The 125397-nt window shown below is 45.9% G+C and overlaps 8 protein-coding genes and 10 non-coding genes across 24 annotated transcripts; 10 read left to right on the plus strand and 8 right to left on the minus strand.

The window, feature by feature from the left end:
• The first annotated feature begins 9097 nt into the window (after window positions 1–9097).
• Window positions 9098–11187, plus strand: LOC115552825 (zinc finger BED domain-containing protein 1-like). The gene is made up of 2 exons (XM_030369168.1): window positions 9098–10127; window positions 10374–11187. Exons 1-2 carry the CDS (start codon window positions 9442–9444, stop codon window positions 11029–11031), a joined length of 1344 nt encoding a protein of 447 aa, XP_030225028.1. The 5' UTR covers window positions 9098–9441; the 3' UTR covers window positions 11032–11187.
• A 40253-nt stretch (window positions 11188–51440) lies between these two features.
• trnaa-agc (transfer RNA alanine (anticodon AGC)) lies at window positions 51441–51513 on the minus strand. Its single transcript has one exon. It is a non-coding gene; the product is annotated as a tRNA-Ala (tRNA).
• Window positions 51514–52092: 579 nt separating this feature from the next.
• trnaa-agc (transfer RNA alanine (anticodon AGC)) lies at window positions 52093–52165 on the minus strand. The gene has a single exon. It is a non-coding gene; the product is annotated as a tRNA-Ala (tRNA).
• Window positions 52166–53932: 1767 nt separating this feature from the next.
• trnaa-agc (transfer RNA alanine (anticodon AGC)) lies at window positions 53933–54005 on the plus strand. The gene has a single exon. It is a non-coding gene; the product is annotated as a tRNA-Ala (tRNA).
• A 546-nt stretch (window positions 54006–54551) lies between these two features.
• Window positions 54552–54624, plus strand: trnaa-agc (transfer RNA alanine (anticodon AGC)). Its single transcript has one exon. It is a non-coding gene; the product is annotated as a tRNA-Ala (tRNA).
• A 671-nt stretch (window positions 54625–55295) lies between these two features.
• Window positions 55296–55368, plus strand: trnaa-agc (transfer RNA alanine (anticodon AGC)). The gene has a single exon. It is a non-coding gene; the product is annotated as a tRNA-Ala (tRNA).
• Window positions 55369–55593: 225 nt separating this feature from the next.
• On the plus strand, window positions 55594–55666 carry trnaa-agc (transfer RNA alanine (anticodon AGC)). The gene has a single exon. It is a non-coding gene; the product is annotated as a tRNA-Ala (tRNA).
• A 4497-nt stretch (window positions 55667–60163) lies between these two features.
• Window positions 60164–60236, minus strand: trnaa-agc (transfer RNA alanine (anticodon AGC)). Its single transcript has one exon. It is a non-coding gene; the product is annotated as a tRNA-Ala (tRNA).
• A 153-nt stretch (window positions 60237–60389) lies between these two features.
• trnaa-agc (transfer RNA alanine (anticodon AGC)) lies at window positions 60390–60462 on the minus strand. Its single transcript has one exon. It is a non-coding gene; the product is annotated as a tRNA-Ala (tRNA).
• A 670-nt stretch (window positions 60463–61132) lies between these two features.
• trnaa-agc (transfer RNA alanine (anticodon AGC)) lies at window positions 61133–61205 on the minus strand. Its single transcript has one exon. It is a non-coding gene; the product is annotated as a tRNA-Ala (tRNA).
• Window positions 61206–61875: 670 nt separating this feature from the next.
• On the minus strand, window positions 61876–61948 carry trnaa-agc (transfer RNA alanine (anticodon AGC)). Its single transcript has one exon. It is a non-coding gene; the product is annotated as a tRNA-Ala (tRNA).
• brd8b (bromodomain containing 8b) lies at window positions 61911–77029 on the plus strand. Of its 4 annotated transcripts, none has more exons than XM_030368314.1 (19): window positions 61911–62086; window positions 63293–63389; window positions 63509–63578; window positions 63950–63999; window positions 64223–64345; window positions 64511–64591; window positions 64986–65050; window positions 65364–65560; window positions 66042–66233; window positions 66450–66546; window positions 67538–67680; window positions 68919–69375; window positions 69690–69727; window positions 69847–70043; window positions 71085–71177; window positions 71883–71951; window positions 72100–72385; window positions 72907–72954; window positions 76035–77029. In XM_030368314.1, exons 1-19 carry the CDS (start codon window positions 62068–62070, stop codon window positions 76092–76094), a joined length of 2382 nt encoding a protein of 793 aa, XP_030224174.1. In that variant the 5' UTR covers window positions 61911–62067; the 3' UTR covers window positions 76095–77029. The 4 variants fall into 4 exon arrangements, with proteins under 4 accessions (XP_030224174.1, XP_030224173.1, XP_030224175.1 ...); XM_030368315.1 differs by lacking the exon at window positions 72907–72954 and adding an exon at window positions 75001–75045 and having other exon boundaries at window positions 61912–62086; XM_030368313.1 differs by lacking the exons at window positions 72907–72954; window positions 76035–77029 and adding an exon at window positions 75001–75245.
• A 92-nt stretch (window positions 77030–77121) lies between these two features.
• Window positions 77122–78724, minus strand: LOC115552332 (DNA damage-inducible transcript 4-like protein). Its single transcript, XM_030368318.1, has 2 exons — window positions 78413–78724; window positions 77122–78030 (listed from the first exon to the last, which is right to left on the minus strand). The coding sequence occupies exons 1-2, from the start codon at window positions 78588–78590 to the stop codon at window positions 77567–77569; spliced, it is 642 nt and encodes a 213-aa protein (XP_030224178.1). The 5' UTR covers window positions 78591–78724; the 3' UTR covers window positions 77122–77566.
• A 9247-nt stretch (window positions 78725–87971) lies between these two features.
• Window positions 87972–91442, plus strand: zgc:153018 (Transmembrane protein 179-like). Its single transcript, XM_030367862.1, has 4 exons — window positions 87972–88478; window positions 88751–88888; window positions 89490–89568; window positions 89998–91442. Exons 1-4 carry the CDS (start codon window positions 88156–88158, stop codon window positions 90184–90186), a joined length of 729 nt encoding a protein of 242 aa, XP_030223722.1. The 5' UTR covers window positions 87972–88155; the 3' UTR covers window positions 90187–91442.
• A 337-nt stretch (window positions 91443–91779) lies between these two features.
• On the plus strand, window positions 91780–97042 carry si:ch211-107m4.1 (heterogeneous nuclear ribonucleoprotein U-like protein 2). Of its 2 annotated transcripts, none has more exons than XR_003978275.1 (11): window positions 91780–92544; window positions 92725–92804; window positions 93028–93294; window positions 93511–93623; window positions 93848–94114; window positions 94452–94574; window positions 94768–94869; window positions 95247–95418; window positions 95854–96107; window positions 96181–96233; window positions 96568–96634. XR_003978275.1 is itself a non-coding variant. In XM_030367857.1 (11 exons), exons 1-11 carry the CDS (start codon window positions 91847–91849, stop codon window positions 96643–96645), a joined length of 2175 nt encoding a protein of 724 aa, XP_030223717.1. In that variant the 5' UTR covers window positions 91780–91846; the 3' UTR covers window positions 96646–97042. The 2 variants fall into 2 exon arrangements, 1 of the variants encoding a protein (XP_030223717.1); XM_030367857.1 differs by having other exon boundaries at window positions 95854–96075; window positions 96568–97042.
• Window positions 96902–104083, minus strand: nudt22 (nudix (nucleoside diphosphate linked moiety X)-type motif 22). 2 transcript variants are annotated; one of them, XM_030367858.1, is made up of 8 exons: window positions 104016–104083; window positions 103755–103799; window positions 103475–103562; window positions 102694–103357; window positions 98224–98349; window positions 97821–97972; window positions 97347–97440; window positions 96902–97195 (listed from the first exon to the last, which is right to left on the minus strand). In XM_030367858.1, the coding sequence occupies exons 3-8, from the start codon at window positions 103558–103560 to the stop codon at window positions 97040–97042; spliced, it is 1278 nt and encodes a 425-aa protein (XP_030223718.1). In that variant the 5' UTR covers window positions 103561–103562; window positions 103755–103799; window positions 104016–104083; the 3' UTR covers window positions 96902–97039. The 2 variants fall into 2 exon arrangements, with proteins under 2 accessions (XP_030223718.1, XP_030223719.1); XM_030367859.1 differs by having other exon boundaries at window positions 97821–97918; window positions 103755–104048.
• Window positions 104084–104105: 22 nt separating this feature from the next.
• dnajc4 (DnaJ (Hsp40) homolog, subfamily C, member 4) lies at window positions 104106–109371 on the plus strand. 2 transcript variants are annotated; one of them, XM_030367860.1, is made up of 8 exons: window positions 104106–104184; window positions 104565–104675; window positions 104823–104935; window positions 105033–105123; window positions 105455–105648; window positions 105808–105975; window positions 107795–107881; window positions 108127–109371. In XM_030367860.1, exons 3-8 carry the CDS (start codon window positions 104844–104846, stop codon window positions 108227–108229), a joined length of 735 nt encoding a protein of 244 aa, XP_030223720.1. In that variant the 5' UTR covers window positions 104106–104184; window positions 104565–104675; window positions 104823–104843; the 3' UTR covers window positions 108230–109371. The 2 variants fall into 2 exon arrangements, with proteins under 2 accessions (XP_030223720.1, XP_030223721.1); XM_030367861.1 differs by lacking the exon at window positions 104106–104184 and adding an exon at window positions 104211–104360.
• Window positions 109372–110250: 879 nt separating this feature from the next.
• On the plus strand, window positions 110251–121628 carry vegfba (vascular endothelial growth factor Ba). The gene is made up of 8 exons (XM_030368671.1): window positions 110251–111406; window positions 113939–113990; window positions 114358–114554; window positions 115473–115546; window positions 115664–115702; window positions 117914–117997; window positions 119319–119577; window positions 120780–121628. The coding sequence occupies exons 1-8, from the start codon at window positions 111329–111331 to the stop codon at window positions 120807–120809; spliced, it is 813 nt and encodes a 270-aa protein (XP_030224531.1). The 5' UTR covers window positions 110251–111328; the 3' UTR covers window positions 120810–121628.
• The last annotated feature ends 3769 nt before the right edge of the window (window positions 121629–125397 follow it).

Below are 125397 nucleotides of genomic sequence, written 5' to 3' on the forward strand. Positions count from 1 at the left end.
CCATGTTTGGGTGTGTGTCTGTGCCGTAAAGCATTTTCGAAACTACAATCTGACTACATTTTCGAGGATACTTCCGTTGCGTCACATCCGGATTGTGTCGGTCCGAACAGAGCAAGTTGCATATGCGCTTTTTCACTGGAGAGGCGACATGGGTAAATGACACACCCACCAATCGACCCAGAAATGGATGCAGAACCATCAGCATAACTCTCAACCTGCATACTTAATGTAATTTTGGCTAAAAAAGTTTCATAGTGGGCCTTTAATGAAAGAGCACAATGTGCATGTGATGTGCTACCCACCACACACAACCCACTGCATACAGCCTGCAGATAAGTCCCTGTTCAAAAGTTTAAAGAACAGCTGGAATGACGAGGGAAGACGATTCACTCGGGAAACAGGGGGTCGAAAGTTGAGGAAGTCAGAATTCTTTACCCTGTTTTCCCGAGCATGGAAAAAGGCTGCAACAGTAGAGATTGCTCAAAATGGGTTCAGAGGAACTGGAATGTACCCAGTCAATCTGGATGCTATTCATGCAGATGTTTATGAGCCCAGCAAAACAACTGAGAGAGCTCAACCACCTGCAAATTCAGAGGGCACTTACAGCACAGGCAACAACAACACACACACCAGCACAGTGGGTCCTGGCTAAGCAGGCTCCATCAGTAGAGGCACCAGCACAGTGGGTCCTGGCTAAGCAGGCTCCATCAGCAGAGGCACCAGCAGCATTGGCCCTTGCAGAGCAGGCCTCAACATCAATGGCAGAGTGGAGTCCAGGACAGGTTCAAGGGGATTCATGGATTGCTGCGGAGCTGGAACTGAACACGTTGCAAGATGACGTTACTGAAAACAGAGAGCTGGGCACAGAGAATGACAGAGAGGATGTAACCTTTTCCTCTCTTATAGCTACACCAACACGTTAGAGAGGGGCAACAAGAAAGCGTGCCAAACCCCCGTCATACCATCTGACGAGTGACGAGCATTTCAAATACATAGGCCCAAAGTCATCAGTAAGTAAGGAAAGCTGTGGGAAGAAAAAATACAAGAAAAGCCTCAAAGTGGAAGAGTGTAAGCTCAGAGGGTAACGAAATTTGCAGATCCTGCAAAAACAATTATGGTGACAAAGATGACCCCAAAAAAACTGAAGAATGGATAATGTGTGTTGGATGCAAGCAATGGTTACATGAGTCCTGTGTGGAGGACTTTGGCGTGATTGAAGATGGAGAGATATTTACTTGTTCTTAGTGTCTGCCATGATTTGGGAGTCCTCTTATGGGACTACCATCACCTCCATTTAAACTCTTTATGGATAGGCTATTATTTATTGGTGATACTATTTTTTGTTATTGTCTTAAATAAAATAGGTAGAAAGTTTTATGCTAAATTTATTGTTGCCAATTTCGGTGTCATGTTTTTATACATTGTTTTTAAGACTTGTTAGATAAATGTTTTAGATTAAAGGTTGGGTATGGGATTTGCGAAACGCCAGCAGATTTTGAAAATACACAACTCAAATGGTCCTACCCCCTCTCCTTCAACGCTGACTCTGACTCCACCCATTCCAAGTACCTGGACGAGCAATCATGCACGAGCGCGAACACAGATGCGCGAGAGAGAGCCAGGCTAGCGTAGGTTTTCGTTAAACAACATGGCACTACATTCAGCTGTAAGTTGCACCAGATATTATAAACATTAAACGGTCACATTAATCATTACTATTTTTAGAAAATGTATGTTTGTTTCATATAATTGTATTTGGAAGTCCTGGTTTTCACTAGGGTTGCCGCGGTGTGGACATTTTCACACCGAGTAATACACTCGTCTCAACACCGGTATTACCGAGTATAAACGGTATAAACTTTGAAACTAGGTCAAGATACATTCATATAAATAAAACAAAGTTTATGATCAACTATGTATCGTTTCCCTGGGGATATTTCCCCCCATGTGTGAACGAATATTCGAAGTTCTAATATAAAGTGACAGCCCTACTACGGGTAATTCCACAAATGCCCGAAGGCGCTTGATTTTAAATACATTACATAGGGAAATACAGATTTATGAAGTATAAAAGATTACAAGCCTATCGCCAGGACCACAACACTGCAATTGTTTGTGTTAGCGAAGCCAGATCCATATGCTAACGGCTAGATCCCATAAAGACACGTTAGCCATGTGGTTTTACTGTCGTGTAAATGACAAAAATACTCCATAACATGTAATAATTCAGCAATTATCGGCTTCTTACCTGTCCAGCAGTAAAGAATGCCACACAAGCATCGGTTTTTAGACCCTTCTCGTCCTTCAGTTGCCGCCAACGTTCGAAAGCAGCGCCTAGGATTATTCTTGATTTCAGTTTTTCTCTTTCAGCGTTTTTATTATCAATTACTATCTGAAAAAGAGTTTTCCTTCTCTTTGCTGGTGGTGGTGGTGGTCAGTGTTGTGCCTGAACGCGTTCATTGAACGATAGTTCATGAACTCGTTCATATTTTCGGCGAACGTGAACTGAACGTACTGTATTACTGCCTGATGAACGTTACTGTGAACTCGTTCATTCTGGTGTCTGTGAACGGCACGCGCACTCGGTTTAACTTCGTTCAATTGGGGGGTTATTTGTTAATCAAAACGGCGGATGCGCGCGCAGAATGAGAACATTTGTTTGACCAGTTGCCATGGTTATCTCCGTGTGGTTAGTTTGCAGTTGCGGTGTTGTCAGCTTACTGTTACATTAAACTGCAATCAGAAAATGCGGTTATATGCTATAGACCCTATAGTGTCTGTGGTGTAAAGGCTGGGACGAATTAAAAAATATAAATACACTTTATGTTGAAAGTATAGACCGTCCCGATTCCCATTGAAACGAATGGCGCGGTGATTATTCTTCAAAACGAGATCTGTTAAATTGTGAAAAATGAATCAAACTGTAATCAGACAACACGGTTATATGCTATAGACCCTAGAGTGTCTGTGGTATAAAGGCTGAGACGAATTTCGAATTATAAATATGTACAATCCATAACGTTAGCTCTCTGGCTCATAGCTCAGCGGACTAGAATACCTCCTAGAATCATTGCTTGTTGGCCGGAAACAGAAATGGGGGCTGTTTACGTTTGGTTGTAGTCTTTTCGCTCGGTTCTCCGACTCAACAGTAGGGATAGAACCGAGCGAAAAGACTACAACCAAATTTGAACTACAACCAAACTAGTTCCCTTTCCGCTTCCGGCCAACGAACAATGAGTCTTCCAACAGAAATCAATGGGATTTACAAAATGCGCTAAATGTACAATAAAACACGATAGAAACTATTTCGCTACGATGCTTGATTCAACCACTCTATTTCATCCTAGACAAATCACGAAGTGGGCTCGATGTTCAAAATACCGGAAAAAAATAATAGCTCACACAGCAACATATAAAAAAAATAACTATGAACTAGTTCATTTTTTGGAACTGTGAACTTAGTTCAAATCTTTGAATTATGAACGTTGAACTGAACTAGTTCATTTTAAAATGTGTGAACTGAACTTTGAACTAGTTCAAGTAGAAAGTGAACTATCCCAACACTGGTGGTGGTGGTGGGGATGGTGGCGTCTTGTCTGCCATGGAAATTGTCTTCTACTGCTAGGTCCAAATGTGGATTAACTAGTTCCAGTAGCTACCGCAGGATAACAACAAACAGGAGCTTGCTCTGGTTCACGAGTACTGCACGAAGGGGTCGCGCGCGGGGGAGGGGGAGTGCAGTACGACCGTTTGATTGACGTACTTACCGTCCAATGCAACTCGGTGGCTCTGGAAATCATTGGCTGGAGTTTTTCGAGCCCTGCCCGTTCCACAGCTGATTGACTTGTTTAATTTTCATGTCAGTACTTCTAACTCAGTGGCTGTAAGTGGGTTATGATAAGGATTTCAAGTAATTTTGCAAAAATGGCCAAAAGAGCGAATTCCATACCCAACCTTTAATGTTTTACACTTTCAAATGAATTATTGCCAAATTTAAAATGATGTTTTTATACATTGTTCTTTTAGACTTGTTGGATTTTTTTATAACTAAATATGTATCGTTTCTGATACATTTTTAAGACTAGTTATATAACTGGAGGAAGGGAGCCAATCACGTTTTTTTAATTGGGCAAAGTAAGCCCAAAATGAGCCAATCACGTTTCTTACTTTGGGCTTACTTTCAAACAATCACGTCGTTTCAGGGTAGTTTCGGGGATTTAAACGGAAACAAAATCTGCTTGCTGTAGACCAGGGGTGCCCATTAGTTGATCGCGATCGACCGGTCGATCGCGAAGGTAGCGTGGGTAGATCGCATGGCATTGAAAAATAAATACAAAAAAAAGAAAAAAAAGAATTCAGCATTAAAAAAATAGATGTCAGCCTATCATCCATCCTCCCTATGAAATTTGCGCATGCACAAACCACGGCGCTAAGTGCGGGAAAGTAAAAAATAAGCTCGCGAGTTGCCTAGTTAGCCTCCAATTTTTAGCCCTCGGTTTTTTCTCTTAATATTAAGAAAGGGTATACAAATGAGTGGGGGAGCTGGACCGAGTAAGAAGCCGAAAACGTCTCACTTTCATACGGAATGGGAGGAGGAGTTTTTTTTCACTGTCATTTTCGAAGTGCGTTTGCCTCATCTGCCAGTCTACCATCGCAATACCGAAGAAGGGAAATGTGGAGCGGCATTTTCGGACTGTTCATAAAAACTACGACACCAACTTCCCGCCGAAAAGCGAGCTGAGAAAGAAAAAGGTGAAGGAACTTAAATGCCATTTGTCCAGACAGCAGTCATTATTCTCACAGCATACTTCAAAAGTCAAAGCCGCCACCGAAGCATCGTTCCGGGTGAGCCACTTAATCGAAAAGAACAAGAAGTCCTTCCAAGACGGAGAGATGGTAAAAGAGGCATTCATTGAAGCAGCTGACTCATTGTTCCGAGACTTTAAAAACAAGGCAGAAATATTATCTTCGGTCAAAGCTCTCCAGCTGTCAAGAAGTACAGTTACACGGCGTAGTGAAGCCATGGCAGAGGATTTGACGCAGCAACTTTGGAAGGACATCGCAGATTGCGAGTCCTTTTCACTGCAGTTGGACGAATCTACGGATGTGAGTGACACAGCCCAGTTGTGCATTTTTATTCGGATGGTGTTTACTGACATGACTGCAAAAGAGGAGCTGTTAACACTACTGCCCATGAAAGAACACACGCGAGGTAGTATCGAATACTGATTCGATACTTCAAAGTTTGCATTAAATCAGGGGGATGGAAACGCACCTATTCATGTGCTATCCTTTTCGGGAAGATGCTGAGGTTGATTCACTCGCATCAAAAATTTCACCACTGTTTCACCTGAACTCTTCTGGAGTGGAAGATGAGATTTTGACATTACAAGCAGACATTCAGCTGAAGTCCAGAGCTCATAGAGAGTTCTGGAACTTACTCACAGAGGAAAAGTACCCCGACATGAGGAAATGTGCTACCTCCTTGACTGCTTTATTCGGCTCCACTTACTTATGTGAGTCAGCCTTTTCCCACATGGAGATCATTAAGTCACAGTACCGTTCCACCATAACTGATGATCATTTGGAAGTGTGCTTGAGGCTGGCTGTCAGCAGATACTGTCCGGACTATGCATCCCTGGCTGATTCCATTCAGTGCAAGTCATCAGAATAAGGTAATGAAAAAAAATGTACATAGTTAATTGTGTTGTGCAATATGGGCTCATGCTGTTATGCAAGGGACATCAACATACATTGTACATATAGAGAATTCTCAATATATTCATGAATAAATATGTTTAGCATTTTTGTAGTGTGACGGCGAGTGACTCCTGCTCCTCCCTGGCCTGCAGCCTGATCCTTATAGTTTCCTTTATGTTTGGTTGTTCACAGTATTCTTTAATAAATTCGTTTTGTCTATACAATACTATGTGTGGCCTAGGTGTTGTTCGGTAGCAGGTGCTATTGAAAAAATCGCACCTGCTAATTAATGACAGTAATCTATGTGACCCTAGGCTTACAATCAATAATGGCTATTTGTTTTATCCTGTCTAGCCTAGGCTAACAATAAATGATATGATAGTTTTGTTTTATCTGTAGGTAGATAATCACTGTAGTAGAGGTTGCCTCCCCTCTTTAAAATAATGCACACAGACAAATAATGATTTAGGCCTTTGCCCTGAGGCAACCTCTGTTATACTTGAATATATAATTGAATGTACAAACTTGGAATATTGTTGCGTTTTTCAAAGAAAGTAGTCCAATCCTTGGTCGCTTTTAAATCACTTTATTTGTTAAAGTAGGCCTATTTCGGTACGGTAACTATGAAGCAAAAGGGAGGGAAATGTATCTAACGCGTGTGAGGGAAATACCGTGAGCTGCTTAGGCCCAAGTCTCTCCGCGGGTCTGCCTATCAGGTCTGGCCTCAATCTGAACTCTGCGCTGGGTTCTATCAAGTGGGCGTGGTATATGTGAAGTGGGCATGGCTGGTGTGACGTAATGTCTCCGCCCTCCTCACCTGTCTAAATGTGCTGCCATCTGTGGCTGGAGTAGTTATTGCAGCTTATGTGTTTGATTCTGCTTCCTAGTGGCTATGTGAGGGCAATGCAGCTTGTGTGTTCGATCTGCTTCCTAGGGGCTCTATGGTGGCAGCTTAGGTGCTTAAAATACGTAACAATATACAGGTACTTGTTGTTATTTTTTCTTATTTTAATTCAGAAAATGTATGCATACCCAGTCTTTCGGCGCCAATCGGCACAGTCGTCGGCACAGTCCGACGAGGCTCAGGTAAGACACTTTAATGGCTATTTCAAATTAAACTAAATCACATCTTATTGCCCATTTACTATTACTACTAATCAATCCATTTATTAGGGAGCAGTCATTGGACCGAATGGGGTCGCTGGGTGGGACAAAGTCCAGGACCTCGCTGCTTACCTGGTGGGTCTTCGTGAGGCATCTTACCTCACTCAACTGCAGGTGACCCAGGTCATCCAGCTGTGGACAGCTCTCCCTGACTGCGACAAGAAGCGGGTCAACTACCAGCCTCGTCATCAGGAGCGACTGATGGCGACACATGGCCGTTTTAAGGCTCCCAAGCGGTCTGGAGTCATGCCGGGTGTGGAGAGTGTTAAGCGCTGCTTGATAGGACATCCTGGGGGGCCAGCTCAGTGGCCTGCCTCCAGTCACTTGGTTGAGGCCATGTGCAAAACGCTGTGCACTTTGCACAAGACAACCACCAAGAAGGCAGGAGTATCCACCCCCAGATGGTCTAAGATTCTCCGCGACTACCACCACATCCGGGAGTTAGTGCTCAACAGTCCAAGGGTTATGCAGGGCACAAAGATCCATCTCTGAGCCTGCATTACTGTGTTCTGCCAGTTCCGCCAAAGTAGCCAATCACGTTTCTTACTTTGGGAAAGTAAGCCCAAAGTAAGCCCAAAATGAGCCAATCACGTTTCTTACTTTGGGAAAGTAAGCCCAAAGTAAGCGCAAAATGAGCCAATCACGTTTCTTACTTTGGTCCTACTTTTAACCAATCACGTCGTTTCGGGGTCGTTTCGGGGATTTAAACGGAAACAAAATCTGCTTGCTGTAGACGTTGCGGATCACGTTGTTTCGGGGATTCAAATTTCATCTGAGGAGAATTTCTGCTACATCAGTTGCTGTTGACATTGCGGATAGCTTGCAAACAGGAAGTTGTTGTTCATTACCGTTCCTTAAAGGACAATAAAGAATATATCTAGGTGTTGTTCGATAGCAGGTGCCATTGAAAAATAGCACCTTCTCCAGTTGTTATTCAAATATCCAAAAATCGATGGGCTACCCCATTGGTCTCCCAGATTTTGACAGTCAAAGGGTTCATCTTTGCCTTTCCTTAAGAAAAAGCCACAAGTTTTACACAATCAGACAATAATTGAATCCGCCATCGTCAGTAAACAGTAAAGCAGTAATTCAAGCAATGCACAACTTGTCATTCTCTATACCTATTATATGTTGGATTGATTAGATGTGGGATTCAAGCACCATGTGAAAGCCTAATGGGAGAGGGAAAATAATTAAAAAAAGGTCACCTGTATCATTGGACCCATCTGTCGACAGACTGAATGGTTTACTCTTCATGTTGCGCACCAGCTCGTTCAGTAAATAAGGACTTACTGCCTTGTTAATGATGGCTGATGTCTTTGTTCTTGCGGAACAATACATCTTGGCAATTTTAGAATCCGGAAAGCACTCTTTAAATAGCGGGCTGAGGTGGTCTGCAAAGGCTATAGGAATATTGTGGCTGACCAGGGTCACTGCCACTTTGACCTCTCCCCCTCTAGCCTGTAAAAAAAAGTTTACAAAGAATTTACATTTGAGGTAGAATATGTGCAAATGCATAGCCAAAGCACACATACGATTGGAATCAAATGATCACGAGTGTCCAGATTCATCTCTTCAGCCCTCGAACAAACAAATCTATCCATTTTGTTGGTACTGTCAAGGATTTCTTGTTTTTTTATATGACTCTCTCTGGTGATATGCCGCTGAACATCTGCCCTGCCTTGATGCCTGCATTCTAACTCGTGCCGGTGTAAGTACCATATTGGCTCGGCTTCCAGATCGGCTCGGGGTCCGTCGTCTGCTGATTACGTCACACAATACGCTATCTACAGCAACCCAACTGGGACAAACTAAATGGCATTCTACTTTCACGATAGATAGACACCATTTCGCAAAATTTCAGTTATCTCAGAGTGTGTATTTGTCTTATTTACTTAGACTGTTAGACTATTTATAGATATAAGGTAACATATAATGTATAATAAATATATATATGACATATATATATATACATATATATATATATATATATTAGGGCTGTCAAAATTAACGCGTTAACGCAGGGTGATTAATTTGTGGAATTAACGCATTCATTTATTTAACGCATTAACGCATGCGCAAAATGACCCGCCCAATATTTCCCGCTCCAGCACTTGCCGCCGCTATTTGCCGCCGCTATTTGCCGCTCTAGAGTTTTGACTGAGACACAAGATGGATACTGAACCGAAAGAAGTTGTTGGCCCTTTGGATGGAAAGTTTGAATTTTAAAAAAACAAAGATGGAACACTTAACAAACAAGCAGTGATTTGCACACTCTGCAAGAAGGAGTTTTCGTTTCACCGAAGCACTTCCAGCCTAAAGTACCATATCAACGCTAAGCATGCGTTTGTCGGCTCTTCAAGTTCTGGGGCAAGACCAGGGGGCTTAGTTCAGACAACGCTCACCGAAGGCCGTGCATTAAGTAAGTCTATTTCTGAGAACTTGACCCAAAAAATTGCCAAATGGATTGCAAAAGACTGTCGGCCGATTAATATTGTCGAGGACAAGGGCCTCGCGGAAGTGTTACAAGTTGCTTCACGCAACGCATTCTACAAGCCACCGTCAAGAGGCACAGTAATGACTAAAATCCACGACCTCTACAAAACGGAAAAGAAAAAGAAAGAAGAGGATTTGGCTGTAGCTGACTATGTCGCCCTGACAGGAGACCACTGGACCTCTGTGAGTAACAACAATTACCTGGGTGTAACTGCACATCATATCACTAAAACATGGGAACTGAAGTCGTTTGCGCTAACTACAATGAAAACAGAAGAGCGTCACTTTGCAGAAGCATGTGCAGAGCAGTTCCTAACAGTAGCACGCAAGTGGGAAATAGAAGGAAAAGTCACAACTATAGGGACCGACAGCGCACGCAATATGATCGCTGCGGCTAGACTTTTGACATTTGAGCACATGCCTTGCATAGCTCACATCCTACAGAGAAGCATCACGGTGAGCCTCTCTGACAGCGGATTTGTGCATGCATTGTCCAAGTCTCGCAAAATTGTGGGCCACTTCAAACACAGTCCGGCAAACACCGCGGAGCTTCAAGCACAACAAGCTGCCCTTGGACAGAAGCAGGAGCCGCTGGTCCAGGACGTTCCAACACGTTGGAATTCGACGGTGGATATGGTCAAGCGTCTGAACCGCAATCAAGCAGCAATAAAAGCAACCCTGGACCAACAGCAGCACAAACTCATTATGCTGACACCACCAGAATGGGACAAGGTGCAAAGACTTGAGACTCTTCTAGAGCCCTGTCGGTAAGTAATCCACATATTAATTATTAATAGGCCTATAGTTCGAAATAAAATGTAATTAATTAAATTGAAATTATATGTTACCTTTTTGTAAACTACCAACTTCTGTTGTAATAACTTAATGGTGTGTGTGTGTGTGTGTGTGTGTGTGTGTGTGTGTGTGTGTGTGTGTGTGTGTGTGTGTGTGTGTGTGTGTGTGTGTGTGTGTGTGTGTGTGTGTGTGTGTGTGTGTGTTTCATTCAACTGCAGGTATGTAACTGAGATCCTGGGTGGGGAGGCCTATGTATCCTGCTCTGTTGTACTGCCTGCCCTCTGCCACTTGCGTCGTGTAATGGAGGTCTCTGATGAGGACCCTGCATATGTGGTGCGATTTAAGACGGCATTCAAAGAAGACCTAGCCTCCCGCCAAGAAAAGTCCAACAACGCATGGCTCAAGCTTGCAACGGCCCTGGATCCACGCTTTAAAGACTTGAAGACCCTGCCCAAGAGTGAAAGAGAAGAGGTGTGGACCACACTGGGAGGCATGCTGCATGAACAATCACCAAGAAGGTCTCCACAGACTTCTGAAGATGGGCCACCCAAGAAGAAAATGAGCCTGCTCCTACAAATGTGCTCAGATTCAGATTCTGATGAGGAGGTGCAGCCTGGCAGAGACATACACAGGTACAGGGCAGAGCCCTGCATTAGTATGGAGGACTGTCCATTGCAGTGGTGGTCTGCTCATTCAGGAGCCCATGACAAGCTGGCCCTGCTGGCTCGCAAATATCTAGCGACTCCTGCATCCACAGTTCCATGTGAAAGACTCTTCTCAGTGGCAGGCCACATCGTGCAAAAGAAACGGTCAGCCTTACTTTCAGAAAATGTCAACCAGTTAGTTTGCCTCAGCAACTGGCTAAAAGAAGAATAGCCAAGAGAGACACATTTTATTGTACGAAGGTGTGGTAGTTTGTTAATTTAAAAAAGGGAAAATGTTCAACCAATGTTTAACCATTCTAAACTTAGCAATGGCTAAGATGCCCATAACGTTTGGGATGACTGTTATCTTTAAGTTTGATTAAAAAAATAAAAATGTTATATGCTCATAGGCATTGCAAAGAGACTGGCACAAAACAAAAATTGAAATATGGTGTGGTATGTTTAAGTTCGATTTTATTTTTCATTATTAATAACACCATCATCTGGATTCTTTCGTGAAAAAAAGAACATGCTAAATGCCTATATATCCACCTTCTGTCATTTATCTTTCCGTTCCTACAACAATATACAGAGAAATTCAGAAATTCCGGGCATATTTATGAATGGTAATTAATCGTGATTAATCCACAGCTACCCTGTGATTAATCAGATTAAAAATTTTAATCTATTGACAGCCCTAATATATATATATATATATATATACTTAAGATAAGATTATCTTATCTTATATATCTATACTTTTAAGCTATTTTTCACTCCTCTGTGTGTGTGTATTTGTGCATATATACACATATCCAACAGAAAAATCACAATGCTTCTCATGTTTTTTGTACATTATTTGTAAATAGACGTAAACGTAAATAGGAGTCCACACACGCGTAGTCAAAATGACAAGCAGTTTATTGCTGCTCATGATTCCTTTTTCTGATCTTCGGGATCCTGTAGATCGGCTGCAATGATCCTTGGAGCAATGCTGTGGCCTCATTTGTCCAGTATGCAAACCTCTGTCCGTGGCTTTCGAGTGACAGTGACAGAAAAAAAAAGGTTAACTAATGTATAACTAATGTTGTGTAGGAAGTTACATTTAAAGTTGTCTTACCCATCAATCTGGAACCGTTCCATCAAATTAATGCACCACCATTTCCTGATGTGTGCCATGTCTCCCTAAAATAAATGATAGAATATTGAAGTTGAGGAATGGTCATTTTCAGTTAGAAATCAGTACTTCACAATTTGTCTATTTGTTCATGTATTTGTCTCTACATAATACTGACCTCAGTACACCAAAATGGAGCATCTGTGCTCAGGCTGAGTGCATTCTGTGAAAGGCAAAGTTCTGTTAATTTGATAGTTTCAAATAATACAAAAACACTTAGATACTAGATACTATAAAGCAATTTACCATAAGTATGTAGATACCACAATTATTTCCAGCGGTTTGGTGATGAAAACCCTGTAAGAATGGCCAAGGTGTTAGATAGGCAATATAACAGTGTTATGGTCAAAAAGAACACATGTGCATGCAAGTGCATGAGATGCAGGAGAAATGTACCTTGATGTCTCTACCAAACTTGACTGTCCACTGGCCTGGAGCAATGCGATGAGCTATGTCACTGTTAAAATAAATCATAAGCAATACAAATTACCCACCTCGTATTTGTATTTGTTTCAGAAAAACTGACCGCTATGAAAAGTTATAAGAAAACCCAATGATATCACCCAAAAAATGTGAATCCCCCCACCCCCCCCCCCCCCCCCCCCCCCCCCCCCTAAAATATTGAGGATATTGAATTAGAACATCAGAATTCATATTATTGGGTTCCCTTACATTACTACATACATTAAATACTATTACGTATTTCTTCAAGGAAAGGTTCAAAATCCGGGATAGCTTTTAACTGACTTTATTGTTAAAGTAGGCATGTTTCGGTATGGTAACTGGCTATGGAACGAAAGTCTAGGAATCGTGTCGAACACGTGTGAGAGATAATAACTCTGGCTACTTCCAGCCACGGGCAGAGGCCCGTGACTGTCCGCGGGTGTCGCTGAAAATCTCTGGCCCCTTCTGGTAGTGTGCACAGGTAAGGGACCGTCAAGTGGGCGTGGCCTAGTGGGCGTGGTGGCTTCGGCTTCTTCAGGTGATGCCTTCTGTGGTGGAGCCGCTTTCAATAAGGTCTTGCTCCCCTAGTGGCTATGTATAGTATTTACGGCTTATATGTTTGGTCCTGCTTCATTGGGTCTATGTGTGGGTAGCTTAGATTCGTAAAATACGTAACAATACACAATACAAGAGTAAAGTTACAATAGCCACTGAACAAGGCTTAAACAAAACAAACAAACAAAAACTTTTCATAGCCATTGAACAAGGCTAAACTTTAAAAACAGCCTTTGAACGAGGCTTGATTGTCATTCTTGTAACAAGTCAAACATTACAATTCATAGTATCCTGTTGCAGACCTGTTGGTTGCGAAAGAATTGTGACAAATATATTTTTTTCATTTGACAAACCTGGCCAATGAGCTGTGTTACTGCATTATTGGAATACTATGAATTCTGTAGAATTCCAGTACTGAACAAGCCACGGAACAGGGCTGATTGTTCTTATGTTACGAAACCTAAATATGTTATGGTAACAACTGTCGCCAAAGCCATCTGGTCTAAGCGAGTCCAGCAAAAGTAGCTCTTTCGTTGCTGGCTTCAGGACCTATCACATTTCCAAAACAGCAAGAATTATACATTCCACAACAAGAGAAAAATATACAGTGCAAATTGAGTTAAATTTTACATAGACTGTTGAGGATTTGAAATAGACTTACACAAAGCAAAAAGTGGTCAGCTTTTCCTGGCTGTCGACTCCAGGCAGGGATGATTATGCAATCTTTGGACAGGAGGTCACCCTAGTATTTTAAAGAAGTGAATTTGTAGTACTGTATCTCACTGTCAAGCAACACAGAAGGTAAAGATAGGAAAAGATAACTTACAGGAAGAGCAGCCATTGGGTCCACTGTCTTAGATTTCCATGTTGGAACAGCATACATGTCCACAATGTGGACATCTTTTCCCTATATTGATAAAATTACAGTCACAATAATTAGTACAATGTTGTTAGAAACCGCAAGTTTATTCAGCTTGACCTCCCCTCCACAAGGGACACCAAGTGGTGATTCAGGGTAATCAATAGCTCCTCCCACTATAAATAGAGGCCTAGTTAGGCCTTCCCCCCTTTGTTCTCACCACATCTGAGTGTTTGAAGGTGTTTGCCGTGTGTCTGGAATTCCCTTCACTGTAAATTCCCCTTTATTCATTGGATTATTGTTTGTTTAAGTAATGATTGTGATGGTTTAATGGCCAATCTTTACTTTTTAAATTATGTTATGAAGTACTCTAATGTCGAAGTATTTCATTTGATTTAAAAGCCATATTTATGTTTGTCAAGAGAGATATTAAAATTCATCTTTCTTTCTGTCTAGAACCATGGCATTCATCATGGCAATCATCATGACCAAACAACTTTGCTTGCAAAATAAAGTCAAGTAAATGAATCCTTGTTTCCTGGTTGTTTGTGGCTCCAGTAGAACCTACTTCACTACAATGTCAAGGGAAAACTGGACTACACAAGTTTCACTGCTCGTAAGCACAATTTGGAAAAAAAAGAGGGCGAAGTGGCCTACCTCTGCAAGTGCATAATCTATGTTTTAATAAATGAAAAGATGAACAAAACGTACACATCTTTGGGTGGCTTCCTTCACGAGTTTGAAGCATGCGTTTCCAATCTGTAACAAAGGTAAGTAACTTTGTTTGAAACCTGATACAATGGGCATCAAATCTTTAGCATACTGACATTTGATTCCATAAATTGGGGAAGGCCCAGGCTCAAGAAGTCCTCCCGTGTCAGACAGACGTTCCCATCCTGCACAAGGATCTCTGCTCCAGGTCTGTTGGTATCTAGCACGTAGTTGAGCTACATATGAAAGATTTCAAAACATACTTAAAACTAATTTAACACATACAAAAGAAACAGTAAAATCAAAACAATACACATTCACAGTTGTGTATAAAGTAGATATATTTAGAACTACCAGCATGTCTTGCATTGGATGCATCGCCTTTAAACAACTCGCACCAGACCAGTAGTCATGGTCGTGACGCGATTGCTCAGACAGGAACTCCTGTTCAGCTGTTAATGGATAAAAATAAATTATTTTTACAAACATAGCACTAAGGATTTTGCCAATGATAATCTGTTGCACTTTAAAGGCATGTGCATCCGGAGTTGCAATTCAAAAGTGAGCTTATATTCCTTACTACCACAACCACACTAGATGACTAAACTGCATTTAAACATATACCTTGGAAGCTGTCATCTTTAGGGACCGAATTATAATTTTCTTTCTTGACTGAGCCCTCTGGCTCTTTGGAATCTGATGAGAAGAATACAGTATTATGCAACCATCACATACATAGTCCACTAACAGTGTGTTCTTGTATCAACAATTATAATACCTCTCAAATTAGGCTTGATGAAAGGCTTCAGCTGTGAAACATTAACCCTTTGTTTCAGAGGAGCCCCTTTTGTGCTTCACAGCGTTGCTACACCCTTCTCTGAAATGGAGGCTACGACATAAGGCCCAAACCAGTTGCTTTCGAGTCATCCTCCTTTTCGGCATTCCTTTCTTTTGTTGGCTTTTAGGACCTCATCCCCAATTTGGAAGTGGAAGGACTTCACATTCCTCCCTTTGCGGGTCTCATAAGTTTTTTTTTGCCCGTCTTGGGCAATCTTTATGTTTTGGTAAATCTGAGAAAAATATAAAATGCTTACAATTTAATTGTCCTTTAAAACATTAATATTGTAGTTCTTAAGATGCATACATTGCCATTTCACCCTCACCTCTGCATGCAGATCTGCAACTTCCCTAGTCTTGGCCTCCAGGTGCTCTTCGGTCACATCAGACACAACAATGGAGTTGTCATCCGCCTCTTTTTTGTCAATGATTATGCTCAAGACTCCAGGATTGCGTGGGTGTCTGCCAAAAAGTGCACAATATGGTGTGTACTTTGTTGACCTCTGTAAAAAAACATTAATAGCATTTTACCCTTTTTTTTGTCTCGGTTCAATGTTGAATGAATACATATGCAGCTGTTACACAATATTACCTGTTTAGATGTGTTGATACTTGCTACAATACCCTTTAAATGGGCATCCCAGTCATTTTGTCCCTCCCCACAGTACTTTGCAAGTGCCTCCTTAATATTGCGGTTTGTCCGCTCATCCTGTCCGTTGGCCTGGGGATGGTATGCTGAAGTAATGCAGTGTTTCACACCCAGAGTTTCAAAAACACCACGGTTGACCTGCAGAAATATTAATGTATGCAAATTTCCTTGAAAGATACAGGATGATTAAATTGTAAATATTCTATGTGGGAATAAAAACTGTTTCAAATACATCACTGTACCTCATTTACAAATTCTCGTCCTTGGTCTGTTATTATCTTCTCCACCAGTCCAAAGTCAAGCAGAATGCTGACAATTTTTTTTGTAACCTCAGTAGCTGTCTTTGTGTAAAGACATTTTGCCACAACCCACTTTGTAAATAAGTCTGTGGCTGTCAGAATGAATCTGCAACATAAAATGCAGATTGTTATAAATACAGTATATGTTGCATCCCTGACTGTCAAAAACCTTGCATTTACTACCTTCAAAAGGGGTTACACATGCATAACACACAATATAATGCTACCTTTTGCCCTTTGCGGTGGTAGGAAGTGGACCCATTAAATCTACCCCGAGGACACTCCATGCTTCTTTGACAGAGATGGGATGGAGGACAGGTGCCACTGTTTTAATTTTTTCATGCCGCTGACAGCGAGGACACTCATCAACCTGTAAAACAGGGTATTCAAGTAATTTCTTAAATGTATTACAAGTGTACTGTATATGTGGAACAGTGTTAGCATAATAATTGCATAAACAAACTAAGTGAAATGCACCACAGTTTATGTGGAACTTAAAGGCATCAGATCTAATGGGCAGCATATAAATTACAATGAACGCAGCCAATACATTTCCTTCAGTACTAATAACACTCACCCATTTTTTTACATCCTCCCTCAGTGTTTTCCAATGGTAGGACGCCAATACCTTTTCTGTTGTTCGGCGTCTCCCTGGATGACCCCCGCTGCCAAGATTGTCATGGCACTCCTTTAAGGCATTACAGACTTGCTCCTGGTTACACACCACCAAGCGAAGTTTTCCCTGGAAGCTGTAATACAACTGCTCGTCTGATGCAGCAGGAAAATACAACATTCATTTAGTGTTTTTTGGGGGTGTAAATCTCTGGTTTCATCACGATACGATATTATATCGATTCATTGGACAACGATACGATATTTGCAGATATCAAAAGTTTGCGTATCAAAAGTTTACGATATGATTTCGATTCAGGGGCATGCGATCGATATGAGACGATATCATATGCCCATTTAACACAACCTCTTACATTCACATCAACTTTATTATAATTTCATCATTTTATTTCTTTGCGTGGTATTTTCCTCTCCACGCATTAGATACAAACCCTGCCACATAATTGCATTTAAGTGCAAAAGGTTTTTTATGGCTTAAATTAAAGAGCCTGTAATGATCTTTCATTTTGAACATAGACCATTCCCAACCTATCTGTATGGATAGTTTTCTTCTAAAAACCAAACATCCCTCGGAATCATCTTGGCTGTTAAGATAAGCCGTCCGTGTTGACAGATTGGGCACATTTTCAGCCCGATTTGGCTACTTTTAATCACGTTAGGCTGGAAAAACTGGACATATGCCCAATCTGGCAACACAAACCGAAACTAGACATAGGCCTACTCGCGCTCACACATGTGCTCGCTGTTGCCTCGTTTAACCGCGTGACTTACCTTTTATTGTGTATCTTATTGATGCCTTCCGAATCACTGCCTTTCTGCTCTCTGGTTTCGGGCTAGTGTTGGTTAAAGTGTGGTAAACACTCGTTTCTAGGAAATGCTTAATTTCTGCATAAAAGCTCTCCATAGCTGCTGCCATCTCCGGGGAAAAAAAACTCCACAAAATCACAACTGTCCGACGTACAGCCAATCACAATGTACGCCCATTCAAGCATACAGCCAATGATATTGTGTGACGTAATCAGCAGACGACGGACCCCGAGCCGATCTGGAAGCCGAGCCAATATGGTACTTACACCGGCAGACTTCACACCAAAAGTGAAACTCAGTTGTGCCCTGTTTAATGAAAGGCCACTCTTTAGTCCAGGCCCTGTTGAATTTGGAATTGTAAGCAGCGGCCCCTGATCTTTTCTTCTGCTTGACTGTAGGCTCTGTGCGTGTATCTTCCTCCTCCTCCACCACATCCTCCTCCTCCTCCACCAGCACCTCATCATCCAACATCTTAAGTATTTTAAGAAGCTGCATTACCCTCACTTAACCACTAGGAAGCAGGACCAAACATATAAGCCGTAAATACTATACATAGCCACAAGGGGAGCAAGACCTTATTGAAGGCAGCACCTTTAGATAGGTGAAGAAGCCGAAGCCATTACGTCACCCCGGCCACGCCCACTGCATAGGCCACGCCCACTTGACGTCCTCTATCGGATGATTCGAAGTGAAGAGGCCAGAGATCAATAGGTAGACGGCGGAGAGCCACCGGGCCTAAGCCCGGGGGCTTGAAGTAGATCACGGTATTTTCCTCTCCACGCATTAGATACAATTCCCTCCCTTAAGCTTCATAGTTTACCATACCGAAACATGCCTACTTTAACAAATAAAGTGAGTTAAAAGCAACCCGGGATTGGACTATTTTCTTCGAAGAATGCTGCAATAAACACCACCCTGTTACGTATTTTAAGAACCTAAGCTACCCACACATAGACCCTATGAAGCAGGACCAAACATATAAGCCGTAAATACTATACATAGCCACAAGGGGAGCAAGACCTTATTGAAGGCTGCTCCACCACAGAAGGCATCACCTTTAGTTAGGTGAAGAAGCCGAAGCCATTACGTCACCCCGGCCACGCCCACTACATAGGACACGCCCACTTGACGTGCTCTAGCGGGAGATTCAAAGGAAACAGCCCGAGAAATTTCTACCCACACCCGCGGAGAGTCATGGGCCTTTGCCCGTGGCTCGAAGTAGCTAAAGTTATATCTCTCACACGTGTTCAACACGCTTCCTCTCCTTTTGCTCCATAGTCACCATACCGAAACATGCATACTTTACCAAATAAAGTAACTGTTAAGAGCTATCCCGGAATTGAACCCTTTCCTTGAAGAATGCTGCAACCCCTTCTTCATTGTCTTTCTCCACTCTTTCCTCTATCTAAAAAGGTAGGCTGTGTTAAAAAACCTGCAGCCTTTTAATGACATGGTAGCCTAATCATGACATCTCCATTAAAATTACATGTAGGCCTGGATTTTCCTGTGCTAACATTGGTAAGACAAGTTCATATTTTGAGTTGTGGTGAGGTATCAGGTGGAGGGCACACTGTCCATCTTGTAATGAAAAGGTAGGCTAGTGTAACATTTTTATTTTTGCTAACAAACAACTGAACATAAATCATTATGTGACTAGCTTACCTGCTGAAGCTCTGCTTGATTCTTCTCTCCATGTCCATGATCCGTTTTTCTTTTGAAATATTTCAGCAAGCTCATCTAACAAAACTTCATTGCACATGAGCCTTTTATTTAGCAATTACCTAGCCCTCATAATATACGTGAGAAAACGTTTGCAACTAGTTGAAGTCTTTACTGTCTCAGCACACAATTAGACTGATTAAGCAAGGCTACGTCTGTAGTGACAAGGTACACTATTCTATTAGACAATATATTATTCGATTTGTTAGGCTACTTTATCTGCTTACCTTGATTAATTGTCATCCAAACTTTCAAACGCGCATCAGTGGGCTCCGACTCCGAACCTATACACTCTGAACTCTCTCTGACCTTTTCAAACGCAACTTAGTATCAGGTGCGTGGTTTTCAGCGAATCAACGATCAGAGAATACTGCCATGGTCACGTTGTATGTAGGCAGATGTTACAGCTGCTAGTCTGCTCCCGCAGAAAATGAACGGGAGGATTTTTTATTTTGGCGTGACATTTCTTGCGTGTGCGTGACAGCGTGAGATTGATGGTGAAAGCGTGACTGTTGGCAATGTTGGGCAAAATAACCTGCTGAGTACATCACATGTACATTATAAATATAGCTAACTCCTACCCTAGCTTAATGAGCACATCACATGGCAGTCACCTTACAATATAGTCAACTTTTAACACATAACACATACATGAGAATATAGTCAGGTCAAGGCCGGAGCCGAAGGCCCCATTTCCCAGGCTGGCAGATGGTAGACACTCAGACAATGCACCAGTCATCCTCAAGAACGGGAGGACCACAACAGGAGATGCTCTGAAACTCTCCCCCGTGAGGAGGAACACAAGAAGATATGCATGCATACACTAGTGCCTGGGAGCCAAGGTCAAGTAAAAACACACAGAACCACACACATCTCAAACGCACACACCTCATCACAAGGAGATACAGCATAAGACTGTATCACTCTGAGACTCTTCACCTTCTTCTGAAGCAGACCTTCCACGGAGGCGAAGCTCCGGACGAACCATCAGCGCTGATTAGGGACTTAGACATATTCGATTTCTCACGCTTATGACTCTGTATAACCGTTGCCACTTTACTTAATAAATCCAAGGTCCTCGTGCCGACAGACTTTATTACCTCTCCGTCTCATTTCATCTGGTCCAGTAACTAGACAGACCGTTTTTCCCTTCAATTTGGTGACCCCGACGTGTTTTTTTCTGAATTGGACCGCAACTGGGAAACGAGAGACGGAGAGCGGCACGGCCTCGGGACCCCGGAGCACCGGACCGATTCCTGCAGTCTCACCTCGCGATCGCCCAACAAAAGGTAGGCAGAACCTGTTGATAAAATCCAAACTCTGCATAGTTATATAGGAACCACATTAGGAGGTGAGACTGTGAGAACGGTTCGCTACGGGATATCTCGTGGGGACGAATAGGACTGCACCCCAGCATTTCCCCATAAAACCCGATTGACCCTGAATGCGTGACACATCGAATATCGGCTCGTTGCATGGTGAAAGAATACCCTCGAGACCATAGGGCCTATAAGAATCGGTCATAGTGATACAAGACTACCGATGGCCAAAGTAATAAATGCCTGGGCCACAGAGTGGACTCAGAGGGATGCCTGGGCCGCGGGTGGAACCCAGAGGGAAAGAGAAGGGCCTATAAGAATCGGTCATAGTGATACAAGACTACCGATGGCCAAAATAATAAATGCCTGGGCCACAGAGTGGACTCAGAGGGATGCCTGGGCCGCGGGTGGAACCCAGAGGGAAAGAGAAGGGCCTATAAGAATCGGTCATAGTGATACAAGACTACCGATGGCCAAAGTAATAAATGCCTGGGCCACAGAGTGGACTCAGAGGGATGCCTGGGCCGCGGGTGGAACCCAGAGGGAAAGAGAAGGGCCTATAAGAATCGGTCATAGTGATACAAGACTACCGATGGCCAAAATAATAAATGCCTGGGCCACAGAGTGGACTCAGAGGGATGCCTGGGCCGCGGGTGGAACCCAGAGGGAAAGAGAAGGGCCTATAAGAATCGGTCATAGTGATACAAGACTACCGATGGCCAAAATAATAAATGCCTGGGCCACAGAGTGGACTCAGAGGGATGCCTGGGCCGCGGGTGGAACCCAGAGGGAAAGAGAAGGGCCTATAAGAATCGGTCATAGTGATACAAGACTACCGATGGCCGAGTATTGGATGTGAATTGAATAATTCTATGTGGTGAGAAGGTTGGAGTCCTTTATCAGGGTTAAAGTCCCTTTGCAAAGAGAAACAGTGTGTGTATGCGCGTGAGAGAGAGAGAAAGGCTGTGAGCGACTCTGTGTGTGCGCGGGTACGCAAGAGGCGATGTTTTTGTGTGTGCGTTTGGAGGAGACAGAATGAGAAAGGTCTGTTTAGGTGTGTGTGTGAGAGGGAGCAGAGACCTCTCACCCCCACCTTCACGACCAGAGAGACAGTGTGTGTGTGCGGGTGAAAGAGAGAAACAGAGAAACAGTGTGTGTATGCGCGAGTGAACAAGAGACAGTGTGTGTGTAAGAGAAAGAAAGAGAGCGAGCGTGTTTTTGGGCCGGCTGAAATATGGAAATAAATCAATCAGTGATAACCCGGCTATGTGTGCAACGCTTGCCTGCTTTGCTATGCTTAACGCTATTTTGCCGTGTCTAATGATTGTGGGTGCGGGACACAGAATGAGAAGTCTGTCGATATGTTTCTGTGTGCGTCTGCGGGAAAGAGGGAATCTGTGAGTGAATCAGTGGGTGTGTATGCGTGATCCGCTCTATCTTTGTCCGTTAAAACGGGTAAATGTAGGAATAGATAGATTGATAATAATGAATAAATGTCTCTCTGACGTATTGCGTTGCTCTATGGCGTAACCTGCGGAAATAGATAAATTGACAATGATAAATAACCTTTTTTACTGTGTCGCTTCAATTTACTGTTTGAACCATTGAAACTAGACCTAGACAAGTTGACAAGGATAAATGATATCTCTTTTTCTCTGTGTTTCTTTGAATTACTGCCGGACCTGTCGCATTGATAAACTATGATACTAAACAACATCTCTTTGCCGTGTTGGTTGACGGTTTAGTCTGTTGAAGCAGATTAATCAATAAAGATAGATAACGATTATTGGCTATAAAGAATATCTGGATGTATTGAATAACGTCTTTAGGCCCTGTTGTTGTTTTTTGCTTCCCTCCCCCCTGTTTTTTCCTCCTTTTTCTCGTTCTCCTCCTCCAAGAGTGACAAGAGTTACCCCCTAGTCTCTCATCCGCTCTCGTGTGTTAGACAGGCCACACAGAGTTATAGCATCACGGCCGCCATTTTTTGAGTTCTCTCACTCAGTCCCAAGCCACACCTCCCCCTCCGCCAAAGTTGGACCACTCCAACCTTACCCTTCCCCAACTAGACTGCCCCCTACTGGACCACTCCAACCTTACCCTTCCCCAACTACAGCGCCCCCTGCTGGACAACTCCAACCTTACCCTTCCCCAACTAGACTGCCCCCTGCTGGACCTCTCCAACCTTACCCTTCCCCAACTAGACTGCCCCCTACTGGACCACTCCAACCTTACCCTTCCCCAACTAGACTGCCCCCTACTGGACCACTCCAACCTTACCCTTCCCCAACTACAGCGCCCCCTACTGGACCACTCCAACCTTACCCTTCCCCAACTAGACTGCCCCCTACTGGACCACACCAACCTTACCCTTCCCCAACTAGACTGCCCCCTGCTGGACAACTCCAACCTTACCCTTCCCCAACTACACCGCCCCCTACTGGACAGCATCAATACCAATCCAACCCCGACTCTTGATCACCCCCTGCTAGAAGAATTATCCCAGTTACTAAAAAAGTTAAGAAGACAAACCTCCCCGCACCCGGCCTTCAGTGCACGGGCGTCCACAACCCCGACCACCCCCATTTGTCGACCTACACCATTAAGGCAGTACAGAGAGACACACTAACACACAGTACAGAGAAAGGAAATAGAGTGTGTTCAACTGAAAGCGTGTGGTGGCCATACGCCATAAAATACCACATATCCAAGGAATACAGGTAGAGCTCTGTTGAGTTTTCAGGCTTTGATAAATTTGTAGTTCCCCGTCTGCCATGTTTGAAGTTCTTTGTAGTCTCTGTCCATAGGTTTCACCTGAACAACCCCTCTGCTGGCCGAGAAAAGGAACTACCACTGGTTTCTCCCACACCCAGCCCCCGGAGCACGCTCGCTTCAAGGCGTTATGGCCGCACCCAAAGTGGGAGGGAGACACGCAGGGAGAGAGAGCGTGTTCTCCTGAAGGAGGGAGAGGGTCACAGGGAGACACGCAGTGGATATTCACATTATGGCTAATTTGTTTTTCTTTAAGTTTAGTTTTTATTTTGTTTTTTGTCTTCCTAGGACCACAGTAATGATAATCTAATGCAATTGGACTAAAGAAGGTGTTGCTATTAACTAAGTGATTATAATTATTTTCACACAGGAAAGAATAATTGAATAAATATGGATATGATAAAGATGAGGATAATAATTAAAAATATATACATAAAGTAAAAACGTAATCTTGATAAACTGTACAATTAGGACTACACCAATTAAAATATAGGGTAAATCTCTTTGGTCAACGATGACGGGGATTAGCGCTACATCTGCTGGGAAGGGATCCTACATGCTATGTTGTCAATTTGGATTCGGAAGTAGTGGGTTTACCTTTCAAATGCCACTACTGCTGCTGCAACACTTTAATAATTTTAACTCTGATAAATGACTTTTTGTTTTATAGTTTCCCTGAGGTGTATCTTTTACGCACACACACGCTGCATAGGGCAGAAGCGGCTGAAGACTCTGTCTCCATCCCTCCACCTTGCGATCTATACCACCATATAGGTGGGGATTGATCGTATCCCAGGTACGGCATCCTGCAGCGAACCAGTATGGAAGGCTGGTTAGCCAACGACGGGTAAGATCCCACCTTGACACCCGGGACGACCTAAGGCAGGCACAGTCACGATTACTTGGCAGAGTCGCTGTGGGCACTGGCTTACTTGATCATGAAGTCACAAGCTGCAACAATCATAGGAAGTGCCGGGTGGGGTGTAGGGGGGAGGAGGAACAGGAGTCAGATATGTCAGCTCTTGCAGCAGAGGTGGTCTTGGAACGGGGCATGTCGCGTTTTATTTTATTTTATTTTACCTTTGTGGTATAGAAGGCCACTACCGCATGTAAGTTTTTTCGGTTTAGTGCATGACTTTGGAACAGCGTGGTTTCAGGCGGCTGATGGTAAACCCACCCATATTGGGCTTTGGATTTGGACATACTGGTTTCGATTTCCCTTCCCAAAAGATTGGCTTTAATTTGCTGATGGTTAAGGTTAGACGTTTCGACGTTGGTTGTACCAACGGCGTTCTTAGATTTGCTTATCATTTAATGCGCATGGTTTTGACCATTGCCCAAGGGGGGAGGTATTGAGGAGAATTTAAAAAAAAAAAAATAATAATAATAATAATTAGAAAACAAGGTTTTTCTTCACCATACTTGCAAAAATTATTGACATCCAGCTAAATGAGTGTGAAATACAGTGTTCAACAGATGGGTAGAAGCAGTCCCATCAAAAGACCAAAGTGCGACTACAGTAATCAAGTTTCTGACTGGAGAAGTCAAGACAAGCAAGAGAAACACAAAGTTCCAGGGCCAGAGGAGGAGCCAGATGCAGACACGCCCGGAGCCGACCAACTACCCAAGGATGATGCCATCAGATTTCGCACCGGATGGGTCGGTGGCCAGGGTGCTGGCAGGGTTACAGTCCCTCAGATTAGAGTTGGCAGAGAGCTCCGGCATTAATGACCCCTTCACAGGATGGATGGAGAGCCCAATGAGTGATGGGCGCTACAGGTGCAGCAGGTGCCATCCAAGCTTACCTGGGGATCGAGTATACACCAGAGAGTTTGGACGAAGGACCACCAGAGGGGCCCGACCTGATCTGGCTGGAGAACACAGAATAGACCTCCTGCACCATTGTCCAAGAGCCCCCACGCCATGCAGCGCACCAATACATGAAGATCCCCTGACCCCCCTTTTCCCATCCCAGCCACTGCAAACGGACCCCACCACCAACTACAGAGGTAATTTCCGACCCAAACCCCTTGGCCGTCACCCTGACACTGACTAGCCCTTACACACACACAATCACGTCTGAACCAGGCCCAAAAGACTGTCTCTGGCCTGGGGAAAGATGAAGCCTGAATCGACATCATTCAGTATGGATACCAGCCCTGGATTGTGGTTTATGCTGGGATTGATAGTGTGGTAGAACTTTTCATTTTTTCCAGGCGATGTTAAGTGATTTTGTGCTATCTTCCATAAAAGCGAACGGTGGTGTAGATATCTGTGCAGGAAAACCATGGTCGGACAGGATAGATGGTGAACACTAGCATGTTGTGGTTATTTGATAATTTTTGTGGTGTTGACTTTTAATGCATGCTGAAAGTGTAGGACTTTGCGTCACATATATTTAGAGTTATTTGTTGTGATTTTGATTCTTATTTTGTTTATGGTTACACCTATATGTATGCCCTTTTGGATTTACTTATTGAACTATTTGGTTGTTGATTTCTTATTGCTTTGCTATTTACTATTTGGTTGATGATTTCTTCTTGCCTTATTACTGATTATTGATTTACTATTTGATTTATTATTGCTTTACTATTTCATTATTAATTTCCCAATCATTAATTGTTGACAGTGGTCTGTATTTCCTGTGCAAACTTTGACTGTGAGTATGGCCTCCCTCGCCCTGCAACCCCTGACTTTGAGTACGAGCTCCCCTACACACTCCCAACCCCCGCCATCGACTGTGTCCCCGCCGAGCCGGACATCTACCCGTGAGTGCTAGTGGCCTCTCCAGGTGCACGGCCCCGGTGTCCTGTCTCCATCACCGTCGGCTGACACCCCACCGCGACACCCCTTCCCTCTCTCCCCCCCCCGCCTGTGACGTGCTAGTAACCTCTCCAGGTGGGCTGCCCCATTCCCGTCCCCGCCAACGGCATCACCCCCCCTCCCACCTGAGGCACCCACGACGCCCGGACCAGGGATCTGCGTTCCGGTACCAGGGGCTGCGGCCCGCTCCCTTAAGGCTTGAGGGCACCCCTGGCTGTATTCGCTTCTGTACGCTTCACTGTTTTTAGCCGCTCCCATATCTATGCCCGCGTCTAAGCAAACCGACGCCGGGAACGTAAATGTTGTTGTTTATATCGCTGTCCCACTAGATGGAGCTCGGGGATACACACAGGCGAGATTCCAGGGGCCTTGATTGCCCGTTTATCAGATGAGGTCCTGAGCGCAGTTGAATAAAAGGGTCTAATGCTCAGGTGGCGCCTTTCGACCACCTGCCCATGATGACGCTCAGGACTATTCCATGGTTTCAGTTGTTCCCGTGCCCCGAGCCTACCCTGGATGCCCCATGCGTGTGATTGCTTGTTGTAACACGACCAGTCAACTCCTCCTCACATCCTTAGTGTGTGGTCCTCTAGGGATGGGTTGAGGGGGATTGCCATTCGTTATCCGCCTCATATCTTCGCTATTATTTAGGGACACGTTTCGTGGTTACATTTCTTTCCTGTGATCGTTAGTGTAGTATTTGTGTGATTGTTGCATTTTTATATTGTTATTGTTTACTGTTCGTTTTATTGTTGCATTTTGTTGTTATGTTTGGAGTTTGTTTTATTGTTGCATTTTGTTGTTATTGTTATGGTTTGGTGTTGGTTTTGTTATGTGGCCAGCTTTGTTGTTGGTTGTTGTTTTTTGGTGTTTGTTTTTTGTATTATTGTATGTTTATGGTATGTTTTGTGTATTATCTGCTACTATTATTGTTGGTATTGTTTGCTCGCAATGTAGGGCCGGGGTGGATGCCACCCCCTAGGTGGGGTGTGTATGGCATGCCCATGCCTGAAGCATGGGTGGCGTTTCTCCCAAGTGGTTCCCCATACACCCGGTCCAGCGAGCTGTTTTCATCCCAGGCTCATGGTTATTTGTTTTTATGGTCATTTGCCTTCTTTCTGTTATTTCTAATATTGTTATAATGGTAGTCCCGCGCTGGAGTCCTATCCCTCGTACCCCTAATGAGTAAAAGTCGTCTTGCGACGACTTGAGGGGGATATGTTGGGCAAAATAACCTGCTGAGTACATCACATGTACATTATAAATATAGCTAACTCCTACCCTAGCTTAATGAGCACATCACATGGCAGTCACCTTACAATATAGTCAACTTTTAACACATAACACATACATGAGAATATAGTCAGGTCAAGGCCGGAGCCGAAGGCCCCATTTCCCAGGCTGGCAGATGGTAGACACTCAGACAATGCACCAGTCATCCTCAAGAACGGGAGGACCACAACAGGAGATGCTCTGAAACTCTCCCCCGTGAGGAGGAACACAAGAAGATATGCATGCATACACTAGTGCCTGGGAGCCAAGGTCAAGTAAAAACACACAGAACCACACACATCTCAAACGCACACACCTCATCACAAGGAGATACAGCATAAGACTGTATCACTCTGAGACTCTTCACCTTCTTCTGAAGCAGACCTTCCACGGAGGCGAAGCTCCGGACGAACCATCAGCGCTGATTAGGGACTTAGTGTTGGGCAAAATAACCTGCTGAGTACATCACATGTACATTATAAATATAGCTAACTCCTACCCTAGCTTAATGAGCACATCACATGGCAGTCACCTTACAATATAGTCAACTTTTAACACATAACACATACATGAGAATATAGTCAGGTCAAGGCCGGAGCCGAAGGCCCCATTTCCCAGGCTGGCAGATGGTAGACACTCAGACAATGCACCAGTCATCCTCAAGAACGGGAGGACCACAACAGGAGATGCTCTGAAGCTCTCCCCCGTGAGGAGGAACACAAGAAGATATGCATGCATACACTAGTGCCTGGGAGCCAAGGTCAAGTAAAAACACACAGAACCACACACATCTCAAACGCACACACCTCATCACAAGGAGATACAGCATAAGACTGTATCACACAGAGACTCTTCACCTTCTTCTGAAGCAGACCTTCCACGGAGGCGAAGCTCCGGACGAACCATCAGCGCTGATTAGGGACTTAAACATATTCGATTTCTCACGCTTATGACTCTGTATAACCGTTGCCACTTTACTTAATAAATCCAAGGTCCTCGTGCCGACAGACTTTATTACCTCTCCGTCTCATTTCATCTGGTCCAGTAACTAGACAGACCGTTTTTCCCTTCAATTTGGTGACCCACGACGTGATTTTTTCTGAATTGGACCGCAACTGGGAAACGAGAGACGGAGAGCGGCACGGCCTCGGGACCCCGGAGCACCGGACCGATTCCTGCAGTCTCACCTCGCGGCCGCCCAACAAAAGGTAGGCAGAACCTGTTGATAAAATCCAAACTCTGCATAGTTATATAGGAACCACATTAGGATGTGAGACTGTGAGAACGGTTCGCTACGGGATATCTCGTGGGGACTAATAGGACTGCACCCCAGCATTTCCCCATAAAACCCGATTGACCCTGAATGCGTGACACATCGAATATCGGCTCGTTGCATGGTGAAAGAATACCCTCGAGACCATAGGGCCTATAAGAATCGGTCATAGTGATACAAGACTACCGATGGCCAAAATAATAAATGCCTGGGCCATAGAGTGTGGACCCAGAGGGATGCCTGGGCCGCGGGTGGAACCCAGAGGGAAAGAGAAGGGCCTATAAGAATCGGTCATAGTGATACAAGACTACCGATGGCCAAAATAATAAATGCCTGGGCCATAGAGTGTGGACCCAGAGGGATGCCTGGGCCGCGGGTGGAACCCAGAGGGAAAGAGAAGGGCCTATAAGAATCGGTCATAGTGATACAAGACTACCGATGGCCGAGTAATGGATGCCTGGGCCAAGAGTGGAACCCAGAGGGATGCCTGGGCCGCGGGTGGAACCCAGAGGGAAAGAGAAGAAAAAAAAACTAGGCTCGTTGCATGGTGAAGAAAATACCCTCGAGACCCTAGGGCCTATAAGAATCGGTCATAGTGATACAAGACTACCGATGGCCAAGTATTGGATGTGTATTAAATAATTCTATGTGGTGAGAAGGTTGGAGTCCTTTATCAGGTTTAAAGTCCCTTTGCAAAAAGAGACAGCGTGTGTATGCGCGAGTGGAAGAGAGACAGCGTGTGTATGCGCGAGTGAACGAGAGACAGTGTGTGTGTGTGAGAGAAAGAAAGAGAGCGAGCGTATTTTTGGGCCGGCTGAAATATGTGCGAGTGAAAGAGAGACAGCGTGTGTATGCGCGAGTGAACGAGAGACAGTGTGTGTATGAGAGAAAGAAAGAGAGACAGCGTGTGTATGCGCGAGTGAAAGAGAGACAGCGTGTGTATGCGCGAGTGAACGAGAGACAGTGTGTGTGTGAGAGAAAGAAAGAGAGCGAGCGTGTTTTTGGGCCGGCTGAAATATGGAAATAAATCAATCAGTGATAACCCGGCTATGTGTGCAACGCTTGCCTGCTTTGCTATGCTTAACGCTATTTTGCCGTGTCTAATGATTGTGGGTGCGGGACACAGAATGAGAAGTCTGTCGATATGTTTCTGTGTGCGTCTGCGGGAAAGAGGGAATCTGTGAGTGAATCAGTGGGTGTGTATGCGTGATCCGCTCTATCTTTGTCCGTTAAAACGGGTAAATGTAGGAATAGATAGATTGATAATAATGAATAAATGTCTCTCTGACGTATTGCGTTGCTCTATGGCGTAACCTGCGGAAATAGATAAATTGACAATGATAAATAACCTTTTTTACTGTGTCGCTTCAATTTACTGTTTGAACCGTTAAAACTAGACCTAGACAAGTTGACAAGGATAAATGATATCTCTTTTTTCTCTGTGTTTCTTTGAATTACTGCCGGACCTGTCGCATTGATAAACTATGATACTAAACAACATCTCTTTGCCGTGTTGGTTGACGGTTTAGTCTGTTGAAGCAGATTAATCAATAAAGATAGATAACGATTATTGGCGATGAAGAATATCTGGATGTATTGAATAACGTCTTTAGGCCCTGTTGTTGTTTTTTTTGCTTCCCTCCCCCCTGTTTTTTCCTCCTTTTTCTCGTTCTCCTCCTCCAAGAGTGACAAGAGTTACCCCCTAGTCTCTCATCCGCTCTCGTGTGTTAGACAGGCCACACAGAGTTATAGCATCACGGCCGCCATTTTTTGAGTTCTCTCACTCAGTCCCAAGCCACACCTCCCCCTCCGCCAAAGTTGGTCCACTCCAACTCTACCCTTCCCCAACTACAGCGCCCCCCACTGGACCACTCCAACCTTACCCTTCCCCAACTAGACTGCCCCCTGCTGGACCACTCCAACCTTACCCTTCCCCAACTAGACTGCCCCCTGCTGGACCACTCCAACTCTACCCTTCCCCAACTACAGCGCCCCCCACTGGACCACTCCAACTCTACCCTTCCCCAACTACAGCGCCCCCTGCTGGACCACTCCAACCTTACCCTTCCCCAACTAGACTGCCCCCTGCTGGACCACTCCAACCTTACCCTTCCCCAAATAGACCTGGCCTACTGGACCACTCCAACCTTACCCTTCCCCAACTAGACTGCCCCCCACTGGACAACTCCAACCTTACCCTTCCCCAACCACAGCGCCCCCCACTGGACAACTCCAACCTTACCCTTCCCCAACCACCGCGCCCCCCACTGGACAACTCCAACTCTACCCTTCACCAACTACCGCGCCCCCCACTGGACAACTCCAACTCTACCCTTCACCAACTACCGCGCCCCCCACTGGACAACTCCAACCTTACCCTTCCCCAACTACAGCGCCCCCCACTGGACCTCTCCAACCTTACCCTTCCCCAACTAGACTGCCCCCTGCTGGACCACTCCAACTCTACCCTTCCCCAACTAGACTGCCCCCTGCTGGACCACTCCAACTCTACCCTTCCCCAACTACAGCGCCCCCTGCTGGACCACTCCAACCTTACCCTTCCCCAACTAGACTGCCCCCTACTGGACCACTCCAACCTTACCCTTCCCCAACTAGACTGCCCCCTGCTGGACCACTCCAACCTTACCCTTCCCCAACTAGACTGCCCCCTGCTGGACCACTCCAACCTTACCCTTCCCCAACTAGACTGCCCCCTGCTGGACCACTCCAACCTTACCCTTCCCCAACTAGACTGCCCCCTACTGGACCACTCCAACCTTACCCTTCCCCAACTAGACTGCCCCCTGCTGGACCACTCCAACCTTACCCTTCCCCAACTAGACTGCCCCCTGCTGGACCACTCCAACCTTACCCTTCCCCAACTAGACTGCCCCCTGCTGGACCACTCCAACCTTACCCTTCCCCAACTAGACTGCCCCCTGCTGGACCACTCCAACCTTACCCTTCCCCAACTAGACTGCCCCCTGCTGGACCACTCCAACCTTACCCTTCCCCAACTAGACTGCCCCCTGCTGGACCACACCAACCTTACCCTTCCCCAACTACAGCGCCCCCTGCTGGACAACTCCAACCTTACCCTTCCCCAACTACACCGCCCCCTACTGGACAGCATCAATACCAATCCAACCCCGACTCTCGATCACCCCCTGCTAGAAGAATTATCCCAGTTACTAATAAAGCTAAAAAGACAAACCTCCCCGCACCCGGCCTTCAGTGCACGGGCGTCCACAACCCCGACCACCCCCATTTGTCGACCTACACCATTAAGGCAGTACAGAGAGACACACTAACACACAGTACAGAGAAAGGAAATAGAGAGTGTGTTCAACTGAAAGCGTGTGGTGGCCATACGCCATAAAATACCACATATCCAAGGAATACAGGTAGAGCTCTGTTGAGTTTTCAGGCTTTGATAAATTTGTAGTTCCCCGTCTGCCATGTTTGAAGTTCTTTGTAGTCTCTGTCCATAGGTTTTACATGAACAACCCCTCTGCTGGCCGAGAAAAGGAACTACCACTGGTTTCTCCCACACCCAGCCCCCGGGGCACGCTCGCTTCAAGGCGTTATGGCCGCACCCAAAGAAGGAGGGAGACACGCAGGGAGAGAGAGCGTGTTCTCCTGAAGGAGGGAGAGAGTCACAGGGAGACACGCAGTGGATATTCACATTATGGCTAATTTGTTTTTCTTTAAGTTTAGTTTTTATTTTGTTTTTTGTCTTCCTAGGACAAAAGTAATGATAATCTAATGCAATTGGACTAAAGAAGGTGTTGCTATTAACTAAGTGATTATTATTATTTTCACACTGGAAAGAATAATTGAATAAATATGGATATGATAAAGATGAGGATAATAATTAAAAATATATGCATAAAGTAAAAACGTAATCTTGATAAACTGTACAAGTAGGACTACACCAATTAAAATATAGGGTAAATCTCTTTGGTCAAGGATGACGGGGATTGGCGCTACATCTGCTGGGAAGGGATCCCACATGCTATGTTGTCAATTTCGATTCGGAATTAGTGGGTTTACCTTTCAAATGCCACTACTGCTGCTGCAACACTTTAATCATTTTAACTGATAAATGACTTTTTGTTTTATAGTTTCCCTGAGGTGTATCTTTTACGCACACACACGCTGCATAGGGCGGAAGCGGCTGAAGACTGTCTCCATCCCTCCACCTTGCGATCTATACCACCATATAGGTGGGGATTGATCGTATCCCAGGCACGGCATCCTGCAATAAGCCAGTATGGAAGGCTGGTTAGCCAACGACGGGTAAGATCCCACCTTGAAGCCCGGGACGACCTAAGGCAGGCACAGTCACGATTACTTGGCAGAGTCGCTGTGGGCACTGGCTTACTTGATCATGAAGTCACAAGCTGCAACAATCATAGGAAGTGCCGGGTGGGGTGTAGGGTGGAGGAGGAACAGGAGTCAGATATGTCAGCTCTTGCAGCAGAGGTGGTCTTGGAACGGGGCATGTCGCGTTTTATTTTATTTTATTTTACCTTTGTGGTATAGAAGGCCACTAACGCATGTAAGTTTTTTCGGTTTAGTGCATGACTTTGGAACAGCGTGGTTTCAGGCGGCTGATGGTAAACCCACCCATATTGGGCTTTGGATTTGGACATACTGGTTTCGATTTCCCTTCCCAAAAGATTGGCTTTAATTTGCTGATGGTTAAGGTTAGACGTTTCGACGTTGGTTGCACCGACGGCGTTCTTAGATTTGCTTATCATTTAATGCGCGTGGTTTTGACCATTGCGCAAGGGGTGAGGTATTGAGGAGAATTAAAAAAATAATAATAATAATAATAAATATAGCTGCGAGCAGCAATGTGGGTGTCAAGCATAATCGGACTCGGTACGCTAATTCTGCCGGATGGACGCAATCGGCCAGGGGGCTACATGACGACCGCCTCGGAAATCGGCAATACCGACAGCCGGTGGGATGAGTAAATGGGAAAAGGACCCCACCTAGAGGTAAGGGCGCAATACAGTCTGCCTGACAGAACAAATGTCACAAATACATAGGGGTATTCGGAACAATATCTCTAAAAGAGACACAATGTAAACAAGCATCCGTTCTGGAGGTGGTTCGTGAAGCATCTAATCCAGAGGGAATTGCAGTTTATATAGTAGGTGGGCGGAATGGTAAATTTAGTCATTGTTGCATTATACATTAAGTACCGCTTGACGCCACACGAGTGCAGTGTCTGCCCATTAATGAGCGCCACACGAGTGCAGTGTCTAGCCATTAATGAGCAACGTCAAGTTTGATTGGCTGTCACGGCCAAACGGTTTTGAATTTGAGAAAGCTGTTTAATACATTTGTTCAGCTTGGTCGGAAGATCATATATGCAAAGTTTCATGAAGATTGGACATAATTTGTGGCCTGTGGGAATTTACAACTAATTTTGACAACTTTCAACATGGCGGCCAAGTTCTGATGTTACAATGACAAATAATTTATAAGCTATATAAGGAGGTCTGGCAGTATCCTCAGACATTAGAAATAAGTTTGAAATGTACTTATGTGAAGAGAGAGGAGTTAAAACACGTCTTCATTAATTATAGCGCCCCCTAGAGGTCAATGGTCACCAAATTCATTAAGCGTCCCCATGATGATGTTATGGGTCTATGTTTCAAGTTTGGTTATGATTTGTCAAAGGGATGCTGAGAAATTGCCGTGTTTCCGGTTTGGCGGCTTCGCGGTCGAATATCATTGGCTGTCGCGGATATTTCTGCGAGAAATAATATACTAGCTATACGGGGAGGTCTGATAGTATCACTAGACATTGAAAATAAGTTTTAAATGTACTCATGTGAAGAGAGAGGAGTCAAAACACATCGACATTAATAACAGCGCCCCCTAGGGGTCAAATCTCACCAAATTTATTCAGTGTCACCTTTATGGGGTCATGGTTCTATGTACCAAGGTTGGTTATGATATGTCAAAGGGCTGCTGAGATATGGGCTTACATCCGGTTTGGCGGCTATGCCGCCAAATTTGATTTGCTGTAGCGGGCAAACGGTTTTGAATTTGACAAATCTATTCGATGTTTTGTATCAAGCATCATGTGTGCCAAGTTTCGAGATGATTGGACAAGATTTGTGATAGAAGTAGCATTTTGAGGGTTTTTGACATAAACCAAGATGGCGGACATATACGTCATGGCGCAATGACGTCATAGGGTGTGTTGAACTGGGCTTGGTTCAAGGAATCCAATGATACCTGGTTTGTGAATATTGGTCGAATAGGTCGAAAGTTATGAACATGAATGCATGCCCAACTTTGACCTGTTGGTGGCGCTAGAGCTGTTGGGCTAGCGACCTGAGATTGGCTCAATAAGCTAATGGGGCTGTCCTGAACCAGTGTGCCAAATTTCACAATTTTTCACCAAGCGGTTCTATGGGCTGCCATTGACTCCAATGGCAGCATAATAATAATAATAATAATAATAATAATAATAATAATAATAATAATAAGAATTCGTACGAAAACAATAGGTTATCTCGCAACATAGTTGCTTGACACCCAATAATTAGAAAACAAGGTTTTTCTTCACCATACTTGCAAACAATGATTGACATCCAGCTGAATGAGTGTGAAATACAGTGTTCAACAGATGGGTAGAAGCCATCCCATCAAAAGACCAAAGTGGGACTACAGTAATCAAGTTTCTGACTTGAGAAGTCAAGACAAGGTTTGGAATTCCGTCAGAAATAAGCTCAGACAAAACGTTTGTTCAGAGAACACTCAAACAAGTGATTCAACATTTGCATGTCAAATAAAGACTAGATTACACCCCAATCCTCAACCACAAGGTATGGTGGAAAGAGGAATGGGACGCTTCAGACAAAGATTAACAGAATTAAATTAGAGTACTAAATTAAAGGACTAATGCACTACGGGTCGACCCATGCCTTCACTTAACATTCGAGGGTCCCAAAAGGGACTTCCATTAGAGTAATTAGAAATAGAATTAAGGAAAATATGTTTGAACATCTAACTGTTGTACATAAGTTTGTAATTCCAGCAAGAGAAACACAAAGTTCCAGGGCCAGAGGAGGAGCCAGATGCAGAAACGCCCGGAGCCGACCAACTACCCAAGGATGATGCAATCAAATTTCAGCAGGGTTTGAATCAGTCCTGTTTTGGTGGTCCACTATTAACAAAAATGTTGATTGGATAAATAATATATACTATAATCAGCAACGGTTTGTAAATTTTTCCACGGATAAGGTCAAGGGACTATATAGATATAGATATGCTATTGGCAGAGCAAGGAGGGGTGTGTGGGATGATAAAGACATGTTGTACTTTTATCCCCAATAACACAGCACTGGATGGGTCGGTGGCCAGGGTGCTGGCAGGGTTACAGTCCCTCAGATTAGAGTTGGCAGAGAGCTCCGGCATTAATGACCCCTTCACAGGATGGATGGAGAGCCCAATGAGCGATGGGCGCTACAGGTGCAGCAGGTGCCATCCAAGCTTACCTGGGGATCGAGTATACACCAGAGAGTTTGGACGAGGGACCACCAGAGGGGCCCGACCTGATCTGGCTGGAGAACATAGAATAGACCCCCTGCACCATTGTCCATGAGCCCCCACGCCATGCAGCGCACCAATACATGAAGATCCCCTGATAATTTTTGTGGTGTTGACTTTCAATGCATGCTGAAAGTGTAGGACTTTGCGTCACGTATATTTAGAGTTATTTGTTGTGATTTTGATTCTTATTTTGTTTATGGTTACACCTATTTGTATGCCCTCTTGGATTTACTTATTGATTTACTATTTGATTTATTATTGCTTTACTATTTCATCATTCATTTACCAATCATTAATTGTTGACAGTGGTCTGTATTTCCTGTGCAAACTTTGACTGTGAGTATGGCCTCCCTCACCTTGCACCCTTTGACTTTGAGTACAACTCCCCTACACACTCCCAACCTACGCCTCCGAAGAGACACTCCCAGCCCCCGCCGACGACTGTGTCCCCGCCGAGCCGGACTTCTACCCGTGAGTGCGAGTGGCCTCTCCAGATGCACGGCCCCGGCGTCCTGTTTCCATCACCGTCGGCTGACACCCCACCGCGACACCCCTTCCCTCTCTCCCCCCCCCGCCTGTGACGTGCTAGTAACCTCTCCAGGTGGGCTGCCCCATTCCCGTCCCCGCCAACGGCACCACCCCCCTCCCACCTGATGCACCCACGTCGCCCGGACCAGGGATCTGCGTTCCGGTACCAGGGGCTGTGGCCCGTTCCCTTAAGGCTTGAGGGCGCCCCTGGCTGTATTCGCTTCTGTACGCTTCACTGTTTTTAGCCGCTCCCATATCTATGCCCGCGTCTACGCAACCGACGCCGGGAACGTAAATGTTGTTGTTTATATCGCTGTCCCACTAGATGGAGCTCGGGGATACACACGGGCGAGATTCCAGGGGCCTTGATTGCCCGTTTATCAGATGAGGTCCTGAGCGCAGTTGAATAAAAGGGTCTAATGCTCAGGTGGCGCCTTGCGACCACCTGCCCATGATGACGCTCAGGACTATTCCATGGTTTCAGTTGTTCCCGTGCCCCGAGCCTACCCTGGATGCCCCATGCGTGTGATTGCTTGTTGTAACACGACCGGTCAACTCCTCCTCACATCCTTAGTGTGTGGTCCTCTAAGGATGTGGACCACACATCCCCCTCAACCCACAGGGATGGGTTGAGGGGGATTGCCATTCGTTATCCGCCTCATATCTTCGCTATTATTTAGGGACACGTTTCGTGGTTACATTTCTTTCCTGTGATCGTTAGTGTAGTATTTGTGTGATTGTTGCATTTTTATATTGTTATTGTTTACTGTTCGTTTTATTGTTGCATTTTGTTGTTATGTTTGGAGTTTGTTTTATTGTTGCATTTTGTTGTTATTGTTATGGTTTGGTGTTGGTTTTGTTATGTGGCCAGCTTTGTTGTTGGTTGTTGTTTTTTGGTGTTTGTTTTTTGTATTATTGTATGTTTATGGTATTTTTTGTGTATTATCTGCTACTATTATTGTTGGTATTGTTTGCTCGCAATGTAGGGCCGGGGTGGATGCCACCCCCTAGGTGGGGTGTGTATGGCATGCCCATGCCTGAAGCATGGGTGGCGTTTCTCCCAAGTGGTTCCCCATACACCCGGTCCAGCGAGCTGTTTTCATCCCAGGCTCATGGTTATTTGTTTTTATGGTCATTTGCCTTCTTTCTGTTATTTCTAATATTGTTATAATGGTAGTCCCGCGCTGGAGTCCTATCCCTCGTACCCCTAATGAGTAAAAGTCATCTTGCGACGACTTGAGGGGGATATGTTGGGCAAAATAACCTGCTGAGTACATCACATGTACATTATAAATATAGCTAACTCCTACCCTAGCTTAATGAGCACATCACATGGCAGTCACCTTACAATATAGTCAACTTTTAACACATAACACATACATGAGAATATAGTCAGGTCAAGGCCGGAGCCGAAGGCCCCATTTCCCAGGCTGGCAGATGGTAGACACTCAGACAATGCACCAGTCATCCTCAAGAACGGGAGGACCACAACAGGAGATGCTCTGAAGCTCTCCCCCGTGAGGAGGAACACAAGAAGATATGCATGCATACACTAGTGCCTGGGAGCCAAGGTCAAGTAAAAACACACAGAACCACACACATCTCAAACGCACACACCTCATCACAAGGAGATACAGCATAAGACTGTATCACACAGAGACTCTTCACCTTCTTCTGAAGCAGACCTTCCACGGAGGCGAAGCTCCGGACGAACCATCAGCGCTGATTAGGGACTTAAACATATTCGATTTCTCACGCTTATGACTCTGTATAACCGTTGCCACTTTACTTAATAAATCCAAGGTCCTCGTGCCGACAGACTTTATTACCTCTCCGTCTCATTTCATCTGGTCCAGTAACTAGACAGACCGTTTTTCCCTTCATTAGACATATTCGATTTCTCACGCTTATGACTCTGTATAACCGTTGCCACTTTACTTAATAAATCCAAGGTCCTCGTGCCGACAGACTTTATTACCTCTCCGTCTCATTTCATCTGGTCCAGTAACTAGACAGACCGTTTTTCCCTTCAGCAACCCTGTAAATACGCCATCGAGCGCCATTATAACTATGTCAAACCTATGGGCGGCAGTGTAGGGAGAAGGATAAAGCCATGCAAGCCAATCCGAATCCTCAGAATCAACAACAACGAATAACATGAGCGTCTTCCTGTAACAAACAAACTGTAAACATAGGGCGCTCATATGACGTTAAGCATTTCCTGGCGCATAATGTGACGTTTCAGAACCTAAAACCCCGTTTCGACCTGTTGACACGGCAACACATAACCGGCGTTTTCAGAAAAAATAAAAAAGTTTGGAGGAAATATCTGCGTTTTCCCTTCGTGTAAACGGGGCTTTAGGCCCGAGTCTCTCCGCGGGTCTGCCTATCAGCTCTGGTCTAAATCTGAACTCTGCGCTGGGTTTTATCAAGTGGGCGTGGCCTATGTGAAGTGGGCGTGGCCGGTGTGACGTAATGCTCCGCCCTCCTCACCTGTCTAATGGTGCTGTCATCTGTGGCTGGAGCAGTTATTGCAGCTTATGTGTTCGATCCTGCTTCCTAGTGGCTATGTGAGGGCAATGCAGCTTGTGTGTCCGATCCTCCTTCCTAGTGGCTATGTGGGGGCAGCTTATGTGCTTAAAATACGTAACAATATACAGGTACTTGCTGTTCTTTTTTCTTATTTTCTTTCAGAAAATGTACGCATACCCAGTCTTTCGGCGCCAATCGGCACAGTCCGACGAGGCTCAGGTAAGACCCTTTAATGGCTATTTCAAATTAAACTCAATTACATTTTATTTCCCATTTACTATTACTACTAATCAATCCATTTATTAGGGAGCAGTCATGGACCGAACGGGGTCGCTGGGTGGGACAAAGTCCAGGACCTCGCTGCTTTTCTGGTAGGTCTCCGTGAGGCATCTTACCTCACTCAACTGCAGGTGACCCAGGTCATCCAGCTGTGGAGAGCTCTCCCTGACTGCGACAAGAAGCGGGTCAACTACCAGCCTCGTCATCAGGAGCGAGTGTTTTAAGGCTCCCAAGCGGTCTGGATTCACGCCGGGTGTGGAGAGTGTAAAGCGCTGCTTGATAGGACATCCTGGGGGGCCAGCTCAGTGGCCTGCCACGAGCCGCTTGGTTGAGGCCATGTGCAAAACGCTGTGCACTTTGCACAAGACAACCACCAAGAAAAGAAAGTGTGTGTGTGTGTGTGTGTGTGTGTGTCACCCCAGCCTCTGTTTTGGGTGAAAGAGGAGCAGAGCGCGTAAGTCTCCTCCTGCCGGTACATAGCCTCTCCACCACCAAGACTCCTACAGTGCCTCCTCGTGGCCTCACACGGTAACTGGGTACCTCGCAGTCCCAGGCTAAACTGTAGGAGATCTCGGAGCAGCAGTAGGCCCCAGAGAGAAGGCGTGCAGGCCCACCGGTGTGTGGACACGCCCTGGCGCCTCTCAACCACTGCCCCAGCCTATGGGTAAATAGCATGGGCAGATGGGGCTCATAGCCATGGCAGGCAACCCATCTAGGAGAAGGACACTCTGATCAAGAACCTGTGGAGATAACCCACATTAGGCAGTCACCAACAGGCCGGTGTTCTGGCAGTCTTCTGCAACTCCCTTCCACTGAAGGTTGTCGTGCTTTGCATGCCACTGGAGTATGTCGGGGGGAGCCAAGACAGTGAGGTCAGAGACTGCGCACCACTGCCTTCACTATGAAGTGAAGTGATGTTGCTTTATGAATTTACTACTGAATCGGATCTCGATTCAGTTTGAGGAAAGCGCCTCTCTCTAAAATGACTCTTGCTCTATTTCGACGACCACGACTGAGGTCACCTGTAATGCTAAAAACTCGCTCAGCAAGTGCTTGAGATGCTGGCATTGCCAGGAGATCGCAGGCAAGAGGTTTTAGGCTTGGATAAACGTAACCTTGTGCAGCCCAATACTGAAGGGCAGTCTCTTCGTTTATCGGTTCAACTTCTGACAGTTGCCCCATGAATTTCTGAATTTCCTGCCTGACACAGGGCTTTGAGAGGCTAGATGGCCGGCGGCTTGCACTTGCTTTTAAGAGGAATCTAAATCTCGGCCGCTTTGCCTCTGGTGCCTCTCCTCTTTCTTCTTCCTGCTCATTTTCATCAGCCTCCTCCTCCTCCTGTATTACTGGTGACACCATTTCAGCAATGTAATCTTTTGCTTTTCTCAGAAGCTCCTGAATTTGTTCGTCATCATTTTCAATGAGTGTGAGTGAGACTGTTGGGTCGAGGAAGCATGCAGCAGTAGTCAGGGGTGAGAACTTTGGATCACTTGGATCAAGAAAGCAGCTGAAGCGTTTGTCCATGTTTGCCTTCATCTTGTGAGCCAGGGAAGCTAGGTCCCTGTAGCTCGAATCCTGGGGGAACTCACACAGGTGAGCGCTCAGGTCCAGGAGGGCGGGCACCACCAGGGATAAGGACATTGTGTCACTCTGGAGCATCTTGGTGTGCTCAGCAAAGGGGAGGAGCAGATCTCTGAGAGCAGTCAGCCTCAGCCACTCACTCGGTAGAAGATAGTCCCAGCCCATCCCATCAGCTACCTGAAGAATTGAGTCCTTCACTTGGACAAGGCGTGATATCATCAGGTATGTGCTGGACCATCTAGTGAGGCAGTCTTTGACCAGAGTGAGTCCACACAGCTGCAGCAGTTGCTCAATCGCCACAGACGACTTGCGGAAGAGCCTGACGAGTACTCGAGCTTTGTCAAGGAGTCGATTGACACTAAGATCTTTCCGGATCATGTTCACCACGAGTTGCAGTGTATGTACAACACAGGGCGTCCTCTCCATGGCTCCGTACCTAGATAGATAAGACAAACAGAGAAAAGGACAGATACTTTATTAATCTTCTAGAGGAAATTCAATTGCCATGAGCAACACAATGCAATAAACAATGTGTAACACACATCTTTAATGCTAAAAGACAATAAGCATAGCTCAATAACAGACATAATTATAGCCTACTACTGAAAATGTTAACGTCTACAAACTAATAGAATTTACCTTTGTTCCTCCTCGACAACATCAGAGTCTTCATCACTCTCCTCTGAGTCCTCAGAGCTGCTGGGCTCATGTTCATCGTTTTTGAACGCTGCAACCATGTTGCTTCCATTATCGGTTATGACTGTCAGAATTTTGTCTTTTGGTATTCCCCAGTCCTCAGTGCATCGGTCAAGTCTTTATACACTCTGCAGTGTGTGGGTGGGAGATCTGGTCAAGCTTCAACAATATGTGCTGGGGTTTGTTCTCCTGAGTACAAAAGTAACAGGCACTAATTGCGAGGAATGACGCTGTAAGTCCTTTTTTTGTCCATATGTCAATACAAATTGTTGTTCTGCATGCCGTGGCGAGTCTCTCTTTAAATTTTTGTTTTTCAGCAATATAAAGCTGGTCGATCAAGTTGTTTATTTTAGTTTTCTTCGGAATGGTCAGCCTCTTGTCTATGGTCTTCATCATGAGGACGAAATCTTCATCCTCAATAGTGCGGACAGGTAGACCTGTGCGTGCAATCCATTGCGCAATCGCCTTTTCTTTAACACTTTGTTCCAGCGAGTCAGTTTTATATTTTGATATTGAGGTGAACACTGCTGTGATCGATAATTGCACCCCCACATTTTTTGCACCAGTTTGCTGTTAAGGAATACTCGTCTCTGGGATCTAGGTGAGGAAAAAAATCAAAAGATACAATTACTCCTGTAGACTAATCCCTTTAAGATATTACTTTGCTAATAAATTCCAGTCAAATCGTATGTTCAGCCTTCAAAACGAGAGCTGGTTAATTTTGAAAAACGCAGTAAACTGTAATCTGAAAACGTGGTTATATGCTAGCATAGACCCTATAGTATTTGTGGTATAAAGGCTGGAACGAGTTTCAAATTATAAATATGTACAATGCATAACGTTTGGTCTCTAGCGGAGCGGACTACTCAGGCGTTACCAGGGAAACTAAATTATGGCTTGTCAAAAACTTTATATTTGGATTGCAAAACGCATGAAAATATAAATGAATGGTCTTAATTTATTTTCTTTGGCAAGTGACATGGTATAATTAAGCAATAGATCACGCCAGGCTGTGGTATGTGCTCATTATACCACTGTTAAGGGGCGTTGTCCGGCCGCGACGCGCAGCGGAGGGCCGGCGACCCCCTTCACAGTGGTATAATGAGCACATGCCACTGACTGAAGTGATCTATTGCTTTTATACAACGGTTACTGATATGCTGAAACGAAAGTCATAGACACACTACATTTAAAAAGAAACCAAGAAAGTCAAAGTAGCCGTTTTATTAAAGACTACCAAAAAGTAGTCCCTCCTGGCTGCCGCTATGAATCGACGGTCGCTATGCAACGCACTTTAGCGTCCCTCAGAGAGAAGGCTCCGATAGAGCGGTTCGCCGGCAATTTATCCTATGGAGTAGTTCACTCGCCGATTTTAGGCTTCAGTGAACTGTGCTATTGCTTTTATACAACTGTTAAAATTATGGCAAAATGACTCCACACACACACACTAGTAAAAATACGGTTGTATTCTTTGACACTTTCCACTTCAAGGCGCGGAGTGATACTTTCACAAAATGATTGGGCGTCATAGCAGTTATGTAGGCCTTATACGCTAAACAAATCCTGCGAAGCCCAATCCAGGTCTTACTGAAGGCATTTAATGGTCAAAATATTATTAATAAATATTCGAATATTAATATTAATAAACAAACGAACTTCGATATGATTTTTGGCCAAAAGTCAAAGCCCTACTCGGACGGACATTATCCCTTACATATAAGAAGATATCAAGTATAGATTTTGAAGATTCAAATTATGTGATTGTGTGATGTTAACATTACAGTTAACTAACTTACCTTGTCAAAAATATCAGGGTGGTGCGCCTTCAAGTGTCTCTTGAGGATGGTTGTGTTCTTCCCACCTAACTTGAAGCCACAGGGCATCTCTCCATCTCCCGTTAGTACGGTGCATTGCGTTTTTCTTTCTGCTGAGTTATAACTAAAGTGCGTCCATATATCTAATCTTTGTTTCCGACCAAATGCTTTTTGTGCTGAACTTGCCATCATGTGTTAAAGGTCCCATGACATGCTATTTGATGTATTCTTTAATATAGGTATTAGTGGGCAACTAACACAGTATTCAAAGACGTTCCCGAAATTCAGACGTTGTGCACAGCCACTCCGAGCCAGTCGCACATTGAGCTTCCCCTAAATGCGCTGTTTTGGTGTCTGTAGCTATAATGCAAATGAGGAGGAGCGAGGCGGGTCAAGGAGGAGGGTGGGGGTGTGGCCCTGAGCAGCTTGCAGCCACACCATGCGCTCTGTTTACAGTGGATGTATCGCAATGGCGAGGCGCACAGCCTTTAGCCGTGTTCTGTAAATATTCTAGAACACACGGGAGTCCTGGAGCTCTATATCTAAATATTATCATATAGCCTACATAGATATCTATATCATATAATATATATTATCACGGCCATAGCTGTGTGAGCCGATATTATGAATCTCAAACGACCGCGTTGGGTTCTCCGACGTTCCTGGTTCTTCAACGTCCTCATCAATGTGAAGTAGACTGAACCGCGACAAGGAGGAGAAAGGGGTCGTTGCCGGGCAGCGCTTAGGCACCTCCGCCTCCGGCGGTGGTCCCTCAGCGGGTCTCAAGCGGGAGACATTCGCCGCCAACAATCCCTTTCTCCTCCATGTCGTGGTTCATGTTCTTGAGGGAGTCAAAGCCAAAGTTACTTCCCCCCAATTCATTCTCAACCTTGGCTGAGATAACCCCCAATATGAGTCTCATTGTAGAAATATCAGAGACGAGAGTCCGACGTGTTATGCGCCATAACACCAAAAGCAGAACGGTTATCCAAATAACAAGGAAGTGTACAACACTTGCGTTACAGTCCTGGATCTCTATATTCTAAATAATATCATATAATACATAGAAATCTATATCATTTGATACATATTATCACGGCCAAAAGCTGTGTGCGCCTCCAGACGATATTATGAATCACAAACGACTTTGTCGGGTTCTGCGACGTCTCTGGTTCTTCTACTTTCACATCAACCTGAAGTCGACTGAACTGCGCGCTGCCTGCTGCCGGCTGCGCGCTGCCTGCTGCCGGCTGCCCGCTGCCGGGCGATGGTGCCTCGCGGCAACCGGCGGCATGTCACAGTTCATGCACTTCAGCGAGTCAAAGCCAAAGTTCCTTTCCCCCAATTCCTTCTCAACCATGGCTGAGATAACCCCCAATACGAGTCTCGTTGTAGAAATACCAGAGACGAGAGTCCGACGTGTTATGCGCCATAACACTAAAAGCAGAACGGTTATCCAAATAATAAGGAAGTGTAGGCCTACAACACTTGCATTACAGTCCTGGAGCTCTATATCTAAATAATATAATATAATACATAGAAATCTATATAATTTAATACATATTATCACGGCCAAAAGCTGTGTGCGCCTCCAGACGATATTATGAATCACAAACGACTTTGTCGGGTTCTGCGACGTCTCTGGTTCTTCCACTTTCACATCAACCTGAAGTCGACTGAACCGGGCGCTGCCTGCTGCCCGCTGCCGGGCGATGGTGCCTCGGCTCGCGGCAACCGGCGGCATGTAGCAGTTCATGTACTTCAGCGAGTCAAAGCCAAAGTTCCTTTCCCCCAATTCCTTCTCAACCATGGCTCAGATAACCCCCACAACAGTCTCGTTGTGGAAATACAAGACACGATAAAGAACCGACAAGAAACACTTGCGTTACAGTGTGTGTATTCACACACACACACACACACACACACACACACACACACACGGCGCTCGCACGGTCGAGTCTCATTGGCGGGCCAACGTCTCTGGGCGGGCCAGGCAGAGTAAGGGGAGGAGCTGAGATTCTTGGTGACGTCATGAATACAGACATTCCAAATCAGCGCACTTGAGCCTCCGTTTTTTCAAAGGCGAGCAGAACAGCTAGTGCTCGTTTTACACCAAACGCAAGTTTTAGCCATTGGGGGACCATAGGCAGGCTAGGGGAACTCATATTTATATTAGAAAACCTCATAAAGTGAGATTTTCATGTCATGGGACCTTTAACTGGTTGTCGTAAATCGCCGTCGCTCTGATATTCGGACATCAGCAGCACCTGACTGGTTCAAGGTGGCAGGTTCAAGCTATGCGCACATCGCTCAACCAATTCAACCAATGACAGTAGATGCATTTTGACTGACAGAGAGGCACAGTTGGGGGCAAATATCATGCATTTTGAATGTCCAAGAGCACACCACCAACATTTTCGTCCTGTCTCGTCTCGTCAACGAAAACTAAACTTACATTTCGTCATAGTTTTTATTATCAACGATCTATTTTTAGCTCGTCATCGTCTCGTCAACGTCATGGAAAAAAGGTAGTTGACGAACATTTTTCGTCATATTTTTCGTTAACGAAATTAACACTGATCCGCACACTTTGCCCGTTGACTCCTCTCATCCCCAAAGAAGAACAGCGCTGGTTGCACACGAGCTGCAGAGATACAACATTGATATCGCAGCTCTTAGCGAAACCCGCTTCCATGGCGAGGATTCTATAACAGAGGTGGGAGAAGGCTACACCTTCTTCTGGAGGGGGCTTCCAGAAGGCTCCCGCATGGTGTAGGTTTTGCTGTGCGGTCAAGCCTACTTCAGAGGATCCCAGAATCCCCAGTCGGCATCAGTGAAAGACTGATGACCTGGCGCATTCCCCTCACCAACAACCGTCATGCCACCCTCATCAGTGCATATGCCCCAACACTGGATGCTGACCCCGAGTGCAAGGAACTCTTCTATGCCTCCCTGCACTCCGCCATAAATAAAACACCCTCCACCGACAAGCTCATTCTCCTCGGGGACTTTAACGCGAGAGTGGGCTCTGACGGTGTGTTATCGAAGGATGTGCTTGGGCAGCACGGTGTTGGTAAACTCAATGAAAATGGTCTTCGCCTCCTCACTCTCTGCTCTGAGTATCAGTTGGTCATCACTAACACCTTGTTCCAACTGAAGAACAAATTTAAGACCTCCTGGCAACACCCCCGCTCTAAACACTGGCACCTCCTTGATTACATCATTGTCCGCCAAGCTGACAGGAAGGAGGTGCGAGTTACCAGAGCCATGCGTGGAGCAGACTGTTGGACTGATCACCGCCTGATCAGAGCCAAATTCACCCTGGAACTCCGTCCACCACTGAGGAAAACACCACCCTGCAGGAAGCTCAATTGTGATGCATTGAAGTCCCCGCACTCAGTCAACCAGCTCAGGGAACAGATCGCCTTACAGCTGTCCAAGATCCCTGAAACACCAGCTGATCCAGACGTCAACACCACCTGGAGTACCCTACGCACCGCTATTCACCGGGCGGCAGTAGAGTCTGTAGGGTACACCAGACGGAGACACAAAGACTGGTTCGACAACAGTGCACCAGGTATCCACAACCTACTTCAGGCAAAACACAAGGCCCTTGCAGCTCACCTTTCCAACCCCCAATCCACCTCGCTGAAGGCCCGCTTCAACAACATCCGGGCTGAAACACAGCGTACCCTCAGAGCCATGAAGAATGACTGGTGGACAAAGAAAGCCCACGAGATACAGCATCACGCGGACACCAACAACTCCCACGCTTTCTATGACTCCATCAAGGCTATTTATGGCCCACAGAGGAAGAACATAACCCCGGTCAGATCAGCAGATGGTACCATCCTGTACAAGGACAAACAACAGATCCTGGACAGATGGGCTGAGCATTTCAACACCCTGCTGAACACCTCATATCCAACCAGGATGGACACACTTGCCGACCTCCCATGCCCGCCAACCGTCACTGATCTAGACTCCTCCCCCAGCTTTGCTGAGGTACGAAAAGCCATCGCTGGCCTGAAGAACAACAAGAGCCCAGGCCTTGATGGAGTCCCGGCAGAAATCCTGAAGCATTGCGGATACCTCCTCACCCGCAGATTACACCATCTGATCATTGACATTTGGTCATCTGAAGTCATCCCGCAAGATTGGAAGGATGCCAACATCATCACAATCTTTAAGCGCAAAGGAGACAAAGCAGACTGCGGTAATAGCAGAGGCATTTCCCTTTTGTCAGTTGCCGGTAAGGTGCTCGCACGGATCATGCTACTTCGACTAGCATCTCATGCTACCAATAACATCCTACCGGAGACCCAGTGCGGCTTTAGGCAACAGCGAAGTACCGCAGACATGATCTTTGCTGCTAGACAGATACAGGAAAAATGCAGAGAACACTGCAAAAACTTGTACCTAGCTTTCATTGATCTGTCCAAGGCCTTCGACACGGTAAACCGGGAACTGCTGTGGGAAGTGCTGGGGAAGCTGGGGGTTCCACCAAAGTTCAGAAACATCTTGCGGCAGTTTCATGATGGGATGCAAGCCTGTGTGAGTGTTGGTGGCCAACAATCTCCATTCTTCAGTGTGGATGTGGGGGTCAAGCAAGGGTGTGTTTTAGCCCCAACCATCTTCAACATATTCCTCTCCACAGTCACCCTCCTCTCCCACAAACTCCTGGACCCTTCTGATGGGGTACAGATACAGTACAGACTGGATGGCAACCTCTTCAACATTAGGCGCCTCCAAGCCTTCACCAAAACCACCACCCAACACATCTTAGAGCTACAGTATGCAGATGACTGTGCTCTCCTCGCCCACTCACCAGAATCTCTACAGCATGCGCTGAATATGGTCGCCTCCATCTACAGCGCCATTGGTCTCCAAATCAACATCAAGAAAACACAAATAGTTGCTCAGGAGTTCACCCCCCAAACGTGTGTGCCCACCTTCACCCTCGATGGTCATCCCCTTGCCATCGTCCCACACTTCACCTACCTAGGCAGTATTCTGTCCCCCTCCTGCAACATCGATGATGATCGGTCTGGCCTCCGCTGCCTTTGGCAGGCTTAGCGCCAGGGTTTTCCAGAACAGGAACCTCACCACCTCCACCAAAGCAGCTGTGTACAGGGCAGTGTGTCTTTCCACACTGCTGTATGGTTCGGAAACCTGGACACCCTACCAGAGGCATTTTCGAACCCTAGAGGCCTTCCACATCCGTTGCCTGCAAAGGATCCTGGGTGTGTCCTGGGAAGACAGGGTGCCCTATGCCGAGGTCTTTGACCGGACCCACACACAAAGCATCGCCCTGCTCCTTGCGCAGAAACACCTACGCTGGGTTGGGCATGTGATCCGTATGCCTGCCCACCGCCTGCCCAGGCAAATCCTCTATGGCCAACTTCTGGATGGCCAGAGATCTGCTGGGGGTCCAAAAAAACATTATAAGGATCACCTCAAAACCCTCCTGAAGCAGTGCAACATTCCACTGCACTCGAGTCCCTGGCTGCTGATCGCAACACCTGGAGCTCCTCCTGCAACCAGGGAACTACTCACCTTCAGGAGCAAGCCACAGAGAGGAGGATACAGCGACGTGCACTGAGGCATCAGCGTGCTGCAGTGCCCACACCCTCCAGTGCCACATACCCTTGTCTCTCTTGTGGCAAAATCTGCGGATCCCGCATAGGCCTGCACAGCCACTTGGCTATGCATCGCCGCAACACACCCCAATAATTGTCCTTCCTTTCTATTTGGAGCAACGTCATCATCGTAATCGATGGACTGCCATAACGTGTGTGTGTGTGTGTGTGTTCGTGTGTGTGGGTTCTCAATACTTTACATCTTGTGTTTCTATACAATACTTGTTCATTTTACATCTTGTGTTCCTATACAATACTTGTTCATTTTACATCTTGTGTTCCTATACAATACTTAGTGTCAGATAAGTATATACTTAGTGTCGATAATAATACACATTTTATTGTGATTAACAGAAACAGAAATAAACTTAAGTCATTGGGTGTATTGATTAATTGTATTAATTGTATTGATGTACAGATCGCTGCTTGTGCAGCTCGCTGGATCGAATCCCACTCACGGCAGGTGAAATGGAAGAACATAACTCGAAACGTCAAATAATGCACAGTGATATCGCCTGAATATTTCTGCACGGCAAAATAGGCCTATATGTTATTGCTTCATTCTATATTTTCCCGTATTTATTTCCCGTGTTTTTCACATGCGTGTGGGGCTCAAAAATTGGCTCCCTTCCTCCTGCATTACTGTGTTCTGCCAGTTCCGCCAAAGTAAGCCCAAAGTAAGCCCAACATTAGCCAATCACGTTTTTTCCGGCTTACTTTTAACCAATCACGTTGTTTCGCGGAATTCATCCATTTCTCAATAAAGGTAAGGTGTGCATTTTTAGACGTGATGTAGGCCTACCGTTATCTGACAAATTTTCTGCTGCATCCGTTGGTGTTGACATTGCCGATTGCTTGCAAACGGTAACGTTGTTGTTCATTACCGTTGTTGTAATGTGTCGTTTCTGGGTAGTAACGTTGCCATGTGTTTTGATAAGGGTATGACAGTCCTTTGTCTATATTTACATATAACTACATATTGGAATTAGTAGGAAATATAAAACAATGCACGTGTGATCTGCTCAATAAACAGCTTAAATAGATTAGGCCTACAACGTTATAGCTCTTGACTGCTTCTGGGCCAAAGTGTGCAGAGGGATTTATGCTTTGCGTCTACTCATGTAGGCTACACTTGACATGCTCGACACTTTGCCAAACTGTCACCAACACTAATACTCTGTTTCTAGATCACTATCATTATAAGGATGATATTTATTGTTTCCCATCGTTTCTCCATTGTGATCGACCGGCCCTACTGGAACGTAATATTCACATTTTCTGAGATACAGAATTTTGGGTTTTCAAGGAGCGATAATCATTCAAATTGAAGCAAATACGTGCTTGAATTCTTTCACTTTAGCTTTAATAAATCTATATAATATGAGTTTGACTTTTAAATTGAATAATTTAAATCAATTAATGTTTCCATAGTGTTGTAGCGACCCAGCGCAGTGACGCTAAAATTTTCAAATGTATTATGCACCAGTAACGTGACTGGGAAACAGAAGAATCCGGCCACATATGAACATGATCTGGCCACTTGACGCCAATTTTCTGAAGGAAAACATAGGATTGATTGATTTCATCAGTTGTATACCATAATCATCCATGTTAATTCGAATAAACGCTTGAAATATTTCACTTTGGGTGTAAAGACTCTATATAATGTACGAGTTTCACTGTTTAATTGAAGGATTTAAATTAATTAACTTTTTCGCTAAAATTCAAATTGATTGAAATAAACCTGTATAGATGAACGTGACTTGGAAAATAATTAGCCTATAAATGAACATTACACTATCCGACATCTTGGTGAACAATGATGCCGATTTTCTGAGGGAAAAAGTATGGAGGATGCGGGCATCGATCCCGCTACTTCTCGCATGCTAAGCGAGCGCTCTACCATCTGAGCTAATCCCCCTGCCGTTCAAACCAATGTACTGTACTGGAATTACACCCTCACTTTTGAATCGTGATCCTTCTTTGAACATTGAAATAAAGTTGCCTTACTTTTTAAATTACAGCATAAGGTTAATACAATTATGACGACATTGATTTTTTTTGTATTTCTAGTTATGAAAGAAATATTGACACATAGTCAACTTGTGGATATGAACAATGCGGTGGCTCTGTGCTGTTGATTTAACATTTCCCCGAATATTGGATGTATCCCATATATGAAGGAGACTGATAAGACATGCGGCTATATATGAACATGGCACTGAACGGCGCCTGCATTTTCTGCAGGTAAACAAATGGAGGATGCGGGCATCGATCCCGCTACTATCCCATATGATCTTTATAAAAGGCTCAATGGGATTGAGAAGGATAAAGGCAATGGGATGAAGAGACGCCCAGTCTGCATTACTGGACACATTAAATTTAAATCTACAAATAGATGCTGGAGTATCTGGGACATGTTGTAACAAGCAGTTGACAGTGCAAACGAGAGACGCACATTAATGAGGTCGGTCAGTTACTCTGGCTTTTTAAAAAATATTGGAGGATGCGGGCATCGATCCCGCTACTTCTCGCATGCTAAGCGAGCGCTCTACCATCTGAGCTAATCCCCCACCTGACTCGGTACCCATACGCACAGTTAGAATTTTTTTAAGGAGGATCTTAATGGAAGTTGGAGTTGGAGTTGGTCTATCATTTAAGGGAGTCGTTTGTGCTGCTGTCATGTTGTTGGATTGAATTTATTACTGTACTTTGAATTTTAGAAATAAACAAAAAGGTTTTTAATTGGGGCCTCAAGCCCCAATTAAAAGAGCCGCACAAATTGGGACAAACGTCAGAAAAAAATCTTTTTGTTTATTTCTAAAATTCAAAGTACAGTAATAGCCTATGTCCAATCCAACAACATGACAGCAGCACAAACGACTCCCTTAAATGATAGATCAACTCCTTCTCCAACTTCCACTAAGATCCTCCTTAAAAAAATTGAAACGGTGTGGATGGTATCAGAGTCAGGTGGGGGATTATGGAGGTAGATTTGTGTCTTTATTATGCAATCAAAAATAATAGGTTTGAGAGCAAAACTTTCCACACTGCAATCAAAAAATAGGTTTGAGAGCAAAACTTTCCACACTGCAATCAAAATATAGATTTGAGAGCAAAACTATCGACGCTGCAACCAAAAAATGTTTTATTGCAAGATAAATTAATGTGATAAAAAAAATATTAATGGGAATCCAAAAGTTTTGTTTGCAAACCCATAATTTTTGTTTGCAAATCCAAAAGTTTTGTTTGCGAATCCAAAAGTTTTGTTTGCGAATCAAAAAGCTTTGTTTGCTGTTGAGCTGAATCTCGTGGGCGGGACCTACGCCGAAAGATGTAAGACACGTCTCTATTGGCCAGTCTCGATCGGAGTGACAGCTTGGCAACATCCACAGTTAGTAACGAGAGAGGGAGTTCTATTTCATGTAGGCTACGCCGTCTAGGCTTCGCCTTATGGGCTTGTCCCGTGCGCGCGCTTGCGCGCCCTGAAAATCCCGTAGGCCTCCCTGTCAGCCGACAAGGAGACCATGGCAGAGGAGAGCAGGGCGATGTTGTTGACCGCCGCCGCGGATTGAGAGGCACAAACGAACACCCTGTCCGTCAGGCCGACAATCTGCTTCTGGAGGCGGTCGGGGGGCAGCGGCTTTTCGGATGTTGCCAAGCTGTCACTCCGATCGAGACTGGCCAACAGAGACGTGTCTTACATCTTTCGGCGTAGGTCCCGCCCACGAGATTCAGCTCAACAGCAAGCAAAGCTTTTGGATTCGCAAGCAAAACGTTAGGATTCGCAAACAAAGCTTTTTGATTCGCAAACAAAACTTTTGGATTCGCAAACAAAACTTTTGGATTCGCAAACAAAACTTTTGGATTTGCAAACAAAACTTTTGGGTTTGCAAACAAAACTTGTGGATTCCCATTAATATTTTTATCACATTCATTTATCTTGCAATACATTTTTTTTTGATTGCAGTGTGGAAAGTTTTGCTCTCAAACCTATTATTTTTGGTTGCATAATAAAGACACAAATCTAGCTCCATAGGGGATTAGCTCAGATGGTAGAGTGCTCGCTTAGCATGCGAGAACTAGCAGGATCGATGGGCGCATCCTCCAATAACTATTAAGAGCCAGAGTAACTGACCGACCTCATTAATGTGCTTCTTGTTTGCACTGTCAACTGCGTGTTACAACATGTCCCGGACACTCCAGCATCTATTTGTAGATTTAAATGTAACGTGTCCAGTAATGCAGACAGGGCGTCTCTTCATCCCATTGCCTTCATCCTTCTCAATCCCATTGAGCCTTTTATAAAGGAAAATAGGATATAATACAACAAGGTGTAAGGGGGATTAGCTCAGATGGTAGAGCGCTCTCTTAGCATGCGAGAAGTAGCGGGATCGATGCCCGCATCCTCCACTGGATGGTCATCTGAAGGAAGGACATCTGGTGTATTGTAAAAATGATATTTAATGTACCTATTTATTTCTGACCGACACTATGCAGGAACATGATGGAAGTCCTTATTAGTTTAAAACCTAACGTAATAGGCCTCAAGGCCCCATTAAAAGAGCCGCACTAAAATGGGACATATGAAGGTCATACGATGGTCATATGAAGGAAGTATTTTTGGTATATTGTAAAAATGATACATAATATACCTATTTATTTCTGACTGACACTAGGCAGGAACATGGCATTTCTTATTAGTTAAAAACCTAACATAATAGGCCTCAAGCCCCCATTAAAAGAGCCGCACAAATTGGGACAAACCTCAGGAAACCTTAAAAAAAAACTTTTTGTTTATTTCTAAATTTCAAAGTACAGTAATATGTTCAATCCAACAACATGACAGCAGCACAAACGACTCCCATAAATGATAGATCAACTCCAACTCAAACTCCAACTTCCACTAAGATCCTTCTTAAAAAAATTGTAACGGTGCGGATGCTGTCAGAGTCATTTGGGGGATTAGCTCAGATGGTAGAGCGCTCGCTTAGCATGCGAGAAGTAGCGGGATCGATGCCCGCATCCTCCAATGATATTTAAAAGGCCAGAGTAACTGACCGACCTCATTAATATGCGTCTCGTTTGCACTTTCAACTGCATGTTACAACATGTCCCAGACACTCCAGCATCTACTTGTAGATTTAAATGTAATGTGTCCAGTAATGCAGACAGGGCGTCTCTTCTTGCCTTTATCCTTCTCAATCCCATTGAGCCTTTTATAAAGATCATATGTGAGGAAAATAGGATATTTTACTTCTGTGAATAAGGGGGATTAGCTCAGATGGTAGAGCGCTCGCTTAGCATGTGAGAAGTAGCGGGATCGATGCCTGCATCCTCCACAGGATGGTCTTCTGAAGGATTAATTTTGGTATATTGTAAAAATGATATATAATATACCTATTTATTTCCGACTGACACTAGGCAGGAACATGGCATTACATATTAGTTAAAACCTAACGTAATAGGCCTCAAGCCCCCATTAAAGGAGCCGCATAAATTGGGACAAACCTCAGGAAAAACTGAAAAAAAAACTTTTTGTTTATTTCTAAAATTCAAAGTACAGTAATATGTTCAATCCAACAACATGACAGCAGCACAAACGACTCCCATAAATGATAGATCAACTCCAACTCCAAATCCAACTTCCACTAAGATCCTCCTTAAAAAATTGTAACGGTGCGGATGGCAACAGAGTCAGGTGGGGGATTAGCTCAAATGGTAGAGCGCTCGCTTAGCATGCGAGAAGTAGCGGGATCGATGCCCGCATCCTCCAATGACTTTTAAAAAGCCAGAGTAACTGACCGACCTCTTTAATGTGCGTCTCGTTTGCACTGTCAACTGCTTGTTACAACAATGTCCCAGACACTCCAGCATCTATTTGTAGATTTAAATGTAATGAGTCCAGTAATGCAGACTTGCCTTTATCCTTCTCAATCCCATTGAGCCTTTTATAAAGATCATATGTGAGGAAAATAGGATATTTTACTGCTGTGAGTAAGGGGGATTAGCTCAGATGGTAGAGCGCTCGCTTAGCATGCGAGAAGTAGCGGGATCGATGCCCGCATCCTCCACAGGATGGTCTTCTGAAGGATTAATTTTGGTATATTGTAAAAATGATGCATAATATACCTATTTATTTCTGACTGACACTAGGCAGGAAAATGGAAGTCCTTATTAGTTAAAACCTAACGTAATAGGCCTCAAGCCCCCATTAAAAGAGCCGCACTAAAATGGGATACATGAAGGTCATACGATGGTCATATGAAGGAAGTATTTTTGGTATATTGTAAAAATGATATATAATATACCTATTTATTTCCGACTGACACTAGGCAGGAACATGGCATTACATATTAGTTAAAACCTAACGTATTAGGCCTCAAGCCCCCATTAAAGGAGCCGCACAAATTGGGACAAACCTCAGGAAAAACTGAAAAAAAAACTTTTTGTTTATTTCTAAAATTCAAAGTACAGTAATATGTTCAATCCAACAACATGACAGTAGCACAAACGACTCCCATAAATGATAGATCAACTCCAACTCCAACTTCCACTAAGATCCTACTTAAAAAAAATTTAACGGTGCGGATGGTATCAGAGTCATGTGGGGGATTAGCTCAGATGGTAGAGCGCTCGCTTAGCATGCGAGTAGTAGAGGGATCGATGGCCGCATCCTCCAATCTATTTTAAAAGGCCAGAGTAACTGACCGACCTCATTAATGTGCGTCTCGTTTGCACTGTCAACTGCTTGTTACAACATGTCCCAGATACTCCAGCATCTACTTCTAGATTTAAATCTAACGTGTATGCAGACAGGGCGTCTCTTCTTGCCTTTATCCTTCTCCTTTTCTGACTGACACTAGGCAGGAAAATGGAAGCGATTTAACGTAATACGTAATAGGCCTCAAGCCCCCATTAAAAGAGCCACACTAAAATGGGACAGATGAAGGTCATACGATGGTCATATTTTTCTTTTTTCTTTCTTTTTTTTTGCTTCTGTTGAGATCAACACGGCCGCCGAACGTACTGCAGGCCACCGGACTGGTTTCACCAGTCTATAATGCTGTTCCTATTTGTATGGTATCCCTTGACAGGAGGTTGGTCCGGGATTTCATGGAGGAATTTTCCCAGCAGAATTTTTAACATGTATAGACCTCTGCCTGTGTTGCTGAGGTCACGGAGTGGGGAAGAATGTTCCATAGTTTCCCAGCATGGACAGCAAAGGAGGAGTCATATAGGCTCACAGCGGACAGAGGAGCATGCTTGTTGAAGGCGGGAATTTTGACCTTCTTTCCAAGCCGCATATTGTCGGTGAACTGCATCCCGATGTCATTGGGTGTGGTTTCGTTGAGGATATTCCAGACATGAATGATCATATATCTCTCTCTTCTGCGCTGCAGGGATAGAAGGTTCAGCGCAGAGAGTCTCTCCCAGTAGTCAAGGTCCCCTGTTCCAGCGATGCGCCGGGTGAAGTTGCGCTGGACATCCTCGATTGTCTGGATGTCTGACACCTTTACAGGGTTCCAAAGGGGGCAGCAGTATTCTACCCTGCTTCGGATTAGTGACTTGTAAAGTTGAAGCATGACAGGTTTGGAGCGGTCTTTAAAGACTCCAAGAACCCATGAAGCAGTCTTTATAGCACCAGCCACCATCTTGTTGATGTGAGGGGTCCATTTATAGTCGGATGACAGTTCTACACCGAAATGTCTTGCAGACTTTTGGGGTTTAAGGATGTGCCCACTTGGTGTGGCGTACTCCGAGAGATGTGATGTAAAGGGAAGCTCGTCAAGCATGGTAGATTTGTTTGTCCTGTACCGAAGCAACATGAACTTGTCCTGGTGTAGCACCATGTTGTTCTTCTTGGACCATTCAATTATGCTGTCAAGGTCTTCTTGGACAATCTCTGCGTCCTCGGAGATGTCGATTTTTCTCTGGATCTTGGTGTCATCTGCAAAACTACCAGGGTTGCAGTTCTTGACAACTTTGTGGAGGTCGTTGATATATATGATAAACAGGATCGGTCCTAGTACCGAGCCCTGTGGGACACCGCTGATAACAGGTTTAGGATCGGAGTGGTGACCGTCGACTACCACGGTCTGAGTCCTATTTGAGAGAAAGGCTTTGATCCACTCGTAGAGGTTACCTCGGATGCCGTAGTTGTGAAGCTTCTGCAGTAGGATGTTGTGAACCACCTTGTTGAAGGCTTTGGCGAAGTCGAGGTATATCACATCGGTTTCGAAGCCTTCGTTGAGGTTGCGAAGGATGCTGTCGTAGTGCTGTGGAAGTTGGGTCAGACAGCTGCGTCCCTTCCGGAAGCCATGTTGTGTAAGGGATAGCAGTTTGTTGCTCTCTAGAAAATCAACCAACTGGGTCCTAATCACACGCTCAAATATCTTTGTGACATGGGATGTGAGGGAGATCGGCCTGTAGTTGGCTGGGTCCGTTTTATTTCCCTTCTTGTAGATCGGGGTAATATACTGTGCTTTGAGGTCCTGGGGGATTTCTCCAGTATTCATTGACCATTTCCAGAGTATGGTCAAGGGAACACTGATCTCATGCTTGCAGCTCTTGAGGGTCTTTGCCGGGATATCTTCATGTCATGTGGCAGCGTAGTTGTCGAGCTCATCAATCGCTAGCTCAATGTCTTCTTTGGTGAAGTTGATGTCAGCAATGGTTGCACCTGGTTCACCTTGAGGGGTTATCATGGTTTGTTCGATGTCCGGCGAGTCTGGGTCACTGAAGGCAGGGTAAAACTGCTCCTGGAGGATGTTTGCCATATCTTGTGGTCGATGACGCAGAGTATTGGAACTGTCCTTCAGCGGCCCAATATTACTCTTTGCTTTTGCAAACCGCTTAGCAAAGCTGTAGAAGTAACGCAGATTAGTTTTGATGGTATCGACAGCCCTTTGCTCCCTGATATGGAGCTCTTCAAGGATCGTATCACGAAGGTCAATCTGGAGAAGGCTGATGTTGTCCTTCAGCTTCTGGAGTTCAGGAGAAGCTGGATGGTGCGTTTCCAGACATTGTAGGCAAGCTTTCATCTTGCAGCTTTTCCGGTAGAGTAATGACCTGTTACGGCTAGGTTTTCTTTTGGTCTGATCCTGAGGCTTGTTCTTCTGGGGGCAGTGTATAATGCAGAGCTGGAGCACTGTGAGCCTGATGAGTTCTGCAAATGATGCTCCTTGGTCATCCCTGGGGCAGTGGGAGTATAGTTCCACCCAGTTTATATCTCCCATCTGATCTTTGAGGGCTTCTGTGTCTGCTTCGTGGATGTTGAGAGAGTGGAACGAGAATCTTTCAAACTTCTTGGGAGGAGCGGTCTTAGTGTGGTACCTAGTTTGTGGTCAGAGAGAGAGGTTTTTGATGAGGACACTTCTATGATGCTGTTGGTGTCATTGGTGATCACGAGGTCAAGCACGTTGTCGAGGCGAGTTCCACAGTCGACAATCTGTGACAGGAAGTTACTGGAGAGGAAGTCTAGGAGTAGGTCGCATGATGCAGAGCTGTCAGCGCCGAGGGATTTAGCATACGACATAGATTTCCAGTCTATTGCCGCTTTTCCACTGCATGGTACCAGCTCGACTCGACCTGACTCGACTCGACTCAGCTCGCATTTTTGGCGTTTCCACCGCGAAAACATGGTATCTGGTACCTGAAGTGGCTGCTTTTTCTAGTACCGCCTCGCTCTAGGTTCCAAGCGGCTGAGCCGATGCTAAAAGGTGACGTCGGCATACGGCCGACCACTGATTGGCCAGAGAGTGTGACGAAGTCACAAGAGCGACATGGCAACCATGCTGGTAACAGCCATAGCAACGCCGCAGCCAACATATTCCACTTCTTCAACTTCTTCAACATGCCAGCTAATAATAGTAATGTTATCGATGTCCTCCATTGTTGTTATGTGGGTTCTCTCCATGTGTGGGTTGCGTAGGTGTTGTTTGCGTCGCATACAAAAATACGTCACGGCCCTTTCGCGCAGCCGACCCCGCCCACGTCCAGGAGGTACTATTTGCGGTGGAAAACGACCCGTGCTGCTGCCGTGTCGAGTCGTGTCGAGTCGAGTCGAGTCGAGTCGAGCTACATGTGCGGTGGAAAAGCGGCATATGTTAGGGAAGTTGAAGTCGCCTGTTATATAGATCGTTGAGACTTCACTCTGGATATCGTCAAGGTAGGTTTGGAGATGAGTCATCATCTTGGAGAAGCTCTTGAGGCTTGCGGTAGGAGGACGGTAGATAGATGCGACTATGTAGTAGATTTCCAGCCTATTATGTTAGGTTTTTAACTAATAAGAAATGCCATGTTCCTGCCTAGTGTCAGTCAGAAATAAATAGGTATATTAGGTATCATTTTTACAATATACCAAAAATACTTCCTTCATATGACCATCGTATGACCTTCATGTGTCCCATTTTAGTGCGGCTCTTTTAATGGGGGCTTGAGGCCTATTACGTTAGGTTTTAACTAATAAGGACTTCCATTTTCCTGCCTAGTGTCAGTCAGAAATAAATAGGTATATTATGTATCATTTTTACAATATACCTAAATTATTCCTTCAGAAGACCATCCTGTGGAGGATGCGGGAATCGATCCCGCTACTTCTCGCATGCTAAGCGAGCGCTCTACCATCTGTGCTAATCCCCCTTCCTCACTGTTTTAAAATATCCTATTTTGGTGACATATGATCTTTATAAAAGGCTCAATGGGATTGAGAAGGATAAAGGCAAGAAGAGACACCCTGTCTGAGACACCCTGTCTTAATGTGGTCGGTCAGTTACTCTGGCTCTTAAAAGTGAATGGAGGATGCGGGCATCGATCCCGCTACTTCTCGCATGCTAAGCGAGCGCTCTACCATCTGAGCTAATCCCCCTCATGACTCCAAACCCATCCATACCGTTTCAATTTTTTTAAGGAGGATCTTCGTGGAAGTTGGAGAAGGAGTTGATCTATCATTTAAGGGAGTCGTTTGTGCTGCTGTCATGTTGTTGGATTGGACATAGGCTATTACTGTACTTTGAATTTTAGAAATAAACAAAAAGGTTTTTTTCAGTTTTTTCTGAGGTTTGTCCCAATTTGTGCAGCTCTTTTAATTGGGGCTTGAGGCCTATTACGTTAGGTTTTAACTAATAAGAACTTCCATTTTCCTGCCTAGTGTCAGTCAGAAATAAATAGGTATATTATATATCATTTTTACAATATACCAAAAAATTACCTGCAGATGACCATCCTGTGGAGGATGCCGGCATCGATCCCGCTACTTCTCACATGTTAAGCAAGCCCACAACCATCTGAGCTAAACAGCCTTGCACACTGTTATAAAATATCCTATTTTGGTGACAGATGATCTTTATAAAAGGCTCAATGGGATTGAGAAGGATAAAGGCAAGAAGGGAAGCACTGTCTGCATTACTGGACACATTACATTTAAATCTACAAATAGATGCTGGAGTATCTGGGACATGTTCTAACAAGCAGTTGACCGTGCAAACGAGACGCACATTAAAGAGGTCGGTCAGTTACTCTGGCTTTTTAAAAGTCATTGGAGGATGCGGGCATCGATCCCGCTACTTCTCGCATGCTAAGCGAGCGCTCTACCATCTGAGCTAATCCCCCTCATGACTCCAATGCCATCCATACCGTTTCAATTTTTTTAAGGAGGATCTTCGTGGAAGTTGGAGAAGGAGTTGATCTATCATTTAAGGGAGTCGTTTGTGCTGCTGTCATGTTGTTGGATTGGACATAGGCTATTACTGTACTTTGAATTTTAGAAATAAACAAAAAGGTTTTTTTCAGTTTTTTCTGAGGTTTGTCCCAATTTGTGCGGCTCTTTTAATTGGGGCTTGAGGCCTATTACGTTAGGTTTTAACTAATAAGAACTTCCATTTTCCTGCCTAGTGTCAGTCAGAAATAAATAGGTATATTATGTATCATTTTTACAATACACCAAAAAATTACCTGCAGATGACCATCCTGTGGAGGATGCCGGCATCGATCCCGCTACTTCTCACATGTTAAGCAAGCCCACAACCATCTGAGCTAAACAGCCTTGCACACTGTTATAAAATATCCTATTTTGGTGACATATGATCTTTATAAAAGGCTCAATGGGATTGAGAAGGATAAAGGCAAGAAGAGAAGCACTGTCTGCATTACTGGACACATTACATTTAAATCTACAAATAGATGCTGGGGTATCTGGGACATGTTGTAACAAGCAGTTGACAGTGCAAACGAGACGCACATTAAAGAGGTCGGTCAGTTACTCTGGCTTTTTAAAAGTCATTGGAGGATGCGGGCATCGATCCCGCTACTTCTCGCATGCTAAGCGAGCGCTCTACCATCTGAGCTAATCCCCCCGATGGCGGAACCATAGTCAAGGGTCTACTAATTTCTCTATTCTCTTCGACCCTTAATGTGAGGGAACCTCTGAACGAGTTCCGGCGGAAGTACGGATCACGGCCTTGTCACAAAAGAAATGGCGAGCGGAGTCGGTAGTGAGTATAACTGATAATTGTAATATGTATATATATGTATATATATATATCTATGAAGTGTGTGGTACTCGGCTGGACCATTTTTATCTAAAAGACACGTGCAGTACCAACGACTATTATGAACCGCGGTCCCTGTTTAGTTGAGGCTGTTTTGATGCTCGGCGGATCAGAGCGCAGCGGTGTGTCTCAGTAAAACGTCCCCCCTCCAACGGGGCTAAAAGGGCTGATTATGCACCACAAATATGATCTAATAGCGATCAGCGAGATAGTTCCTTACGATAATGTTATAATCTATATTATGTATACGTTTATTTACATGCATATAAAACGTTTTTTTTCTTTTTACAAATACAAATATTTGAACACAATAGGCCATTCATATCGGTAAAAAATAAACATGCCTTCATTTAACACAAATCAAACCCATGGCCGATGCATTTGGACTTTGATATTTTAAGTTAGATAACGTGAGCATATTGTTGAATAGGGATTTAAACGACAGACCTATCGTTTCAAACCGAAATCCAAAGACTGCCTTCCCACTATAAACAAAGTGGGAATCCAATAACCAATCACATAATGTACATTAATGTTGCTGTTCAGTAGCGTATCACATTAATGCATATGACCAGTACGAGCACAGCCATGTTGTTATGGCCATAAGTTGTTAACATAAATGGTTTGAATACGATGCATTGACGGTACCTACAGAGAACCTGTCTGGTGGTCCCCTTTGTTTATAGTGGGCTGGTACTCTTTGGATTCCGGGTTAAAACGATAGGGCCGAAGTTTGGAATCACTATTCAACAATATGCTCACATTATGTTACTTAATTTTGGAAAGTCCAAATGCATCGGCCATGGGTTGGGCTTGGGTTGAATTAAGTCATGTTTATTTTTTTTACCGATATGAATTGTTTATTGTGTTCAAATATTTGTCTTTGTACAGATTTTATTTTAATATATACACATATACTAGTATATCTTATGACACTATTATAAGGAATTATCTTGCTTATCACTATTAAATCATAATTGTGGACAACAAATCCGCCCATCTCTTCTAACCCAAATCTACTGAATGAAAAATGACGTGTAGACTTCATTGGAATATTTTCTCAGATTATATGTAATTTCAGTTTAACCACATGAATCATTTATTTGTATTTACTACCCTAACCAATCACAATGAACTTCCTCTACATAGAACACAAAATCCTGAACGTGGGTCCGACGGAGGCATGGTCGGTCAGGGAGAAGCTCTGCCTGGCCTCCTCCGTCATGAGGAGTGGCGACCAGAACTGGTGAGTCCTCACAGCCGTAGTCCTCTCAGTGAGCTACCTCCAGCATAACGGCTCCTGATGTGTGTGATCAGATCCCCAGTGGTGTATGTTGGTTCTAAGCAATTGGCTCGGTCTTCCAGGGTGTCGGTGAGCAGAGCCATCAAGCCTTTCTCAGAGACCGGACGGCCTCCCGACTGGTTTTCCCAGAAGGTAACTGACCAATGAGATACCTCCTCATGGTCAGGGTGTTCACATCACCTCCAATCAACAAATGGGCAGTATTGGGTTTAATTGATTATAAATTACACATGTGATGAAAAAATTAACAAACCTAAGCAACCAATTGGAGCTAGGATTGGACCTAATCTAAATACATTTTTAAAAAGCGATAGAAATCCCAAAGAAATGGCCAAAACACACTGTTTCCAATGGCAGAGAGCGTTAGCAGAATATAAACCTTATTATATTATACTTTACAACCACACTTTACACCGTATCATTTACAACATATCATATCAACAGTCAATAGCCAGACAAGAGATAAGTTTGCTTCACAAACCCTCGTCTGATCTGTTTCACAGCACTGTGCCTCTCAATACTCTGAGCTGCTGGAAGCCACAGAAGCCCCCAAGTGAGTGCAACACACACACACACACACACACACACACACACACACACACACACACACACACACACACACACACACACACACACACACACACACACACACACACACACACACACACACACACACACACACACACACCACAGAACTGTGATAATCCCCTGTATTCATAGTGAAGCCGTAGGAACTGGCAGTTACCAGGGCTTTAACGTTGTTGTGTGTGTGGCAGGCGTAAGCGCGGCGAGAAAGGCGAGGTGGTGGAAACCATCGAGGATGTGATCGTACGCAGACTGACGGCCGAGAGGATAGAAGAGCTGAAGAAACTACTGCGAGACACACAGGAACAGTATAGGTGCGCGTACACACACACACACACACACACACACACACACACAGACACACACTGTATGATACCTTTGCTGAGTCATTATCAACATGCTGTGGGACACTGTGAACCATGGAGCCTCACACACTCTCGCTCTGCGTCTAACCGGAGCTTCCTCCGCTGTGCTAACAGGAAGTTGAAAAAGGACGTGGACCTGATCCAGACGGGCCACATGGACGTCCAGCTGAAGGAGCTGTGGACCGACATGACGCTGTGAGCTCCCCTCTCCACCCTCTCCCCTCCGTCTTCCGTCTCCCCCCCCCTCTCCCACTGGTTTGCTGACTGGTTCTCGTAGTCACGGTGTCACTGTCCCAGGAGGGCTCTACGTTTTGCTTAGAGGGTGCAAGCTTTAGAAATGGCTGCATCGGTTTCTCACCTACTTCATGGTTTAACAACAGCCAAACACACTTTAACATAACTTATTCACCTGCTGTGTGGTCCTAGCAGACTGTTCCCTATAGGCTAGATCACCAATCACACTGTTTACCCTTACAGAGTGTGAATCGCTTATCCAATGCTAGATGTTTCCATGCGCTTCACAGGAACAGGAGCAATACTCTGCAGTACTTCTTGCTCAATGGTGCGTATGTGTTTTAATGATTTACAGAAAGAAGAAACAAGACGAAGACGAGGCAGAGCAGAAGAGAAAAGCCACTGAGAATGCTTTTCAGGGTGCGTTTCGCGGGTTTACAAAAATGAGATCAGTTTTTAAGTGATTTGATGCGTAGATCCCATTATTTCGATTGTTGGTGCTTTGCACTTGGTTCTATGAACATCCTTTCTGTACCGACAGTGATAAATTGGTGTTTCTCTTTCTTCTGACAAATGTACTTGCTTTGGATCAAAGCGTCCGCTCAATGCCCTAAATGTAAAATGTAAATTTCATTCATATAATTATTGTGTGAAGGATACTGAAACCATTTGAAGGCTCTGTGTGGGTGTCCTATCTCTAACCCTCTATCCCTCTCTCCCTCACCTCCTCTAGCTCGCCAGGCCATGAAGAACACCCCTAAACGGGTGCCCAGCGTTACGGTGCGCTCTCCGCTGGGTGCCAGCCCCCCCGGCCTGGAGCCACCGGCAGAACCCGCCGCACCCGCGCCCCCCACGGACCCCAGCCCCACCCCAACTTCCACCCCCATCTCCGTCGGCCCCTCCTCCGAGGACACGGGCAGCCACCACACTGTAAGCCTGTTAGCGCACCACCACCCCCCCGCTTCAGACCTGAGCCCCCCGCTGCAGACCTGAGCCCCCCGCTGCAGACACATATAAAGATCACACCGTAGGGATGGGAGTAGGACTCTGGGATCGATAGGGATTCATGTATTAATCCGTAGGAATCCATTGGTATCATGATCTATAAAGTTGCCGTTTAGTCTAGGAAGTGTACAATAGCTAACACTAAAACAAGCGACAAAATAGTTGTTGCAGGGTCATGATCCATTTATTGTCTAATACGAAATGGTGGAGTTTGAACTTGTTTGGTACGTGGTGAAGCTGTGAAGCTCCTATATAATGGCAGATGTTTCTCCATGAGAACTTAAATGGGCAGTTACAAGGTGACCGTTGGATCACAGCGTGGGCCCTTTGTCATATAAATGCAGAATGGCTTTTGTTCAGTGATGGTAGTTGAACGTGCAGCTCACTGGGGCTCTCTGCCTCCCAGTCCCAGGGAGTCGGAGTGTTCCTGCCCGTCTCAGAGCCCCCGGGGGTCGGGCCTAAAGACGGAAGCCTGGGCCCTCTGGTAGACGACTCCCCGCAAAAGAGGTGCCTCACCCAGAAGGCCACGCCGCCACCCTCCCCCCTGCTCTCTGAGCTGCTCAAGAAGGGCAACCTCATCTCCGCCAGCCCCCGCCTGGTGAGTCCCCAGCCGTCATGAGAAAGAGTTTTTATTGTTTTTATATGATGTTTATAAAGTCACATGGATGGTGATTGATTGAATGAGATTCAGTGTAAAATGTGTGACTTTATGCGTCCACATTCACCGTACATTAGGTGGAGGTGGGTGAGTGTTGTTTAATAACAGGTCCAAGGTCGTCCGCTCACCTGGTCGGTGTATGTGTTCATGTCTCAGGTAGCGGAGGGCGACCTGACAGCCAGCCTGTCCAATGGAGTGCAGACAGCCACGGCGACTGTTCCCATGCCAACCAGCCTGCATGACATCACCGCCGGTATGTTGACCTCTGGACACACACACTGAAGCTTTAGTAGCTGTTTTACCCCTATGCAATGCCACAGTTAAATAATTGTAAAAGAAGCCATTTTGCTATGACGTATACATTATGGGAATTTTAGTAGACTTTTTTTGTCAAACCGACTTACAACCATTCATACACACATTCACACACTTGACGGCGGAGTCGACCACCCAGCTCGTCAGGAGCATTTAGGGTGAGGCGTCTTGCTCAGGGACACACTCAGACACCTCAAACTAGCAACCTTCTGGTTATAAGTCAACTTTCTCCACCTCCTGAGCTGCTGACGTCCCTTGTCAACCTATGGCAGAAAACAATAGCACACCAGTACACACCCACACGCGTGGGCTGAAGAGCATGACCGTTGCAGTTGCTCAGCCAAACCTTCTCTGGCGGAATGACAAACGCTCGTTGATAGAACAGGCGCCACTAGCTCTTTCAATGCAAGGCAGGAATAATGACACCCATGTCGTCACATTCACAATACCGCTTTGACAAGACCTTTCATCAGCGGGCCAGAGCTTGGCGGATAGACTCATCTTCTGATGCCTACTGCATGTTTGAGCGCGTATCCGTCATCTAAATTTAATTTTATTGTTTGCCGGCGAAAGTTACACGGCTGTACAAGGCGGTGTGTGATATGAAATATAAATCCCTGTGTGGTTATATTATTGGCTGTATGCCAGCCAACATTCAAGGGCTTGTGGAGAACCCAAACTTCAGTGGCTCGTCACTTCACGTCAGATTGAAGTCAACAGATTGTCTGTTCAACGTATGGGGGATTTATTTCATGAGAATTATTCATTAATAGATTGAGTAGGTATTTGAGATCTCATTTAATTCACACTCACCCAACCACTCACCTACTCACTCACTCACTTACAACAAAATAAAGACCAACATATAGTTAACCTAAAGTTCTATTCTTATTACAGTGTCTCATTAAACGTGTGTGTGATTCCTCCAGAGGGGGAGGCGGAGGCCGGGGTGAAGGCGGAGCTGGGGGCAGAGCCGGGCCTGGTGGAGGAGGACCTGGTGGCCGTGTCCTACATGGGGGACGAGCTGGACCTGGAGACGGTGGGGGGCATCATCGCCATCATCGAGGAGAAGGTAGGCCCACCCGGTGGAGCGTCTCTTCAGCCAGCTTTGATCCAGTGGAGGGCTGATTGGTCTCCCTGATCAGACCTTAGATTAATGTCTACACTGTGGGTCGACGGGCCCTTTCACTTTCTTTCTCCAATCCTGTGGCTGGACGTATTTGTCAACCCGTGATTGAAGACAAACTGGGCCAGCACTAGTGAACTGTAATAAAATCCATGCAACGTGTATAATGGCCAGTGTATACATACTTCTTAATGTAATATATATATATATATATATATATATATATATATATACATTAGAGCTGTCAAGCGATTAAAATATTTAATCGTGATTAATCGCATTAATGTCATAGTTAACTCACGATTAATCGCAATTAATCACAAATTATTTTTCTATGCTAAATATCCCTTGATTTTTTTGTCCCATAATTCTTCTCATTTTAATTCTCTTATCAACAGGGTGAAGTGCATCGGCTTGCCTTGTGCAAATGATTTTTTGAACAAATGAACATTGGCATATACTGATTAAAACAGGACGATACAAAAAAAGCCTATAGTGCAATTAAACGACTGCTTTGAACAAATGTCATTCGAACATAGCAGTCAGGCTACTGCTTCTTTGTTTTGAGGCAAAGAAAAAAAAAAAAAAAAAACTTTTTTTTTATTTTTTTAAATATAATAATTACGTTAATCGCGCGATAAAAAATGTAACGCCTTTAAAATTGGTTTGCGTTAACGCCGTTAACGCGTTTAACTGACAGCTCTAATATACATTAGTGCTGTCAAGCGATTAAAATATTTAATCGCGATTATTTGCATTAATGTCATAGCTAACTCGCGATGAATCGCACATTTTTTTCTATTCTTAATATCTCTTGATTTCTTGCTTCTAGCCTTTTAGTGAGATCAGAGATTGTTAAGTAGGACAATAATAAAATAGATTTGGTAAGATGGATATAAGAAGAGAGCACGCAGGAAATTCAACACACACACACACACACACACACACACAAACACACACACACACACACATTTTAAGCAGACAGCCAGATGGCGCTGTTGCAGTGCTTTTCCACTCCATCTCTAATGTTCAGGTTGGCGGATAATAAACCCATCACCTGAACAAGGGGCGTGTCCAGAGTGGCACCAGATAAAGTCTGCACACACACATGGTGGCGGAGTGGTAATCGTCTCTCTCTCTCTCTCTCTCTCTCTCTCTCTCTCTCTCTCTCTCTCTCTCTCCAGGTGGATGACTCCGTGGAGGCGTTGGACGCGGCGGCGGTGGAGGAGGCGCTCTCCCTCTGCGAGGAGGCCGACTCCGGGTCCCACCCGCTACCGGGCCCCTGGGAGACCCAGACCCAGGACTCTGAGCCCGGGAGCCCCGTCCTGGGCCCCCTCCAAGGGTCCGAGCAGGAGCCCCCGGGGCCGGCCGTGGCCCCGGCCGTCTCCCCGGGCCCCGCCCGCGCCGAGACCCCCGTTCCGCCGGAGCCGGCGGGGGACCAGCAGCTCCCGGCCGGCAGGGAGGGGCCGGAGGCGGCGGGGAACGATGAGGTCACTTCCTCCATGGCCTCTGACGACTGCACCATGGGGGGCGAGGCGGGGGACGGGGAGGGGCCGGGGGGGGAGAAGGAGGAGCCCGAGGTGGTGGTGAAGAGCGAGGGGGAGGAGTGGAGCCAGCAGGAGGTCAACCCGCCCTGTCTGGGTAAGAGCGCACACACTCACACACACACACACACACACGCTGCAAGTGGTTTCATTGTCAGACTCAAGAGCCCCCCCCTCAGCACTCCTACTTCTCTTATCCTGGCTGTTTCTGTGGTAAGGTGGGAATGGGTTAACCCAGCGGTTGTTAGTGCTTGGTACTGGGTTCTATCAACATCCGTACTGTACCGACATAGATACATATTTGTTCACCTTCTGACAAATGGACTTATGTAAAATGCTTTGGATAATAGCGTCCGCTAAATGTCCTAAACGTAAATGATTCTGTAACCATGCTACTTCTGTGTCCCATAGACTCTGAGGACAGCTCTGTGTCGGGGAAAGAGTCAAAGGTAAAGCACACACCTGTTCACCTTGACACCACCTCGTTCGGTTTTAGCCTGCTGGTTCACGACGTGCACAATGGCTTCCTGCATAATGAACCGGAGTAACGACGGTGACCTGTCGGCAGGAGGTGAAGGAGGAGGACCCGGGCAGCGAGGCGGAAGAGAGCATGGAGCTGAAGGAGGAGTGTGGCGAGGGGGAGGGGCCCTACCTGTCGGAGGTAGAGCGGGCGGCCAGCGAGAGCGAGGACGGCTACGGCCCCTCCTCCCAGCGCTACACCACGGCCGACTCGCTGGCCAGCAGCCCCGCCTCGTCCTCTCAGTTGTGAGTGGCCGGCCCCGTGCCGCGGCGCCCGGGAGCTGTGTATGCAAAACTAGAGTGTGAGGCGATGGACAGGGCCGATAATCTACCGCCAAACAGTGAGGCCGTCAACCACTACTGAGGTGGCAGTCGGTGCTGTCGTGGTTTGACCTCCTGCACTTTGGCCGGTTGAGGTTTAGATCTCTTTATGCCTCGTTTCCACTGAGCGGTGCGATTCGGTTCGGTGCGGCTCAGTTCGCTTATATTGACGTTTCCACTGCCGAAAGTTGGGCCGGGTCCCAAAGTAAGTGTGCTGGCACGCTCCTACTTTTGGTACACCTCCGCTGGGGTAACAAACAGTCTGAAAGGGTGCTGAAAAGTTGGATCTACACACGCCGTCCGTTGATTGGTCGACAGAATCATCACCTCCGTGCGCCAGGGGGATAATAACAAACAACGCAGTCCCCGCCCTACCATAAGGGTACTGTCGGCGGGGGAAAGCGAGCCAGATTTAGCGTAACCGGGCTGTCCCGCTCCGAGTAGGCCTGGGCGATTTGGCCTGGATCTAAGATTTTTCAAACCAAACCCAATTATCGATTTTAATAGATATTTTTTGTAAGTGAATTATTTAAAAAAAAAAAATAAGTTGGGATTTAATTTGAAGAATAACAATTATCAAAAGCTAAATAAATAACATACATCTCCCACTCTGCTGCGTGCCAAGGTTTAAGATGTTGGAATAATTGTGTTGTGCCGCTGCTTTTGGTTGCCACAGACTTTAAGCAAACAACAAAAATAAATCGTCCCAAACCATTAATTAGAATGTGATAAAAAAATCAATTAATCGCCCAGCCCTACCTCCGAGCTGCACCGCAGAGCACCTATACGTACCGCACCGCTAGGTGGAAACGAAGCACCAGATCTTACATGAAAGAGCTCTCCTTGTCGGTCCGAGCATGCATGGAAAGCCACGCCACCACTTCACTCCGGTTACGACCTGTCCTAAAACGTAGAACCGCTGTGTAGAACGTGTCCTCACGGCCGCCCCCCTCTCTGTCGGTGCAGCTCTACGTGCGGGGAGGACCAGGAGGCCGTCCAGGCCCAGAAGATCTGGAAGAAGGCCATCATGTTGGTGTGGAGGGCGGCGGCCAATCACAGGTGGGCTCACAACACGCACTCACTCACCAACATACACAAACACACACTCACTCACTCACCAATATACACAAACACACTCACAACACGCACTCACTCACCAACATACACAAACGCACTCACTCACTCACTCACTCACTCACTCACTCACTCACTCACTCACCAATATACACAAACACACTCACTCACCAACAAACGCACTCACTCACTCACTCACTCACTCACTCACTCACTCACTCACTCACTCACTCACTCACTCACTCACTCACTCACCAATATACACAAACACACTCACTCACCAATATACACAAACACACTCACAACACGCACTCACTCACCAACATACACAAACACACTCACTCACTCACTCACTCACCAATATAAACAAACACACTCACTCACTCACCAATATACACAATCTCACTCACTCACTCACTCACTCACTCACTCACTCACTCACTCACTCACTCACTCACTCACTCACTCACTCACTCACTCACTCACTCACTCACTCACTCACTCACTCACTCATCCATCTACTCACTCACTCACTCACTCACTCACTCATTCACTCACCCATCTACTCACTCACTCTCAATCTCTCACACACATACACAAGCTCCATATAAATGTGGCCAGCCGGCTGGTGTGTGACTGCTGTCCTAAAGTGAAAGTCTTGTCCCTGATGGGTGAGTGTGTGTCTCTCAGGTACGCCAGCGTGTTCCTGCAACCCGTGTCAGATGACATCGCCCCGGGGTATCATAGCATAGTGCACAGGTGAGTGTGAACACACACACACACACACACACACACACACACACACACACACACACACACACACACACACACACACACACACACACACACACACACACACACACAGTGACACACAGTGGTTGGGGTCTGACCCGTGCTCCTCACCCAGGCCCATGGACCTATCGGCCATCAAGAAGAACATCGAGGCGGGGGTGATCCGCACCACGGCTGAGTTCCAGCGCGACATCATGCTGATGTTCCAGAACGCCGTCATGTACAACTCGTCGGACCATGACGTGTACCACATGGCGCTGGAGATGCAGCGCGACGTGCTGGAGCACGTGCAGCAGTTCCTCGCCACGCAGCTCATCATGCAGACCTCGGAGAGCGCCATCTCCACCAAGAGCCTGCGGGGCCGCGAGGGCGGCCGCAAGCCCGGGGAGCCCGCCGAGAAGGTGAGCCCTGGGGCCGGCTGGGCGGGGGGCGGGACACGGTGGGGGAGGGCGGGTACATGTTTGGGGCGGGAGGCAGTGGGCGGGTACAGTGTGGTGCGGGAGCGAGTGGGTAGGTACGTGTTTGGGGCGGGAGGAAGTGGGCGGGTACAGTGTGGGGACGGTAGGAAGTGGGCAGGTACAGTGTGGGGCGGGAGGAAGTGGGCGGGTACAGTGTGAGGGCAGGAGGAAGTGGGCAGGTACAGTGTGGGGTGGGAGGAAGTGGGCGGGTACAGTGTGAGGGCAGGAGGAAGTGGGCGGGTACAGTGTGAGGGCAGGAGGAAGGGGGTCGCGTGTTGGAGGAAGTGGATCTTGTGTGCATGTGCAGTCATGCCGTGATGTTCATTTTGAGACTCGGTGCCATTGGTCAAAAAGGGAAAGTCTTGAGTCGATAAAGTCCTCCAGCTGTCATTGAGTCTATTTTGTTCTCGTTATGCAGCGTTCTATCAAAAGCAACATTGAATTGTATGTCCTCTCCAACTTAGCGTACTGTACGTAGCAGCAGCACACGGGCACAGACAAATGGACGTATGGTATGATCACGTCACACTTGGCACCATGGTGTGATTCACCCGACAGTTTGAATCGGTGTGGGACTCCTCATCCGTACCGCTTGTTCACCAGGAATCAAGAGCCACTGTTGATTTCAATGATTCTTTTCTTGATTTGAAAAAGCTCCAGTCACTTGCCTCTCTGAAATCCTTTTTTACCATCTGATTCAAATATTATATCTGTCTGTTGTGCAGTGAAAAAACATAGTTATTTAAGTTGATTGGTAATTGATTTATGGTAATATAAGGGTGTGTAGTGGTGAGTTAATGCTGTTGGCTGTATCCTACCATGGAGCGCAGGTCATGTACACAGACACAGACTGAGCTGTACAAAGAACATTTTGATTACATTGGTGTGTGGGTTAAAATAATCAGCAAAGTTTCTATTGTTACCAAGACGATCCTGGAGTCTTGTTCTCTCGACCAATCAGTGTGCATCCTCCCTCTTGCCGTCAGCACTGTCATGCAGCTTACTTCCTGTCCGCTCTTCTAGGGCTGGGCGATATTGCAAAAAATATTATCAAGATTATTTTTTCGATATCGATATTAATCACGATATATAATATTTTTTAAAAACAAAAGTTAAAAATATATGTCTTTTTTTTTCTCTTATTTTCAGTGTGTGTGTGTGTGTGTGTGTGTGTGTGTGTGTGTGTGTGTGTGTGTGTGTGTGTGTGTGTGTGTGTGTGTGTGTGTGTGTGTGTGTGTGTGTGTGTGTGTGTGTGTGTGTGTGTGACGGAAGCTCAAACATGCACCAGGGAATGGGCGTGTACTTAGGCATTAACCGCAAAACTGCGATCTGACTATTTTGTTTATTTCTGCCGCATTGGCTGTCAGGTAAATCCATATCAGAATTTTTATTAATTATTATTATTATATATTTTTTATATCGAGCTAATGCTTATCGTCGTAATCGACGTGAGATTTATCGCGATTAATAATCGTAATCGAGTTATCGCCCAGCCCTACGCTCTTCCTCTTCCTCCTCGCTCAGACCGCAGTCGTGACCCGAGCTGATCTGCTTTCCTCTCCATCCCTCCTGTTCTTTATTTTCTTTGCTTCTTTTTTGTGTGTCCTCTCCCGTTCTTCCTCGAGATCTGTGTACCTAAAGGGGCACTGTGTACAGATCTACACTCTAGAACTAGGCCACACACGTTCAAAGAGGTGTTGAATGTACCACCCCCTGAGGTGCACTCTAGCTTGGTCAGACTGAAGAGTTGGCCTGCAGTGCAAGCTATGAAAATATATTGAAACCCACATCTGTGTTGTCACCTTGTAACCAGCACCATACTTATGGCGCATTTTCACTGGAGGGTGCGGGTCGGTTCGGTCTGCAAAGGTGCGACACGGGTCGCGTTTCCACCGCCAAAAGTGGCCGTGATCCGGACTGAGCCGTATCGAACCGTACCCGTTTCGCAGTACTCCTCCTTTGGGGTATGAGAGGCCTGAAAGTGTGCCGGCAAGTCCGAGCTACACACACTGTCCGTTTATTGGTCGACAGAATCGCACTTCTGTGCGACAGGGGGATAATAACAAACAAAGTACCCGCAATGTATTTCTGGACAACGGCGAAAGCTTAGTTTATTGAAGAAAATGACGCGCAAAATGTTTGCCGTCCTTCTTGGACGTCCTACATTGTTGCTCTTTGTTCATTGTGCGCGTTCTTCTTTTTCCTTGAATTTATTAGCAGGCTACACTGTCGGGATGCTATGAGATCACAAAGCTTACATAGCTGCCGCGGCTATCGCCATCCGGCTTAAACCCCGCCCTACCATAAGGGTATTGTCGGTGGTGGAAACGCGAGCCGTAACTGAGCTGGGCTATACCGCACCCTCACTACTGGGCTGAGGCGTGCTGGGTCCAAAAGCGTACCCGCCAGTGGAAAGAGGGCACTAGAGTCTTGCGCAGTGCTCCGTTTCTGCTGTGTGTTTGTGTGTGTGTGTGTGTGTGTGTGAGTGACCTCTGGGCAGCACCGCCTCTTGTCTTCCTTCTCTTACTGTCTCTCTCTTAACGTTTGTCCTCCTGCAGGACAGTGTCCCAATGGCCTCACCTGCTTTCCTTCTCTCTCTCTTTGTAAGTATTCAGGTCCCCTTCTATCTTGACTCTCACCTGGCGCAGGCCACGCCAATCCCCCCCATCTCACCAATCTCACCCCATTCACCCACCAACTCCCAAAACAGGATCTGCTAAGACAGACACACAGACAGACACAACCACACACCTTCACCTACCGACACCTACACCTACACACACACCGACACACACCGACACACACCGACACACACACCGACACACACACACACACAGACACACCTACACAAATACACACACACACACACACACACACACACACACACACACACACACACACACACACACACACACACACACACACACACACACACACACACACACACACACGCGCGCGCGCAGATAGAAGATCCAACATCCAAGAAGGGAAGTTAAAGGCTGCCTTGTTAAGTGCATACACATGCAGTCGTGCCCGACGGCATTACACGTTACCTGCATCCCTCCACCAGGCCTCCGTCCCGCCCTGCACGGCCAGGCCAGGTGTTTCCTCCACAAGGCCGCTCTCCATTACCCCCCCTCCCCCCTCCCCCCTCCCTCTCATCACCCGACTACAGCCGACTCTAGGTTAACCACCAACAGCTGCTCTTTTTTTAGTTTTGGTTATCATTTCGTTGTTGTGCGAGCGTTCGCTCTTTCGCTGCATGTTCATTTTCCTTTCCGCGCTCTTCATTCTTTTTGTTACTTTATTTCTGTGTTCTTTGTGTTTCGACTCCTTTGAGTTCTGGGTCATCGTGTGTTTCTGTTCATCCTTCATGGAGGGAGAAGGTCGGGCTGCTCGCTGGGCCATGTTGGTTTGTCACACGCACACGCTCATCGTTTTTTGTTTTGAACGTGGTGTTTGGGGTGGGAGGGCCGCCTTCATTCCACCCAGCTGACCTTTGCCCCTTCCTACTTCAATTTGACCCATCGGACCCTCTTCTCTCGCTCTTGCTCTCTCTCTCTCTCGCTCTCTCTCTCTGTTCCTCCTTCAGGACGGGGGCACCAGGGGCCGCCGCAGCGCCATGGAGGCTGACCTCAAGATGAAGAAGTAGAGAAGAATCACCAGACCTCGGAGCGAGACGAGAGAGAGAGAGAGAGAGAGAGAGAGAGAGAGAGAGAGAGAGAGAGAGAGAGAGAGAGAGAGAGAGAGAGAGAGAGAGAGAGAGAGAGAGAGAGAGAGAGAGAGAGAGAGAGAGAGAGAGAGAGAGAGAGAGAGAGAGAGAGAGAGAGAGAGAGAGAGAGAGAGAGAGAGAGAGAGAGAGAGAGAGAGAGAGATGGACACCCTGTCATGCCAAAATATAGAGTGCAGATGATATCATAGTTCTGGGTTAGGTGTCCCCCTTTAACAGGCTACTCTCTCACACATGCCTCCATGTGTGTGTGTGGGTAGGTGTGTGTGGATGTTAATGAGGCTCTAGTGTGTCCTTGTGTTCGCTCTCCAGATCAGGGCTTGGCTGAACCCTGATCTGGTGTGCTCCTTTTCCCCAGTAACCGGTCTTAAGGGATCCATGTTATCTAGTCTTTGGGATGCGCCGGTAGCTACACCGGCCTTCACAGTGCTGTCCAGAACGCCTCTTAATACTGAACGCCTGCAGACTTTAATGACGTTGCAGTGAATCCCGTCAGACCGTTAAGCAATAGATTGTTTCCCCCCCCTCCCCTTTAAATTATTTGTGTTGAACCACGCCATGTTTGTGACTTTATTAAGTCTTCCGAAGGGTAAAGCATTTCCCCCCCCCCCAAGAGTTACCGGGCCAAGAAAGCCGAATTGGTGACTTTGACAAACATCCAAGTGAGCATCCCAAGTTCAGTCTCCTGTGATATAGCGGTAGAAATCTGGAAGTCGGTGTATACTGTGTCATGTGCGTGCGTTAGGTTAGAGTACTTGGTTGTACCGCGGCGATGGACTTTGTTTGGGGCCAGTGGGAGTTCATGTATCCTGTGTTCAGTTGTACATTTGTTTATTAAAAAATATTATTTGATCTTTGTCCCCTGTGGTGTCAGTATGTCTGGGTGAGTTTGCTTGGTCAACAGTTCTTCGACTCGGTCTAATAAGGAAAATCGAAAACACACATCCAATTAAAAGTTAATGTGCAAAATGACTTTTATTTATAAAAGTGTGGCTAGTGAGGCCAGCCCATTCCCATCTAGACAATACAGTTTACATTGCTTGCGTCAATGGATTTCAGTGCAAATATTTGTCACATAAACATGGGAATATTTTTCAACGCATTTGCTTTGGTCACAATACAGTATCTAATATACTTGGCTGTTGGAACACTAAATAAAAAGTAGCTTACATAAATAGATTTTAACAGTAGTAGATGAGTAAACAGGAGTCTCCATGGAGTGACGATATACACTATACAGAGATGAGTCAGAACATACAGGATACACTTGGCTGTAAGAACACTAAATAAAAAGAAAATAAATAGATTAAACAGTATTTGGCCAATGGTTTTCAGCGCTTATTAGGTCAGAATTAATGCATCTCTAATGAGGCAATATACAGCTTCATTAGGCCTCAGTAGAAACAGTGAACGACCGGGTTCTCAGAGGAGTACAGCTTCCTCTTCACCAGTCGGTAATCGGGCCTCAGCTTCAACACCTCCTCCCCTACGAGTACGCGTCGGAGCGGCGACCAGCCGTCGCGGTCCGCCTTGAGCACCACGGAGAGCTCGAAGGTCGGGGTGACGTTGGGGTCCGGCCGGATGACCCCCAGTGGCTTCAGCACCGGCCCGTCTTTGCGCCCCTTCTCCTCCTCCTCCAGGTAGACCATGATGAAGGCCCCCCGCAGCCCGCACGGCTCCCCGGCAGAGGAGCGCTCCACGTCGCCGGCCACCTTGGCGGTCATCCGGCGGGGCAGCAGCAGCACCTGGCAGCGGAGGACGGAGCGCTTGGCCTCCGAGAGGCACCGCTCGATCTGCCCCACCATGCTCCGCTGGAGGAGCCTCTCCTCGTCCTCCGGACCAAGGTCCATGTCGGCTTCTAACGGGGAACACAAGTCAATTAGTTCAAGCAAATATAAGCGCTGGACCTACATGGTCCAGTGCTTAAAATAATGCAAAAGTTAAGCTATCAAGCTTGTCATAACTGTAATAAGGTAGCCTATGTAGTAATGGCTATGCATAACTGCTGTTTTGCAATAGAAAAATGTGAGTCATACGACAAGCGTTTCGTAGTATCAGCAGGTCTAAGGTGATATACCAGCTGACACAAGACGCGTCTCAATTACATCAGCAGGACTCCTATCATATAGCAGGTCTCGGATATCAATGACTTTAACTACGAAGAGACATAGAAGACCTGAGGACGTCACTGTAGGCGTACAACACACCTGTTTATTTTATTCAAACTTTCATTCACTTACTTGGCGAGTTTTCGATTTCATCGCAGCTCTCGACGCTTCCCCGGCGATCGGCCAAACTCGTCGCTTTGTTAGACGTGAATGGAAATAAATACTTTCCGATCATCTTCAAGACGCTCTCCTGCTCCGAAGAAGGCATCGGTCCTCCGTGTCCGATAGCAAGAGCCGTGGTATAGGACATAATGACAATAATTCCCCTCTCTCTCCTTCGCGTCGTGCGTGTCTGTGTAGCTCCTCCATGTAGAAAGGTTGCATTGAGCAGGAGCTGGTGGCCTCAGCTTTATATAGAGAAGCTCTGTTGCGTCAGCCGCTTCTTGCTGCGGTGTGACCGGCCCCTGAGCCCCGCCCCCTTCCTAGCTCACAGCAGGGGGGAGCCGGCTGGTTGGATGAAGATAACGCAACATGTCCAGGCATTGCACGGAATAGTACCCAAGATGCGCAGCTGAGCTAAGTCACGTACAGGGCTAATTTCAACTGTAAAATTACAGTGTCATCATCAGTATTCTTATATAGTAAAAGTCATTAGAGTATGGTCGTGAATAAAATGTAACTCTACTTCATAAATAGGCTGTATGATCCTTTTACTTTAGTCTCACAGTGAGAGGATTTTTTAAATATCGATTGATGCAATAGTTTATCATGGTGCGACGGGGGATTCTACAGATTGGCCTGATTCTTGCGCGTCTACCACTGGCAACTTCTCTTTAAATGCTTTTCTGTTTCCTTCCTTTTTATACCCAGCCCGAATGTTCCAGAATATACATCCTGAAGAAGTGTACGTGTATGTTTGTGTGTCTGTGTGTGTGTTAGTGTGTGTGTGTGTGTGTGTGTGTGTGTGTGTGTGTGTGTGTGTGTGTGTGTGTGTGTGTGTGTGTGTGTGTGTGTGTGTGTGTTTGTGTACCCGTTTGTGCATATTTGTGTGTGTGTGTGTGTGCGTGCCTGTGTTTTAATTCCAAGTCTAGCCACAGGCAGCCCGTGGGGCCTTCCTGACTCACAGGTGAGTCAAATGGTATACTCCACCATACACACGCACACAAACACACACACACACACACACACACACACACACACACACACACACACACACACACACACACACACACACACACACACACACACACACACACACACACACACACACACACACACACCTGGGGGGGAGGGGTCAATAAGACCCTGGACTGTTTCCTTTGATTGTTCTCAGGAAAATCCCCCTAAGAGACGTTTTTCTTTCTCTTTCGTTGTGTTCGGAGGAATACTAGATAGCAAATGATTAGGATTGTTGTTAAATGATACAGCCTGACACAAGCTTATCCATGGCAGTGGAGACAGAGAACAGAGCACAATGGTTGCATAGGAGTTGTGCTCATACATGGCGGTAGAGACAGCCAGGGAACAGAGCACAATGGTTGCATAGGAGTTGTGCTCATACATGTCTGAGTCACTGCTTTAAAAAACCCTCCTCTGACCTCACAGCGCTACAGCCAATCACAGTGAATGGGTGTGTTTATGACACCCAACTAACTTCCCCGAAAGAACTTTGATTCTATGGAACTGAGGGGGAATTTACCATGTTGTATGCACGAGTGCTTATGTAGATCTGTTTGTATTTGAACAGGTAATAAATAATAAGTGAATTATCAAAATGTTGATCAATTGTGTTTGTGGTAGCGCTGTCACATGCTGCTCACTATTTTCTCTTTGAAGGTAGTAATTAGTAGATAGTTGGTATTTTGTTGAATAAAAGGTGTTAAAGGTGTAAAAGTTATAAAATAAAATAAAAAACAACATTGATCCTGAAGTTGAGCCCAATAATAGTTTATTAGACACTAGCAAGTCTAACACTTCAGTATATTAAAAATGTAAAAAAAATGTATATATGAGTTGGAAAACATCTACACAATGACAAACATTCACCCTTTCACGTACCCATTCACACATCGATGCGATGTCAACCATGCAAGGCGACAGCCAGCTCGTCAGGAGCAGTTAGGGTCAGGTGCCTTGCTCAGGGACACCTCGACACTCAGTTAGGAGGAAGTGAGGATCTTATCAGCGACCTTCCAGTTAACAGCATACCCACTCTACCTCCTGAGCCACATACCGCCCCATTGGTCAAAAGGAAAGGTGCTTTCCTGTCTGAGAGAACGACTGATGCAAGTCCAGGCTGCTGTTTCAGAAGCATCAGCTCTGCTATCTCAGGTCAGGAGGCGTGGCCTTGGATTCCTACCCGGCAAGCAGGGTGCGGAGAGCAGCAGGCAGGTGCCCTGTGACTCTGCTTTCCCTCCCATAAACATCACGTCATGCTAGCATGTCCTGGCATTCCCCTTGCCTTCCTTAATTATATTTTCCATACTTCAACATGTGTTTCAAACCTTTGTCTTCCACTGCCTGAATGAATGAATTAACAAATGATTGTTTGGGTTATAGTCTGCCTGTCTTTCAGTCTGCCTGTCTGTCATATCAATATGGAAACAATTCTAACTCCTATCCATATCTATATCCAATTGATTCATCATTGAGCTGCCTTTATTGGGGTTGAGGGTACAAAACCAACCAACCAACTGACAAGTGTTTTCCAAGGTGCATTGTATTCAATTTAAACATGATGTAGCTTAAAATAACATGGACATATCTGTAGTCATTACTGATTGATAGTAAATTAAATAATTGTATTAATTACATCACATCCTAAAAATGATATATTCTACAAATAAGGAATGCTGTTTATCTGTTTACAGTCGATAATCCTAAACCACTCCCACTCTCGCTTCCCAGCAAGGCTACCCTAGCTCGCTCACTTAGCACAGACAGCTAGAGTTGGCAGCTGACTGTTAACACGGTTTCTTATTATTCTGAAAGTCATTTATACGTGTATTTTGCGATAAGTACGATTTTATTATGTGTAGAGTATGTGACACAGTGCAGAGTGCCCTGTTGAAAACCAAGGCCATACACACACACATCCATGGACACAGACACGCGCACACACACACACACACACACACACACACACACACACACACACACACACACACACACACACACACACACATCCATGGACACACACACACACGCACACACACACACACACACACACACACACACACACACACACACACACACACACACACACACACACACACACACACACACATACATACATTTTAAGCAGACAGCCAGATGGCGCTGTTGCAGTGCTTTTCCACTCCATCTCTAATGTTCAGGTTGGCGGACAATAAACCCATCACCTGAACAAGGGGCGTGTCCAGAGTGGCACCAGATAAAGTCTGACCCATGTTTATGGGTATAGAAGATCAAACGGTACAATGTAACTTCCTAGACGCAATGTTCTTCCATTGCAGTTTATAGGGGTATTTTGTCGATTTTGGTGAAGTTTTCCATCCAGTCCAATAAAAAGTTAATTCTTATGGTCTAATTCCACAAACCTATTTTATTAATAGGACCCTAACCCTACCTATGTATGGATGGCACTGAAAAATGAACTGCTGTCCTAAAAAATCGTGAAGAATAAGGCAGCTGCCCTCGTTAGAATCCTTAAATTACCTTAATGAAGGCAGTAATGTTCAGTGTTATAAAGTTGATGATTCAAATTTATGATCGTTTTGGAGGATGTAGTTTGTGATGCTGTGTTTCTAATAGCCTACACTTCTTCCATTTCAATGTCAATGTTCAAGATGCTTTTGAAGCATAACAGGAGTGTCAGTTCTCTACAAAAAAGACACGCAATGAAAGTATTCCTTTGCACTATTTTACTAATTTTTCCATAATATTCATTAACACACAGATTGAAGAGCTCGATCCAGTTTATATCAGTCCTTTGAAATCCATGTTAATAATACTTTAATGTAATTTTGCTTCTTTCTTTCAAGGCAACGACCTGCTGGCGCAATGCCTGCAAATTTTTGTCTTCGTCAATTTGAAGCTCAATCTCATTTGGAAGGAGGCTCAGTCTGGCCTGTGATATTTGTTTCTCTTTGTTGTTGTTTTGTTTATTTTGTGCACAGACGATTGTATACAAATTATTCATGGTTAAAATAAACTATTTGGACATTGTGTTTTAAAGTTGACCATTAATTGCTGTTTGTTTCTTTTTGTTCTGACTTAAAAGGTATCTTAAAGGTATCTTAAAAGATAAACGATTATTATTCTTAGGTGACACACACTACTGAAAACGTACTTACAAATATTATAAACCTTTTCTGCCGCTAGATCCTCCGCACTGGACCTCGTAGTGCAAGTTACTTTAACAAAGAAAATATGTTTACTATTTGGCAGGACGAGTAGAATGGAAGTCAAATAAGAAGTTGAAACAGCTTAAATAAAAGTTACTTGACCACTTAATATCACCAAAACATCAATTAATATTAAGTTGTTGCAACTTAATTAAGCATTAAGTCAAGAGGTAAAACAAATCATGTTGAATGTACCAAAGTAATTGGATTAGTCTGATTAAAATAAACTTGGATTTACTCAAAGATTTCAGAGTTTTAGAATATTTCATTTCATTTGTTTAAGTTTAACCAGTGTATTATTTTATACAGTGCACTATGTAATCATATATAGGCCTAGAATGATGACGTCAATCAATAGGCTGATTGAAATGCAATGAATTTGGCATTAATAAGTTATATTAATTGTAAACGACTTCTATTCTTAAAAAAAGGTCCCATCCATGATTGAATCGGCGCAATATGATATTCTTGGTACAGACTCGCATTTAATTGGACGTATTCACCGGCCTTTTGTTCCGCCAACGACCCACGCTGCAGGATGTGTGTGAGTGGCCACCATACCACAAAGAATGTGGATCGACCCCCATCAGCAGGCCCGGTTCTACGGGGGTGCATAAGCATGCATTGCACCCCCAAAAAAATTGTTTGCACCCTCAATTGAAAAAAATAAATAAAATAAAAAAGTTTTTTTTTTTTATAAATATGATAAAAATAATAAAATACTTGTTCACAAAACAAATTGTAATTAAACTTGTGACAATATCCATTGAATACCGTTGAGATATGAGCGAGCGTCCAACATCACTCTGACTGTTCACCAAACTGACAAAATATCTCCGCATTTATGTATGGTGTTTTGTTTATATGTTGCTTGGCAACAGTCCGCTCAGTGGGGAATGGGGATCTATTTTTGTTGCTGGAAGCAATTTCATTCGTTTATATGATTAAATAAACAAACAAATCACAATCTATTGTCAATCATTATTATTAACAGTACATTTACTAGTATAACTGTTGTATAAAGCAATAACACACTCGAAATATCCTGCCACAATTTATAAAAAATAAACGTTATATTTGAATTGCAGTCCAAAGTTCAAAGTTCAAAGTACTTTATTTGTCATTGCCACAAAGACAACGAGACAGTAGAGGCAACCAGACTTACACAGCTAAATAATAATAAATAACAATTAATAAATAGTTCATAAATATCATACATAAAATAATAATAAAATAATAATAATAATAATAAAAATAATAAAAGCAATACATATTAAGGTGCATCAAGTCTTAGAGTGCAGTCCATGGGGGGCAGGGAGGGCTGGGCCGGGGGCGGGGGGAGATGAAGGGGGGTGGGGAGTGGGGTGGTCAAGCTGTTGAGGAGCCTTATTGCACAGGGATAGAAGCTCTTTGCCATCCTGGAGGTGCGTGCCTTTTTTGATCTGAACCTTTTCCCTGACGGGAGTAACAGGAACAGATGATGGGCAGGATGAGAAGGGTCTGTGAGGATGCGTTTAGAGCGCTGCAGGCAACGGGAGGAGGAGATGGACAAGATGTCGGGCAGCTCTACTCCAATGATCCTTCCCGCTGTTTTAATCAGCCTCTGGATGGCTGCCTGCTCCGCCTTTGTACAGCTGTAGGACCATACATTCAGGCAGTATGTAAGCACACTCTCTATAGCGCAGCGGTAGAAGTTAAACAGCAGCCTCTGAGGAAGGTGTTCTTTCCTCAACTTCCGGAGGTAAAAGAGGCGTTGCTGGGCCTTCCCCAAAACGGAAGCTGTGTTTTTGACCCAGGAAAACTCCTCCGTCAGTGTCAGACCCAGAAACTTTAGAGAGGTGACACGCTCAACCTCTTCACCGTTGATGTAGATTGGGAGATGGTGATTATGCTGGGAAGACTTCCGGAAGTCAATGATCATCTCTTTGGTTTTCCTAATGTTGAGACTGAGGTTGTGCTCAGAACACCAGACTGCCAGGTTTCCCACTTCTTGCCTGTAGGCAGCCTCATCGTTGTTGGAGATGAGGCCAAGCACTGTTGTATCATCTGCAAATTTGAAGATGTAGTTGGATGGGCAAGAGGGAGCACAGTCATGGGTGTAGAGGGTGTATAAAAGTGGGCTGAGCACGCAACCTTGTGGGGCGCCAGTGCTGATGGTCAGATTTGAAGAGTGATGCTTCCCCAGTTGTACACTCTGCGTGCGATTGGTCAGGAAGTCCAATACCCAGTTACACAGTGAAGCATTGAGGTTTAAGTCCTGAAGTTTGGAGATGAGTTTGCCTGGAAGGATCGTATTGAATGCAGAACTGTAATCTATAAAGAGAATACGGATGTAAGTGTTCTTTAACTCCAGGTGCTCCAGTGCAGTGTTAAGCAGCAGGGCTACTGCATCCTCTGTAGATCTGTTTGCTTTGTAGGCAAATTGGTGTTGATCAAAGGAAGCTGGTGTGATGCCTCTTATGTGTTTCATGACCAGCCTTTCCAAGCATTTAGCAGGTATGGGGGTGAGAGCCACTGGCCTATAGTCGTTCAGGCACTTGACTGCAGTCTTTTTTGGCACAGGTATAATGGTTGATGCTTTGAAACATGGGGGGACATGTGAAAGGGCTAGAGAGCGGTTGAAAATGTCTGTAAATACCTCTGTCAGCTGGTCACCGCAATTCTTTAGTACGCGGCCTGCCACACCATCTGGTCCTGCCGCTTTCCTGGGGTTGATGTTTTTCAGGCAGAGTCTGACCTCGTGGGGGGTCAGAGTGGGTGCAGCATCGTCAGAGGGTAGGGGCAGAGGCAGCGGACCATTGTTGTCCCTGTCGAACCGTGCATAAAACTGATTCAGCTCTTCAGTCAGGGTAGCACAGCTGGTCTGGGGGGGTGACGCAGTCCCTTTGTAGTCAGAGATTGCTCTTATTCCCTCCCATACTTGTCTTGGATTGGTGTGAGTGTGGAAAAGTTGCTCAACACGTTGCCGGTGTTTGGCTTTTGCAGATTTTATGCCTCTTCTCAGTGCTGCCCTGGCTACGCTGTACACTGCTGTTTCACCTGATCTGTAGGCTGCATCTCTGCCCTTCAGTAGTGTACGCACCTCTCTGCACATCCATGGCTTTTGGTTGGGGAACACTCTCACAGTCCTCCTTCTTGTGACATTGTTCACACAGAAGTTGATGTAGTCCATTACTGAAGATGTGTATTCCTCCAGTGCAATTTTTGGGTCGTCAGAAGCCTCCAGGCTATTAAATAGTGTCCAGTCCGTGCTGTCAAAGCAGTCCTGTAGCTGAGGGATGGCATCCTCATTCCACACTGTTATGGACTTGGTGGCAGGTCTTGTCGCTCTGATTCTTTGTTGGTATGAGGGGTACAGGAACAGCGAGAGGTGGTCAGACAGGTCTAGGTGGGAGTCAGACTGTACTTTGTAAGCCTTAACAACATTAGTGTACACCTGGTCTAGTGTCACACTGCCTCTGGTTGCACAGGTCACGTTTGGATGGAATGTGGGGAGCACAGATCTTAGATTGGCACGGTTAAAATCCCCAGCTACAATGAAGGCGCTGTCTGGGTGTTTGGCCAGTCTTTTACTGATGTAGCCATGTAGCTGTGCTAATGCTAGTTTAGCATTAGCGTCCGGAGGGATGTAAACAGCACAGATGTAAACAATGCCAAACTCCCTCGGTAAGTAGAAGGGCCTGCACTTCAGAAGCATAAGTTCCAGTACGGGGCAGCAGAGCTTTCCAACGATGCTTGTGTTTGTGCACCAGCAGTTATTTAAGAAGACACACAGACCGCCACCGGACTTCTTACCCGAGTCAGCTGTTCTGTCGGCCCGGTAGACGGTGCGGCCTGCTAGCTGGATAGCTGCGTCTGGTGTGGTGCTGTCTAACCACGTCTCGGTGAAGATCATGCAGCAGCAGCTAGTCAAAGTCCTCTGTGCTGTGAGTCGAAGTCTAATCTCGTCCAGTTTATTCCGTATTGAGCGAACATTGGCTAGGAAGATTGAAGGAAGCGGTGGTTTGGATGGGTTAGCCTTTAGCCGAGCTCGTACACCGGCCCGCTTTCCTCGCTTCTGCTTCCGCTCACAGCGTCTCCTCTGCCGGCCTGTTGAGGCAGAGCTTTCGCTGGCTAATCTGCGGATCTCGGGAGGGATGGATATCTCGCTTGACAGTCGATGTACATCACGATTTATGACCAGGAGCTCAGCACGGCTATACTGTTTTGCCAGTGGAGGGCACATTAGTGTTAAAAAAACAAAAACAAACTATTAATAAACAAAAAAAACGTTTAGCCTGGACAGCTGTGTATCCATCGCCATGGCAACCCAAGTAAACAATTACACTAAAACTAAAATAAAACTATAACTAAACTATAACTAACAAAAATCTATGATCAGGAGACCCCCAAGATGATTGCGTGGCAACAACTTCACAATTAAACTTAAATTAAACTAAGACTACAACTAAAAATTTACTAACAAAACCTAAAAGTCTGGAGAGCCCCAAGCCGCTGCGTGTGTACGCGCCGCCGTTGCTAGGGAACATGTTTTTTCCGAGAATTCGGTTCTTTTTTACACCTCACACATCACACATATCAAAAACCTATCTCATATTCAAAGCTATCTAAGATATCAATAAGCTAATGTTGCAGCTGAAATGTTCTCCACATCACAAGACATGATATGATACCATCTTTTAAGCACAGTAAATGATTGTTGTCCCAACATGTCAGTAGAACTACGCAGAAGTGCTTGTCTATGGTAGAAAGGCCTGTGTGTAAAAAAGCGAAGTCTGAACTGAAGCTGGGTAGCTGGTTTTAGTATAGTACTGGTGCACCCCCTGTAATCTCAGATGCACCCCAAGGCATTCTGTTCTGGAACCGGGCCTGCCCCCATGCATGAAATGCACAGTATTCCTTTGGAAAATAGTGAGGCTATCGAAAGCAATTGCTTATTTAATCATGACTAATAAAGCTTGTTTTGCATACAATGTTGCCATCTAACCGATATAGGTCCAAGTAGTCCTATTCAACTGTAATACAAAATAATAATAACGAAAATATTGACTCTAATTGAAGACATTTATTTAAAAAACGCTGGCCTAGCCATTATATTATATCGAAATGAATGCCATAAAACCATCACCTTCGAGGGCTCTACGATGCAAATTCATAAGGCTACATTTATCATGGAAAACAGGCCAGTTGGTCCGAACGGGCCAACCAGACATCAGTGTTGCCAGATTGAACCTGATTTCCCGCCCAACCTGGCTGCAGCCAGTGGAAGAGGAAATCTGGCCCAATCTGGCAACACTCCCAGACCTGCGTCACAGCAGGGCGTCTCCGTGCCCTCCAGTTATAGTAACGGGCCGTTGGATCATAACAGATCGGACGCTAGTTGTATGCCCACTCGTTGACCTAAACTACTGCATGCTTTAAAAATAGACCGAGGGGAGATTTAAAAAACATTCGTTTTTTTAAGAGCTTCACTAGTATTTGCCTCAGAACATGGAGCTGGATCGGCGGCTCTTGTTGGCTCACTGCACAGCCCACACCCTGTTGGTGGTGGCGGGGCTCCTGGTGGTCGTCCCCCTGGCTCTCAACGGCTCTGCGTTTAAAGGGCGTTGTGCTCTTTTCTCTACGGGATACTGGATGACTGAGAACCGCAGTGAGCTGACGGGACAGTCTGGGGACGTTTCTCATCTGGTGGTGCAGCAGTGGGGCCCGCCGGCCGCCTGCCAGTTCGCTACGTTTGTGGGGATCTTCACGGTGTTGTACGGCGCCGCGCAGGGCTGGAGGTGCCTCTTCTATCTCCATGGACGGCATGACGAGTGAGTGACTGTGTTTGTACACAAACAACGTCCTGCTTTGAAGATTTACACTTTCCTAGGCTACTTTCATGGCCCCGCCTTTATTATGACCATTATTTTGAATATACGTTTGTGCACGGCTTCCTATATAAAGTTAAAATGTAAGTAAATAATACGAATCAAAATAATAGATCCAGTGTCTGCAGGTTAGCTAAGGTGATATATAATGGTATCCTATGTGCTTGTGATATACACTTGTACTTATTACGTGGGTATCTGATCTCGTCTCTCAGCACGCTGATGTCCTCATTCCTGACCGTGCTGCTCAGCCTGTGTGTTCTGTTCCTCTCCGGGGGGGCCAGCTTCACGCTGTCTCTGGGGCTGGCCTCCTGGTGCGACACGGTCACGGACGGCAACGCGCGGCCATTCAGGTGGGTCGGCTGGTGTGACTCCACTTGGCTGGACTTCAGCTTTTGTTTTTTATGAGTTAATGTCGATAGTTAGACAATGTTAACGACGCATAAAGGTTAAGAATGAACTTTATTCATCTTAGATATTGAATATGGATAGTTCCTTCCTATCCAAGTTATTGTTTATCGTTTTGGGACTAATGTGAATGAACCAAGGTATATTTCATACACACATGTTCTGGGGCCATGAACCACAGCAGTTGGACGTGTGTGGATACATTGACCTATCGCGCTCGGGATTACATAACCGGGCCTGCTTTGTAGAAGTATAAACATCATGTGAGAGCCTGTTTTCCAGTCCTCGCGGGTAAGGAAAAGAGAAAACAAAATAAACATTATAGTTGATTAAATGATGCAAGGCCCTGCCTAACTGACCACACTAGACTGCCACGATTGTTCCTGGCAGTCTAGTCAGAACACCAGCACACATGACGCACACACAGGATTTCATTGTGTTACACACAACAGTGGAAGTTCCTGCCGTTACGTTGTGGTTTGTGTTGACGTGCTGACATTAAGTTTGGTTAATGTGTGTGTGTGTTTCTTTGTTGCCTTCACTCAGCTGTGCCCAGTCCCAGTCCATCCCCCTCTACCTGGATGTGGACACCTCCTCCTTCTACACAGACCTCACGCTGGCGCAGGTAGGGCACGCATCTCAAGGCACACGCGCGAGTCTACTCACACAGGCACCCAACCATGCATACATAAGCACGCACACACAAGCACGCACACGCACGGAACCTCACACGTGCACACAAGCACGGACACACAAGCATGAGCATATGCACACGCACATACAAACCAAAACACAGATCTTGAAACCAAAACACAGATTTTGATCTTAAAAAGTTGAAGTAAACCAATCAGAAATGTATTTATTTATTCCTAACAGTAAACCTTACATTGTAAAAAAATAATTAAATTTAAAATAAAACTTCAAAACTACAATCACCGTAGCAACGCATTCTCCCCTATTCCATGGGAGTGTATTGCATCGAGATACTAGTCCCTCCCTCACACAGCCCCCCCTGTCTGACGCTGTCTGACCCGTGTCTGACCCCTGTCCCTAGGCCTCCCTATGGTTTGTGACGGCCCTGTGGCTGGCCCAGTCCGTCCTGTCCTTCCTGCGGCTCTACCACTCCCACAGCCAGCACATCAGCGGGCCCTGTCTGCCCCGCGAGAAGGAGCTGCTGCTGGCCCGCTCCCCCTCGGAGGGCTGCCCCACGCCTCCACACCTGTCCTCCACCATCTTTGTCTGACCGCAACCAAAATTATACGTTTACCGCGCTAGAAATGTTTCGAGGAATTACTACAAATTTACGGTCAGCGCTTTTTTTTCTATGAGTTAGTTTCATCTCAATTTTCCCTCAGCTTAAATCATTGTCCCAGTGCTGAAATCGTGTTGCCAAAGATGAATTTGCTGACAGCAAACAATCATAACCATTACAATGAGTGGCATTGCATTGGTTATAAAGAATGTGTTTGTGTACTAGGAATATGTATTACTGCATGAGTACTTAAGTAGAAAAGATATGTCTATTTTCTTTATGGAGGACATTTTTCATAACCATTAGAAACAAACAATCACAAACGCAGAACACAGCTACCATGAGAAGATCTGGCATGAAGGGATTAGAATCGGGAAAGAAAGAAAGGTTGTATTCCTTGAGCTAATGATCGCACAGTGTTTTCCAGGAGCTACAGCTTGCCATGCGATTATAATTGTACTTTTTATTTTTTATTTATGTGAGTTACGTTCACATATCCCGCACTAAGTATTACCTGTGACCCTGGGCTCGTCTCAAGTCCAAAGATTCGGTTTGGTTTGCTTTCAGTCTGCCAACCTGCATGGCTTACATTATTCTGATAGGATATTTATGTGTTTTGGCACTCCCTGAGCGTGTGTCATTTGGGAGAATACACTTTTAATCCTGGAGGTTATATTCTGGTGTTGCACTGAAGCTCTTTAAGAGTGAAGCATGTGGTAGGATTGGCGTGAGCGAGCCACAATACTGCGTGAACATGCTGACTTGAACGTTGCCCATTGTGTGATGGCATTATTGTGTCGTTATTCCTCTTGTTCTCTCTCTCGCTCTACTTGTGAAGACTCTGTGTATGATGCCGTCTACGTGGAGGCAGCTTCTCATGGGGCGTAACGTGAAGCGTTTATCTCTACCTCCGTTGAAATTGGCCGAGACTTCGTTCTGGTCAGAGCTCGGTTGCATTTAGCGACAGAGCTATGAGTGACCAGGTACAGTTTGAATGGCGGAGAGAGATTTGTGTGGAGCCCAAAGGGGTGTAGACCATGTGAGTGGTGGTTTCTAACCCTCACATGTAGTCTTAGAACCCCTGCAGCTGTAATGACATGTCGACGGTGGAAAACAGAAAGTCTGAAGGAAAGATGGATGAGACTGAATTTATGTATTTTGGGTAAAAATACATAATACCATTTCTGGATTTCGATACTTTTTTTTTCTATTTATCCAATAAATACTTGATTGTTATGAATTCATAATCCCTTGTTCTGTGTTAAATGGTTTGCTTACAAGAATCAGATGATCAAATGATATATAATTATTATTATTATTATTAATAATTTTTATTAATAATAAAATTTTATATATGATAGTTGAGAGGGTGACGTTCGGTATATGATTAATATCCCTTTGTAATGTGAAAGCGTTGGGGAGCGGAGAAGCACAATAGACCAACAGGGGGCAGTGTAACGCCCTTACAATAAATAAAGAACTAGAAATATTACAACGAAGAACAGCTCAACCAATCAGATCCTCATGTCCCATATTGAACCTGTACCCGTGTTGTTTTGGTCCTGGTGTCGTACAGTTTTCGTTTTTCTACAAAAAAAAAGAATCGCACACACATGTCGAAATAAGGACCGAAGGAATAACTCAATCGAAAATGAAACTCTCGGATATAAAAAAGTGCAAAGTGCCGGAACTACGATCCAAACTCAAGGAACTCGGACTGGACCCAAAGGGGCTGAGGGCTGAACTTATCGGGCGGTTGTGGTCCGCGCTGGAGGCAGGACTTCAGATCAGTCTCCCATCGATCGAGAGCGACCGAGACAGCAGAACTAATGCCTGCAAGGTGGAGGTCGGCCCACACAATGACATCCCACCATCGCCTTTGGAAACGGATACTCACCACATTGATGTCACGTCGACCTCAGCCCCCGTCGCCACCATGACGTCCTCTTACATCTCATGCTCTATCAGAGAGTACGCAGACACCGCCACGCAGACAGACACTGCCCCTCAGACAGACACTGCCCATCAGACAATAGACTGTAGTTCCATGTCAACACGGCCGGTGGACCACCACGCCATGGTCGGGGAGGGTGGGCTTTCAGCGGAGCGACCAACCCCCCTGCTCGAAGAAGACCCGGCGCAGGGTCAGACATCACTACATGTCCATGACAGTGAATTCAGATTAGCAGATTCGAGCCAGGTGCCTGTTTCTCGAGACGCGGAGGAGGAGGAAGAGTCCCAGAGCTGGCATGGAGAGGAGGGACGCACCGGGATTGCCAGAGACTCGACCCGGTGGGGAGAGATGGGAAGGGCTTTCTACGAATTCAAAGAGGAGATCCGCTACAAAAGGTACAAATGACATATCGCCCTGGACGATGTTGTGTGTTTATATCTGTGAGGTGTTTAAGTGCAGACCAACAGGAGGTCATCGTTGCATGACGTCATCATCACTATTGATCTATTATTGATTCTGCTTGAGAGTCTGAGCACCGACGAGTGATACTAATTGTCCTATCTTCCCACTTTAAGAGCCAAATTCACACCGCCTACCTATAAGACAGAACGAGAAGTTGTGGAAGAGGAGAACGAAAGTGTCCGAATAGATACGTGTAAGTATTTTGAACTGAAAAAGTATCATCCCGTCTTCTATTTAGTTTCATGTTACCATTTCTGCATTATGGGGTATACAGCTGGTCATAGGACATAATGGACTCCAATCAGAATGTAAGGGTGTTCTCTTGATTGAGGTGAAGGTGTGACGGCGCCATGGTCACATACATTCAAAACCAAAGTGTTATTCTCATGGCATGTCTCTCTTTACCGACCCCACAGCGGCCAGCGACCTGCACTTTGAGACAGACCCCGACGGCAGCAGCGGCCGCCCTCTGTTCCCGGAGCGGTTCCCCCTGCTGTGGTCGGGCTGCAGGCTGACCCACGGCCTGCGGGGGGGCACCAGGGCCAGCTTCGAGGTGAGGCTGGAGGGGGAGGCCCACGCCCCGGCCGCTGCCCTCCCCGGCGGGCAGGCCGCAGCGGAGCCACGGCCGGACGCACTTCGCCTGAGGGTGGGCTGGGCCCCGGACACCAAGGCCTTACCGCTGGGTATGGAGCGGAACCCTGCCAAACAGATGGTTCATGTGTAATAGGCCTTTATAAAAGATGTGTCGGAGAAAGGTCAAAATTGTACTTTCCACGATTGAAAGTGTACTTATTGGTTTCATAAGTAATTGCCTTCAGAAATGCTAACAGATTAAAAAAATTGTTTCGTTTCTATATTTTTACTAACTGTCTCCATTCTCCTCTCTCGCCCTTCACCAGGTGAGGATGAGCTGTCTTATGCCTACGATGGGCGGGGCAGGAAGGTTACCGGGGGTAGGGAGGAGGCGTTTGGCGAACCACTCTCAGACGGCGATATCATTGGCTGTTACCTAGTGAGTGACACCTGTCTGCTGTATGATGCTTTCCAACGCAACAACTCCTCCTATACATTTGCTAGTTATTTTAAACCATTCTTAATTCTTCTGACACAACAACTCCTCCTATACATTTGCTAGTTATTTTAAACCATTCTTAATTCTTCTGACACCACATTTGTGTGTGTGTGTGTGTGTGTGTGTGTGTGTGTGTGTGTGTGTGTTTGTGTGTACGAACGTAGCTGTTTTCCGCAGACGGCGTGGCAGAGATGTCCTTCCATAGAAACGGGCGTCCGATGGGCGTGGCCTTTTGTCTGGGCCCCTCGGTGCTGGGGGGCAAAACACTGTTCCCCCATGTCCTCTGCCGGGGCTGCTCTGTCAGGTTCCGGCTGGACCCCTCTGGGGGCCCCTGGTACCCTGGTCCCCCCGGGGACACCCCCCTGGTGGCTCTGCCGGCGGCCGACAGGGTGCGGGCCCCTCCATGCCCTCGCTCCAGAGCAGACTGTGAGGTGAGGCGTTCATAGCGGAGTGGGGGGAGATCCTCTCTGAACCCTCTACCGTCCCACTCATCTATCATCTGTTGGATTGTTGAGCAGTTCTGTGCAACACGGTCATGATTAAATCCATCCACATGGTGATTCATACACCGAATACACTAATGTGACTGGAAGAAATGACGGCTGTGTTGTAACCCTTTCATACACATCCATACAAGGACTGTAAATAATAGAAAAGCTGTAACATCTAAAGAAGGGCTTTAATTCTATTGTCAACATTATTGAGCTTAGAAACATGCAATTAAATGTTTCCCCCTGCCTTTCTGTTTGTTCCTCCCCCATCTGCCAGGTGATCATGATGGTGGGTCTGCCTGGTTCTGGGAAGAGCCACTGGGCCAGGGTCCTCATGGACCAGCACCCGGAGAAACGCTACCAGCTGCTGGGCACAGAGACGCTCACAGCCAGCATGATCGTCAGTTCATCCTGACTCGACACCCCCCCCCCCCCCATCTAAGACATTATGAAATCAATATTTCCTGCAGTGTACTTATCCAAGTGTGTGTGTGTGTGTGTGTGTGTGTGTGTGTGTGTGTGTGTGTGTGTGTGTGTGTGTGTGTGTGTGTGTGTGTGTGTGTGTGTGTGTGTGTGTGTGTGTGTGTTTGTAGGGTGAGGGTCAGAGGGAGAGGCAGTTGCAGCAGGCCTCTCAGTGTTTGACCGAGCTGATCAAGATGGCTGCTCGCAAACCAGGAAACTACATCCTGGACCAGGTGAACCTCCAAGATTAAAACTGCATCAGTTGTCCACCGATTTGTAAAGATCCACTAGCGTTATTAGATCGAATTCAGCACTTATCTAGCCGATAGTTGCTTGGTTCATTCCCTTGTTGTCTTCCCTCTGTCTACTGGCAAGCAACCCAAAGAAAAATGCCTAGAATCATCAACAAAAGTTAGCAAAATACTGAATACAAAGTACTGAATTCTGAATGACTTTGTAACATGAAGAGAGTAATAACTAATAACATATATTTATACGGGCCGTGCCCTGGGCCCAGTGTTTGAGTTGAGCCAGCCCAGTGTTTGAGGTCAGGCAGCAGAGTGTTGACCTCCTCCGGTCTCCTCCCCTCCGCTCCACTCCTCATTCTCAGCTCAACGTCTTCGTCTCGGCGCGGCGCCACAAGCTCCAGCTGTTCGCGGGCTTCCAGCGGGCGTTGGTGGCGGTGGTCGTCCCGCCCACAGAGGAGTGGAGGAGACGGCTGGCCCTGCGCCAGGCCCAGGACGGCGAGCGGATCCCCGACACGGCCCTCCTCAAACTCAAAGGTTCAAACCGTCTTCAGGTTCCTTCTCTGGTTGTCTGGTCCAGAGAACTACTTCACATCAACAAGTGCACTTGTAACTGGCTTATAGCCAGGTTTATTGACCTAATCTTTAGCAAACGCCCTTTTGGTTCTTTGCAAAGACCGTGCCGGCCTGATCTATATTAAACTGTGAAAATAAATATTGAGATCGCCTAGGAAATCTGAGCAGGATAGGAGACTTCAAAAACAATGATTACAAGGATTACAATTTTCCACACCTGGCCAGACAAACAGAAGTAATGATAACCCCTCAACAAAAGCAGGTTCTTTTTAATTAGTCATTTCAACCATAGACACTGACTGTGCCACTAACAATTGCAAAAAAAAAGAGCGCTCAACAAGGGTGTCAGAGAGTTAGGCTCCTAATGAGCTGTGTATCCCCCCTCTCGCCCCTCAGTGAGCTACAGCCTGCCCGAGCCCCAGGGGGAGGGGGTCCTCCAGGAGCTGCTCTTCGTGGAGCTGCCCCAAGAGGAGGCGCGGGCGCTCCTCCACACCTACAGAGAGGAGGCGCAGCGCCTGCTGCCCCCCGTCCCTCCACCACAGAAGAAAGCCCGCCTCCGGAAGAACAGAGGCTTCGGCCCGCCCCCTTCTCACGGCCACCAATGGAAGAGGAGATACGGTGAGTGACAGAGCATGGGAACTCCTTCTCAGGTGAGCGTTGAGTGCTGAGTGATGCTATTTGTGTTGTAATGCAAACAAAGTAATGTCAATGTTTGTTTTCTAGCGGGAAGTGAAAACGTGTTCCACCGGCAAGCCTGGGGACCACAGCCCATATTTGTAAGACCAGTGTTATCATTGCAGTGCTCGACATTTTAAACTGAACACAAGTAGAGCTGGGGTGTGTAGGTGTGGCTGAGGCACAAGCTCATCCCATTAGAAAATCTGAAAGAAAATTCCTATCTGCCACACCCACCAACCACGTTTCCCTCACCTTGCTTGAACAACATGACCACGCACTAGGAGAAACCTCTTCCTTGAGTTTAAAAGCTGTAGAGTAGACTGTTAGCTTACTGACTATATACTATCAGCTTATGGCACGGTAGGGTTTGCATATAAAGACACATGGAGCTTAAATGCTCATCTTTGGATTCAATTGTGCTTCTTCTTGCAGTGGAACTCCAGCCATCCAGGCCATGGATCTTACTACAACACAGCTGTTGGCTACAGCGGTTACCAGGGTCACTGGTAACCCCCCCCAAACACACTAAGTCCACTGGATTCACGGCAGGGATGTTGCAAGCAGATGGTAGCTGGTTGAGGCCGACTGAGTTTTTCGGGGTTTTAAATCTACAGTGCATACTTTAATATTTTTAAGATTGTAATAGTATTGATCCAATGTCTTTAAGAGATTGCCTGTGCATACTACCTGCTCTGACTTTTTTATTTCTAGCTTGATTTGCATAAAGTCATGTGAAGGTTTTCTGTATAACTATTCTAAAAACAAATCAATTAGTAGATTTTTATTCCTTAAAACAGTGCAATTTTTAAAATGTATTTCATTAGTAAGAAATTGTACAGATCTTTGTATGTAAAAAGAGAAAAGCCCAAAAAGTATTAAAACCATAACATTTGGCAGATGAACATCATTCTTTTTCGTCGTGCTTTTGTTGGTCTGAGCTCGTCTGCTCCGGCCCGATAGATGCGTCAGGCCTGACGAGTTGATAGAGCAGGACAGCTCCCTTGGCCGAAGGACAAAGCTCTGACCACAGGGGCCTGGAGCTGTCCAACTGCAACAGCTCCTGCATTGTTACACAAGGATAATACAAATACAATGAAGAAGGAGCACATTTTATAAAAGCATACGGAGGGATTCTGCAATGGGCCATTTTCTGTCTGTACAAATGGTTGGCACATTACTATGATCTGTGAGTGATGAATACGATCCCTTACCTTTGTGCTGAGGAACACGATGTCTGTGGACTCATTGGCCTCCGCTCCACCTCTCCAATACAACTCCCTCACTTCCTCTGAGGTCAAGGAACAGCTGCAGATAAAAACATTATGAAAGGCCTGATTCAATAAAGACTCCACACCTCAATTTATAGTCACTCAAAAGGTCACTTGATTATACCATCTGATAAGTTGCCCATAAGTCTTATTTATCATAAGACACTTATTTCTATTTGTTATATACCACTACATGGGTTGTTTAAATATGTGTGCAGTGTTTTACAAAACTATGCATTAAAATAACCTGAACAAAAGTAAAAGAAAATCCAAGAGTGAATGTCTGATTTGCTCATTTTTAATGATGATCGATAGATTAGTACTATTTACTTTCCAAACAGGAGTAACGTGTGACTTTTAATGCAAAGCGTTGGAGATGGATGGTACGGGTGGTGCTAATACAGTCCGAGTCCCAACCTGACGTAGAACTCTGCGCTGGGTCTGCCTGCGCTGGTGTGGTTCAGCGCTACGCCCATCAACACGGGACCTCCCAGGGAACCCAGCGGCACGTTGACCTGCCCACACGAGAACAGGAAACACTGCCGTTGGTTCCTGCCCCAACAAGACCACTGTGTAAAGAGCCACCAAACACTGAAGTCCAACTAAAGGAACAGCAACACTTCTGGTGAAACCGTAGTAGCTCCCATTAACCGTATTAATGGGAGGGTTATGATTTGACAACACTGACAAATTACCACAAATAGGAAACAAAAACAGAATCTCTGGTGTTTGGGAGGTTTCCCTTGGTTTATTCCTGCGGTCGCCCTTCCTTTTCATTGGTTGAGTAGAGGCCTACTCAGTGTTCTGAACTAAAGGTCACCTCGTCTCTGATCTCGGCACAAACGGAGCTGAAGATCTCGGAGACGACCGCCTTGGGGCTCCGCTGCACCGCGGCAATGCTGATTGGATCCTGACTCACACCATCGCTCACACAGGGGCACACTGCCTGGAGGGAGGGAGGGAGGGAGGGAGGGAGGGAGGGAGGGAGGCAGAGAGAGGCAAGAGTAAGCGATGACCGAGACAAGGTGAGGGAGAGAGAGAGCGGTCACATTATGAGCAGGGGGTGTTAAGTTCAGAATGTTGCATTCGCACTTTTGGGAGAGTTATAGCCAGTCAATTTCGCCATTATGAATATAGAAATGATTGATCCAAATGGAAGCCATTCAAATAATAGAAGGTATTTATTCGACCATTAAAATCCCTGATTGACCAGTGTGGATAATGTGGGACAGTGGTTACTAGCACATTGCTTCTTCTGGGTTTTTGCTACAACTTGTTTAACGACACAGGTCATTATGTGTCACGTTTGACCAACCAGTGTTGAGGTCCAATCAGTACCTTCCACATGTCCTTCCAGCCTCCAACTGTGTGTGATGTGTCTGCTCTAGGCACCCAGTGCTTCTCACCTGTGGCTCTGGGTGCTTCTCACCTGTGGCTCCGCCTCCGGGTACTTCTCACCTGTGGCTCCGGGTGCTTCTCACCTGTGGCTCCGCCTCCGGGTACTTACACAGATAGCAGACAGCCCACAGACCTTGAAGAGAGACAACAGCCCGCCCGACGCCATCAACACTGTGCCCTCCCCCATCGCTGATGCTGGCTTGGCGAGGAACGGCCACCCCCCTCCTCTGCATTCCCCCATCGATGATGACCTCCAGCCTCATCTCTCCCATAGCCACAACAACAACTCCAGCTCCGATGTCTCCCTTTGCGATTTTCCAGCCGAATTTAAGAAACTGGAACATGCTGGCATCAAACTTGCATCTGTGTCAATGATAGCATCGCCACGTCATGGCCGCAGGCTGCTAACACTGCTAACACCCAGGAGGACGGCGCCCCACCCCCACCCCGATAGTAGTCCTGAGTATTACTGAGACAAAAAAGGGTTCAGCCGTAGACACAGTATAAAGGAAGTTTCTCATAATCTGCTGAACCCAAGGTTGCCTACGTCAAAGCAGGGCAACTTTCGCATTCATGCTGTAACCACTAAGAGAGTAAACAAAGGGAAACTTAGACACACTGCTAACCTCACAAATCTCATATCTATTGCCTCCAAACCAAAAACAACCTTAAAGCCTATCAACAGCACCATCAGGATGGCTCTACTTAATGTGAGGTCTCTTAATAACAAATCATTTTTAGTTAATGATTTTATTAACACTTCCAAACTGGATTTTATGTTTTTAACTGAAACATGGCTGGAACAAAATAACAGTGCAACCGTTCTGATAGAGACAGCTCCTCCCGACTATAACTTTTTTGATGCATGTAGATCTGGAAAAAGAGGTGGAGGGGTTGCTGCTATATTTAAAAATGTATTTCAGGGGAAACAGATGTTATTTGGTGATTTTCCATCGTTCGAATACCTTAGTGCTGTATTGAAATGCTCCCCCAGAGTTCTCCTATTAATTATTTACAGGCCACCCACATATTCTGCAAATTTTTTCGATGAATTCACAGAATTATTGTCTAGCATCTCCACAGAATTTGACTGTCTAGTTATAACTGGTGACTTCAATTTTCATACTGATGATTTGAATGACAAGTGTGCAAAAAAACTTTTTACCATTTTGGACACATTTGAACTGTCTCAACATATGAAAGAGGCTACTCATTGCAAGGGGCACACTCTAGACCTGGTTATCACAAAGGGCCTCAATGTTTATGATCTCTCTGTGACTGATCCTTCCTTGTCTGACCACTTTTGTGTTTTCTTTAACATATCTTTTATTCCCGACATACAGACAAAATCAAACACTGTCAAAAAACGGTATATCAATGAAGATTCTAATGTACTTTTTAAAAAGGCCATCTCCTTGCTACCACCTCTAAACCCATGTTCTGCTGATGATCTTGTAGAAAACTTTAATTTGAAAATTTTGAAAGTCATAGATGTCATTGCACCTTATAAGGTTAAAACGATTTCTGGAAAGCAAAAGGCACCCTGGAGAAAAGCTGCTTCTGTAACAGCACAGAAAAAGGAATGCAGGAAGGTTGAACGCATCTGGCGTAAAACAAAACTTCATATTCACCATGATATCTATAAAGAGAGCCTCCGTGCCTACAATTTAGAGTTAAAAAATGCTAGAGAAACATTTTTCTCCAATATCATTAAAACCAACACTAATAATGCAAAAACCCTATTTGCAACTGTTGACAGACTGACCAACCCCCCAACAGAAATTCCACCTGATCTCCATTCCACGCAGAAATGCAATGAGTTTGCAGCTTTTTATATTGATAAAATTGAAGGTATCAGACGCGCCATCAATATCTCCACGTCAAACAAAAATGTTGGACTACCACCCTGTTCAGGCAAAAATTACGTGGCAAGGATGGCATGCTTTAATGTCATAGACTCTCAAAATCTTGTGGAAACTGTGACACAACTAAAGCCATCCACCTGTTGCCTTGATACTATACCTACCAACCTCTTTAAGAATGTTTTCGACTGCCTAGCAGTAGACATATTGCAGATAGTTAACAACTCTCTCCAGTCAGGCAAGTTCCCAAAAGCTTTGAAAACTGCAGTTATTAAACCCCTTTTAAAAAAGCGGAGCCTAGATGCCTCTATTATTAACAACTACAGACCAATATCAAATCTACCCTTCATAAGTAAAATCATTGAGAAAGTTGTCCTCCAGCAACTAAATCACTTCCTGGCATCAACTGGTTGCTATGACACCTTCCAATCAGGATTTCGACCCCTGCACAGCACTGAGACCGCCCTTATTAAAGTTGTAAATGACATCCGTCTTAACACAGACTCTGGCAAAACCTCAATACTAATGCTACTTGACCTCAGTGCTGCATTCGACACTGTAGACCATACATTACTTCTGGAAAGGTTAGAAAACTGGGTGGGGCTTTCAGGCACTGTCTTAAATTGGTTCAGGTCCTACCTTCAAAATAGGAACTACTTTGTTTCCATTGGCGACTTTGTATCAGAATCAACCAACGTGACATGTGGAGTCCCACAAGGTTCGATCTTAGGACCCTCTTTATTCAACATCTACATGCTCCCACTAGGGCAAATCATGCAAAATAACAATATTGACCATCATTGCTATGCTGATGACACGCAAATCTATGTATCGCTATCACCAAATGACTATCGGCCCATAGATCTGCTGTGCCACTGCATTGAGCAAGTGAAGGAATGGATGTGCCGAAATTTCCTTCAACTAAATGAGGACAAAACAGAGATAATTGTATTTGGTCCTAAAACGGAAAGGCTTAAAGTAACCCAACACCTTCACTCTCTGTCCCTGAAAACCTCAATCAAAGCCAGGAATCTAGGGGTTATCATGGATTCAGATTTACATTTTGACAGTCACATCAAATCAGTTACAAAATCGGCATATTATCACCTTAAAAATGTAGCAAGACTTAGAGGGCTCATGTCCACCGAAGACTTACAAAAACTTGTACATGCCTTTATCACTAGTAAGCTTGATTACTGCAATGGTCTCCTCACAGGTCTTCCAAAACAAACTCTGAGGAAGCTTCAGCTTGTTCAGAATGCTGCTGCTAGAGTTCTAACAAAGACCAAAAGATTTGATCATATTACACCAATTCTGAAATCGTTACATTGGCTTCCTGTAGGTCAGAGAATTGATTTTAAAATCATGTTGCTAACCTATAAATCCCTACATGGTTTAGGCCCAAAATATTTAACTGATATGCTTCCACTACATCAGCCTTCTAGACCACTAAGATCCTCTGAGACCAATCTGTTAATTATCCCCAGAGTAAACACAAAACATGGGAAAGCAGGATTTAGTCACTATGCAACAAATAGCTGGAATAAACTCCCAGAGGATTTAAGACTTGCCCCAACTCTGAGCACCTTTAAAACAAGACTGAAGACTTTTATGTTTGCTATAGCTTTCTGCTAAAATCTTAAATACATTGCACTTTCTAAAAAGCTTTTTTAACTTTGCCTTTATTTTCTATTTTAATACTAAAATGCCTTTTTCTATATTAACCATTTCTTTGCATATGTTTTTCTTTTACTTATCTATTATTTTATTTTATTGTATGACAATGTTTATATGTGAAGCACTTTGAGTCTGCCTTGTGTATGAAAAGTGCTATATAAATAAAGTTGCCTTGCCTTGCCTTGCCTACTTCTCACCTGTGGCTCCGGGTGCTTCTCACCTGTGGCTCCGCCTCCGGGTACTTCTCACCTGTGGCTCCGCCTCCGGGTACTTCTCACCTGTGGCTCCGGGTGCTTCTCACCTGTGGCTCCGCCTCCGGGTACTTCTCACCTGTGGCTCCGGGTGCTTCTCACCTGTGGCTCCGGGTGCCCCCCTGGGATGTCCAGCAGCCCCCCGGCCTCCGCGACCCGCTGGCTCCTCCTGATCAGCACCACCTTCCCGTCGCTGGTGCACAGGACCCCGCCCACCCCCAGGGGCTGGGCCAACAGGCCGCACGGATCATTCAGCTCCGTCTCTCCTCGCCGCCGCAGAGCCCCGGCTCGCTCGGACCAGTTGGTGCCCAGGAAGTCCTTGTAGGACGTCAGGCCCAGCCGCAGGGTCAGGCGAGGACCGGCCTCTGCTCGTGTAGAGCCCCGGACCCCGGGGCCACAGCCTGGGTCTACACCGGCCAAACAGCCGAGGGCTGGATGGTCACAGTCTCCATTTCCTTGTTGATAGCGACGGCCGTCAGTACACTGAGGCGTGGGATTAAAGGCACCTTCCCCTTCGGGACATCGGCGCTCTTCTTCACCCCTGTCACCCCCATCGGTCGTTGGTTGGCGTTGCTTTGGAGGCGCGCATGGGAGATGTTTGGTAAACTGACAACCGGTTTGGGAGGGGGGAAACTTGGAGGAGTCGAAGGTAAATGAGTGCAGTCTGAACTTGGAACCGTTGAAAAGCCAGGGCTCCCTGGTGACACGTTTTGCCCACACCTCTTCTATGTGGCTCTCTAGCGCAGCATCTGTCTGTCTGTTGAAGCTGGGAAAGGGATAACAAATTATATTTACCTATACAATTAGCTGACTATAAATTATTATGTTTGAATAATCAAGAACTTTAGTTAATTTTTCCATTTTGACAATTTATCAAACAAACCTCTCCGACACCTCCACTTGGACCTCGGCCTCCGCAAGTCCACGCCAGACCGCACACTCCAGCAGAACGGACACGTCAGGGTCCATCTCTGACGCACGCACGCACACGCACACGCACAAGTTTCAATTACAACAGTCGTCTTATTTTACGATCTTCTAAAAACATCAACATCTGAAGTACACAGCATTCCTCCTCCTCAGTTAGCTTCGTCAGACTATGTTACAGAGTAGGGTCGTTGTGTTGGAACAGACCTCCACCCAGAAGGGTTGTTCCACATTACCTTGGAGAGGCACTGGAGCTCATGACGCGGACACAGGATCTCTACCTGGTTGGACAAATGTGTGTGAAAAGTCTTCCTCTTTCTTTTTTGACGTGTCTAGAATAACTTGAACAGTACTGCCACCCACCGGAAAATAAATCTTACAACTTAAAACCTTGTTTTGCGTTATTTATAGAATATGTTCATATTTATACATCTATATATGTATATATATATATACACACACACACTCTTTACCGTATTTTAAAATGACTTAACAACCTTTGCCGACGCTCATCCAACATATTGCGTAAAGGTTGGATTTACACAGGGGATTGACCGCTTGTGATGCAAAGTTTCATTGACGAATGGTTCCTACCCGGACCCATTTCAGCAGCACCCGGCGGCACAGCTGTGTTATGAAACTGCTGCATGGGAGGCGGTGCTTGTGGTATGTTAACTTTGGCGACTTCTCATATAAATTGTATCGTTTTCTAACATATTGCCGGATGAGATATTTGTCTGTAGGCCAGTTACGCATGAATGGGTCATAATCTCGAGTGAACGTCCTGCAATCTGTGGTTTACCAGCGAACCGCTGTTAACCTACAGCACTATTCTTAAAATAGTTAAGTTGAACGACTTAACTAAAAAGCTTTCGTAGGCATAACCATCAGCAGTGCTATCCTGAAGTTGTGTATCTTATATGTTAGTGTTATAGTATGAAAGTGATCAAATCGAATTATTTGACCAATGGGTGAGCGACAAAGGTCAGCCAAACAGCTGAGCTTGCAGGTCAGGTAATTTCATTCACAGAGTCCTCTGCTTTCAGAGCGGCATCGCGTGACCCTTCTGGAAGAAACAATGTGAGTCTTTCCTTTATGAACTTACTCATCTACGTCAAATGGAATCCCACTGAGGTGTAACAACTACCTCAAGTCAGGTGAGCCTCTTTAATGGGTCATTTACTTTTGAGCTTCATTTGACTTCTGTTTTGGATCGATGCTTTTACTTTGCTACAGTTTTAGTCCAATTTTTCAAAAATGTTATATATATATATATATATGATTTTGATATATTTTCGTCACAGGTACTGTAGCTGTTTCTCACGATGCAGTTTGAGGCTCAGCTGAGTCTCTGTCGGAGGTGTCTCTGGAGCTACAGGAGTGGACTGCGGATGCTGTCCCTGAGCTCAGCCAACAGGTATTGTGTACGAGCGAAACCAGACGATATGTCAGTTACTTTTCTTAAAGTTGATCCCATTCCCAACACTCTGGTATTCTTTGGGTTTTCTTTGCAGAGCGGTCGTGAGCTATTATGAACTCCTGGGGGTCAAACCTACTGCCACCTTGGAGGAAATAAAGCATGCATTTTTTGCCAAATCCAAAGAGGTATGTGCTCTGGTCAGTGCAGTGGATGCAGTTGCATAGGATTGGCATTTTTTGAAAACTGTTAAGATTATTTCAGTTTACACAATATGTACATTCGATTTCCTGCTTTGTTTTGACAAACAATTCAATCAATTCTGCTAACGAGCTACATCCACATCATGTTATTGTTGTTCATAAGGTTACAACTGTGTATCCTTATGAACAAGGTTCTTGGACTGCATTTATACAGCGCTTTTCTAACCAGTGGCCACTCAAAGCGCTTTACAATACTGCCCAACATTCACGCATACATTCCCCCCCCCCCCCCCCCTCCGCTCCTCTGCTGCGGCAGGTCCACCCGGACCGCGACCCGTCCAACCCGGCGCTGCACAGCCAGTTCGTGGAGCTGAGCGAAGCGTACCGCGTGCTGGGCCGCGAGCGCAGCCGGAAGGAGTACGACTTCAAGCTGCGGACGCCCTACCGAGGGGGCTGGGTCCCGGGGCCGGGCGCCAACATCCGCACCGGCTCCACCGGCTTCAGAGCCAGGTGTGTGTGTGTGTGTGTGCACCTGCACACACTGCAACACAATACACCGACTGGAGTGACTGTTGCACCGTAGCGCACGCTGTAACTCGAACAAATCATTGACGATGTGCTACTAATATCTTCTTAATAACGCTTCTTCTGTGACGGGGTCTGCCTTAGTGAGGAGTCCCATGACAACACGCGCTACTGGGAGCAGTTCACCCAGTCCCAGGCGCAGGAAGTCACCCCGGAGGAGTGGGAGCGCAAGAGGAGGAGGAACTTCCGTCTGGTGGGATACTGCCTGCTCACCATGCTGCTCAGCGTGGGCAGCCACTTCTTCTTCTTCAGGTGGGGCCTTGTGTATTAAAAAATGTATCCAGTTTTTAATATATATAACATATACAGCTAAGGAGATGTCGGCCTATCTACCACGCAGCCTCCACTCCAGAGCAGTCCACTCACCGTCCGGTGACTATAGCGACAGTAACGGATAGCCACCCACACAGCAAGACAATAAGTCAATCAAAGGCAGCCTACCAAACAGGTCATTTGAAATAAGTTCCATGGAAATACAATGAGATGCGGTTGTGTAGAGGGATTATCAGTCTACGTCACTCCCCGCTCTACGCGCATGTCATATGCAGAAAGAGACGAGAGCAACAAGAGCCGCAATCATGTCTTGTTGTGCGGTTGGTTGAACAAACCGTTTTAATAAGACTGATTATCCCACTTATTCTACTTCTTGCGTGCCAACGTAATAAAACAATTCAAATACTTTAATAATTATGCTTTTCCTTATTCACATTGCATGCTTATTAAATGTATACTCTGTTTGAGTTCATCTCCCTCAAAAAGTAGTCCCCTTTAATTACGATCGATCAAACATGTTTTTGACATCTCGAAGGGCATGATCCCACTTATACCATGGTCACTTGCCAAAGAAAATAAATTAAGATCATTCATTTATATTTTCGTGCGTTTTACAATCCAAATATAACGTTTTTCAGATAAATAGGTCCGACCTTAGCTACGACTTGGTAACGGGAGGTATTCTAGTCCGCTGAGCTATGAGCCAGAGAGCTAACGTCATGGATGGTACATATTTATAATTAGAAATTCGTCCCAGCCTTTATACCACAGATACTCTAGGGTCTATAGCATATAACCGCGTTTTCTGATTACAGTTTAATGTTACAGTAAGCCAACATACTGTTGTTTACTTGTAACAAGTAAACAACATCGCTAATCAACACCGCAACTGCAAATGAACCACACGGAGATAACCATGTCAACCGGTCAAACTAATTTTCTTTTTGCGATCATTCTGCGCGCGCGTCCGCCATGTTGATAAACAAATAATCCCCAAAATCATTGATGACCTTACCAATAAATAATGTTTCTAGAAACGGGCTGTGACGTTCGCTAAGCCCCTGCACGTGCAATCTGCCACGTATTGCCTCACTATGATGGAGTAGGAAAAGCATCCAGTGCATCCACGACTAGGCAGTCGTACATCAGCCGTGTACACCCAGTGTCTAATACATACAACAGCAGACATGGGCTTTGTGCGGCGTGCTAGGGAGCGTGCTGTTTTGGAATATATGTGTTTCCATATCACAGATCACTAGGGACACCACGTCTGAGGCGTCTCACAAACCAGGCCAACAGCCCACATAAGCCCCTTAATTAGTTCATCAGCTCAGGTCACTTGTGGCCTGGCGGGAAAGCTCGTGACTTCATTTGCATATCGGTGTCGGCCAAGAGGCTGGTGAGAGGCACGTCACCGAGACCGCCGTTAACCGGGAGTGATGTACATTATGGGGAAACAGCAGGGTTGTATACTATTGGAACGAGGGAAGTTATGTTTAAATACACACACACACTCCTACTTTTATTCTTATCTGTTGCTCAACATTTTAATGCCTTGTCTATGAAAAAAATATTTTCCTTTTGAACTCGATAATTATGCTGCGAATGTCCCGTCCAGCTGTGGGGGATGCAAACTCATTTCACTCATTAGTCTTACTTTTGATTTGATGTGAGTAGATGTTTTGGAGATGAATATTTGGCGTTGGGGATGATTGTTAACATCTAGCATCACCCTCTGCATACTGAACCGATCAACATTGTAACTCATTCCAGTGGTTCTCTACTTTCCCCTTTTCAGGAAACTGGAAGAGATGCACTCCAATTTCATGGACGAGAAGGACCGCAACATCACAGAGATCTACAACCAGTCCAAAGAGCGGGCGAGGTACAGAAACCCAGAGTGTTGAGAATGGATGAATGAATGAATGAATGAATGCTGGTAGGATTCTGAAGGTACTTGGGGATTACAAACTAAGTGTATTCATCTGGTGGTGATAGAATGCAAAAAGGAAATGTGTGTTACTTGACAGTAATGTAAAACCATGGATACAGAGGTTATACATCTATTAAGTGTATATGTATAGCCACAAATATTCAATCAGATGTTTTCATGTGTGTGTTCACATTCAGGGTCAACGGCTTCAAGAAGCAGACCGAGATTCTCCGTCAGAAACACGCAGAGTTTGTGGAGAAATACAATCTGCCCAACGTGGACGGGGGTGAGGAGAAGTAGCCCTGGGGAACGGACTCGAACCTGCGACCTCTGTGGACGGGCAGGCAGAGAGGTTCGTACAGGGAGCAGGTGATTTAGAGATGGTGAAGAGACGGTTCTTCAACTCTGACACAGGAGTGTGTTCTATGTGCCAGCCGTTAAAAGGAGCTCCCGGGTTTGATGGGGAAGACATTCAGGGGAAGACATTCAAGGCATTCAAGGTAACACATTCAAGGTAGCACCGAAACAAGGAATAAAGGAACAAGCAGAGATGCCCGATACCCATACACACGCAAACACACACACGCATACACACGCACACAAAAGCACACAACCACACCACAAAAAACAGTTGGAAACCGAAATACCCATACTGTATAAGTTGTGTGCCTATACATTCATGAGAAAAGGCTTTGTGTTCAGATGTTTGGACGATGCAGTCACATGTCATTTGAAAGACCTGTGGCCAACCACACCCTTTGTTTCGAAGAGAACTGTTGTGTTCCATGCAGACATCTGAAGACTGACATACTACCCAACAAAACACAAACCATAACTTTATTATTAGCAAGAGAGGATTTTCAACCCTCATCTCTCAGTGATTGCATCATCTGGTTAAGGTACATCATGATCTTACTAGACAATGGTAGAAACACTCAGTGTTATTAAGTATCTTAAACTGTCAAATGATTGTTATTGTAATACTGCCAGGCCTAATTCCGTGTAAAGGAGTAGTGTAGTTCCTATGTGTGACCCGCAGAGGGCGATGTGTTGGACGGCTGCCTTTAAGATGACAGAAGATGCACTGGATTTGTTTCTCATCAACCCTTTCAGGTGTAAATGCACATTTCAGTTGAGTCGGTTTAGGTTTTGCCCACACTTGTTCTATGGGACGGGCTCTGTTTCGTCCTTCAGTTCAGTCCTGCCGTACGTCCTCTATAATGGAAACCAGAGCTGTGACTGAGCTATTTTTAAGAGGTTATGAATCTATGTGTTTTTATGCGAGTCATTTAGAATAAACAAATGCTGTAATTGAGTTTGAGATTACTGGAGGAAGGATATTATGGTACTGCCCAAACAGTTTCCACATTATTACAACAATGTTGTCGTTGTGGTTTTTAATTTTTAAAATGCTTTCTATGATTAAAAACTTCTGATAAACATTTTAGTCCAATTAATTTCATCATATCTGGTACTGGGCCATAAATCAACAGCGGCAAACGATTATTTAAAACATAAAACGGATGAATAAAAAGAGAATCGACTGAATGATGTAAAGAGAAATAAGCTGATAAAGACAGCGGAAAATAAATTCTAGTAGGCAACAGGGCCTTTTTAAATTGAGTAATGTGGTAAACATGTTGCCTGAAGCAAACATGATAAATCAGCTTCTCTGATCTACGTTCCTCACAACCTCTGGGGAATCCTCCATGGAGACCAAAGTCAAGCCAGGCTGGAGCACTGTGAGAGGATCGACTGGCAACAGACTTCTGAACGGCACAATCGTTTGATACCATTTGGCATTGAGTTAATAATTACACAAACATTACCTGCTCTTTATTCCTATCGTTTTGTCATTATGGGCCTCCTGGCTGACTACTCGACAGGAGATAACGTGGCCCCGCATAAACTACACAGCCCTCATCCTCAGGAGCCGTGTGAGTGCCCTCTCATAACCCAAACACATCATGAGAAGACACTCTCAAGTCGGCAGGCGCACACACACACACGCACACGCACACGCACACGCACAGCAACAGACTAGTCTCGATGGGTTCATTCACATGTTCGGGGCTATACGGAGCTTGCATTCTCAAATATTCTGATTAATTATGGATCTCCCCTGAAACTCTTGTAAGATAATTGAATTATGAATCGCATAGTAAATTGAATAGCCTATACGAAAATAGCCTACTATCTAGGCTTGGATAAAGCGCACGAGTGCTGCCGTGGTTAAGAACGCTCCATTGATCTTTACCTATCCGCTACTGGTAATAAAGAGCGGCGTGTACAGACGGAGTGACGCGGTCAATAATTGACCGGCTGATCGGCAGATTGAAAGGAGGTCCTGGAGGGAGACGGCACCTGTAAGCAGCGCACCGCCGGCAGTGCGCCTGTCCCATTTTGAAAAAAGTTGGCAGTGCAATGGTTACGCGGAGTGCCATTCGTGATTGTGTTCTCAAGGGCAAACGAAACGAGGAAACCGATGGCAACAACAAATGAAGACTCCTACTTTGCCAACCTCTCCCTCTCGTTACACCTCGTGGCTTTTGCGCGACGTCAGCGAGGCCAGATGATCACCAGCCTGGTTACATTGGGAGGATAAAACTGCGAAGATGCGCATCGTGTGGATACGACATCTTTTCACACGCGTCGGGTGCACGGTGACCGAGCCGAGGCATGGGCTGTGCGCCGCCGTCTCCGTCATTCATACTGCTGCACCGTTTGTGAGCCACCGTCCAAAGAGTGGAGCGGTTCTTTACAGCGAGGATTTAGGATAACGCCACGATTGAATTGGACTCTACTTGGGAGATGTGACCGCCCCACCGGAATCCTGATTCTGACCAATAGACTCGCGTGGTCGGTTTGTTATTCCTGCCCGGCGTTTGAATTATATCAGCCGGATAGGAAGGAAGACTTAAAGTTCACTTAAGTATTGATGGATTATGGATTTATCATGGATGCATCCCATTGCCAGATCTCACATAGTTTATCCATAAGGTAAGCCATAATAGTAGGGATATACATTGGTCTTTTTAGAAATCAATCAAGCAATAGGCTGTAATTACAATGGAAAGGCTACTTTAGGCTAGACATAGGGGCACAGCCCAAACAGACCCACATCTATAACGCTGTTATAGATGTATTCCGTGACACTGACAGCAGGAAAGCCTTTATGGAGCTGGAATAAAGATCCTATGTGTTGTCTGCTGTGATAAACTTTGTAACGCTGAGGATGCCGACGCGGGCGTCCCGTCAATGAGAGGAAGGCGGGGGGATACAGCGTGGATCGTCTGCGTACTCTACCGGTCCCTGAAGACCCGGAGCCCGGCGTGAATCACCTTCGGGATTGCCCCCCCCCCCCCCACAATTTCTGCCTGCCTTCGGGACCACAACACAATGAGGATTATGCTTCAAGTTATTCTAGGAATGTTTCAATTCCTGCTCCTCACCAGACTCCCCGTGTCCCAAGCCAAGGTAGGTGAACAGTGGAGGGCATGTTCGAACATATGACGTCTATTCAGATAAAGGGGGGGGGGGGGGGACATAACGACGGGGGGCACATTTTTATTGACCCGCCCGTGGGGGGTCAAAGGGTGACGCCGGGGTCACACACTCCAGAGGGATGGCCGGCTCTATGACGCGCTTCTCGCAGCATCCTCTCGCAGCAGCCTCTCGGCCGACGCCGATATGCAAATGAAGTCACGAGCTTTCCCGCCAGGCCACAAGTGACCTGAGCTGATGAACTAATTAAGGGGCTTATGTGGGCTGTGGGCCTGGTTTGTTAGACGCCTCAGACGTGGTGTCCCTGGTGGTCTGTGATATGGAAACACATATATTCCAAAACAGTACGCTCCCTAGCACGCCGCACAAAGCCCATGTCTGCTGTTGTATGTAGACACTGGATCTACTCGGCTGATGTAAGACCGTGGATGCACTGGATGCTTTTCCTACTCCATCATAGTGAGGTAATACGTGGCAGATTGCACGTGCAGGGGCTTAGCGAACGTCACAGCCCCAGTTTCTAGATACGTTCAATGAAATTCAATTTTTTTATTTCTATATGCCTTAATCACCATTACAGTCTCAAAGGGCTTAACAGACCAAATATTTATGACACCCCCCCTGACCCAGGCCCCCCAAAGGGCAAGAAAAAACTCCCTTAATCAGAAGTGTGTGTGTATATTATTGGTAAGGTCATCACTGATATACAACCCTATCTAATTGTATTTCCATGGACCTTAGTTCAAAATGACTTGTTTTGTAGGCTGCCTTTTATTGACTTAGTGTCTGGCTGAGTGGGTGGCTCTCCGTTACTGTCGCTTTAGTCCGCGGACGGTGAGTGGACTGCTCTGGAGTGGAGACTGGGGAGTTATTAGAAGGTGGCTCGGACAGTAGACAGACATCTCCTCAGCTGCAGATGGCACGGGGCTTTTCTGACCTAAACACACACACACACACACACACACACACACACACACACACACACACACACACACACACACACACACACACACACACACACACACACACACACACACACACACACACATCCTTTGCCAGCCCCCTCTCCCTCTTTTAAAGACAGATACAATAAACACACACAAACACACACACACACACACACACACACACACACACACACACACACACACACACACACACACACACACACACACACACACACACACACACACACACACACATACATATGCATAAACACACACACACACACACACACACGCACACACACACACATACAATCCCATGAAATGACACACTGTTGGAAAAGCTGCCTGCCAGTTCCTGATACCCCACAAAATGGCCTCAGTTCTAGCTTGACTTAACGGATCAATGTGGGGCCAACCCAGGCCGAATGTTTGTGTGTGTGTGTGTGTGTGTGTGTGTGTGTGTGTGTGTGTGTGTGTGTGTGTGTGTGTGTGTGTGTGTGTGTGTGTGTGTGTGTGTGTGTGTGTGTGTGTGTGTGTGTGTGGTGGGGGACTGGGCAGTAAAAGGGGCGGAGCTGTTAAAGGGGGGCAATTGGGCAAAGTCTACATTCTCCTATGAGTGGCCTTGGTCTCCACACGCACAGGCCCTGTGTGTGTGTGTGTGTGTGTGTGTGTGTGTGTGTGTGTGTGTGTGTGTGTGTGTGTGTGTGTGTGTGTGTGTGTGTGTGTGTGTGTGTGTGTGTGGTGTGCGAGAGAGAGAGTGTGTAGAGGGAAAGAAGAAAAAGGGGAAGCTAATTCAAACGAAAAGAGTGTTTTAAATTTGCGTTTTTTAAAGAGACAGTACATGATAGGTTATGTGTGCTTACCTTGGATTAAAGTTGCAGAGGTTTGGCCCGATGAGGACTACCTTATAATCATACTTTTGTGACAGAAAAGATTTAAAATGTCAGCTATCTTTAATTATTTGTTATTTGTTTATATACTAAATACTGTCACGACACGAGTAGCTAATATAAGTGTGATTGATGCCAAGTGTGAACCAGTCCTAACAGGAAATGCTTTTCCCAGATGAGTTGAATTAGCCTTCAGAAAAGCTGACTGCCATTTCCTCGATAATTACATCACTGCTATGAAATGTTTTAAACTTTTTAGCCCAGACCCTTATTTTAATTTGACAAAGAAGATAAAAAAAGACTAACCAAAGGAAATGTGTATATGTATAAAGACTTTATTTTACTGTTCGTTACATTGTAAGTTTATCGTATGTTGTAAGAAGCCTTGTTTGCAGTCTAGCACCCTGGACAGGTCTGCTGAAGGCACCTATAGGCACCCAGCGAGCGGGCTCTCCGCGTCACAGAGTGTGGGGTGGATGGTCGAGTCATGGCTGAATCTGGTCTTGGTCACCAAACTCACACCGCCCAAACACGCACGCACGCACACGCACACACACACACTGATGGACTAGGACGCCAGGCACTGGGCCGACACTAGGGGGCGAGACTGATCACTGTCAGTGGAGGTTACCAAAATGAAATGTGTTTGTCCTGTATCTCCCTACCAGCTCGCACACTGGCGGCCTGCTGACTCCCCCAGGTCCCGAGAGGCTCGAGAAGGTGGGTTCCTCTCCCCCCCACTGCACATGATTCAGACATCAGACATCTAGGCGGTTTCATCTGCATGACCAGAATCTCCTCTCTTCCCCTGTTTGGGTTTCCCCCCTCTCTCCCTTTGACCGTAAATGTATTAGTCATTCATTCTTTTCTTTCTTTCTTTCCTCTTGTTTCTTTTCTCTTTTCTGCTGCTTTGGAATTGATGTGTAATAAAAACGAATATTACATAACCCTTCTGCTCAGCCAATCAGGACCTTTGAATCCCCGGCCTCTCTTAACACCATGCGTGTGTGCTGCTGTCGCCCCACCACTGACCGGTGACCTCCTGTCTCTCCCTGTCGGCCCCCCCCCCCCCCCCCCCCCCCCCCAGTCCGCCGCTGGATGGAGGTGTACTCCCGCAGCGGGTGCGAGCCACGGGACACCCTGGTGGAGGTGTGGCGGGAGTTGCCGGGGGAGACGCACCACCTCTTCGTTCCCGCCTGCGTGTCGGTGCGGCGGTGCGGCGGCTGCTGCTCTGATGAGGGGATGGCGTGCGTGCCGTCGCTCACGCACACGCTCACCATGGAGGTGACGCCCCCGCCCACCACCATTGCACCTCTTATGCAAAGACTGGTTGGCCATCTCTGTATGTATGTACGCAGGCGTACTCATGGGTTGAGGTTTATTTACAAAGCTCTCCTTGGATGGGTCCCCACCTACTTATGGCGTCCATCTCCTGAGAAGCCGAGGCGGCTATAGCCTGCATTCACAGGATGTTCTTGTTGGTTCCGATTGCTCGTACTGAGCTGGGGTCAAAAGTTTTTAAGTATGCTGCCCCATCAGCTTGGAACACCCTCCAGAAAGACTTAAAACTACCAGAACATTTGTCATTTGATGCCTTTGGCTCATTACTTAAGAATTTATGTGGAAATATTGGACATTGTACCTGTGTATAATTCCTCACTTGAAGTCTTTAAATTGTGTGTAAATTGTGCATTTTGTTCGCATGAAATATGTAGGTTTTGTCTGTTCTATTTTGCCGTCTTGGCCAGGTCTCTGTTGTAAAAGAGTTTTTAATCTCAATGAGAATTTTACCTGGTTAGATAAAGGTTAAATAGAAAATGTAATAAAACCCACGTGTACACAGCTTTGACATGGAGGCAGACACACACACAGTCAGCCCGCCAGTCGATGCTCAAAGGGACGGTCATTCCCTCTCACCACGCTCTAGATTTAGGCTACGCTACAAATAGACGAGTAGAAAGGCTAAATCAGGCAACGTCTGTGACGCTGTTCTGTTACCATGGCAGTAGGGACATCAGGATGGGACAGAATCCCATTTTTTGTCTACAGGAACTACGTTTGTAATGCTGAGGATGCCACCCCGGGTGTCAATCGACAAATATATGTTTAGACTCATAGTAGTGAACACCAGTACATAGTAACACACACCCATAGACACAATGTAGGGTGCTTGGAGTTTGACTCTGTGCTCTCCTGCCTTAGTTGATGAGGACCTCCTTCATGAAGCACGACCTTGTGGAACTGCCCTTCGTTGAGCACAGCCAGTGTGAGTGCAGGTAAGCATACGGTGTCAGACTAAAATGTGCGCATGCATACGCTTGCACATACGCATGCACACCACACATGTGCACACACACACAAACTCTATCCTTATACTGTTCGTTTCTGCGCAGACCCAAAGAAGATGCCCGGCTTCCAACACATACTACGAGGTAACTAGTGTTTTATCTCATCAGATCTTTTTTCTTTTGTGTGTGTTTGTGTGTGTGCGTGCATGTGTGTTTTTGTGTGTTATCAAATGATCTGTTGGACAAGCACTCCTTCTGTGATCTGTGAAAGCCTTGGCTATCTGGCCATCTTAAACAATCATAATAAACATTCCCCATGGAAGCTCTGAAGTAGTCCCACACAACAGCCCAGTTTATGTACGGCTGAAAGCAACAACCTTTTTGAATTTGCTATTGACATTAATTACGCTGTTATTGTTCACAAAAAAAGTGTAGTTGTTAAATATTTAGCATGCCAGCTTGCAATGTTATTGCAGCTAGAGATGGAAATATTAATAACCTTGAGCAGGTGAATGTAGAGAGGGACGTTTTTAAATCCCGGGAACAGTTTGTGCAGCTGCCAGGGGCCTTCCTAGAATGAATAAAACAAATACAATTATAGTGCTGGTCCCATCCACCACGCTCAGCCTTTATCCTGTTTAACGGCCAGAGGGATTCTCTAGCTGTGGTGTGCCTGCTCTACTGAGTGGGGTTGAGTTGTGGCCCCATGGGGTTGAGTTTTGGCCCATGGGGTTGAGTTGTGGCCCGGTGGGGTTGAGTTGTGGCCCGTGGGGTTGAGTTGTGGCCCAGTCTACTGAGTGGGGTTGAGTTGTGGCCCGGTGGGGTTGAGTTGTGGCCCAGGGGGGTTGAGTTGTGGCCCAGTGGGGTTGAGTTGTGGCTCAGTCTACTGAGTGGGATTGAGTTGTGGCCCGGTGGGGTTGAGTTGTGGCCCAGTGGGGTTGAGTTGTGGCCCAGTCTACTGAGTGGGGTTGAGTTGTGGCCCGGTGGGGTTGAGTTGTGGCCCAGTGGGGTTGAGTTGTGGCCCAGTGGGGTTGAGTTGTAGCCCGGTGGGATTGAGTTGTGGCTCAGTGGGGTTGAGTTGTGGCCCGGTGGGGTTGAGTTGTGGTCCAGTCTACTGAGTGGGGTTGAGTTGTGGCCCGGTGGGGTTGAGTTGTGGCCCAGTGGGGTTGAGTTGTGGCCCGGTGGGATTGAGTTGTGGCTCAGTGGGGTTGAGTTGTGGCCCGGTGGGGTTGAGTTGTGGCCCAGTTGTGAGCTCTCTGATGGCTTCTTGGGATTCCCTGCCGGTTGTTTGTATGTCGCTGCGTACCGGTACTCAGCTCCAACCAGCCAATCAGCGAACCTCATCTCCAGTGTTTATGTTGCTGCGCTTCCTGTTAGCATGTTAACATAAATAACTTAGTGTGCATAATGTTTGTGTCGTGTGTGTGTGTTCATAATATGTGTGTGCGTGCAGGGGCTGGATTTTGTAGATGATTGTTTGTATTTGTGTGTGCGTGTGTGTGTGTGTGAGTTTGTGTGTATGTATGTGTGTGTGTGTCTGTGTGTGTGTGTGTGTGTGTGTGTGTGTGTGTGTGTGTGTGTGTGTGTGTGTGTGTGTGTGTGTGTGTGTGTGTGTGTGTGTGTGTGCGTGCGTGCATAATCCCTTGTTGAGGGGACATCTGTGTGACTCTTAATTCAGCGTCCCGTGGGCATGGGCCCATCCTGTTGTCGCCATAGAGACGAGGTTATCTCTACGTGCTCCCTTGTCGGGGACAGATTCATGCATCCATGAGAGCAAATTACAACCTCTGAGTCAAATCAACTGCGTAAGCAGTTCATCAAATTACAAATGACATAATAACAAAGTTCAAAATGTATTAGTAGCTGGGAGATTGAGCCTGTTCTCGAATGGACCGAGGAGTTCAGATAAGGTTCAGAGAGATGGAGGAGACCATTTGACCCCACCCCCAAAAATTTACTTTTCATATACATTTCTTACTATTGATGAATAGTATGTTAAATTGGATTAAATAGTTCAATCAAAGTGTTATCATTATCATTTTGTATACTTATTCAAATGTATGCTACTGGTTCAAATATGATGCTGCTTATCAAATATAATTGGTTTATTACTTATCAAGTAACTTATGACCCTGCATTATTATCACACTACAATCAGATTTGAACTTCAAATTACTATCTATCTATCAGATACTATCAGATTCTATCAGAGGTTTTGTCATCAGCATCTGGAACCTTTCTTAACCAATCAGATCCTATCAGAACCTATCAGAGGCTATCAGATGCTGGCAGAACCTATTAGACACTCTCATACGATGGGTGTGTCATCTGACTGGATGGTTCTGTCTCTCCCAGGCCTCTTCTCAAGCCGGAAAGGAAAGGCCGGAAGAAGGAGAGAGGCAAATCCAAACGGAGACCAGTGGAAAACCCCATCAGAACGTATGTTTACGATCACAACCTCTTTGATTCATCAAGTTTCAGTGATATCAGTAAATCTGTATTTTGTAGATGATGGTTTGATGTCGCGCTCCGTATGCATAGGTTATTTTGTTACTTGTACGAGTATCGTCGTACAAATAACACCTATGTTTAAATATACAAACACACGCACACACACACACACACACACACACACACACACACACGGTTATATACAGGGTCATACACACGTGCACACACTTTCTGTTACTGTATGTTAAAGTTATTGTAACTATATTACATTTATGGAGCTTGACCTTCAGTCTTCGTATTATTATTATTTGCTGGAACATCCTCGGGCGGCTGTAGTCAAATCAGAAGTTTAATTCTAGATTTCTGAGCATCACCGCCATGCATTCAGACAGTACATACAGACCAAGTCTTGTTACTCACAAGAAGGGAAAGATTTTCCTCCCTCCCTCCCTCCCTCCCTCCCTCCCTCCCTCCCTCCCTCCCTCCCTCCATTTTCTTCTCACTGTGTTGCGAGGTGCTCCCTGCACAGGGGTCAGGGGGGTCTCTGCGTGGACCCAACGTCTCTCTGTGGCCATCCATCATCCAGAACAGCCCCCTTTCAGCGCACGGCATGTGTGAAATCAAACTAATTTACTTGAGAGAACCACCTGATCTCTCTCCCCCCCCCCCCTCTCCCCCCCCCCCCCCCTCTCTCTCTCTCTCTCTCTCTCTCTCTCTCTCTCTCTCTCTCTCTATGTCTCTCCATGCCAATGTTGTAAATGGTCAGCAGCAAGTCCACAAACACACACACACACACGCACGCACGCACGCACGCACGCACGCACGCACGCACGCACGCACGCACGCACGCACGCACGCACGCACGCACGCACACACACACACACACACACACATACACACACACACACACACACACACACACACACACACAAACACACACACAGACCCCCTTGCAGCTTCATTAATTATAGTCCATTAAAGCAGCCCCGGGCCCCCTGAGGTGGGCTGAGGAGTAACCAGGCACGGTTAATGGACCCACTGACACCAGCACCTTTCTCAGCCTCCGCAAGAACCAGCTCATAGGGGGGGGGGGGAGTGAGGGGGAGGGGGCTAACCTCCGGGTCAGCGCAGCCGTCTGGTGGTATGGCCGCCGCTCGGGAGGCCGGATTGAGGGGAGAAACAATCACATGAAGAGAGAAGGAAGGGGAGGAAGGAACACAGAATGCGTTGGATAACGAACCGCTGAGAAACACGCCCAGTGCTGCAGGAGCCCAGCGCGGCTAACCCATTGTGTGTGTTTGCTCTCCAGGACCGTCGTGGTTCCCAGCCCTGCTCCGCCCTCCCTGCCTCCCCCCCTGACTCCCTCACCCTCCCTCCCTCCTCCCCCGACCCAGCTCCCCTCCCCTCCTCCCCCCCCCCCCCCCGACCCCGGCGCCGTCCCGCCCGGCCTGCCGCCCCTGCGCCGGCAGGAAGTGGGCGCTGGACGGGGAGACGTGCCGCTGCCGCTGCACGCTGGCGGAGGACAACTGCGCTCTGAAGCGCCGGAGGCTCAACCCTCAGCGCTGCAGGTCAGACTCTCCTCATACCCTGATCCATGCACTAATGAGGGGGGAAAGAGCCCGCTCACTGCCCCGACAGACACCAACACACAGCCTGAGAGCGGGGGGCTGAAGTCGGCCAACAACCGTTCTAAATGGTTACAAACGAAGACCTCATCCGATAATAGCCGCCAACCACAAGCGGGTTAGGCACAGTGGCCCCTTTGGTGTTTGTTGGCGTTTGTTGGTGTGTGCTGCTAGCACACAAGCAGCAAATCAGCGCAATGGGTGGGAGGGGTGGACTATCGCCACGAGACTAGCGCCACCCGATAAGGAGGCTTATTGCATCTTGCGCAAGCGCAGAACGTACACGCTACTGTGTGGTGGACAGTAGTCTTCGCAGTGTGTTTCACACAACTTTTCTGCCGAACGGGTCAGACGAGGGGCAACGGAGTGCTCGAATAAAGGCAGTTGGTCGTTGGTTTGAGTAAGGGCTGTGTGTGGGCCTCTTAAGACCATACCCTTATCTCCTCCCTCTCTAAGTTACAGTTGTTTTGCTATGCGATTCGAATGGGTTCCCTGATGGTGTGAACACAGCAACCCGCCATAAAGCGACGACCTTTATCCGCACGCATGTGACGACTGCGAGCTACTAACGACCGCTTAATCAGAGCGTGTTAGCCCTAGCAGCCTGTTGTTGAACACAGAGCGGGAGGAAGCTGGTATCCAGCTCTCTGACGGCTGATGGGAAAGTTCACACTGAGTTTTTATAATCAGTTGGACAAACAAGGGATGATCGTGCACAGTGGTGAAGGCAGACATGGCGGACCGCAGCCCCCCCCCTCTCTCCCTAGAGCGTTTGGGTAAATAAAGCACAGAGTGCTAGCCCAGTGGCCAGCCTTATCTGCTTACACAGAGCTGGCCGGGTGTATGACAAACACAGGCCATCGCACAATCCGCTTAGCTTGTTGTACCAGGGGCTCAGCTTGTTTCACAAAGAATCAATCAACACAAACGCTACCAGTCCAGCTCTCGAAGACACTCCATGTGTACTGGATGGGTGGGTTCACTGGTTAGGCTGATCTATTCATCATGCATCTGGTTGGACCCTCCACCATGCGGCTATACATTTTGAAACGGCCATCATGGCTCATCGAAGACGTCACGCCTGGCTGTAAACAGAGGTGACCTTTCGTTTTAATGAGCTGCTGGTTTTGTCGTGTGTTTTACAGGTGCGAGGCCCTGCGAGCGTGAGCGTTTGACGTGGGGCTTTCTCCCGGTCTCCTCTTCCTCGCCTGCTCTTCCTCGATTCCTCACTTCTTCCCTGCGTCCGGGCCTCCGAGGGCGGCACGGACAGACCCCCCCCCCCCCCCCCCCCCTCCCCAGGCCGAGCCCAAAATGGACTCCTCCAAGGCCTTCTCTCGCCTCACTGGTTCAGAGGAGCTGGGAGAGGGAGCAGGCCCAGATAAAGTATTCATGTAAATACACATAGCCTCTCTGCCACTGTGTGTGACGACAGCGTGCATAGATCCACATGCCTAAGATTTATTATCCCCCCAACCCCCCGTTAAGTGGGGGGATCCAACTGCCGCTGTCCCCCGTGCCAAAGTCTAGTGGAACTTTCCATGGAACTTTCTAGCAACTGTGGCCGAGACTATGGTGGTGCAGTTAAGTAGATAAATAGAAACAAATCACTACTTCATTCCAAACCAATGTGGTGAAGCCATTAACTAATGTGCTGGGTGGTGTAGGGGACCTGTCAGAGGACATTGTTACCGTTGGATGTTAAGCAGACCACCTCACAAACGGACTACATTATACAGCCGTTGTTAGGCGCTGGCATCGCCTCCCATTCACCCACACCTCGGACACAAGGTGACAGCTCGCAGTGAGGTGCCTGGCCCAAGGACATCTGCTGGACACCTTAACTATGAAGGGCAATGATCCAGAACCCCTCTGAGCATGCATACACACACACAAACACACGCACACACACACGCGCACGCACACACACACACACACACACACACACACACACACACACACACACACACACACACACACACACACACACACACACACACACAAAGAAGCCCACACAAATTACCATGAACACACTGCCACACACACACACACACACACACACACACACACACACACACACACACACACACACACTCTCACACACACACACACACACACACACGCACACACACACAGGAAGATGAAGTCACTTTGACTTCTATGTGAAAAAGACCCGCAATTCAATGCACGCACCCTCACACACACACATACGCACGCATGTGCAGGGTTTGGGTCTGACTGGCGTGGCAGCTGGTGCCGAGCCGGAGCTGAGCTGCATGCCAGAGTGTGTGTGTGTCTGTGTGGTCCTGGATCAGGAGCGGACTCCCCAGAGCTCCAGTCCTCCTCTCCTCTCCGCTCGCCCTCGTCCCCTTAAGGACGCGGCTTTGTCCCTCCTTCCTCCCGCTCCTCCCCAGCTCTCCCGCTGAAAGAGACCGTTTGCCTCCCCGCGCCAGTGAGGAGAATGACAATAATGAGGTCTGGCGTCTGTCCACCGCGCCATATAAACAGGAGCTGGACGCACACTACAGACACACACACACACACACACACACACACACACAAGATAGTACGCACTACGCAACGCCACACTTTCAACACACACACACACACACACACACACACACACACACACACACACACACACACACACACACACACACACACACACAATCACAACCGCACCATTTTTCTCTGTCCCTCTCTCTTTCTCTGTCTCGTTCTCTTCTGATCTAGTTGTTTGCTGTTATAGCTGACACACATGCAAATGTACTGTTTAGTACACACATGCAAGCTCCCCCCCTCTCTCTCTCTCTCTCTCTCTCTCTCTCTCTCTCTCTCTCTCTCTCTCTCTCTCTCTCTCTCTCTCTCTCTCTCTCTCTCTCTCGTTTTTTCTCCCTCTACCCTTCCCTCTCCCTCTCCTACACACACACAGTGAAAAGTATGCAGGTGATTATAAGCTATTTTTTTATACCACATCAAGTTTAGGAAAATGTATGTCTTTTTTTTTATTGTGTTTATTGCGAGTTCTTTATGTAGTATGTTAATGTACCCTAAGGTTTCTATGCTATATTTTTGGTATAATTCAGTGCCACTGTTGTTCACATGTTCCATACGGCTGAGGGTCTCAACAGGCCTCCTCCTGTTGTTTTGGTTTGGTTTTGTTTATCGCTAATCCGAGTGCATAAAGAGTGACACTGGGTGGCCAGCGATGTACAGACTGGGGGGCCACGCCCAGACGGACTGGATCTAAACAGAGGGGCCACTGAAGACCTCAGACATCAGAATGTCTCATTAAAATAAGCCGTGGGGGTGATATTAAGCACGGCTCGGAGAATCTAAAGTGAGACGTTCCCAATGCAGTCAATAGGATAATATCCTATCTTTACCTTTCTTTATTTGTTTTGCTATGATTCAAACTTTTTATAGGCGCCAGGGATGGAGAGAATGTTATTCCATTCAGAAAACCACTTATTATTCTGCCGGGTCTGTTTGAACCCCGTAGTATAACTTACTGTGTTATATAGCGACAATATAGATGCGTATATATTTTTGAACATTACTGATCTGTATCCACATTGCATCATATATTGTCCACAAAACATTGCAGTGGATGAATGTTCATGAACTCTCATGTGTAAGCCCACCATGTTGGATTCATTCCTGTTTGTTGTTGATATTGTTCGGTCCACCAGTGCATCAATCACTACCTCTTGTGTTCCCATTCGTTTTTAGTCTAGACGTTACTAAGAATACTTTTTGTCCAATACCTCCAGCATTATCAATAATTTCTGATATGGATAGTGAAAAATATCTGTAGGTAAATGTGCATTTATGGTATGCTTAAGTAGCAATCAACTTGTCTCACACAGCATCATTCATGTTTAAAATGTGTATAAAAGCCTTCTGCAAGTCTTTAAAATGCTTACGTTGGATATAACACCCTAAAGTAAACCTTTACTTTGATAATCACCTGCTCTACGACAGGACATTCCAATCTGGCCAACAGGATTCTAATTACTAGTGAATAAATCTCATAATAAGCTGCTAAACAATCCAGTGCACACACCTATTGTCTGTTTTCTAGGATGAGGATAGACTACTAGCTGTGTGACTGCAGCCCACTGCACATAAAGCCATTGCCTAGGATAAGCACTTATAGAATATAGCAACACTTATGATTGTTTGTCCCTGTAGATAACATTCTCCTTGTCTCCTTAATAGACCAGCCAGATTGCAGCTGTCCTGTTTTAATGTCTCTTCATTCACCAACTAGCCTTGATTGTTTTCCTTATAAATATTTTATATAGCTAATATACTATATAGTTGCAGCTGGACTGTTTTGAATGAAAGTGGTTTGGAACGCATTGACGTTGTTTGCAGCCTTCGTCAAATAGACCTGGGCCGTAGCAGAAGATTTCAAGTGGTCTGTGGGTACGACATCAATGCCGTTAACACAGTATGTTGCACATGTAAATCACATTCCTCTTCACATCTCTAAGAGTTGTGATGTTGACACTATTGCAAACACCGGGCAGATCTGAGGGGATAGAACCAGGGTATCTGGTGATTTTCAACTTTTCCACTCTGTATCGCTGAAACGTATGGCTGTTAGGAACTGTCATCTGATGATGTCCATGTCAGTGTCATGTGTCGGTGTCCTTTATGTCGCTGTGCCCTGTATCTGCACAAACTACACTGTGCTTTCAAGTAGCTCCATCACAGCCTGCAGTGACTCTGCGCACCATCTACTAGAGTACATCACATGTCATAGTATCTAACAAGCTGACATGATCTTGTGTGTGCAAGACCTACTTTAGAGATGCACTTGTAGAATTCTTATGCCATCTGTCCTTTGCAAGTCTTCTCTGCAATTATATTACTGTAATTACTACTGTAGCCGATATGCATAGAGAGAGGCTACAGCAGTAGTTATATTAGAAGTACTACTGTAGCCGGTATCCATAGAGAGAGGCTACAGTGGTGGTTATATTAGAAGCACTACTGTAGCCTGTGTGCATAGAGAATGGTCCCCCTCTTTTTATGTTGCTGCTACACCATCGGTGCCCTCTATAATGTATGTGTAAAACAATGCCGTTTTATGTCAGTATATAAACAGATGTAATCGATTCATTGTCCATTAAAAAACATGTATACTGCACAGTCACGTGAATTTCGATTGAAAATCATACCAGGACACAACAGTGATGTTACAATGATGTTATTAAAGGAATTGTATAATTTTTTATATAAATGATTGGTTTGTTCTAATTTGTGTCTCAAGTGACGCTTATCTCTGGACGCTTGTGCCCCATAGACACACACTGACACCAACAGACACGAACAGAAACACACCGACACAAACAGACACACATGCAAAGACACACACGCACAGGGTAATGGTCTCTTTTGTGGCTAATGAAAGATAAACAGGCCTTTGGATGAGTGTCGGCCAGGGAGGGGGCATCGGTCAGGGATGTGATGATGTTATGAGACATAATATTGTCTCAAACCCTCCCCTGCCTCCGTTCTGCTGAGTCAAGCGTACATCAAGTACAAACCCTGTGCTTTTGAGTGTGTGTTTTAGGTCTGTGTGTGCGTGCCTATGTGCGTGTGTGTGTGTGTGTGTTTGCGTGGGACATTGAGAGAGGGAGAGGGCGGATGAGAGGACATTGTGTGACCACAATCCTGTCTGTTAGTTCTAGCCAGTGTGTGTTTTCTTGGTCAGTTAGAGAGATGTGAGTTTCAGCCGGGCCGAGGATGATGATG

The sequence above is a fragment of the Gadus morhua genome, chromosome 10 (assembly GCF_902167405.1).
Source record: "Gadus morhua chromosome 10, gadMor3.0, whole genome shotgun sequence".
In the NCBI taxonomy this organism is placed as follows: Eukaryota; Metazoa; Chordata; class Actinopteri; order Gadiformes; family Gadidae; genus Gadus; species Gadus morhua.

What these genes read in the sequence shown, in the direction of transcription:
- brd8b (XM_030368313.1), top strand. An exon ending in CCGACTGGTTTTCCCAGAAG is followed by an intron (nt 63,579 to 63,949) that starts GTAACTGACCAA and finishes TCTGTTTCACAG; the next exon opens with CACTGTGCCTCTCAATACTC. An exon ending in TGTCGGGGAAAGAGTCAAAG is followed by an intron (nt 69,728 to 69,846) that starts GTAAAGCACACA and finishes ACCTGTCGGCAG; the next exon opens with GAGGTGAAGGAGGAGGACCC.
- LOC115552332 (XM_030368318.1), bottom strand. Translation starts at nt 78,590, where the DNA reads ATGTCCTATACCACGGCTCTTGCTATCGGACACGGAGGACCGATGCCT. An exon ending in TGAAATCGAAAACTCGCCAA is followed by an intron (nt 78,031 to 78,412) that starts GTAAGTGAATGA and finishes GTTCCCCGTTAG; the next exon opens with AAGCCGACATGGACCTTGGT.
- si:ch211-107m4.1 (XM_030367857.1), top strand. Translation starts at nt 91,847, where the DNA reads ATGAAACTCTCGGATATAAAAAAGTGCAAAGTGCCGGAACTACGATCC. An exon ending in GCTCCAGAGCAGACTGTGAG is followed by an intron (nt 94,115 to 94,451) that starts GTGAGGCGTTCA and finishes CCCATCTGCCAG; the next exon opens with GTGATCATGATGGTGGGTCT. An exon ending in CCAATGGAAGAGGAGATACG is followed by an intron (nt 96,076 to 96,180) that starts GTGAGTGACAGA and finishes TTTGTTTTCTAG; the next exon opens with CGGGAAGTGAAAACGTGTTC.
- LOC115552825 (XM_030369168.1), top strand. Translation starts at nt 9,442, where the DNA reads ATGACTAAAATCCACGACCTCTACAAAACGGAAAAGAAAAAGAAAGAA. An exon ending in ACTCTTCTAGAGCCCTGTCG is followed by an intron (nt 10,128 to 10,373) that starts GTAAGTAATCCA and finishes ATTCAACTGCAG; the next exon opens with GTATGTAACTGAGATCCTGG.
- zgc:153018 (XM_030367862.1), top strand. Translation starts at nt 88,156, where the DNA reads ATGGAGCTGGATCGGCGGCTCTTGTTGGCTCACTGCACAGCCCACACC. An exon ending in CTCCATGGACGGCATGACGA is followed by an intron (nt 88,479 to 88,750) that starts GTGAGTGACTGT and finishes CTCGTCTCTCAG; the next exon opens with CACGCTGATGTCCTCATTCC. An exon ending in CAGACCTCACGCTGGCGCAG is followed by an intron (nt 89,569 to 89,997) that starts GTAGGGCACGCA and finishes CCCTGTCCCTAG; the next exon opens with GCCTCCCTATGGTTTGTGAC.
- vegfba (XM_030368671.1), top strand. Translation starts at nt 111,329, where the DNA reads ATGAGGATTATGCTTCAAGTTATTCTAGGAATGTTTCAATTCCTGCTC. An exon ending in CGCACACGCTCACCATGGAG is followed by an intron (nt 114,555 to 115,472) that starts GTGACGCCCCCG and finishes CTCCTGCCTTAG; the next exon opens with TTGATGAGGACCTCCTTCAT. An exon ending in CACAGCCAGTGTGAGTGCAG is followed by an intron (nt 115,547 to 115,663) that starts GTAAGCATACGG and finishes GTTTCTGCGCAG; the next exon opens with ACCCAAAGAAGATGCCCGGC.
- dnajc4 (XM_030367860.1), top strand. Translation starts at nt 104,844, where the DNA reads ATGCAGTTTGAGGCTCAGCTGAGTCTCTGTCGGAGGTGTCTCTGGAGC. An exon ending in TTTTTGCCAAATCCAAAGAG is followed by an intron (nt 105,124 to 105,454) that starts GTATGTGCTCTG and finishes CTGCTGCGGCAG; the next exon opens with GTCCACCCGGACCGCGACCC. An exon ending in CAGTCCAAAGAGCGGGCGAG is followed by an intron (nt 107,882 to 108,126) that starts GTACAGAAACCC and finishes GTTCACATTCAG; the next exon opens with GGTCAACGGCTTCAAGAAGC.
- nudt22 (XM_030367858.1), bottom strand. Translation starts at nt 103,560, where the DNA reads ATGGACCCTGACGTGTCCGTTCTGCTGGAGTGTGCGGTCTGGCGTGGA. An exon ending in AGCGCAGAGTTCTACGTCAG is followed by an intron (nt 97,441 to 97,820) that starts GTTGGGACTCGG and finishes TTTTATCTGCAG; the next exon opens with CTGTTCCTTGACCTCAGAGG. An exon ending in TCGTGTTCCTCAGCACAAAG is followed by an intron (nt 97,196 to 97,346) that starts GTAAGGGATCGT and finishes GTAACAATGCAG; the next exon opens with GAGCTGTTGCAGTTGGACAG.